Source organism: Xenopus laevis, chromosome 6L (genome assembly GCF_017654675.1).
Source record: "Xenopus laevis strain J_2021 chromosome 6L, Xenopus_laevis_v10.1, whole genome shotgun sequence".
NCBI classification, from domain to species: domain Eukaryota; kingdom Metazoa; phylum Chordata; class Amphibia; order Anura; family Pipidae; genus Xenopus; species Xenopus laevis.
The window spans coordinates 116,319,771-116,454,339 of record NC_054381.1 but is presented as its reverse complement, the minus strand read 5'-3'; the positions used below and the strand labels follow the sequence as shown (position 1 = coordinate 116,454,339).

The following is a 134,569-nucleotide window of genomic DNA, read 5'->3' as shown; positions in this document are numbered from 1 at the left end:
TCCAAACTGGAGAACAAGGGGGTAAATAATTTAAAAACCACAACAAAGAAAAAATGAAAAACAATTACAAATTACAAACAATAAGGGGTAGATTTATTAAAGTTTGAATTGTAAATTCGAAATCAAATTTTCGAGTTGGATTTTTTGTCAAAATAATCCAAACTCTAATTCAAATTCGAGATTTATCAAACCTGGACCCTGAGAACAACTCGAATTCGACTATTCACCACCTAAAACCTGCCAAATTCATGTAGAATTCAATGGCAGAAGTCCAGTGACCCATTTGAAGATTCTAATAGCCTTCCTGACTTTTACGTTTTTTTCAGATTCGAGTTTTCTGTAATATTTGTTCAAGTTTTAGATATTCTAGTTTTTTCTTAATTAAAATACTATTTGAATTTCGCGGTCATTCAAGTTCATTTAAATAAAAAAAACTCTTTGATAAATCTGCCCCTAAGTTGTACATTTTCTTTTTAATACAACACAAGCGTCAATAGATAAAGTATGAATGTGAGGTGAATACAATCATTTATTATTACTAGGGGGCTAATTTTAGAATGCTAGAGCCTTCGAATTCCCTGGCTTAATGCTGAGCGGGCACCTAAAACCTACCAAGATTTTTATGTTTTGGTCAGGGGAAAAAAAACCCTGCTCTGTAGGAAGCCAAGGTATTAAAAGGAAGAACCCATACAAGAGTTTAGAAACTCCAGCGTGGTTTTAATGCCCAAGCCCAAAGGCTTGGTAAGTTATTTTTCTCTCTGAAAAACCACTGCAGGTATTGGGAATAAGGAGTCATCCGGAATCAATCCAGAACTCTGTTCCGGATTGATACTCTCATGCTATTTTAAAGGGATACTGTCATGGGAAAAAAATTTTTTTTCAAAATGAATCAGTTAATACTGTTGCTCCAGCAGAATTCTGCACTGAATCCATTTCTCAAAAGAGCAAACAGATTTTTTTATATTCAATTTTGAAATCTGACACGGGGCTAGACATTTTGTCAATTTCCCAGCTGCCCCTGGTCATGTGGTTTTTTTTCGGATTTTTTGCGTACATCAAAAAATCATTGGGACTTCTCCCACTGACTTATATGCAACCTCGACAGTTCTGAGATGCCGGATTTTCTGATTCTGACTTTTCCATCCTCGAGGTTTAATAAATTCCGAAAAAATTTTATTTTTTTAAAGTCCGATTTTTGCATTCGGAGTTTAGTAAATAACCTCCATATGTCCAGCATTAGATAGTGGTTAGTAATGGACCAAACAATAATAGGAATATTAGTCTGTAGAGTTACGTTTGTAAGGAGAGTTCTGCACTCCTCTAAGGAACAAATACTTTCCGAAAACTTCCTTTATTTGGGGCAGCTCAAATTCAACTAAAAACTTTAACAGTACAGTTCTAAAGGACTGCAAGGATGAATGGGGATACCTGCTCTGTGTCACCTTAGAATTAAAATTTATGGGGATTATTTATCAAAGGTCGAGTTTTAAAGGTTTGTGAGGTTTTTTATATCTCGCATGAACTGAAATGTTTTCTGATTTAAGAAAAAAGTCGAATTGGTGAATTCTGGGTGAAAAAACCGAAAACTCTGATTTTCTTGTAAAACAACACAAATTGTTTGAATTAATCGAGTTTTCGAGTGAAACCCACCAGAAAGAACCTGAATATCATAGAGGCTACAAACATCTTCAAATGGCTGAAGAGACCTCTGCTATTGACCTCGATAAGTTTTAGCGTGGCTATTTCCAGCTTCGGGGTAAAATAAATCTCAAAAAATACCCTCAAAAACTCAAATTTTTCGGGTAATAATAAACTCAACCGTTGATAAATAAACCCCTATATGAATAAGCTGTTGTGTAGGGCAATACAAAAAGAGAATAACAATACAATTGTAGCCTTACAGAGCAATGTTTTTTTTTGGCTGCTGATGTCCTCTACTTGAAAGCAAGATAAAGGCAGAAGAGGAAGGTGAACAATTGAAAAACTTTAAAAATGAGAAACAAAGACCAACTGAAAAGTTTACTCAGTGGACCCTTTTGGCACTTGCACACAGCAATGGGATATTACTCTATGCGGAAGGGGCCTATTTATCAAAAATTTAGTTGATTCGAGACAAGCATGACAAAATCCGCAGCTGCAAAAATTGAAAAAAGAAGAAAAAAGTACAAAAAGTTGTTGGAAAAAAATTTAGAAAGTATATGCTGTCCAGTTTCTATCAAAGTCAATGCAAATATTTTCTAACAACTTTATTTTCCCAGTTTATCAATGCATTTAAGATTTTCAACCTCATTGAAAAACATCAAGAAGAACACGCCAACAAGATTTTTGATAAGTCAGCCGCTTAGATACATTTGCTTCCAGAACTGTATTCGCTAATACAGGGTGCCAGACTAGTGACTAAAAAACTATCACTATATCATAAATAAACCTCTCTTACATACGAGCACTGGGCACACCTAGGGGTAGATTTATCAATGGTCGCATTTCAAAGTAATGGGAGTTTTTTTGAACTCCCAAAACTTCGAAATTTGAATAAAAAAATGTATTTAAAAATCTAAGTTTTTAGCTTCGGGTGAATAGGCTGTATTCAAATCATTCAAATTGAAGTTTTAGCGCATTCGAATGAATTCGAAACTAAGTATTTGCCCCAAAAAAATTAGATTTTTTCAAAGTCCACCAAATGACTTCAAATAGGTTCTAGGAGGTCCCCCATAGGCTAAAACAGCAATTCGGCAGGTTTTAGATGGCAAATGGTCAAGTCAACGTTTAAAAGAGACATTAGATGATTAATTTCAATATTTGAATTTTTTAAATTCAAATTGAATTTTGGCCTAGTCGAAGTACACAAAAATAGCTCGAAATTTGATTTATTTTTTTTTTACTTAGAATTTTCACTTCAACCCTTGATAAATCTGCCCCTCAATATGTCTACTGGATAAAACCCCATGGACCAACTTGCACTGTAAAACCAAGAAACTTTTTTTTAAGAATAGACATTTTATCACATAGACTTGTTAAACTTTGTGATTCTTCAAGCATACACGAATAACAATATTGAGGAATGCCTCTCGAAAAGTTTTGTGGCATAAATGGTAAATAATAGGGTTTATTGCAGAATTAGTCCACAGCAACCAGAATGTTATATCATACCAATAAATATGAATGCAGTAACCATGACAGGTGGCACGTATACTCATAAGGAATGAATAAGGAGCCCAGCATATGGCAAAAATGCATACTAAAATGGAAAGAGATTTTGCTACTTTTTTGTCTCTGGAAAGAACAGTGATTTGATTTGATCTGTTATTATTCTGGGAAGAGGAGGAGATATCAAAGCACTGATTACAGCAAATCTTCATTCTCGTCCTGAATGATATACTTGAGTCTTTTTGAATTTCTAGCCGAGAAGCCTGAGGAGTATTATTTGTGGCTATTGTGTACAGTTTTGCCTCTTTTCGACTCTTGTCTGTGGGAAGAGAAATGGAGTTCTGCATTTTTTTTCTACTGCGTTTTTTAATGTTGCAATAAATGCTCAGGTTGAAAAAGCAAATGCTTATCAATGGGAGAAAGAACCCAAATGCTGATGCTGTAAGAAGGAAATACCATGAGTAATAAAATCCGGCTACACAAGTGTTTTCCGGAATTTCCTCTGTAGTGAGAATTAAATCCCAAAAAATAATTGCTGGCCCATAGAGTAGAAATGACAGTATCCAGACTGCAGTCATCTTTATAATTGTCCAGCAGTGACTGTTCTGTTGAGATCGGTATAACACCTGTTCAAAAACAAACAAAGACACAATTATTTTGGCAATGTTAAAGAAGGATCACACTTAAAGGCTGAGCTTCATCCAAGTATTTTACAGAATAGTCTGGCATGATGATTTCCTCATGTAAGCATTCCCACCAACAGATTTCAGTACAAAAGCTTATTATACTGTCCAGTCATTTCAAAAGTAGGATTTCATTGGCTGTTGGGGGAGTATGTGGTGGGCATGCAAGACCTGTCACCAGCTAGTTTGCTAGTTCATGACCAAGAGAAGATCCTGGTGCCCAAAGGTCACAAGTCTAACATAAAAATGCAAATATGATGAAACTTTACAACATTGTTTAAATTCACTTTCCCTTTAAATAGCAAAGATAGTTACATTACATTGAAAAAATTATTGCAATATACAGCAGCTTAAATTTAACAAAAAAACATTTTTTTTGCAGAACCATGTCACAGATGCATTTGACCTAGCTTTAATAAAAATTGGAAAATGTGGGTGTATTGCTGTTTTATAACGTTTGCATAATATTTATTAATTGAATCAACCTAAATCCTTGTATATGCTTAATATCTGGAGCTGTAGGCATTGTTCTTGAGTGAACCAGCACTGTCCAGCTGTCCCCCCTACCTCATTACCGCAAACTATCACTACCTTGTGGAAGTGATATTTCTAATACTTTTAAGTTAAATCAAGAGGTTCAGCAGCATTATGTGCCAACTGTGCCATCTACTTATCTACCATAGGAAAGAGCTAAAAATCAGCCAAGGGAGGTCTCCTCATGGTTCAAATAGATGGCAAAGTCGGGTACATGTAATATGAGGCTAAAGATTAGAGCAACTGGCACCCACCTCCATTCATGTTGGAAATTAATTTTCAATAAATATATAAATAAACTGCTATGCAAACAGATGGGCTGTCACTCAAGTAGGTGCTGGACAAACAACATAAGTAGGCAAACAGGCGGGCTGTCACTTTCAGTAGGTGCTGGACAAACAACATAACTTTTAAATATAAATAAAAAAAGTCTAATTTTAAAATTTAAAGTCTGCAAGATGGTTCCAAGTGGAGGTTACTTATCTCTGGAATTCTGCCACATCTTACCGTGATACTAATGAAGCAACAGGAGCAGAGACTTGTGCAGCTCTCTGATTCTTACACTGGGAATGCAAAGCTAATGACTCATACAGCCTCCAAAATTTGTGCATGTGCTTTTTGGTTAAAAACCCGAGGTACTATATTTAGATTTTATAATTTTGCCAAATAAGCGCTGGAATTGTAATAAAATCCTAATGAGTATCTAACCTTGATTAAAATATTTAATCTATCTATTCTAATGTATACTGTACATTGCATTTAGCAAATAAGAAAAAATAAAAAAAAGAAGATGATACTTACAGCCTGAGTGACAGAGAGGAATCGATCCCAGCTGATAAGAGCGACATTAAACGCTGAGGCTGTGCACATGGTGTAATCAACAATTAGCCACACTTTGCAGAGGAATTTCCCAAGCAGCCACTTTCCTGTCAGCATATATGGTACATACAAAGGGATAGCAAATGCACCTAGAGAAATTTCATAATAGATAATTAAATAAATAACTATTTGGTTTCTGATTTATTAAGTGACATGGTTTCTTGGTTTTTTTTTTGTATTGCTTTTTGTCTATTGTGCCACAGTAAAGATGGACTGTGGGTATTCACAAAAATTTACTTGTGGCAACACCATAACATTGGGGCAAAATGTCAGCATTTTCAATTCTCTGAAATATTTTATTAATTTTATTAATTGGATTATTGTTTTATTACAAAATGTAGAGTTTTGCAGAAAAAAACATTATTATATGTGGTAAAATGCACAGGTTGACAATACACTGATCTATAAATTCTATGAAACCTCAGAATTCATAACACATGTACCAAGGGGCAAATTTAGCATAGGTCAAGTTTTAGAGGTTTGTGAGGTTTTTTATATTTCGAATGAACTCACATCTCGATTATTTTCTGATTTAAGAAAAAATTCAAATGGAAAAAACTTGAATCAGGGAATTCTGGGTGAACAACCGGGAAATTCAAATGAAAACATCTTCAAATGGTTTAAGGCAGCGGTTCCCAAACTTTTTTGGCCCAGGGAAGCCCTAAAATGGAAATGGAAATGGAAGCCCTAAAATTCAAAAAAAGTTATAAACTGAAATCTACCCTTTAAAAAACTCTCTTTAATAAATCTGTCTCTAGAAAAGAAAGCACCAGTATTATCAGTCCTTTTTTTTAAGAGTTCATATTTGTAAAGTGATAACTGATTATAAATTATACTGAAAAGAGGAACCTATATTTTGAATAGCCAACACGTTTAGAGTAAAGCTTGTTACTCTATTTCAGAGATAACTTACCAGGACACTGGATTTAATGGTAAAGTACAATAACCATACCAGGTGCCCAAGATTGGTACAGTACTAGCAGAAGAGCCTTGGGCATTAAAAGCAAAAGTACTGGTGTCATGGAAAAGACAGGAATTTGATAATCAGGCTGTGGTTAGGGCAGGCAACAGGCAATATTATATACAAGGGAGGGAGTTAAGGCAGGGGGCAAGAGGCAATGGTGATTGCAGAAGGGAAGAAGCAAGAAGTCCGTACAGGCCAAGGGTGGCAACAGCTTATATGGGTGACAAGCTTATCTGGCACAAATAACAGCATATTACCAGAAATCTGCAGTTTTAAAAAAATACCTGTAAATGGGTATTTACAAAAACACCATTTTTTGTAAATACCCCTCAAAAATTTGGATAAAATCATACATAATTTGACACTTGATTCATACGACTTTTTCAAATTGTAGCCCAATAACCTCGACTTTTCCGGATTATCAAATGAAAACCAGCACAGATCACAATGGTGAGAAACAACTTCAAATTGTAAAAGGGTCATCTGCCATTGACTTCTACATGACTTCAACAGGTTTTAGCTACAATATTTTTAGATTTCTGATTTTTAGCAGGTTATAGATATATATAATTAGGGGCCGATTCATTAACTTCGAGTGAAGGATTCGAAAGTAAAAAGCTTCGAATTTCGAATGGGCTACTTCGACCTTCGACTATCGAAGTATTCAAAGTAAAAATCGTTAGACTATTCGACCATTCGATAGTCGAAGTACTGTCTCTTTAAAAAAAAATTCGACCCCCTAGTTTGGCAGCTAAAAGCTACCGAAGTCAATGTTAGCCTATGGGGAAGGTCCCCATAGGCTTTCCTACGTTTTTTTGATCGAAGGATATTCCTTTCGATCATTGGATTTAAATCCTCGTTGGATTCGAAGGATTTAATCGTTCGATCGAAGGAATAATCCTTCGATCGTACGATCGCAGAATTTGCGCTAAATCCTTCGACTTCGATATTCGAAGTCGAAGGATTTCAATTCCTATTCGAATATCGAGGGTTAATTAACCCTCGATATTCGACCCTTGATGAATCGGCCCCTTAATCTCTAAAAATTTGAGGTTGTAAAAAAAAAAAAATTCGAGTGTTTCCCCTTTAAAAACTCAACCCGAAATTGAGGTTTAATAAATAGGCCCCAAAATGTGGCAATATCTGGTGTTTTTAAGCACTAAAGGTTTGCTGAAAAAAATAACACATATTATGAAACCTTACATTCATTTAATTTAGGATTGTATGTGTTCATTATTTTTATACAGTATTTATACAATACCATTTTATCTGAAATAAAATGAATGTAAAATTTATTGTTTTACGTGATACATATGAAGTGTTTAAAACAGACTGGATACATTATATTGCATATTTTGAACAGTACTTATTCATTTAGACATGCAAATTTTATACTGACAATTTTTTATAAAACGATTAATATTTTACTCCTTACCTAGCAAAAAATCAGCAATCGACAAATTTAGGAGAAAGAAATTGCTTTGGTTTCTGAGTTTCTTTTCCACTAAGAAAGCCAATATAACAAACGTATTGCCTCCAACTGTAAGTAAAATAAGTAAAGATATAAGCACAATGATGAAGATGTTAACAGCATCTGAATATTTAGTTATCAAACCTGCAGCATCAACTGTCACATTGATCCTGTCATTACTCATTCTGTAAATCTCCATTTTTTAGAATCTTCTGTTATTATTTTTTCAAAAAGTATTGTTTTTAGGATCCACGTAGAAAAAACACACCAAAAAATAAATGCATAAATAAGTAAACATTAGAGATATTATTGTGTGAACTATTTTTTTTATCTGTACTAACTAGGGAAAACAATAGGACACCTAAACTGATTCTTAGATGGCTCTGGGCAGTCAGTTTTGTGTATTATATATTATTTTATAGTCTAAATTTACAATCTATGTACTAATTTTAGAACATTAGTGGTTCTTTCTTTTTTACAAGCTCTTTGCTTTTCCCCATTGCTTTCTTTTACCCCTGTGTTTCTACAGTCTCACAAGGTCAATTAGTTCTGGTTAATTTAATCATTCATGTTGTGTTGACACAGTGACTCTCCTTCATTTTAATGAATACATTTGCATTTCATGTTATATAAATTATACATTGATGTACAGATTGAAATTATGTTTAAACATTTTATTATTTCTTTAATGTTTTCTCCTACCATATAGACCAGGGGTCCCCAACCTTTTTACCCAAGAGCCACAGTTTAATATAAAAAGCCTTGGTGAGTAACACAAACATGAAAAAGTTCCTGGGGGTAACTACCAGGAGCGCCCGATGTCGATCCAATCTCTGGTGGCATTGCATCCAAAATGGCGGCGCCCATGACCTATGTGGGCCTACACAATGACGTCACGAGCCCAGTGGGAAAATTTAAAATAAAAAGACTTCCAGGTCACGGGTTCAATGCTCAATTATATGAATTGCTGACTTGTGTTCCTGGGTTTCCTAAATTGCTAAATTGTTGTTTCCTGGATTCTTGACCCTCTGCTAGACCCTAATTCTGCTCCTTGCTGCCAACCTTATTGAACTCTTTGGAAAAGTGCTAATTAGGGAGCACCTGCCATCACATGGAGAGAAACAGTAAATTGTGTGCAGGGTTGAGGATATAATGCCAACCTTTTTTTACCCATGAGCCACAGTTTAATGTAAAAAGCCTTGGTGAGCAACACAAAGATGAAAAAGTTCCTGGGGGTAACTGTCAGGAGAGCCCTTTGGCGCTCCCATATCCGATGGCATAGCGTCCAAGATGGCGGCGCCCATGACCCATGTGGGCCGACAAGATGACGTCACAAGCCCAGTGGGAAAATTTAAAATAAAAAGACTTCCAGGTCACGGGTTCAATGCCCAATTATAGGAATTGCTGACTTGTGTTCCTGGGTTTCCTAAATTCCTAAATTGTTGTTTCCTGGATTCTTGACCCTCTGCTAGACCCTGATTCTGCTGCTTGCTGCCAACCTTATTGAACTCTTGCCTGAACTTGACTACGCTTACGCTGACCACTTTAGATTCCGCAAACTTGGACTTAACCCCTAAGCTTTCTCCTTGGTGCGGAAACTCCACTAGGAGCCGATAGGCCCCTGGCAGTAACAAATAAGGGCTGTGATTGTCTATTTGGTACCCCTATGTGGACTGGCAGCCTACAGGAGGCTCTGTCTGGTTTTTATGCAACCAAAACATGCCTCCAAGCCAGGAATTAAAAAATAAGCTCCTGCAAAGAGTCTTGGGCAGGCCAAAAAGTCTAATGAAAAATGAATTCAATTGTCATTTTATCCTCCACTGTGGTGCAATTCCGTGGGGTTTTCAAGCGGTTTTAATTAGAAAACAGAATTGGAAATGTATTTTAATTGTAAACTGGTATCTACTATATCTGTCTGAATATTTACAATACATTTACAACTTGCACACTGCTGTATACTGAATTTTTCAGCCACGTTAAGCCCCACTTTTCATAAAGTGTAGTGTTTAAATAATAAAAGGGGGCAGCAATCAAAATAGCAAGAATTATATTAAATTATGTTTATAAAGAATTCTGTCTCCCGAGCATACTATATTCCTGCCATGTCACCATAAGCCCTAATCGGAACAAATAGCAATACCACCTTAAGGGCCGATTCACTAAGGGTCGAATATCGAGGGTTAATTAACCCTCGATATTCGACTAGGAACTAAAATCCTTCGACTTAGAATATCGAAGTCGAAGGATTTAGCGAAGATAGTACGATCGAACGATCGAAGGATTATTCCTTCGATCGAATGATTAAATCCTTCGAATCGAACGATTCGAAGGATTTAAATCCAACGATCGAAGGAATATCCTTCGATCAAAAAAAGTTAGCCAAGCCTATGGGGACCTTCCCCATAGGCTAAAATTGACTTTGTTAGCTTTTAGATGCCGAACTAGGGGGTCGAAGTTTTTTTTAAAGAGACAGTACTTCGACTATCGAATGGTCGAATAGTCAAATATTTTTACTTTGAATCCTTCGATTCGAAGTCGTAGTCGTAGTCGAAGGTCGAAGTAGCCCATTCGATGGTCGAAGTAGCCCAAAAAAAACTTCGAAATTTTTTTACTTCGAATCCTTCACTCGAAGTTAGTGAATCGGCCCCTTAGTCTTTCCTTTTAGCTATCTGACTACATGGACCTAATTTATATATTATATATATTATACAGATCAGTTTTACAAGTGCAGCACAACACTACATGATATTTTCATTACTTTAAAACACTTTGATTTTTTTTGTGTTACTATCCTTTTAATCCTGAAATCCTATTAAGAGGAATAGTGATAGCCCTCTTTTTATAAAAAAAAATATATATATGTATAGCGTAGTGATAGATTTTAGACAGAAGTTCCAGCTTGGAAACAGAAAATGGCAACAAGCTTAATAAAAAGAATGACGTTATTTCCCCATTAAACAGGTTTATTAGGGCATTGTTTTATTTATCAAAGTCCAAATTTATCTAAATATTTTTTGCTACAAAATCAAATCCGCTCAGGTTTTTAAGATTAGTTATTGTTAGATTTTGCTGAAAATTTGCTTTGTGGGAAAAAGAATCAGATTTTCAAGGTTTTTTTCGAATTTTTCATCCATTTTCAAGATTTTTTCAGATTTTTCACCCGATTTTTGCCTGATAACTCGGGGTATTGCATGAAACCCAGTGCACACATCGAAATATCGTTGGGACTTCTCCTATTGACTAATATGCAACCTCAACAATTCTGAGATGCCGGATTTTTTTGATTCACACTTTTCCATTCTCTGGGTTTAATAAATTCCGAAAAGTTCATGATTTTTGCATTCAGAGTTTAGTAAATAACCCCCTTAAATGGCTGGGAAGAAAGGAGAGGCAACCATGACAAAAGTGAATATTTTTTTGTGGGTTTCTTATGACAATAAGGGGCAGATTTATCAAAGGTCAGGTGAATTTTCAAATGAAAAAAAAAATTGAATTTCAAGCTATTTTTCAGACATTCAGAGAGACAAACAAAACTGATGTTTTAGGGCTCCCTTGTTGTCTGCAGTGTCTACAGCACATTTCCATAACTCCACCATATAATTTTCTAAAGGTTTTCAATCTTGACTTAAAGAAAGCTGAGCATACTCTGCAGAAATAGCATGGTGTGGGTTGTGGTAAAGAATAGAAACTTTGAAAAATACAGTTCTTCTGATCCATAAGTCAAAAGGTACAGAAGTAAGATTACCACTGGAGAATGGAAATGATGATTCGATGTTTCACTTGCATGGTAGCATATGTGCCATCTTTTAAAGTTAAGAGAAGTATAAAACTGTGGGTGAAAGTTTGAATGGCTTTCTGTCTCCATGAAAAAATCTTAGGATCTGAAATGAAAGTGAGACAAGAGGGGCATGGATGATATAACGGAAGCCAGAGGCTGGACTTCCTAGAATTAAAATTCAACTAGTACTAAAGAAGACAGAACTGCAAGAGAGAGTTAATAGCGTTTCACATCTAAAACAAAAATGAGTGTCTGATTAGAACACCCTTGACTTCAGGCAATTGCTGAGTAAGCTGGATCAGTGGTGAAGATTCCTCACCTTGATCCATGGCAAGGCTGTACTGTCACGATTAGTCAGGTCAAGCAAAGAAGAAGCGCTCAGGAAAAGCTAGCACTGACAATAGCCACACTCGGGCATGAAACATGGCTCCAGTACAGAGAAGAAAGGCCAGTTTGATAAAATACCAAAGCATAAAACATCAGGTCAATCAGGTTAAGGTATATGGCAAAAGTTTCTAAGAGGACAGGCAAAAGTCTGGGCAGGCAGAAATCAAGCTGGTCAGAAGCAGGCTGGGTCACAAAAGGAAGTCAGGTTCACTTAGTTCACACAATGCAAGATTGAGGCTGGTTCTTGTGTAGCACCACAAAAAGCAGACACAATTATACACAAAGGACGTAACCTGGAATGTGTTAATCCACATGCCCACAAATGTGTCTGCATAAATCAGCGAGCAGGAGAACAGAAATGGCCTAAAAATATAATGTGAATATTCAAAAACTGATTGACACATCTACCTGCTTTTATACAGTATATGTCCAGACATTGATGTAAGTCATGACTCCAGAAAAGTGTAGAAATAAAGATTTAAAAAGATCAAATTACTGCCAATCCTTCTGGATTCCCCATTTGTTCTTTTGTAAATTTGCCCCTTTCAGCCCAAAGTATTTAATTTTCATATGAAGAGCCAATTGAGTTTTATACTGCAACGTACTTATAATCAGAAGAACACAGACAGTGACCAAATGTCCACCTCTTTGGCATTCAGAATAATAAAAATTCTGGGAAAGAAGTCTACATATGTTCTTCCCTTGCTCCTCCTTCATGTGGTGTTGAGTCAAGCCACTCTCTTGGCTTCGCATGCACATTAAGGAGAAGCATGACACTAAACTGATAAGCTCTTACAAAATTGAAACTGGTCTCTAATAGAGATATGAGCAACATATACCCATACCATGCTTTAAAAGCCCAGTAGTGTCGGTTTTTAGGGTATTCCATGAAAACTGGAAACTTAGAAGCAATGTGTAATTAAGTATTAAAATTATGATGTTTTGGCACTTAAACTTTTCTCTGGTAAAATGTTTTAATCATTAAAAATAGATATTTTTAGGGGGTTATTTATTAAAGTCCGAATTTATCTCAATATTTTCTGCTACAAACTCCAATCAAATCCGGTCAGGTTTTTCAAGCTTATTTATTATTACATTTTCCCTAAAATTTGCTTTGCTGGAAAAAAAATTAGATTTTCATAAATTTTCAGACTTTTTCATCCGATTTTCAAAATTTTTTCATAATTTACCCCCGAAAACTTCAGGGTACTGCCCGAAACCCAGCGCACATCAAAAAATCTTTGGGACTTTTCCCATTGACTTATATGTAACCTCAACAGGTCTGAGATGCCGGATTTCAACATTCCAACTTTTCCATCCTCGGGGTTTAATAAATTCTGAAAAATTTGTGATTTTTTTAAAAGTCAGATTTTATAAAAAAAAAATCACTAATTTTTTGTGATTTTTGCATTCGGAGTTTAGTAAATAACCCCCTTAAAGTTTAAACTGCAAAGGAAGGCCAGAAACATTTACTGAAGACATTATTATCTTGCACTTCTCACATCTATAAAGTGAATATGCTCGCTAAAGATATAGTGGTTCTTGCAATGTATTGAGTTAATAAGAGAACAGCATTTTTTTGTTTGTAAGAGTAAGATGCCAACAAGGGATTCCAAACAATTGTTCACAAGGGAGACTCTCAGCAAAGACGTCAATGATAACCTGTGACATTTGTATTACTTATGTGACAAGCGGTGCTGGGTCTCCGAGGCTTCCAAAGCGTATTAACCAATTTTCTTCTTGTATAAATAGATTGTCTAAATCTAAACTACCTGAGAATTAACGATTTGTAATCCCTGTGAAATTTTTCCTCTCAGTCAAAGGCTCTAGTAGTTAAATGCAATAGGTCCCCTGGAGAAAAATTGTGTATAAGTGTGGTGCACAGGGACAGATTCAGAGTATGTCTTCATTCAATGCCGCTGTGACATTTAATTGCATCATAAACAAATTAACTATAATTACCTTGAGTAAATGAGTGTTGTGAGAATACGTATCTTGGGGTTTACAGGAACAATTTTGGAAAAACAATTGAATCATCTCTAGAAACATACTTTATTCCCAGCACGTAAACCTGTTGTAGACAATTTGCTGTGTGTGTGTCTCTCTCTTTCTTGGCCTGTCACCCAGGCATGAAATAAAGTAAAGGCATGGGATCTGTTATCTGGAAACCTGTTATCCAGAAAGCTCTTTATTACAGAAGGCTGTCTCCCATAGGGGCAAATTCACTAAAGGTTGAAATTTTGCCTTCGAAGGCTTCACCACACTTTGCGCAACTTCTTCAGGTGCACTACGCTAATTCACTACAATGCGAAGTTGCATCAGTTTGAATAGGGCGGGTACATATCGTATTTATGTCTTTATTAGAAATATTGATGCAAATGCTTGAAGTGGCCACTTATTTTCAAAAATGTCCAAGGAAGCAAAATAAAGACAAAAGCGATCCTCTAATGCCCTAGACATGAGCCCTTAAATTGTTAAAAAACATTTTGAAACCAAAAATATTTAACAGTTACAACTTTTAAACACAATCTCACTTAAAAATATAAAAAAAACCCAGTGTTTTGTCTTTTTTTATGACTTTTTTCGGCATACAGGATATGATGTCACTGACATAAGATTGAGGAGTATGTAGCTTTATCTTATCAGTTCGACAGGTATATCCTGGCAAAGGAAATTCGCACTTTAGTGAATTTGTGGAGTAACGATTGGTCGCCTAAATGAAAATTGACCTGGTGATAGGGAGCGAAACCGCTAGTGATGTACTCTTTTGCTAGCGAATTGTCCTCTATGCCTGTTAGTAAATTGGTGATGTCCCTGCGGATGGTATTACTGGCGAATTTTCACTAGCGACGGTCACTTAACCCTTTAGTAAATTTGCCCCATAGACTCCATTTATCCAAATAATCCAAATTTTAAAAAAATGTTTCCTTTTCTCTGTAATAAAACAGAACCTTGTACTTGATTCAAACTAAGATATAATTAATCCTTATTGGAAGCAAAACCAGCCTAGTGGGTAAATCTCATGTTTACATGATTTTCTAGTAGCAGATAAAGTATGATGATCCCAAATTATGGAAAGGTCCATTATCTGGAAAACCATACTTGTAATTGATCACCTCTACAGCTGTGAGGTGATGTATGGTCTGGTGTCCCTGGAATAAAAACTAATGACAGGGCATTTCAATCTGAATATTCATTTTAGTGCCATTAAGTGCCTTATACAGTATGTCAATGAAAAAAATGTAAGATGCTGGCCTATACACTTTTGAATGCCAGATAAAGACCACTGTTTATGAAATTGTTTTTACTTTCACCAAACTTCAAATTAAAATATCATGTTCATTGGTGATGACAAAAATGTTGTAGCTTTGAGGACAATGGAAGCCTGAGCATTTGATCACCAAGAATACCTTTCATTTCTACCAGTCACTTACGATTATGGTTCCTGTGCCTCATCACAGCAAGTATCACACATAATAATCTACTGATAAACATAGCTAAGTGATCAGCAGTGTGTTTCCTAAACAATATAATGAAAAATTGCTTCCAGGGTTTTCTTTATTTATAAGTATAGTTACTTAAAACACATAAGGGTTTGGAGCTCGGGTCTCAGTAACTTTGGTGGACAGATAACTAATATCATTTTTAATCTCTGAATAGGTAGTGGGTCACTGAATCCTTGAAGTTGATTTTCATTTTTCTACCTAGGTGTCTAACCCCTAAATGACCATCATGTATTCCTAAATTGCTTCTTAAAGATATCACTTATTTCATTTTTCTAATATTTTTCCTTTTAGAGGAATAGGCCTTCTCTGTAGGGATCATTTACAAAGAGGGGTGGAAGAAGTGCAAGAAAGCACTTTGCACCAGATAAAACATCCAGTTGTAAAAATAATGGGGGTGCGGGCCTGCCAGAGCCGTGATAAGTCATATCACAGACAGCAGGGCAGAGGGAGATTTTTCGGGGTGTGTCCAGGAGTGTGCTGGCCAGGGCCACCATCAGATTAAGGGGGGACCCTAGCACCAACTTTTATGGGATGCCCTGGTGCCGATCTTTTTTTTTTTAACTTGTAGGGGGGCCCTGACCACCGTTTTTAGCATTGATGTCTGTGTGCTTTTAACTGTAGTCTGGGGTGGGCAGGGCCCAGGGGGCCCCTGAAAATGTTGTTGTACGGGGCCCCATGATTTCTAATGGTGGCCCTGGCGCTGGCACACAACTCCGTGGACAGGCCCGGATTTGTGGAAAGGCCACCTAGGCCCGGGCCTAGGGTGGCAGGATTTTAGGGGGGCAGCATGCTGCCCAACTACACCCACATTGGTTCAAAAACACTGGGGATGCGCTGGAGATACAATTGTTTTTTTAAATTTCCCATGCGCTAATCTCCATTGCTCCTGTCCCCCTGGAGGGGAGAGGGGCGAAAAAAGGCAGTGGGCCTAGGGGTGCCCATTATGTAAATCCGGCCCTGTCCGTGGAGCCATTAGCTAAACCTTATACTGAGACAGTTCTGTAATAAATGCTAGGTTTAAATAGTTTTTTTATTAATGAAGAAGCAGTTGCAGGAGTATAGATTCTCATCTCAACCAGTATGATACATTTTTTTTCATAAAAGGATATTGCTAAACTCCTTGCACATCTGATCTTTCATGATAAAACTTTGAACGCTGGCGAAGTTTTGCAAGTGTTAATTTGTCAGCATGAGCATTTCTCAGTGATCTTTCACTAGAATTCAACTCTGCCCCATGAAACTTCGTTAGTACTCTTATGCTTAGGTCAATTTTAATAGGGCGGGTACATATAGGTCATACAGATGTCTTTATTAGAGATGTTGGTGCAAATGCTTGAAGTGGCCACTTATTATTAAAAATGTTCAAGGAAGCAAAATAAAGACAAAAGAGATCCTCTAATGCCATAGACATGAGACAAACCCTAAAAAAATGTGGCATGCCCCTCAAATTGGTTTAAAAAAATTGTTCACACATAAATCTTTAATAGTTTATACTTTTGAATACCGTCAGCGTTTTTTATAACTTTTATGGCTTTCCGGCATACAGGATATGATGTCACTGACATAAGATTGAGAACGATGTAGTTACATTTTATCAGTTTTGCTAGTCTAAGCAGGCAAGGAAACTCTGCCGAAAGAGGTAACAGTCTGTGAAATTCGCACTATAGTAAATTTGTGGAGTAACGATCTGTGGCCTGAGCAAAAATTCACCTGGCGATATGGTGCGAAAATGCACTAGCGAATTGTCCTCTACGCCTGTTAGTAAATTTGCGATATCCCTGCGGACGGGATTTCTGGCAAATTTTCTGGCCACTTCTCCCTTTAGTGAATTTGCCCCTTTCAGTGAAGTGAGCAGCTCTTGGATCTATGCTTCACATTGAAAAGTAAAGAAACAAATGAAATAGCTCAAAGTGTCAACCAGAAATGTAGCATCTACAGCACTAAAACTATACTAAAAATCAGTTGGCGTTTCATCCATATAAAAATATTGTTACATACCATTTCTCTTTCTAGGTACTGTTTTAGTAATAGAGTTACAAAAAGATAAGGCATATTTAGAAAGATTATGTTTTGGAAAAACAGAATATCATTTTCCTGGGTAAAATATAAGAAGCCCAAGGCAAGGCAATGAGCACAAAATGTTGACAAATTCCTTGGTAATTTGGGCATACATCGCCGTGGAAGAGGTTAAAGAACTCTGTCCAAACAGGTACTGAATTATGTGTTCAAATAAAATATGTTCTGTGCACTGCACTCTTCTGCACTGGTGTAAAATTTACGTGAGTGCACAGCTTAGAAGCAATATTTTGGAGAACTACAGAGTATTAGGATTAGTGCATTAGGGTGAGATCAGACAGGGTGGTTTAGTTATAAAGTTTCTGTCACAGTCGGCACCCAACACCGGAACAAATGCCAAGCACCCTAGTCTTGGCTCGTGCTTCACCTGTAGTGTGACCCCCTTTGGCCTCAGGAGGAGCCCTCAGCTACTTGGATGCCACCAGGACTTAAACGAGAGGTGCAAGGCTAGATGTTCTGGATAGGCAGAGGAGCACGACTGTTAGCGAGAGTCTTTGGGCAGAAGGTCGTAGTACAAGGCGTTAGACAACAGAGTAGTCAAATCAGGCCGGGTCGGGGCAGGCAGAGAATAAACGTAGTCAGGCAGGCAAGGATCAAACCAGGAAGTCAATCAGAAGGGTTAAGCAGAAGAGGTAGTCGGTATTCAGGCAAGGGTCAGGATCCAGAAGTCAGAATAGTCAAAAGCCAGGCAGGGGTCACAACAGGAAACAAAAACAGGTTCAAAAACAGGATAGCAAACTCACAGAAGCACGGGCACTGAATTACACATTGAAGTCCCTTGAAATACTTTTGAATTTCGCGCCACTGCACGCTGACATCCTCACGCCAGCGCGCACGTGCTATAAAGCAGGAAGCGGCGTGCCGCACACCCTAAGAAGAGGATCCAGAAGCGTCGCAGCATGGCGGGCGTCCCCGCCGAGGGGGCTGCAGGAGTCCCTGCAGACCCCCTTACCACTAGACCACTGTTCTTACAGTTTCAGTATATTGCAATATATGTTTTGTTTAAAGGGGAGGGCATTATTTAGTAGCTGAATGCACAAACTGTCTTAAAGGGGTTGTTTGCCTTTGAGTTAACTTTTAGTATGATGTAGAGAGAGATATTCTGAGACAATTTGCAATTAGTTTTAATTTTTTTATTATTTTTAGTTTTTTTAGTCATTTAGCTTTTTATTTAGCAGCTCTTCAGTCTCCATTATAAATAATATGGTAGCTTGGGTCCAAATTTCCCCAGCAACCATGCATTGATTTGAATAAGAAACTGGAATGTGAATAGGAGAGGACCTTACTAGAAATATGAGAAATAAATTTAGCAATAACAAAACATTTGTAGCCTTACAGAACATTTGCTTTATAGATGGGGTCAGCAACGCCCATTTGAAAGCTAGAAAGAGTAGGAGAAAAAGGCAAATAATTATAAAACTATAAAAAAAAATAATGAAAATCAATGGAAAAGTTGCTTAGAATTGGTCATTCTATTACATACTAAAAGTTTACTTAAAGGTGAACCACCCCTTTAATATCCTTAATATATTGATACGGGCAGATGATCTCTTGTTTATGTCTGAATTCATGTTTTGGTAACACCTTTATTGCACCCTAACCAAATAACTTAAAATGTAAAAAGTAGCCAGTCCAACTTTATCTTTTGAATATAGACAAATGTCTATGCTTCTTTAATATCTTGTATTAGGCAAAGTCATATAAAAGGCAAACAATAAATATATTCTGGATTTTATTATGTAAATCTAGGACGGATGATGAAAATTAACATAGTACGGCTAATACACAGTCATTGTTAGTACAATAAGCATGAAGACAGTTTATATAACAAAAAAATGATCATTAAATTTCAGGTTGCTCCTAAAGGGGCAGCACAACTTTGAACATACTTTTTGCCTAATTTGCTTCTTGTGAGGTAGATAATTAGATAACCCATACCGTTATAACAGTTTTGGCCTAGAGAAAAAAATCAATTATGCAGCGGGATTAACTGTGCACTTGTAATCTAATTATCTACCTTATAAGGACGAAAGATGGTGTAGCTTCAGTTTCCATATTTGCCCTGTTTATCTCATGAAATAACAAAAAACAGAACATGAACATTATTCATGATTAAAATAATAGGCAAACAGTATGTTTATTGCAAGCCCTATTCATTTACTCTTTGCAAAAGAAGGCCATTGTGTTTCCATAAGTACATATCCATGAAACAGCAAAGACTATTTGACATATCCTAAATGGACTATATACATATACAGTATGGACGTCTGTTGACCATGAACCCAATTAAAAGAGCTTGGGCTGAACATGCACTTTGCCTATTGTTGTAATTTAAAAATAATGCACTTTCATATTATTCTTTGCTGATCTTCCACAATTGCTCCTTCAGAGAAGATTGTATATTTATGGGTATATTTATACCCATTTAAACTGCCCGTATAATGAATTTCTCCTTATCTGTAAAACAGAGACCCAAGCACTGGGGCAGCAACTTGAAAAAGGGAGAAGTTCACTTATACAGAGTTCATTATCTCTCTGTAAACAAGTTCCCCTCAGGAGGGCAGCAAGGGTAAAAATAAATGCGTTGGTACATGTAAAAAACATTTTTTAATGTAAAATGTTGGCAGAAACAATTTCATTACAAGCCTTACTTCTTTAGTGCATGTGAAATTAAGTGGTGTGAAAACAGGAACCTGTTAAATATGAGGTCTTAATTCCAAGTTGGCCCCTTAATATGTTGGAAGCCAGCATAAAAGTTGCATCTTGAGCTGGCTATAGAGTACTAGATGGCAACTATGTAGTAATCAATTAGCAATCAGGAGCTCAGTTTTATGAAAATTCAACCTGAGGAATCCTGAAGGATTCCTATGAGTTCACATTTTATAACTTTTCATAAAAAGTTTCATGGCAGTCAAGAAAGTGCCTTAACAAACTGCTGCATTTTGTTTTATTTTATGAGACAATTCTTGTGGCAACACTAAATTCTAACTCTAGACCAGTGGTCCCCAACCAGTGGCTCGTGAGCAACATGTTGCTCTCCAACCCCTTGGATGTTGCTCCCCATGGCCTCAAAGCAGTGGGTTTTTTTGTTTTTTTAATCACTGGCTTGTAGGCAAGTTTTGGTTGCATAAAAACCATGGGGTATATTTATAAAAGAGTGAAGTTAGAGATCACCACAGTCTGCTAGAGTGATATTCTGCCACTCGCTATTCATTTCTATGGGATGATTTATCAATGGGTGAAAGTGAAAGTTCATCCTTCAATAAATACGCCTTTCAAAATCCCATAGAAATGAATGGAGAGTGGCAGAGTTTCATTCTAGAGGACTGTGGTGATCTCTAACTTCACTCTTTGATAAATATACCCCCATGTGTGCTGCGAAACAGAGCTCCCTGTTGACAGCCCACATAGGGACTACCAAAAGGCCAACCACAGTTCTTAGTTGACACCCCCAGGAACAAGTTTAATGCTTGCATTGCTCCCCAATTCCTTTTACATCTGAATGTTGCTCATGGGTAAAAAATAAAAGAAAGTTTGGGGAACCCTGCTCTAGATCAATCCAAAATATGCCTGAAAAAGAATTAGCAGGACTTAAATTAAACACAATCAGGCCCGGATTTGTGGCGGATTTTTAGGGGCGGCTTGCCGCCCAGCTGCATTCTCGCTAAGCACTGGGGAGCCGCAGTTCCCCAGCGAGCAGCCGCATGCGCTCACTCACGCTCGCACTGGTATTGGGGCCGCGTAAAAGAGGCAGGCACTAGGACCTGCCGGCCTAGGGGCGCCCTGAACACAATCATGTTTTATAGACAACATTCTATTACAAAGTAGCTTTAACAGGGTCTTTCTAATCTAAATGATTAGAAAAATATGTGCCCCTCTTTGTTTGTTTACAAGTGAAAATTGTGGCCACTGGTCGTAAAAAATACAAGCAATAGTAAATTCTGCCCCTTTAAATAATATATAGAACCATTGCTATGGGTTTCAGGACAGTGCAAAACCTTAATTCAATAAAGAACTTGATATGTTTAAATCTTGGCTTTTACACAGGCATACTACTAAAAGGTCATATCCCACAAATGAATTTCTCCTGTGATTTCTTCATGATGTATTTGCTATTTACAGTATTTCTATTTACAACTTATGTCAGTCCTAAAGGTTCAGCGTCTGTGTATGTTTTCATGGCTTCAAGGAGTTCTTCTTTATGTACTTATACATTACTTTGGCAAATGCTTTCCTAAAGCTTTCATGGCACAACGGATAGAGAAATGGATTTATGGAGGAATTAACCCAGAGCAGCCAAAATGTGACATCATACCAATAGGAAGCAATACAATTATCATGGCAGGCCGCACGGATTGTCATGAGAAGTGAGTAAGGAGCCCAACAAATGCCAAAAACGCAAACAAGAATTGAGAGAGATTTGGCAATTTTCTTGTCTCTGGAGAGTTTAATAACATGGACATTATTAGTGGCTGTCTGCTGATCCCTATGCAATGGCAAACCTTTCCTAAAAAAACACCTCTTTAAACATAAAGGTATAGATCGCTTGTTCTTTTTATACTGGGGTGTTTTTAAGTCCTTTACGCCATCATGAAAGTCCCTGTCTGATATGATGTATGGCCTAGATGGACTCACACCTAAGTTTGAGTCAATGGAAGATGTTACAATGTGTTGCTTTTTTCTGCTTCGTGATCTAATGTTCCAGTAGAGGCTTAAGTTGAAAAAGGAAATGCTTAGTAAAGGCAGAAGAAAATCGAATATTGAAGCTCCCAGAAGAAAGTACCAAGCATAAAAGTATCCAGGAAGACAGAGGTCTTCGGAAATCGATTTATCACCATCAAAGTATTCCCAGGAAATTATAGCTGGGCTGTACAAGAGGGAAGCCAGAATCCACACTAAAGCCATATTCAGTACAGTTTGCCCATGCTTCCTGTCAATTGATCGGTACACAACCTAAAAAAAAGTAAACACAAATAAAACCATGGTTATTTCTGGATTTAAAATATTGTTTCAAAATCTTTGGACTCTATTTTATTACTTAAATTATTTTCTGTATGTATTCTTAAAAATATGTAAAGAATCAACACACAGACATGTTACAAACAGACGTGCTGAATCTTGCAGCTCCTCTAGTCAATAGAGTACTAAGGGGAGTTCATAAAAAAATTGCAATTTGTAGCCTTACGAGGCATTTGGCTTTTAGATGGGGTCAGAGCTATTCAAAAACTATAAAAAACAAAATGAAGGCCAGTTGAAAAGTTGCTTAGAATTAGCCATTTTATAACATACTAAATATATAAATGGAAATTCCATTATGTGTGTATGTGATGAATACATAATTAATCATTAAAATACATAAGAGTTCATGATACAAGTCATGACACATGATATGAGACGCCTCTACTCTATGAAGAGCTTCTGATGTTTGCATAGAATCAGCTGTTTTCCTATTTTGTGCAATACTACAGTATATATCTTTTAATCGTTTCTCATTTTGGTAATATCATTAAATATTTTCTGAGATGATGTAGAGACTATGGCCCTTATTTATCAAAGTCCGAATTTATCGGATTATTTTCATAAAAAAAAGTCCGACCAAACTAGAATCCACCATTGGATCTTATTTTATTATTAAAAAATCAAGATTTAATCGGATCGAGGACAAACTTGAAAAAAATTCCCTGAAATAGTCAGATTTTTGGGTTAATTCCAGCACAGACCACAGAAACTTCCAAATAGGATAGGAACCTCTCCCACTGACTTATATACAACCTCGGTAGGTCTGAGATGCCAGATTTTCGGATTCAGACTTTTTCCATCCTCTGGGGTTTTAATAAATCTCGAAAAATACCTCTGTATTTTAACTCTGTTATTCTTAAATAAGCATGCTTAACAATCTTGAAAGCACAGCACATATATCTAAATACAAAGCATAAAATATGAGAAATACGTTTAAATTATTTAATGAAGGATATTCATTATAGAATGGTCACTTTTCACCATTTAAGCAAAATGGAAAGCAAAATGCAAACTGAATACTCACAGCCATAGTGACAGAGAGAAATCGGTCATAACTGATCAGGACTACATTGAATGCTGAAGCAGTGCACATGAGATTATCGACAATTAACCAGAGTTTGCAAAGAAATTTCCCAAGTAACCACTTCTCAGTGAACATATACGGAACATACAAAGGAATACAAAATGCACCTAAGAATAAAAAGAATAAAAGATATTTTTAGCATTCATCTGATAACTGCAAATTCTTCATAAGAGAGCTCCATGAGTCTAACATGAATTAAGAATAGTTTAGATCTGATTCTGAATTATTAAAACTATCAGTCTGGAGATACAATCACTATTTTTTCTAATATTTTTAGGAAACATACAGCATGGAATACATTCTGCAGACAGAGTTTAAATAATATGTTGCACCATAAGCACAGACTCAGCAAATTCTTATTCAAACATATTTGGATCCAAAGGCGACCAGTTTTCAGTTGTGATTTACAAATATTTTTTCATTGTGCTTCAATATAAAAGGAAGACACTGGGCAAATCTGCACTTAGGCAGTGATCCATGGCAACCTGTTAAAGGTTTTCTTTTATTGTACAGGTGGTTGAAAAAGGCAAGTTACTGATTGGTTGCTAGTGTTTTCCTTTTATCTTGAATTATGATTTATTAAAATCTATCCCACAATTCTCCAAAATAGCAACCTGGCCTAGTATGAACTGAAAATGCATTTATGTATCAACCTTTTTCATGCAGACATGCGTTCACATTTTTGTTGCTGTTCTTATTGGATGAGGACAGTTTATATTTCCATTTTATATGCAATAATTAAACAATACCTTGTACAGGTATGGGATCCGTTATCCGGAAACCCATTATCCAGAAAGCTCTGAATTACAGAAAGCCCTTCTCCCATAGACTCCATTATAATCAAATAATCCAAAATTGTAAAAATGATTTAATTTTTCTCTGTAATAATAAAACCGTACCTTTTACTTAACCAGTTTATAGGGTTTTTTTTGTAATGGTTATATGATATTCTAGTAGACTTAAGGTATGAAGATCCAAATTACAGAAAGATCCGTTATCCAGATAACCACAGGTCTCGAACATTATGGATAACAGGTCCTATACCTGTACTTGATCCCGGTTAAGTTATAATTAATCCTTACTGTAGGCAAAACAATCCTATTCGGTTTATTTAATGTTAAATTATTTTTTAGTCAATTTAATGTATGAAAATGCAAATTATGGAAAGAAACCTTATCTGGAAAAGCCCAGGTCCAGAACATTTTGCATAATAGGTTCCATACCTGTATATGTATGTATCTAAATGTATTTGTTAGTTGCATATAAAATTTACTCAAATAGTAATTTCAGTAAAATAAGGAAATATAAACAGCTAAACGAAATAAATGGGGCTGGCATATCTTACTTTAATTTATAACATTTTGAGATACTTACCAATAAAAAAGTCACAGATTGCCAGATTAAGAAGAAAGAAATTACTCCGGCTTCTAAGTCTTTTGTCCTCAATGAAAGCTAAAATAACAAGTGTGTTCCCCAGAACCGTGACAAAAATAAAAAATGCAACAACTGTCACTAAAACTATCATTGCAATTTGTGGATTCTGCGTGTCTATTGCATCTACAAGAGATGTGTTTGCCTGGCTAGTATTTGTGGCATTTCCTGAAAGGGAAAGTACCAGCTTCATATTAACCTGAACCGTATATGGAAACATTTTTCTGCACATGGAATTTGAAGCCACAATACCGAACAATCGAGAAGCATTTAGAAAAATAGTTTAAGAAGTAGCCCACAGTTCAGAGGCTTGCTGAGTTTCCGTGGCCCTTAAAAAAAGCCAAAGAAGCAGTAAGTAAATTGCCACCTGGGATTGTAACAGATATGCTAGTGTGTTAAATTGCTCAGCTAAATCAATTTATAGGTAAAACAGTACTGGAGGTGGAGTCAATTCTACCACTTTATTATTATGCTTATTATAATGTGTACAACCCTTTTAAAATGGAAAGCCACTTTCAACTTTAAAACATAAAAACTTGGACCACAACCAGTTAAAATGTTTTCTCACCATTAATGTAAAGTTTCTGTTTTTCAATTGTTTTAGTGTATGTATAAAAATATAAAACACTGCCGGCACAGTAAGAAATCCCACTGCAATCTCCCAAAATATATTACATTCTATTTTGGGAACGGATATCAAATTGACAGGTCTTATTTCCCAGTGAACTTTGCTACATTGCTAATATTTTAATTGCCTTGTGAATTTAGAGAAGCAATTACAGAATTTCCTTTGTAAAATTATACATAATTGTTATTAATTGTAGCATTTAACTGTTAGCTGGGTGCACTGTTGATACTTTCTTATTTCTCCTTGCATGGCCATGAGAAACAAAACAGCAGTAAAGGCTGCTTGAAAAAAACCTCATAGCTAGTCCTAATTGTGATAGAGAATATAACTAGCCTATTATGCACGTGGATCTGCTCTACTATGACTTGACCTTATGTTCATTCTTTGACTTACTGTAAGAATTGTCAAAATGTGAGTTTAAAGCTTAATTAATAAAAAGTCACCCACATTCTATTCATTCCTATGGGATATTTTGAACAGTATTTACATTGTAACATAGTTAAGTTAGGTAGAAAAAGACACACGTCTATTAAATTCAACCTTTTAAGTCTCTCTCTCAATGTATATATTGTATAAAGTGCACATACACAGCCTAACTGCACCATGGATGGTAAGTTCTAACTTTCACGCATTGATAAATACAATTCTAAAAATCCTATAGGAATGAATAGAACGTGAATGAGATTTTATGTAAGCAATTGCGACCGATTCACCAAAGTTATTGCAACCGCACGCATATACTGCAGCAAATCAGACGCAATTGTGCTTACTGACATCTGTGCATGATCTTAAGGTGCAAAGAGAACCCTGGAGATACTGGGTGCAATGAGAACCCTGGAGCTGCAGTCTGGTCAGGAGGGGGTGATAGCTTCAAGGTTCCCCTGCATCAATAGATGAAACATGGCTTGAATGGGAACAGAAGGACTGAAGAGCAACTATTCAGAAGTGCAAAAGCAAATTTTGACCTTTAATTAAAAAGTGGTTTTACTTGCGACTGACTGCAGGCAAAATAAATATCTAGTCTTTACAAGGTATAAACAATAAACGTTTTTATTTGTATAAAGCACTCCATCTTTCGGCAGCATCTATTTATCAAAGCCTTATTAGAAGTGGCTTGATTTTGTGATCTTTAAGTCTTTAAGCTGATATGAAGGCCTTCCAATTTTCTCCAACGTAAAATCTTTTCTGTCGTCAATGTTAAATCAATGTCTCCTTATAAAGGAGAGTCTGTTCCTCTCATGCATAAGGATAATAGTCACCTTCTGTAGGAAAAGCCTGGGATAGTGTGTTGACTATAACAAAGGGTGTTGGGGTGGTAAATATAATTAAATAACATTAGGAATAATTAAGTGACATATATACACAAAGATTAATGATCTGTCTTCTTTTTATTTTCTTTGGCTACTTTTTTTGCTCTTTGAAGTTTGCTTAGAAGACTCTTCCTGAAAAGAGGAAAAATAAGACTTGAGAAACTAAATATATAGATATACTGTATAGAGATAGATATAGAGAGATTGACTCATGCAACTTGTGCAGAGCTGATGAGCTAACTTACCACAGTACTACAATAGTTGTGTTCCATTAATACATTTCTTGCACAGTTGTTGATATGTTTAAAGCGATCGGGTCCAAGGAGGATACCTCCATACCAGCGTGAAACCACTACCATGACATCACGTGCATCCAATATCTTGGGTTACAAAAATATAAGAGTGCATTAAGAAATAAATTCCCCTTCTCCCCCTTATATTCTTTACATAAAGGCAAACTACAGTGATAACAAAGATGTAATAGAAACTTACTTTCATAGAAATAGTACATTTACAGCATATAATCATTTCCAAAAACTGTGCTACCTCAAAGCAAGGAACATTAAGGACTGTGCCATATGTCTGTTAAGGCTTTCGTTCATCCAGGTATCTATTATTGATTCAAGTCTAAAGCAACTGTATTTACTAAGTGATCTAGTAAACATTACAGCACTCACGGGTTTAGCCAGTTGTATCACACTTAAAAGTTTAAAGGAATAGTTCAGTGTAAAAATAAAAACTGGGTAAATATAGGCTGTGCAAAATAAAAATGTTTCAAATATTAATAGAATAAAATGTAATCTATAAAGGCTGGAGCGAGCAGAACAGAACCCAACTTCCTGCTTTGCAGCTCTCTAACTCTGAGTTAGTCGGTGACTTTAAGGGGGGCCACATGGGACATAACTGTTCAGGGAGTTTGCAATTCACACGGGGTGTTTTTACGTTGCATTTTTAAAACCGTGCATTTAAGTGTAAATAAGCACAAAATGAAGCCCTGCTGAAAATAATGCAATACTCATTAAAGCAATTCCCACAGGGCGCTTGCAAGCTAACATACACCACACAACGCCAGTATTTGCAGTTTTTCAGCAGAAACACCAATACGCCAAGGAAAAATCATATTATTGAACTCTATGGGATCTGCAGGTTTTGATATACACCTCGCTGAAATACGCCCAGTATTTTCAATATGGCGGCCAAACTCTCGCAAGATGGATTGTGCATATACGTATTTGCGGCGTTGTATGCTGTTGGTGTGATTACATTGTGTACTGACATCAGTCCGGCTACAATTTGCTTTTCACAAAAGTTTACTATAATTCTTCCAAGTGGAATTGTGGGGAATAAGAAAAACTAGAAATGCATGTTGGGAAAAGGAAACTACAGGCTGAAAAACACATTATCATGCACGTAAGGTTTCATTGGTATATTTACGCTCAACCACAAGTTTTTGAAAACGCTATGTAAAATGCCCGTGACCTCGCCCTTGGCATGCAGGCCAGATTCAAAACTAGTTATGACCCATATGGCCAACCTCAAGTCACTGTTTGGTTAGTGCCTGGTAACCAACCAGTGGAAACCAAGAGAGTTGCAAAGCAGCAAGTTGGGTTCTGGTTATTAAATTAAACATCCACTAACTCCAGCTTTTATAGATTACATTTTTGCCTAAGTAACTATATTAGAAACATGTTTTATTTTGCACAGCCTTTATTGCCAGTTTATTATCCAGTTTTTATTTTTACACTGAACAATTCCTTTAACACTGTTGGAGCATTGTTGCATGAGATACTCATGCTACTAAAACAAAAGCCGTATCTATCTGTATGGAGGCCACTGTTCCACAGCATATAGCAGAATACATTATCATTTATCCTCATTAACCTTACACGACATTTCCCACAAACACTATTAAAGATTCTGTAATAATTTAATCACTTTGAACTCACAACTCGAATGTTTTGTGATTTATGAAGAAATCAAGGGAAATGTAATAAAATGCAGTAACAGATAATTGCACAACTTTTCCTTTGCACACATCTAATACAGGATTTGCAAACCTTTAGCCTCTCATTTATCAGTGGGAAAAAAAAATTGTATTATACATTATGGGGAAGATTTATCAATGGTCGAAGTGAATTCGAGGGAATTTTCGAAGTAAAAAAGTTCGAATTTCAAAGTATTTTTTTGGGTACTTCGACCATCGAATAGGCTACCACGACTTCGATTCAAAGTAAAAAACTTCGACTTCGAAAATCGAAGTACTGTCTCTTAAAAAACTTCGACTTCAATACTTCGCCAACTTAAAGTTTTTAGAGGTCGAAAAAAAATCATACGATCAATGGATGAAATCCTGCGAATCATTCGATAAGAACGAATCGTTCGATATTCGAAGTTGAAGTAAAGCCATTCGATGGTCGAATTTCGAAGTATTTATTACTTTGAAATTCGACCCTTGATAAATCTGCCCCTGTATGTAATTAATAGTATTTCCTTATAATTTGTTTTATTTTACTCTGGGTATTTAGGGTATTCTAACCTTCCAAACTCAAATCAATGCAGTAATACTGTAGATTTGCCAGTCTCAGCCAAACCTAATATTTGCTGGAATAAACAGACATGACAACTAAAAAAAGCAATACATATTTAGTATGGTTGCTTGCTTAGTAAAACAAGGGTGCTTAAGCATGCTTTCTCCATTTTTCAAGATAGTTTGGGTTTACTTGATTAGCATCAATGGCTTACACTTTATTTACTCTAGAAAAGGAAACAGCATGGCATCTCACATCCATTTTTATTTATATACAGTATATACATATAAACAAGGTTTTCTGCACAGATTAACCTACACCCACTGAACTTTCCTATAAAAATAACAAATGCATCAACTAAAATGATGGTATAATTTCCTTTTCAATGGGGCCAATGGCATTAGGAGGAGAAAGGGATAGCTAACATAATATCATTAGAGCAAGTGAAAAAGGAAAATGCAGAATTGTGCTACGTGTTCTTTTATTAGAATATTACCTGCATGAGGTGGAGCATTCGTTTTCCTGCTGCGGTTTCACCATCATCCTCGCAATCTTGTATAAAAGAATTTCGCTCTTTGATATATATCCTGTAAAAGTGTACCAGGACAAGTAACCAGATAATTATACTATACAGAAGTAGCCTTACAGGTATGAAGTTCATTATTTACTTAGTCAAGCAAGGAAACATTAGCAAATAATATTCGTTTGCATAAAAGGAAGGTTATGCTGTTTTTCAACAGTAAAAATATGAAAAATGTTCTGACCTTCATTTTTATTTCATTTTGGCTAGTGTGTGGGAAGAGTGTGGTTATTTTATTTGAGACTATGAGCAATAGTTACTATTAGCTCAGCAGATCAAACAGTATTACAACTCCAAAATAACCCAAGTTCATACAGTAGTAATCCCTTATTATGCATATGGTATAGTTTAAATTTAAATGAAATTAAAGGACATTTTACTTTTGTTTATGTGCAACAGTACGGATGAGGTTGAGTGTGATATTAATATTTCCACACCACATAAAATACAGTTACTATAAGTGACTGACCTATATGCATAAATATTGTGCGTAGCTGTAGCTATTTTCTTGTTCTCATAGAGCTTATTCAGTATCAGCTTGACCTGGAAAAAAAAACTCACTGACTAATCCAAAGCACTTTTCTGGACACTGTTCCTGTATTAAATAAAAGAAAAAGAAACCTGGAAATAATGGTCAATATGCTAGTCAGTCATTGTACTATATCATATGTAGGTGTTCCATGTGCACATGGGATTTATACATTAACAATGGATACATTCCTCTTCCTCCAAAGTAATCTGAGGCTGTGGCATACACAGGGTAAAGAGCATTCTAGTGTTTCTTTACACAGAGTATGTTTATTTTGTGTTTTTAGAATAGCACTGTTAAACTATAAATTTAAACATATCCTGACAAAGCTGAGAGTAGCCACTCAGCAACAGCAGAAGAGCTGCCAGATATAGGAAGGGGATAGTACAGGTATAGGATAGGATCCCTTATCCGGAAACCCAATATCCGGAAAGCTCCAAATTACGGAATGGCTGTCTCCCATAGACTTAATTTTATCTAAATAATCCACATTTTTAAAAATAATTTCCTTTTTCTCTGTAATAATAAAACGGTAGCTTGTACTTGATCCCAACTAAGATATAATTAATCCTTATTGGAAGCAAAACCAGCCTATTGGGTTTATTTAATGTTTAAATGATTTTATAGTAGACATAAGGCATGAAGACCCAAATTACGGAAAGATCTGCTATCTGGAAAACCCCAGGTCCCGAGCATTCTAGATAACAGGTCCCATACCTGTACTAACCTCATAACCACTTTCAAAGAGTAATCTCTGTTTTCTGGTCTTCAGTAAAAAAAGTGTCATACCTTTATGAATGGACTAACCTGGTAAGGGCTGACTACAGGAGCCAAATGTGCCTGAAATGTACTTCTTCTGTCACTTATTGTTTCGCCATGTACTATCGGAGGTATTTCTTCAACTAGCAAACACAAACGGTTAATTAAACATTATCAACCACAACCACAATGCCTTCCACCCAAATACTGTATCTTATGAGTATAGGCTTCCCAAAATTCTTGCTTTTCAGTGTATTATTGAAGCTTTTAGAGTTAAGTTTTGCTGCCAGCTGCTTACAAAAGTTAACATAATGCAAACATGATAGTTGCAGAAAACAAGCGTTAGGAGTTAGATCCTATTGCCCCTATGTCACAAAGAGGGGGGTCAGTCAGCAGCAGCTTCTATTGAGTCATGCTATAAACTGCACAATCCCCAGTATTTTCCCTAAATAAAAGAGAAGCCATGCGTCTCCTTTATTCCATCATTTGGAGATATATATGATGGGTAGTGAATATGTTTAGAAACTATAGGGGCATTTCTGCCATGATATAATGTAAACAAAAAATCACTGCAGGAACAGTTACTGGCTTTACATGCACATGGATCATTAACAGTTATTTTCTTACAAGAGGGCAGGAGCACCTGCAGAATGCCTTGAATCATCCCTGCCTTGGCAGGGCCTAGAGCTATAAAGGGGTGGTTCACCTTAAAGTTAATTTCTATTATGTTATAGAATGGCTAGATATAAGCAATTTTTAAATTGGTACTCATTATGTATTTTTTTTTATAGTTTTTGAATTATTTGCCTTCTTCTTTTGACTATTTCCAGCTTTCAATGACCCCATGTAAAACAAATGATCTGTATGGCTACAAATGTATTGTTATTGCTACTTTATTACTTATCTTTCTATGGATGCACTCTCTTATTTATATTCCCGTCTCTCATTCAAATTAGTGCATGGTTGCTAGTATAATTTGGACCCTAGCCAACAGATTGTTGGAGAACTGTTTAAATAATAAAATATGAAAATCAATTGCAAATTGTCTCAGAATATCACTCTCTACATCATACTAAGGGGGTTATTTACCAAATTCCAAATTTATCTCATTATTTTCTGAAATATACACCGACCAAATCTGCATGGGTTATTTGAATCTCACAAATTTCAGCCCAAAAACTCCAAAAAGATTTTTGCCCGAAAACCACAAAAACATTGGATTTTTGCACGAAACCCATCGCAGATCAGGATATCTTCAGTACTTCTCCCATTGACTTATATACAACCTCGGCAAGTCTGAGATGCCGGATTTTAGGATTCTGACTTTTTCCATCCTCCGGGTATAATAAATCACGAAGAATTCGAGTTTTTTTTCACAAAAAAAAAAATCGCATTTTATAGTAAAAAAATCTTTTGAAAAAATGTTTTCGAGTTTTTGGCATTCAGACTTTAATAAGTAACCCCCTAAAAGTTAATTAAAGTGAATGTGCCCAGCCAAATGTTTTAGGGTTAATCCTTTATATCTTCCCTGGGTCCTTTTGCAGCTATAGCATTATGACTGTTACAATAGTATGTTAGTAATCTTGTTATGAGCTTTAGCATGGGACTAACCAAATACTGGACCAGAAAAAGGGAGATAAGCCTAGGAACATGAAAATCTTTTTTTCAAACAAACCATTAAGGGCATCCATTCCAGTTCTTACTAAGAGGAACGTCCTGTTGCTATACAGGTACATATACTATACAAAGACTGTAACTCTCATATACAGAAAACATTACAATTATGTACCTCCTGATGAATAGTTCATTCCGAAAATCATTGAGTTTTTAAATGATTCAGTCAGTTCATCAGTTGAGACTTCACAATCATCACCCACATCGGTTTCCTCTGACGTACTTTTTAAACTAGGCCCTGGTATCAGAAGAGAGTTAAGACAATTTAAGATCAATACCTTTAACAGAATGTGCATGTGTTTATTAATGAATCACAATGAAACACAACAATTTACACACACAGCTTCAGCAACTGTGCTGCATCCTTATTGTTAGATTTCACTTATTTCCTAAACCAGACTATCCCTTCTTTAAAAAAAATGAAAGTATTCACTGAGGCCATGTACTGCTCAGGATCTAAACAAGATAAATACACAATGTCATGTTTTTGACAAAAATATTGTTAGGCAAAACCTGCTTCAGTGAGCAGCACTGTAATAAACAGGTACATAAGCCTCCTTATGTTCTCTCCTCTAAGGCTAATGTCACACACAGCATATCATTTGCAGCTGGAAAGCGGAGGCAAAGAAGATGCCATTTTGTTCAGTAAGCATTATCAGACACAGAGACACTGCCAGCAGATAAAACACCTCACAAGTGTCAGTATATGGATATACCACATGCTGCTAACAAAATGCCAATAATTTCTCCAGTTGTATTCCATGGATGGATGGATTACCATTTAATGATCTGTGGTCTCTGTCCCTCTGTAACCAATTTTTTCCCTTCTATATGGGCTGGCGTAGATGTAAAGATTTTACGGAAATAGCACATACTGGTCCCAGTGTTAACACCAGGATAACTAATGGAACATGAGGAGGATTGTTACAAACAGTCAGTGGCTACAGATCATAAAATGGAAAATTGGCAACCATTTGGTGTGGTGGTGTGCTGCCTGACCATAAGTCATTTGGAGGATCGCTTGGGAAATAATTGATTATAGTGTGCTACCACCATTAATATGGACATGGTCTTAAATGTTCTTGTGGTAAAATGGGTGTGGTTTAAAAACAGGGAGTAGTAAACACTAGCTTCCATTATCAGCCCTCAACTGTGTAGACCAGAGACCAGAAAAAATCCATCCCTCAGTAGCAGAGAAGTTGGACAGCACCGAGTTAGAGGAAACATGACCTGCTCAGTCCATCATGTCTGTTCTTTAAGGACACTGTGCTCCATCTATACTTCATGTAAAGAAAAACATTCTTACTCATAATAGAATTCTTTTAATAGTAGCACTCTGTTTAATAAATTAAATCAAATGCATTTTCAGTAATTATGACACTGTCGAAACCTTTCATATCTGTCTGTGCTGAGTGTGATGAGTGTAGCAAAAAAAAAAAAAGATAACCTGGATCTGAGGTCTGTGATTTCTCCACCAGAAATTCCCTTATTTTTTCCACCCATTGATAAAGGATGTTCTCCCCAAGGTTCTGTCTGCAAGAAACAGCAAAGCATTCTATGAAATGCTTTTTTGAAGAGCTAGCTGTACAAATAATAACACAAAAATACTATAAATAATTTGCATAATTTATTTAAAGGGAACAGACAATTAACATTTTGCATTCCATTTTAATTTCTATTTTCATACGTATATCAATTTCAACAAGTAGAAATTAACCTTGATGGGAAATTGTTGTTTGCTTTCTTTCTTTCTATGACTTATCCATGGGTAAGAGATAGGCGAGTCTAAAATACAGGGACTAAAATCCTACTCTCACGTCACTTCCCCAGAACCCCTATTTCTTTTCTCCACTCCTGGAACCCCCTACAAACAAGGAGAAACCACAAAGACAAAACTAACAACATATAGATAACTTTCAAAAAAGTTACATGATATTCACGGTGACTACATAATTCAAGAAGCAAGATCATGGTCACGATGAGCAACATTTCAAATGTAGTAATTTAGCAGTTCTCAAAAACTAGAAGAACTAATGAGAACCAGGAACAAACATCATTCAGGAGTATTAACCAGAAACTGCTGGCTTTATACAAAGTTCTGTTCATCCAATAAATTAATATTAACACAGACACAAGGCCTTCACGATGCAGTATGAATATTATAGTACTTACAAATACATTTCTTCCAAACAATTAGACAGTGTTAAACGATCTTCCCCCCTGAGCCAGGGAGCACTGAAAGACAAAAGTTAAGGGTATTACTTCAAAAATTAAAGTATCTATAAAGCCATCCCACATTATCGATTAGAGAAATATATTGCTAGCATATTGCTAGTATTTAGGATGGATTTTTCCACATATCTGTATAAAAGGAATATTGTAGATTTGAAGGAAATACTATTGTATTAAACTGAAACATATATAACTACAGAATATTTTGCCAATGACTCTATTCTGCAGATGTCTATCATGGGCCCAACAAACTCTCTACTACATAATAAATACAATAAAAGCATCCTGCTATATCTGTAGTTTTTCCTCAAAAAGTAGAAAATGAGAGAATAAACCGACAGTAAGTTCCGGACAAATGGAAAATTGGGGCAGATTCAATTCAGCAGGAAAAGGGTTTTATCATGTGAAAAGTCATGGACGAGATTAGATTTGATTTGAGATGGGAAAAATATTGCTCTGTTTAGAGGATAGAGTTAGCTAAAATGACTTGCATGCATGTATAAATTAATTCTATTGGCTGTTAAAAAATTGCTATACTAAAAACTGAAAATAAGGTTAATTGCAAAGGTAATTAGAAGAGTACTCTGAGCAATTTTGCAGTAATTTGTTTTGAGGGTTTAAGTTTCCTTTAAGTTTTATGGTCATTTATTATTAGGAAGTCAGTGTAAATGGTCAAAAGGTCTCTCCTCTCCATTTCAGAGCACAGAGACCACTGACCATGAATGCAGCACTGCCTGTGTTGTGTAGGTACGAAGACATTCCTCTAGACATTCTCTCCTCCTACCTCATTAGGCAACAGCAATGGTGAACAAGGAGCAGAGTGCAGCCATTTTCTTGGACAGACGTGCATCAGCACTAAACCTGGCCATAGACGCAAAGATCTAATCGTACGAATCGAGGATTCGTACGATTTTCAGAACGTGTGTGGAGAGTCCCGACATTTTTCGTCCGGCGGAGATCGGTCGTTTGGTCGATCGGACAGGTTAGAAAATTTCTGTCGGCTGCTGATAATATCTCTGCGTGTATTGCCGATCGTACGATTTTCAGTGGGAGACTGTCACTAGCTTTGGTTGGACATAGATATCGTACGATTGCTGTCAGGGGCAGAACATTGCTGATCTGTTCTTTTACTAATCTGACTGGTAAGACTTTGATCTGAATGGTTAGTGGTGGGTCGGGAGATGGGAAAGTCCAATCGTACGATCATTCGTACGATCGGATCTTTGCATCTATGGCCAGCTTAAGGGACACAATTTTGCAACCCCCTAGTGTAATAAATAACTAAGTAGGTTGCATTTCCACTAGACATCCCACCCCTACCAGCACAGCTCTCTCAATGGATGGATTTTTAAAGGGGTTATTCACCTTAAAGTTAACTTTTAGTAAAAAAAAAGGCCAATTTTAACAAACGTTTCAATTGGTCTTTATTATTATTTTTTATATTTTTTTTTTACTTAATTTTTGTCTCTTTCCATATGAAATGAAAACCAACTGCAAATTGTCTCTGTATATCACTCTCAACATCTTACTAAAAGTTAATGCAAAGGTAAACACCCCTTTTAAAGTTGTTCAAACACCTCCAGTATGAAAATATCAGATCCTGTCAGCATGGACCACATGTGCTCAGCCCATGGCAGATTTTGATTATAGTGTTTTTTATTATTGCTTTGGTTCATTTTACAAATTACAAAATGTAATCTTATATCCATAACCAAACAATTTTTAAGCAAAAAAAAAAAAAAAAGAAAGGAAAAAAAAACCCACACACATTGCATATTAACGAAGATACCACTTATACCTAATTATCACTATAGCTTAGGCGATTTTAGGATTACCTTTCTTTAGTTTAGGATTTTGATTATAGTTTTACTTAAAGGGGAACTAATGTCAAAATGAAAATTTTATAGACGCGTCATCATACTGAAAATCACTTTTCACGATCTCTCAGCATCGGTTTCTCTTCATTTTCTCTTGATTTTCATTGACAGATATATATTTTAGTGGGGCTCCTTTCCCAACAAATGACATCCAACTCCTTCATAAAGACTGAATGAAGAGATACAGATGCTGAGAGAGGGCTAGTGAAGATAAAATTGATTATTTCAGAAGTGGTACAGAATTTCTAATTTATTATATTTAAAAAGTTTTTTATTGCTTATAAGTGTCACATTTTCACAAAAGCTTCCCTTTCAGATCAACACATTTTAATCACTGGTCATTTCAAAACTTACTTTAACTGATAAAGAGGAGGTGAGGCAACTGGGTAGTCTGGTGGAAGAATGACCTGGAGCAACAACATAAAAAAAGATGAAATTTATATAAAACAGTACATTTAAGCCTATAATACATGTACTGTAGTTCTATGTAAGAATAAAAAATTGGGACACTGGAGTCCTTCTGCACATAACAAATATACAGAAAAGATCTGGGATGCGGCTGTAGACAAATTGTCTTTATCCAAACAACTCTGTGATGGTGTTGCCTCTCCTAAATTACAATGGGATATAAACACAATATTTTTTTTGTAGCAAGATTCTGCTGTTAAGATAAGTGCCCTATGCCTATATGTGTCTCAAAGAACTTTATAATTGTTAGTTGTGGAGTAATAACAAAGTGCCACTGTCATTGGTGCAGTAGTGCTGGGGCCCCAACAACAAGAGCCCCTTTTGAGTAGCATGGCTCATCTCTGGCACAGAATAACTATGGTAAAAATGTATGTTCTGGTCCTCTATTGTTCTCCTTGTACACTCTCTCTTTAGGAGACCTTATATCTTCATTTGGCCTTAAATATCACCTCCATGCCGATGACATTCAGATATATTTAGACACTCCCTCACTAACCTCTGACGTTCAAACCCAGATAGCAGACTGCCTAGTAGCTATCTCTTCCTAGATGAACCAACGCTACCTCAAGCTCAACTTGGCCAAGATTGAGCTCATGGTCTTTCCACCCAAACTGAGCCCTTTTCTTCCTTTCACCATTACTATTGATGGCATGACTATTAACCTGAGAGATAATGGCAAAACTCGCACACCCAGGCCTTAAAAGCTCCGCCAGGTGCTCAGTTGCTTGGAAGGATCGGCACCCTCCTCAATCAACAAAAGAAGAAAGCAATGAGTGAGTGCCATTGCTTTCTTCTTTTGATGACTATTAACCTGATCAACTCAGCACACTGCTTAGGCGTCATATTTGTCCAGTCCCTCTCCTTCTCTAATCATATTAATAATACTGTAAAAACCTGTCGTTTCTTCCTCCACAATATAGCCAAGATATGCCCATTTCTTTCACAAACAACAGCCAAAACACTAATCCATGCCCTTATCTTATCCCATTTAGACTATTGCAATCTCCTCCTAACTGGTCTTCCTGACTCCCATATTTCTCCCCTCCAATCAATCTTAAACTCTGCTACCAGGATCCTTCTGCTCTCTCCTAAAAGGGAACTTGCTCAACCCCAACCAAAATCCTTAGCATGGCTGCCTGTTAAGCAAAGGATAGCATATAAAACCCTTCTACTAAAATTCAAAGCCCTTCACTCCTCTGCTCCTCACTACATTTCTTCTCTTGTCTCACTATACGTTCCTGGTTGTCTTCTCCGCTATTTTCAGAGCTTCCTTCTCTTTACACCATCCACATCCAATGTCACCTCTCGTCTCAAACCCTTCTATCTTGCTGTTCCTTACCTCTGGAATTCCATCCCTGAATTCCTCCGTAAGGAATCCTCTCTTAAATCTCTTCAAGAAAAAACTAAGAGCATACCTTTTGGACCACTAGAACATGACATGAGCCTAGTCTTGTCCCTAATGACTATGCCTTACCTTGTGCACTTTTTCATCTCCAATGTGTACCTGTATGTTAGCCTCCCATCCACTTAGACTGTAAGTTCTACGGGGCAGGGACCTCCTTCCCAACAATTTCTCTCACCACATAGCACTTAAGCTCTTTGTCCTATGATTCTGTATATATTTATTATGTGATTTGTCTCCCCATGTATACTTTTATATATATTGTACTTTTATGCACTGTACAGCACTGTGGCTCCTTAACAGCACTTTACAAATGAAGTTATACATACATACATGTTCACCCACACATGCAATACTCTGTCACAACTCCCTGCATATAAGCTCTATAAACTTTGTTTTCCATTTCTTGGAGGTGTGCCTGGAGCAGAACCTTAAACAGCTATAAAGGATAAGTAATGCTTGAATGCTGGGTTTACAAGAACTGTCAATACACCGCACCACCTATGAAAACATGAGCAACCTACAAATAAATGTCTGATATTTAACAGTACTATACCTGTAAGCACAGAGTCCATGTGGGTTTATTTGAAGAGTCAGAGATCGTAATACAGAAAATCCTTTCCGCTTCATCAATTACACACCATTCATCTCCATATATTGACGTAAGAGCTTCCACTTCATCGATCTTACAAAAAATAAAACATATACTGTTCATAGTTTTGCCCATGTGAAAATAGACTGCTATCTTCTGTGGCCTCAAGATAGAATGGAGACGATTGCTGTGTTTTTATTTAGAATCAAAAATACAATTTATGTAAAATTGCTGGAAAATAAAGTACATTTATGAACACTTTTCAAGGCTTTTTAAATAGAGTAGCAGTTGAATACTAATTTGGCCACTTAATAGAGCTGTGTTGACAGTCTGAGGGATAACAGAAAATGCCACTCTGCATATCCATCTCTGTGTATCCTGGGGATTTTTAAAGCTGTGTTGACTGCAAGAGGAGAAGCGGCTTCCCTTCAGACCTATATATCAGCCTACCGGCAACCTGATCCTTTCCTCCTTAAAGCTGGCCATAGATGTACAGATTTTCAACAGATCCAATCCACATCGTGAGACCAAGATCTTCTGAGAACCATCGTACGAACGTTCGAACTGTCCATCAACTAAAACGACCAATTTACCAGGAAAACAAAGGGGAGCTGCCTGCTTGGCCCTGCAAACATCCATAGATTGTACTGGGACCGACAAAGATTTTTTAACCTGGCCGATCAATTTCCTGGCAGATGTCGGACGAAAAATCGTAAGATGTACGATCGTTTGAATCCCACTAACCGCACGATAATTTGACGAATCGGTCGGGCTGCGCTGAAATCGGTCGTTTCGCAAAGAAGAATCGTCGCGTCTATGGGGGCCTTTAGTCAGCAGGGCTCTGAAATCCCCAGGGTAGAGTCCTGAAGCGGGTTGGCAGCTTACCTGAAAAAAAAAAGCAGGTACCCTGCGGGTGCAGAAAGGATTTATGGGTGTGTAGAGATGTGGCTCAGAAGGTTGTGGGTCACATTGCAGGTCTCATCTATATTTCTTAACTAATGCTATATTATCTATATTTCACTCCTTTAAACTGTTTTTAAAACTTTTTTCTGCCATGCCACTTCTGGTTTACAGCAACACCACTTCCAGATTAATGGAAGATTGGGTTTAAAATGCAGATTGGGTTGCGGATAAGGCAGTTGCGGGTCAGGTCCGAGCTGTGGAGTTGGAAGCAAATCTGGAGTCAGAGTTGCCAAAAATGTTCCAACTCCTAATAGCACTGAAAAGCTTTTATGAAGGAGGATATGACAGAAGCATTTCTGTTTCTAAGAACAATACTTTTGTTGATTTTGGATTGTATTTAACAGCTATTCTACAGCTATACGCCAGATAGGGTTGCCACCTTTTTCTAATTTTGTTACCGGCTGGTGGGGGGTGGGAACAAAAAGGGGCGGGCGTGATGGCAAAAAAGGGCGGATCTATGATGTAAAAAAGGCGGGCCACGGTGCGGAGCTGTGTGACGCCAAAGGGGCATGGCTATGACGTAAAAAGGGGCGGGCTGCGGCGCAGAGCTGTTAAGACAGGACAAAAGCTAAATTTTACAGAGGAATTGGGGGCGGGCCAAGGGGGTCTCTTTAAGGGTATTACAAATTTAAATTTGTAATATTGGCCACTTCCTTGGCAGGTGTTTTACCAGCTAGGCCGGTAAAATACCGGCCGGGTGGCAACCCTAACGCCAGGTTTAATTCATATATAAATGGTTTTAGGTAGGGATGCACCAATTCCACTATTTTGGATTCGGCTGAACCCCCGAATCCTTTGCAAAAGATTTGGCTGAATACCGAACTGAATTCTAATTTGCATATGCAAATTAGCAGTGGTAAGAGTAAACATTGTTTACTTCCTTGTTTTGTGACAAAAAGTCCTGCAATCTGCGTCCCCTAGTTTGCATATGAAAATTAGGATTCAGATTCGGTTCAGCCGGGCAGAAGGATCCAGGCGAATCTGAATCCTGCTGAAAAAGGCAGAATCCCGAAAACGAATCCTGGATTCGGTGCACCCCTAGTTTTAGGTTTTCCAATAATTTTCGTTTTATGTAGTTAAGCTTTGATTTTTGGTTTAGAATTACCAAAGGATGCAGTTAATACATGAATACAAAAAATGGTCACTCTCTACATCATAATTAAAGGTGAACAACCACTTTAATGTAGCCGCCTTGCCCATTTCTCCTCTTTATCTTAATGTTGTTGTGCTGCTGTAGCTAAAAGTCTTCTGATTGGAGGTGATCATATAACTGGTTGCAGAAAACCCCACACATTCTCCGGGGCGACTGTTCCTTTAAATCACGGTGACTGCATCTTCAGTAAGCGCTGGCCACAAGGAAGCAGGGGACAGAGAACTAATCGCTAAAACTAATCGCGTCAAAGGCGGACAATGATCACTATTCTTTTTTTTACTTTAATGGGGAAGCCACGTGTCCAAGACTCCACATACTGTCCCGTAAGCGTTAATTCTTCCCGGAAGTTGCCGTGCGCCTGAGCACAGCTGAGGAGCGAGCACTGAGCGTTGCTTTATTCCCGGCGCGGCTCCGGCACCTCACACAGGGCACTTACTTGTCTCTGTACGTTTTCCTCTTCCGTGTCAGCCATTCGTGACAGACAGTGTATAGAGCAGCGCGTGACACGGGAGAACTGAAGCCTCGGCCTCGCCACAACTATTTGCTGAACTGACTGATGCCACCAGGTGGCGCAATATGGCGTTAACTGTGACTGAAAGCGACATGACAGTGGCTGCTGTTAGAAGCCGTACATTATTTAATATGCAAATTCATTAAAGCAGGACTTGCATTCCTACAGCTTCTGACTGGATTTTTATTTGTAAAGAACAGCCACAATCTGCTTTTGTGTTTATGTTTAGCACGTGCACCAAAACCCACCATAATAAATGCCATTTTGAATAACGCCTCACTGTACGTACAACTAATCCTCTTTATTTCATATCGCTTCCTTTGTGTGAAACAGTGTCAGGCTGAATTCCTGTCCAGAGCCCGTCACTCACTCCCGCCTGTCTGTCAACTCCCAGTGAGCCGGGAGACAAACAGGAAGTGCTCTCACCATGTGTGGGGGGCGGGGCTAAGTTTCTTACTTTCACTGGAGAGCAGCGCTGCTACCTGTCTGTCTGGGGATAAAGGAGAGAAGCTGCCGCTTGTGCCTGTGCGGTGAGTATCCCAGTATTGGTCAGTCACACCATGGGAGTACTATGGGATTAATACGGTGGGTCCAGCAGGATTTGTCCCGTGATAGCCGACTGTGTGGAGTGTGTAGCTGTGATTAAGTGATGGGACCTTTATTGTGTGACAGTAAAGTTGTACCATGGGCTGCTATGAGCATTTTGTTGCAGTTGAACCCATGTGACCCATGTGGTTACAAAACCAGCTGCAAAACTAGCCAAGAGGCACTTCAAAAGTAGCCCAAAAATAGCCCAATGTGTGCAGTGAAAAAAAGGTCTAAGAAATAAACGACTATATGTGAAAATACACCTTTTTCAAATTTCACATCTTTTTCCAGGATGCAAAATGGGAAAGATTTGCCCATCACCCAGGGCAGCCCAGGAGGTATAGGGCAAGAATGTGAGAATGCTTAATGGGGTGGTTCACCTTTAAGTTAACTTTCAGTTTGTTCTACAATGGCTAATTCTAAGTAGAGATGCACCGAATACACTATTTTGGATTCGGCCGAATACCGAACCAAATCCTAATTTGCATATGCAAATTAGGGATGGGAAGGGAAAAACCTCTTTTAATTTGTTTTGTGAAAAAAAGTCACGGGATTTCCCTCCACGCCCCTAATTTACATATGCAAATTACATAGTTAAATTGGGTTGAAAAAAGACAAAGTCCATCAAGTTCAACCCCTCCAAATGAAAACCCAGCATCCATACACATACCCCTCCCTACTTTTAATTAAATTCTATATACCCATATCTATACTAACTATAGAGCTTAGTATCACAATAGCCTTTGATATTATGTCTGTCCAAAAATCATCCAAGCCATTGTTAAAGGCTGAATCAGCCATCACAACATCACCCGGCAGTGCATTCCACAACCTCACTGTCCTGACTGTGAAGAACCCCCTACGTTGCTTCAAATGAAAGTTCTTTTCTTCTAGTCTAAAGGGGTGGCCTCTGGTACGGTGATCCACTTTATGGGTAAATAGGTCCCCTGCTATTTGTCTATAATGTCCTCTAATGTACTTGTAAAGTGTAATCATGTCCCCTCGCAAGCGCCTTTTTTCCAGAGAAAACAACCCCAACCTTGACAGTCTACCCACATAATTTAAGTCTTCCGTCCCTCTAACCAGTTTAGTTGCACGTCTCTGCACTCTCTCCAGCTCATTTATATCCCTCTTAAGGACTGGAGTCCAAAACTGCACTGCATACTCCAGATGAGGCCTTACCAGGGACCTATAAAGAGGCATAATTATGTTTTCATCCCTTGAGTTAATGCCCTTTTTTATGCAAGACAGAACTTTATTTGCTTTAGTAGCCACAGAATGACACTGCCCAGAATTAGACAACGTGTTATCTACAAAGACCCCTAGATCCTTCTCATTTAAGGAAACTCCCAACACACTGCCATTTAGTGTATAACTTGCATTTATATTATTTTTGCCAAAGTGCATAACCTTGCATTTATCAACACTGAACCTCATTTTCCAGTTTGCTGCCCAGTTTTCCAGTTTAGACAAATAACTCTGCAAAGTGGCAGCATCCTGCATGGAACCTATAGTTCTGCACAATTTAGTATCATCTGCAAAAATAGAAACAGTACTTTCAATGCCCACCTCCAGGTCATTAATAAACAAGTTGAAAAGCAAGGGACCTAGTACAGAGCCCAGCGGTACTCCACTAACAACATTGGTCCAATTAGAAAATGTTCCATTTACCACCACTCTTTGTAGTCTATCTTTTAGCCAGTTCTCTATCCAGGTACAAATACTATGTTCCAGGCCAACAGGATACGGATTCGGTTCGGTCTGGCAGAAAGATTTGCCCGAATCCCGGATTCCGTGCATCCCTAATTCTAAGCAACTTTTTTTTAATTATTTTTTTTATAGTTTTTTAAATGTTTGCCTTCTTCCTCTGACTCTTTCCAATTTCCAAATGGGGATCATTGATCCCATCTAAAAACAAATTCTCTGTAAGGCTACACATTTATTGTTATTGCTACTTTTTATTTCTCTTCTTTCTATCTGGGCCTCTCCTGATCATATTCCAGTTGCTTATTCAAATCAATGCATGGTTGCTAGGGTAATTTGTACCCTTGCAACCAGATTGCTAAAATTGCAAACTAGACAGCTGCTGAATAAAAAGCTAAATAAATGAAAAACTACAAATGATAAAAAATGAAAACCAATTGCAAATTGTCTCAGAATACCACTCTACATCATACTAAAAGTTAACAACCCTTTTAAGAGTGACTGGAGACTGGGGTGCAGAACCCAATATCTGGTAACTCACAACTTCTACACAAGTCAGTCCAATTGCATGCTAGGAATTGTAGTCTTACATTATACTTGGCAGTCAGCAAATTGTTAAACAAAAATTACATTACCCAACATGCATTGGGAGACACAGGCTTGGCACATTAAGCAAGAAAAAAAAACTTTGGCAGGTTTCCAAAGTACAAACCAGCCAAAGGCCCAAAAAGTAGCCCAGATTCGTACCTTGGCTAGTTTGTACTTTCAAAACCTGCCTAGGCTTTAAATTAGTAGCCCAATTTACACCCCTAGTCTAATGATTTCAATCACTTATCCTGGCACTCCTCTTCCCTAAAAATCACAACAGCCTGGGGTAGTTTATGGCAGGGTGACCACCATCTCCCTCCTTGTTCCCAGTAATCCTCTGTGGCAGGTCAGCTTTTCCAAAAAGGTTAGGTCTGTTTATAAGCCAAGCCTGCACTGCCGCCGAGGATTGCTGGGAACATGGAGGAACATGGAGGAACATGTTGATCCCTCCAAATGACATTACCTTTCCTTAGCCTATAAAAGTCTGCAGTGTTTTGTGCCACAGGTTTCATGTAAGGATCCAATTTTTGCCGACTTCTTCACTTAGGGGGGGACAGCATCATTTTTGTTTGGGAAGACTACGAAGAGATTATAATCATAATACACAAGAGCCATGAATATCCTTTAAATTATATAGTGAATAAAGGTCATATACAGGTCATGGAACTCCGAGGTAACTTCTAATATCCTCATATTTTACAACTGGGGGTACTTTATTAATTATAATACACAAATTTTAGTGAGTCATGTGACAGAAATTACATCACTACTCACCGTTTATAACTGATGACATCACTACTCACCGTTTATAAGGATATAATTTACAAGATATTCATGGCTTTTGTGTATTATATAGTGAATAAAGTACCCCCTCTTGTAAAATATAAGGATATTATAAGTTACCGAGGAGTTTCATGACCATATAAAAACACGAGGCCGAAGGCCGAGTGTTTTTATACAGGTCATGGAACTCCGAGGTAACTTCTAATATCCTCATATTTTACAACTGGGGGTACTTTATTTATTATAATACACAAATTTTAGTGAGTCATGTGACAGAAATTACATCACTACTCACCGTTTATAAGGATATAATTTACAGGGATATTCATGGCTTTTGTGTATTATATTCTTATTCTATATTCTATATTATAACGGTGCTTCGTGATGTCATTGGTTATAATCGGAGCTTCGTGATGTCATTTCTGTCACATGACTCACTGAAACATGTGTATTATAATAAAGTACCCCTTGTTGTAAAATATGTGGATATTAGAAGTCACCTCGGAGTTCCATGACCTGTATAAAAACACTCGGCCTTTGGCCTCGTGTCTTAATATGCTCGTGGAACTCCACTGTACCTTAAAATATCCTTATATTTCACAAGATATATTTACTATATATGTATCCATAGTGTATAAACCTATATTATTCTGTGTGTATGTTGCCTAATACGTATTACAGGTTTGTATGGTCAAATATGTCAGATTTAGTTGCTCTTTTGTTTGTTGTTGATGCTTTGTAAATAACTAGAATATATTCCGTTATTTTGTCCTTCTCCATTCTGCTCATAAAATGGCCAAAGAAGAATCATAATCTGTTAAATTAGTTTATTTTTCTGTGTTCCTGGTATAGATTAGAATACAGTTTAGAAATCTATTGAGCTAGATTACAGTTAGAGGCACATTTATCAAAGGTTGAATTTTTAATTCATGTGAGTTTTTAAAAACGAAACTCCCATAAATTCGAAATTCGACCAATCTTGGCTAATTGGGATGAAATAGAGGCACACATCAGAAATACTGGAGGACATCAGGATTAATGTGATAAGTAGCAAATAGAGGGTCCTAGATTTAGTCCATATGCATTTCCAAAGTTAAATGAAAATGATATCCTGTATGAATGAAAAGCTAAACAAGATGTTATGTTGGTTTAAGCATAGTATATAACGACTGTATCTGACAAAAAATGTTGATTGATCCTTTTATATAAGTTGAATATGTCATGACCCTTGAGGGCAATCTGTTTGATGTTTATTTGAAAAATAAAAAATTTAAAGAGAAAAAAAACCAACAAATTTTATAAATTCGGATCCATAGAATAGACCCGAAAACTCGAATCGAATTCTGTTAGAATTTTAAAAAATCAATTCATGTTTTTTCTCCGAAAAAAAACTCGAAAGTCAGGAAGGCTGCAGACAATTCAAAATTGATCCCTGGACCTCTCCCATTGACTTAAACATAAATTTGGCAGGTTTAAGGTGGCGAATAGTCAAATTCAAGTTCTTAAAGGGCCAGAGCATGATAAATCACAAAAATAGATTTTTCTTTTTTTTTTTTTTTTAAAAAAAAAAACTCAAATAGAATTTGAATAACTCCCTAGTCGAAGGGCTGTTCAAGTGGATGCAGACCCCTCATGAATAGAGTTTTGCCAAACACTGGCAGTCCTGTATTCATAGAAATGTACAAGTATTTGTGCTCTATTCTAAAGCGTAAAGACCTGCGACTAAGGGTACAAACCATGGGGCAGGGCACAAAGTTTTAAAACATGCACTTCCCTGCCATAAATGAATGAGCAATTGTGAGCTTTACTTTGCAGCATAATGAAAATGTTCTTGGCTGTGGATAATTTGTTTCAGGATCAACCATGTGATCCATAGCAACTCTGCCTCCATGCACTTATCATGCAGCGTTGCCCTTATGACTAAACATAAAATATCATGGTGTGATTATGGTTTAAACATCTTCTGTTTAAGTAACGAAATGCCACGAGATATCTTTTACTTAATCATAATGTGTGTACGTTAATAATACAAGCTGGATATCAAATTTTTTTTCCAACAAATATTAGCAGATAATGTTGTGTAATTACTGCTATATTTTCTCAGTGGTAAGCAAATCACTTACTTTCAAAATAATCTAACTTGATTTTGTGTTTAACTTGACCTGGACAGTTTTCTCAAAGTGGCTGGCATCTCCCTGTGTGAAACTTACTGATGTTTAGGAGTCCGAGGTTTCTGGTGGTGTATCTGCTCTTTACATCCTTGGCTAATTGGCACTGAAACCAGCTGAAAATCCACACAGGTTAGTGCAACTAAGAATACAAATTCAACAAACTGTAAGAGTTGGTTTTAAAGGTGTTGTTCACCTTTGCGTTAACTTTTAGTATGGTGTAGAGAGCGATATTCTGAGACAATGGCAATTGGTTTTAATTTTTTTATTATTTCTGGTTTTTGAGTTATTTGGCTTTTTATTCAGCAGCTCTCCAGGTTGCAGTTTCAGCAGTCTTGTTGCTAAGCTCCAAATTACCCTAGCAACCATTGATTTGAAGAAGAGAGCAGAATATGAATAGCAGAGGACCTGAATTAAAAGATGAGTCATTATTAAAAGTAACAATAAATATGAAGCCGTACAGAGAATTTTTTTTAGATGGGGTCAATGACCCTGATTTGAAAGCTGGAAAAAGTCAGAGGAAGGCATATCATTTAAAAACTATAAAAAATAAATGATAAAGACCAATTGAAAAATTGCTTAGAATTGGTCATTCAATAACATACACAAAGTTAACTTAAAGGTGACCCACCACTGTTTACCAGTATTGTGTGGCTAAAGTAGACTGTTTCTCTCCGTATGTTCTATTTATATCAGATTGCTGATATTATTGTTGCTTTCTAGGATAAAGCCCTGAATTCCCCAGTACAGGTATGGGATCAGTTATCTGGAAACCCGTTATCCAGAATGCTCAAAATTACAGGAAGGCCATTTCCCATAGACTCCATTTTATTCAAATCTAATTAAAAAAAAATTTATTTTTTCTCTATAATTAAACAGTTCCTTGTACTTGATCCTAACTAAGATATAAATATCCTTACTGTAGGCAAACCAACCTACTGGGTTTATTTAATTTGAAATGGTTTTCTAGTAGACTTATGGTATGAAGATCTATTCTTAATTACAGAAATACCCATTATCCAGAAAACCCTGGGTCCTGATCATTCTGGCTAACAGGTCCCATACCTGCGCATACATTTTCCTGTAGCACTAATGTGCCTTTAGCTCTAATTGTAATTGCATTGATATTTTGTGAAGCCAGCCAATTGGAGGTAAATCTGGGATTTTTTTGGAGGGGGGGGGGGAAGTATAATAAAACTTGTCCTGTATGAAGGTCTTCTACTTTCTACATTTTCCTGTTCACAATCCTGTCCACATCAAAAATGTTCTTGATTTCTGAAAAATACATGCTTGTTTGTGAATTGGATGCCAGCAACACATTTTAAAATAGTTGGGACAGGGGCAGGGTTCCAACAAAGTTGCCAACCTCTCTTTATAACAATGCGTTTGGTAACTGAGATGCCAATTACTGTAGTTTTGCCCATCCTTGCTTGATATAGGACTGCTCAATAAATTGGGGTATCCTATGTCATGTTTTTTCTTTTTAAAAAAAAAAATGTGCTAAATGTTTTTAATTGGTGACAAGTCTGGACTTCAGACAGGCCAGTTTAGCACCCAGATGCTTTACTACTGTGCCATGCTGTTGTAATATATGCAGAATGTGGTTTGTCCTTTTCTTGCTGATATAAGCAAGGCCTTTCCTGAAAAAGATGCCCAGTTGTCTGGTTGGCAGCATATGTTGCTCCAAATCCTGTATACAGGTATATTCAGGTATGGGATCTGTTATACAGAAATCCATTATCTAGAAATTATGGGCATTACAGGAAGTCTGTGTTTCTGGATCATGTTCACGTACAAGTTTTAACTTGCATTTCTGGATGCAGAAACAAGCTCATGTATAAACTTCGCCCAGCGCATATTTATTCGCAAATGGTTGTATTGCCCATGTTTTTTCCTGAACACTAAAATATTGCACTGCTGTGCTGGTCTTTCGTTTTTTGCTAATTTGCATTGAGAATACATTTTCGCAAATGGCTCAGAAATGACAGTTGTTTGCGTGAGTGTGCCCACTGTGTGAGGTTGTTGTATGCGAAAATTACGTTGACAGTAACTTAAATTCGCAATTTGCGAATATTTTCTCTGCCACCAGTTGCGGCGTAATTCAAACACAACAGGGGTCATTTATCAACAGTGGGCAAATTTGCACTTGAACAGTAACCCATGGCAACCAATCAAATTGTTGCATTCATTGTTCTTCTTGCAGCTGGCTTTAAAAAGCTAATCAGTGATTGGTTGCCATGGGCAAATTTGCCCACTACAATTTTCATATTTTTTCCATATTTAAAAAGCTCTTATAGACATTCGCAGTGTGAAAAAAAAAAAATTCAATTCTGTTTGCACACTCTTATTCAGCTTTATAAATGTAACCATGTGCAGGGCAAATATATTCACTGTGCGAACCAATCTGCCGTGGGCTAAGTTTATAAATGAGCCTCAATGTTTTTTGGAAGTACAGTAGACCCCCTATTTTACGTTTTTTCAGGGAACCACAAAAAAATGGTGTAAAATCAGGGAAATGTAGTTTGCATAATATATAGGTGGGACCACAAAACAACAATGTAAAATGAGGGAAAACTTAAAATCAGGGGATGTAAAATTGAGGTTGCACGGTATTCCTGAGCCCATACTGCAATTTCCACTGCAATATTGTCTTTTTAATGCAGGGCCGTCTAAGGACCAATAAATCATGGTCATCTAATTCTGGCTTTTGCCCTTGTCCCTTGTGTACAGAGATGTCTCTGGATTATCTGAATCTTTCAATGATATTAGTTGTTCGGTGTTCCACCAATGTGTTTTGTTTAGCAACTTTTCCAGTCTTTTTTGCTGCTCCTGTCCCAACTTTTTTTGAAACTTGTCACCGGCATCAAATTCAAAATAACCATATATTTTTCAGAAAACAGTAAACATTTCTCACTTTCAACATCTGACATGCTGTCTTTGTACTAAATGCAATTAAATATAGGGTTTAAATGATTTGTTGATCCTCCCATTCTCTTTTTATTTGCATTTTACAGTGTCCCGAATTGAAAACGGGGTTGTAGTTAATTAATATTGTTTAATTCTATGCTTCATAACTGAGCAGTTTGTATTACGTTTAGTTCCGTGGTTTTCTTTCAGCTTTCTGATCTGTTGCAACATACCACAGGAAGCGTGTAGATACAAAACACATGATTGCAGTTATGTGAGAGCATTCATGTGCCCATAAATAGATAAAGAACTATTAAAAAGCACGTAATTGTGTTAAAGTGATTTTAGAAAAAAGAGGTTTGTGGCCATTTTGCAAAGTAATAATGACACATTCCAATTTATTTTAGGACTGTTTCAATGCTCCGTAACCTGGGTATGAAACCTGTGCTAGCTTTTTCTAGCAAATACAAAACATAACATTCCATTAGATTTAAACCCATTCAGTTTTTGTTGTTACTGGTCCTTTAAAATTCTGTATGTCTCACTGCATGCCTGCTTCTGCAAGATTAGATTCATATGACCAAATTAATTGCATTTGCTAGCACATGCTGACCACAGCTCTAGTTTTGATATAACTTGTCATGTGATCGCCACACTTATAAATTTGATAGGCTGAACAACTAAGGGTCAGATTTATCAAGGGTCGAATTGAAAATTCTAAATTCAAATTGACTAGGAAGTTATTCAAATTTGATTTGTTTTTACATTTTTTTTATCATACTCTGGCCTTTATGAACTCTAATTCAACTATTCGCAACTTAAAGCCAGCCGAATTACTGTTAAAGTCAACGGAAGACGTCCAAGGATCATTTTGGAGTTGTTTGCAGCCTTACTGGAGTTTTTTTCAGTTTTCGATCCAAATTCAGTTTTCGGGTTGATTTAATTCATCTAAGTTGATGATAATAAAGTTCGATTGGTAGCATTTTGAATTTAGGGGAGTTTTTAAAAACTCGCATAAATTCTAAATTTGACCTTTGATAAATGTGCCTCTAGGTGTCTGCTGTGACCAATGAGCAACCATAAGTGCATAATTCCAAAATACAAGAGGTGATTTTAAAGTGAGCCTTTTGTCCTGTGAGGCAATAGATGGGACATAGATGGGACATATAAAAAAAAGATGGCTGTTAACGCCGCTCCACTGTTCTGTATTTGCAAAAGAGATAGAAGGAAGTGGATTTTAGTAGCCCGTTCATGTAGCATGGGGAGTACAGAAGGACATGGGCAGGGAAGTTTATGCCTTTTTAAGTAATTAGACAGATTATTATGTTATTGTTTTTAGTTTACAGTGGTTTACATTTATAAATGCAACAGGAGCTGCAGTGCAGAGTGAGGAATCGTTACACAAGAAATTGTGTTCTTGAAACATACTAACGTAAGGTGAGCACAATAGAATTAAGATACAGGATTTTAACATCTCCGTAACCGTGTTACACTATTGTGTTCCTTTTGTATCTTTCATCTTCCATGAGGTTTTTATTAGAATATTTGCTTGCCAAACATCGCAGACAAAGGAAAGTTAAAGAAATTAAAGGAACAGCAACGTCAAAAAATAAAATTGTTTTAAAGTAATAAAAATATAATGCAAACTGCTGCGTTAGCTTCAGAAACACTACTATTGTTTATATAAATAAGCTGTTGTGTAGCAATAGGGGCAGCCATTCAAAGGAGACAAGGCTCAGGTTACACAGCAGATAGCAAATAAGCCCTGTCTATCTAATTGTGTTATCTGTTATCCATTCGTTATCCTGTGCCATATAGCCGTTTTTCAATTTCCGCCATTGCTACACAGCAGCTTGTTTATATGAACTATAGTAGTGTTTCTGAAGCAAACACATCAGTTTTACCAGTGCAGGGCAACACTACATGATATTTTCATTACTTTAAATCACTTTAATTTTTTGGTGTTACTGTTCCTTTAAAACGACGGTGCAAGGTTCATAATGTTTGTGGATACTGCTGTTTTCTTTCCTGAAATCTCAGCAATGAACAGTGAAGCGGATGAGCAACTTTTGCACGATGCCAGGAATGGAAACCTTGAAGAAGTGCGGGAACTTTTGGAAAGCAACAGGAAAGGACAAATTGTTGTAAATATTAATTGCAAAGGCAAGTACTAAGCAACTTTTCAATTATTTTTTATAGTTTTTTTTAATTATTTGCTTTTTCTTCTGACTCTTTCCAGCTTTCAAATGGGAGTCACTGACCCCATCTAAAAAACAAATGCTCTGTAAGGCTATTGTTATTGCTATTTTGATTGTTCATCTTTATATTCAGGCCCTCTCCTATTCATATGTCAGTCTCTTATTCAAATCATTGCATGTTTGCTAGGGTAATTTGGACCCTAGCAACCAGATTGCTGAAATTGAAAACAGGAGAGCTGCTGAATAAAAAGTTAAATAACTAAAAAACCACAAATAATAAAAAATGTAAACCAATTGCACATAGTCTCAGAATATCATTCTCTCTCTACGTCATACTAAAAGTTAACTCAAAGGTGAATAACCCCTTTAAAGAGATAATATTGGGTCCAGTTGATGGTACTGCTGCATTACTAATTGGATAGCACCTTTTTTCTGCAAAGCTGAATCTACAGCTATTTAGTATCTTCAACAACAAGCCAATTGCCTATGGAAAAGATCAGTCGGACACCGTTGTTGTGTGCTCATATAAGGAATAACTACAGGTATGGGATCCATTATCAGGAGACCCGTTATCCAGAAAGCTCTGAATTACGGAAAGCCTTTTTTCCCATAGACTCTATTATCCAAATAATCCAAAGTTTTAAAAATGATTTCCTTTTTCTCTGTAATATTAAAACAGTATCTTGTACTTGATCCCAACTAAGATATAATTAATCCTTATTGTAGGCAAAACCAGGATAATGGGTTTATTTAATGTTTACATGATGTTCAAGTAGAATAGTGGTATGAAGAGCCAAATTATGGAAAGATCTGTTATCCGGAAAACCCGAGGTCTCGAGCATTCTGGATAACGGGTCCTATACCTGTAGCAGCAACCTGACTTCTGGAGTTCTGTGAGCAAATGTTATTTGATGTTCCTACTGACTACTGGTTTTGCTAACCTGACTCACTTCTTAATCACTTCTCTAACACTAAGGCACTACTGCAGCACAAATGTGGCAGATACTTTTATGTAAAATTATAAAGCACATGCAAATACAGAGTTATGATAGATAAAAAAAGGGTTTTATTGCTGGTGTTGGTATCTCTGATATACAGTATCAAAGTAGTTGAGTTGATCTCTGTGCATTTCATAAAATGCATGATGGGGAATGGATAAGCCAAACAGACTTGGCAGAAAGGTAATAATTAAACGTTAAGTGCATAACTGTTTTTGATAATGAAATGTTTCTGCTTTGTGGATTTGATTCAAATGGTTGATGCCAAAAGGTTATTCCTCTACCCTTTTGTTGGGTAATGAAGGAAGGTTTTTCTTATAGCAATATCTTCCACTGGGTCTAAAGAACTATCTCTTCTGCAAACAGAAACTGTGTTCTCTAGCATTTTAATGCCTAAACTTTTAGGACTGCCAGTTGAAAATCTGCATTTCCCTTGATTTACGGAATATTTGTAATTTGTGTTCTAGGTTATGATTGTAGACCAAAAAATGTATGCAAATGATAGTCACTTATTGATTTTTTGTTATTGTTTCTTCTAGGTCAAAGTAAATCTAATTTGGGATGGACACCTCTTCACCTTGCATGCTATTTTGGACATGGGCAAGTGGTTAAAGACTTGCTGATGGTAAATTCAGTTTTTCCTAGTTTAAAAAAAATAAATAAAAAAATAATAATAATAATAATTATATATATATATATATATATATATATATATATATATATATATATATATATATATATATATATATATATATATATATATATTTGATGTGAAGCCTTTGTGAGTAGAAGATGCAATTATTAAACTCTTTTGAAGACCTTTATTTAAGGCAAGCTAATTTGGGTGGATCCAAAATGGACCAAGGGCCAAGCATCTCCTCATACTACTTGCCTAGAGGAATCTGCCTGATGAAGTCATATTATTAACCGGCACTCACCATCAATCAATCAAGTCCCGGGTGCTACTCAAAAAAGAGCATGTATAGATGTAATTAGGAGCACTCAAGGTTATCGTGAAATAGAGATTATTATTGTAGTTTTACAGGCTACCCCACATCATCCAAGCCACTCTTAAAGGCATTAACAGACTCAGCCATCACAACATCACCCAGCAGTGCATTCCACAACCTCACTGTCCTGACTGTGAAGAACCACCTACGTTGCTTCAAATGAAAGTTCTTTTCTTCTAGTCTGGTGGCCTCTGGTATGCTGATCCTCTTTATCGGTAAAAAGGTCCCCTGCTATTTGTCTAATGTACTTGTAAAGTGTAGTCATGTCCCCTCGCAATTGGATATTTGGCTAATTTTTGACAAGATATTGGGCAAACCATCCCTCCTATGTGCTCCATAAACAGGCCCTCCTAACGGCCCATAAGCTTGCCAGTTTAGTCTATAACTGCTTAGTGGCTTTTCTCATTCCATACGTGGCCCCCTTAAGAAATGTCCTTGTTGGTCATAAACTTTCTGAATCGTGCTGTCAGTGCAGAGGAACAGCTGAGCAGATGGGAGCGCATTGGCTTTTCTCTGCCTGAGGGGAGAACACAGGTGAAGAGAAGATAAGCCTAGACCTTGTGTGTGTCCCAGCCTAAACAATTTACTCTTGGATATAAAGCCTCCATAATGCTTCAGATAACTACATTGGCAGGAAAAAGCATGCTTTTATATGTCAATTCACATAAAATGACCTATAAATATCAACTGTTTTGGCATGAAATGATTAAGTGGGATTCCTTTGATCAGTCTTAATTTTTTATGGAAGGAACTAAAGATGTGTAGTTTGGGATCATCCTGATCCATATTAAAGTTTTAACCAATTTTCTCTTGTGCTTTGGCAGGCTGGAGCTGTTGTCAATGTTCAGAATGATATGGGAGATACACCTCTGCATCGTGCTGCCTTTACAGGGCGTAAGGTGAAAAGCATGCTTTCTTGCAATTTTATACCTTTAGAGTTGATAATTGGTAAATCAACTTATCAGCACCCTTGGGGTCATACATAAACTTTGCATAGCGTGTATTTATCTGCATATGGTTATTTTGTACATGTTTTCCTTCGCTTAAATATTGCATGGCTGTGTCTGTTTTTTTTTTTCCTAATTGTGGTGAGATGCTCTCACAAATGAGACTGCTGTTTGCATGAGTGTAGTTGTTGTGCACAAATATAGCATAGACTGTAATTTTGTGAGTACAAATTTTCAACTTGTGAAAAATGTTTAGGATTATTTTTCTGCCAACAAACTTGTGGTGTAACTCAAACGTAGAGTGTGCTGATAAATATTTGCATATTGCAGTTACTCTATATTTTAAATTCAAATTTAAATTCATTCCAATTAGTCTGCCCCTTATACAGTCCTGCACCTATCACTTATTGCTTTAGGTTGTGTATGTGACTGACAAAAAGACCTTGCACATGCCCCCAATAGTGTGACATTAATGCTGCAATGTTTAACCTTTGTTGTTTGTTGTTAAATATTGTATCTCAAAGTAAAATGGACTCCTGTGCTTATATCCTTTCAGTACTTGAAGACAAAGTTACTTTAACACATTTCCCTGATTTTACATTTTCCTGGATTTTACATATTTTTTTCCTGGTCCCCTGAAAAACTTAAAATGTGGGTTCTACTGTAATTGTACACATACAAAGCGCAAATATGTTCACTGTATGAATCATTCTATGCTGCACAAAGTTGAGCCTGAAAGAGTATAAACTGTTTAAGTCTGCAGAAAAGTTAGATCTCCATGTCTCTGTACACTTGTCCATGACCTAAATATTTATATCTATTCCTGCTTATAGCAGTTGATGCATGGTTACTTGGCAAGTATATGCACATTCACTTCATACGTTTTGATCCTCCTTGATTAGGAGCTTGTCATGCTGCTGTTGGAGTACAGTGCAGACACTACTGTAATTAATGGAGTGGGGCAGACTGCTAAAGATGTCACCCATGACAAGGAGACTGAGACCATGTTAGAAGGCAAGAAATTTATGATTTTTATTACTAAACTTTTTAGCAGTTTCAAATGTTAGTCAGGGAAGGGATGAGTGGGCCATGTTTAAATATAGGATAGAATTTATGATACGGGTGGTCAATGTTAAGATGTAGAGCTGTATTTTTTCAAGGGTGTATTACATTTACTATTTACCAGGCAATAGTGCTAGAGCAGGGTATCAGCAGTTCTCTGTCCTTGGATTGGGGCAGGTGGTTTATTAAAGCTAAATGCTAACAAAGGCCAAAACAAACCATAGTATATTACTGTAATAGCCTCTGTTTGAAAGTATGAGTTGTATGTAAGTCGGGTATATGTAACTGGAGGACTCCCTGTATAGTCAAAGATATTATAGATAAAGTAGAAGTGGCTCCTGCTCATTACTGCTTACAATCATACATTGATTATTGCATTCTTTGTGTTTCAAGCAGCCTACTGTATAGTCTTTCAAACAAAAAAAAAGAGGTAATCTATTTCAGGTAGCTAATGTGTTTTGTTGCATCATATCCAGGTTGTCAGGTATGATGGCATATTGGCATCACACGTGACTACAAAACAAATATTTTGTGTTTTTAAGTGCTGTGCTCACTGTTTTCATGATTGATAATGTGTGAATGTAATGGGAACTGTAAGTGCTGCAGAAATGAGTTGATGCTAAATAAATAAAGAATAATATGTAATAAAATACATCATTCGAGTCTGTGTGGTACTGTTCACAATGATGCAACAACTGACCCATTTTGCCTTTGAGGACTACACAAAAAAGGTGAAGCATTAATGTTCACCCGTATTTCATATATTTAAGGAGATCTTAGGAAAAATGCCCAGTACACGATTTTGTCTGATATGCCAAATTTCTTTTTAGCTGCTCAACGGACACAAGAAAGAAAGCTGGAAGAAATGCTTTTGGCAGCTGCACGTGAAGGAAATATTTCAAGACTGTCAGAGTTGGTAAGTTTACCGAATTATTCAGATGCCAGTAATCAATATTTTGCTTTCTTTGTTTTCTGTAAAACATTTGCCTTGTATATTTTTACTTTTGCTTGTAAATAATAGGAATACATTACAAGTTACCTTATGTGCTGTACAGAGTGTCGTGTGCACTCTATACTGATTGGAGGGCCCTTTGCACAATAATTGTTGGCAGGGCTGAATCAGTGACCTGCATGTTAGCCCACAACCCATATTTTCACTTGCTCTGACACCCTAACAATTATGCTACCTGGTGGCTGTCCCCCAAAGAGGCAGGTGACATCATCATAAACATGGGCGGGACAAGGCAGGGCAGAAGTCAGGAGCTACTCTTTTTGGATTTAGATAACATAACATAACACTCACAAGGAAAATAGACTGCACCCTCATTTAACTACCTGCTACCCACTACCCACATTGTATTGCAGATACCTGACCCACTGCAGGTCACAGAAGGGATATAAAAATAAACGCATTTATAGTTCTAAAACTCTGTAAATATTAACAAGAAAAAAAGGTTTCTGGACAAAACTTAAAGGAGAAGGAAAGGTTAAAATTAAGTAAGCTTTATCAGAAAGGTCTATATAAATACACCAGTAAACCCTCAAAGTAATGCTGCTCTGAGCCCTCTGTCAAAAGAAACACAGCATTTCTTTCCTTCTATTGTGTACGCATGGACTTCTGTATCAGACTTTCTGTTTTCAGCATAAGCCTCCAGGGCAGGGCTTGAGCATGCTCAATTTGCTCGTCTCCTCCTCCCCTCTCTGCTGTAATCTGAGCCCAGTGCTATGACTGAGCAGGGAAAGTCAGGCAGGAAGTGATGTCACACCAAGTAAATATGGCAGCTGCTATCCTAAACAAACTGAGCCGTTTACTCGGTAATGGTAAAGCATTCCACAGAATAACTAGTGTTATAGCTTGCACTATTGTGGTTAATCTATTGACAATAAACTGCTTCAGTACCTTTCCTTCTCCTTTAAAGGACCAAAACATTTAAAATTGAGCCAGGTCATTATTGCATCAATACCTCATTATGGTATTCCAGACCAGCCCACTTGACAATAAAATCACTTCTCTTAAAGTGGACCTGTCAATAAAAGTCCTTTTCAAAATAAACATGAAATCCAAATTCTTTTTTTTTTTTATTAAACAATTCAGCTATTTCTATTATAGCTATTGTAAACGCATTTAAAAATCTCAGCTATCAATCAAATATTGCCTGCCCCTCCTCTATGCCTTAAGCTGGCCATAGACGCAAAGATCTGATCGTACGAATCGTACGATTTTTGGACCGTGTGTGGAGATTCCCGACATTTTTCGTCCGTAGGAGATCGGTCGTTTGGTCGATCGGACAGATTAAAAGATTTCTGTCGGCTGCCGATTAATATCTCTGCATGTATTGTCGATTGTACGATTTTCAGAGGGAGACTGTCACTAGCTTTGGTCAGACAACTTTCCTCAGGTTGCTGTCCAGGGCAGAACATCGGCTGATCTGTTCAGTTGTACTTTATTTGATCGGAATGGATAGTGGCAGGCCGGGAGATGGGAAAGTCCGATCGTATGATTGGATCTATGACCAGCTTTAGGCATAAAGGCGGGGCAGGCAATTACTTTCACTTTCCATTCAGCACTTCCTAGCTTTTGCTGCTCTCCCCACATCACCCCTCCAATACTGATCCTAGCATGTCTGACTATCCTGTGAACTCAGCCTGTACCGACGCGGCCTGTCTGACCTTGCTTGAACTTTGTCTGTACTGACCCAGCCTGTCTGACCACACTATTCAGTTTTGTTTCTTCTGAGTTGTAACCTTCCGTCCAAAAACCTTGGTAAACAACCGTGCCCCTTTGCTCGTCGAGAACTCTTGCTAGGCTCCTCTATTAAAGGGGAAGGAAACCTCCTCGGCGCTAACCCCCACCCCCGCTCCCGTGTATTGCCCCCCCTCCCTCCTCCCCCCTGGCCTACCCCTCCCGCTGGGCAAATGCCCCTAACTTGTTACTTACCCTTCTGCGCAGGTCCAGTCCAGGGAGTTCACAGGCGACATCTTCTTCCACGCGATCTTCTTCCTCCTTTGACCGGCGCATGCGCAGTAGGATCATTTCGCCGGTACGATCTACTGCGCATGCGCGTGACTTTTGGCGCATGCGCAGTAGATCCGTACCGGCGAAATGCTCCTACTGCGCATGCGCCAAAACGCCGGTCAAAGGAGGAAGAAGATCGCGTGGAAGAAGATGTCGCCTGTGAACTCCCTGGACTGGACCTGCGCAGAAGGGTAAGTAACAAGTTAGGGGCATTTGCCCAGCGGGAGGGGTAGGCCAGGGGGGAGGAGGGAGGGGGGGCAATACACGGGAGGGGGGGTGGGGGGTTAGTGCCGAGGAGGTTTCCTTCCCCTTTAAGGCCTGGCAGCATCCGATTAGCGGAGGGCTCCGAATTGAAAGGCGGCTGCTACAGGCGGAAGCGGAGCCGAGACCAGGGAGCCTAGCAATTGTTCTGGATTTAGGGTGCCAATCATGACACAAAGTTTATTTTTCTTGAGTAACTTGATAAAAATAGGATTTGGAATATTATTTTTGGCTGAAAGGTCCCCTTTAACTGATTGTAAATGATCCAAGTGCTGGGTAAGCATGAAATGCGTTAGCGTTTTATAACAGCATGAATATTGAGAAAAAAAATTTGGTTCATAATGTGGTATCTCTGTTTGGTCACTAGAGGTCTCCATCATGCTTCATTTTGTATCTTATATTAAATATAGATTCTGTAGCCAACTAATTTTTCCAGATTAAAACAGTTATATCACATTCTTTCCTCTTACTCACTCTAATTGATACTGATTTACTAACCATTATGTGCCCCTCCAAGACTGTATTTCAGCAAGCCATTTGTTTATATTGTACACTGTTGCAGACTATTTGCTTGGGACTTTAGAACCTCTTTAATTGACCTCAGCATTTCTGAATAATGTGCAAGGGAAAACAAGAAGTAGCAAATATTTTGGGGAAGTAGATACTGGGCAGGACTTGCTGAGAATAGTATACTAGCTTTGATGATTGAGTTGCCCCTCTCTTTATAGACCCACCCCACAGTGACGTCACAAAGGGGGCGGGGTGGGCGCAAGACTATAAATTTCAGCGTTGGAACTTCTAGGTAGCAGGTGGGGAGAGCAGGAGAAGAGCTCGACCCACACATCACTATACTGTACATATAATTTGCCAATATCTGAAAAACTGTACAATAAATTAAAAACTTACACTATAAACGTACTTATAATGCCACCAATAACCTATAATAAAAAGTAAAACAATAATATTTGCACTAGCTGTGCTTTAAGAATAAAGTGGGCCATTGCCAGCTTTTAGGGTACAGGTATGGGATCACTCATGTGGAAACTATCTGGAAAGCTCTGAGTTTTGGGAAAACCCTCTCCCAGTAGCAAAACAATCCTTTTGGGTTTCATTAAAAGGGTTGTTCACCTTCCAAACACTTTTTTTTTTTTTTCAGTACAGTTGTTTTCAGATTTTTCACAAGAAATATACTTTTAATTGCTTTCCGTTTTTTAAAGTTTTTCCAAAATGTAAATTTAAAGTTTATTGTTCCTTTCTCTGTAATCCAGGTGCAGATTCTGAATTTGCTACATTTAGTTGATACATTTATTTGCTACATTTAGTTGATACATTTCTCAGCAGTGTCTGTGGGATATTAGCAACTATTGTATCAATTCTGCTCAGAAGGGACAAAGAAATGTATTAATTAATTTAGCAATTTAGAACAGTTTACAGTCGGTGAGCCCCCCCTCCCAGAGCTGCTTCAGAAAAAAATGAAAACTTTTACACTTCAGTATTAGAAAAACTTTCACAAATATAAAATAAATAATACTTGAAAAAACGTATTTTCTTTTTTTCTGTGCTGCATTACAATGAAAAACTGTATAGATGTATCAGTCACAGAATGGTAGATGATCTTTTGGCTGTAAAATTATGGAAAGAAATATCTTGGAGAATGAGTTCAATTACATTATTTTAGGTAAAAAATGAATTAATTGTTTTCTTGAAAAATAAGAGATTTAAACCTGGGAATAATGTGAAGTAATTGGGAATCTTACATAAACTGCTAGTATACATATAGCACATAATCTTAAATAACAATTGCATTTGTATTACAGCTCAACAAACCTAAGCCCCCTGATATCAACTGCACTGACCAAATTGGAAATACCCCACTGCACTGTGCTGCATATCGTGGCCTTAAGCACTGTGCTTTAAAACTTCTAAAATATGGAGCTGATGTAAATGCAAAGAACAAAACAAGTAAGTGGTGTAGGATTTTCGGTCAGTGCAATGAGATTTTTATTTATTAAACTGTGTTCTAGGGGCCCATTCACTAAGTTCAAGTGAAGGAATAGAGGGAAAAAAGTTTGCATTTCGAATGGTCGAATATGGCTACTTCGACCATCGACTGGGTTACTTCGACCTTCTACTACGACCTTCGACTTGGAATCGAACGATTCGAACTAAAAATCATTCGATAATCGAAGTACTGTCTCTTTAAAAATTTCTTCGACCCCCTAGTTCGCCACCTAAAACCTACCGAGGCCAATGTTAGCCTATGGGGAAGGTCCCCATAGGCTTGCTAACACTTTTTTGATTGAAGGATAATCCTTCGATTGATGGATTAAAATCCTTCAAATCGTTCGATCGAACGATTATTCCTTTGATCGTTCGATCGAACGAATTGCACAAAATCCTTCAACTTCGATATTCGAAGTCGAAGGATTTTAATTCGGCAGTCGAATACCGAGGGTTAATTAACCCTTGATATTCGACCCTTGATACATCTTCCCCATAGTGTACGCTGTATACTGTTTAGATGTTTTTTTTTTTTTCTTTCTCAAAACGAACAAGCGTTTTCTATATGAAAGAAATCTTCTGTTAAATAAATATCCTATGTACTACAAGAATGGATTCCATTATCCAGAAAACCATTTTTCAGAAACCTCTGAATTATGGGAAGGCCAAATCCCCTAGACTCCATTTCCACCAAATTTTTAACAAATTCCAAATAATAATAAATAATGAAACGGCACCTTGTAATTGATCCAAGCTAAGATATAATTAATCCTTATTGGCAGCAAAAAAAGCCTATTGGGTTTATTTAATGTTTACATGATTCTCTAGTATGGTACTTAAGGTATGAAGATTCAAATTACAGGAAGATACATTATTTGGAAAACCCCAGGTCCCAAGCATTTCTGAATAACCGGTCCCATACCCATACTAAGGATCCAAGATTTGGTTTGGGTTATTGCTGACTATCTTTAGCTTTATACTTCTTGGCAAACCCAGAGTATAAAAAGTTGTTTTTTAACAGCATACCTAATTTATATGTTTAGTTTCTTGTTTTATGTTTATTATTACAGATCAAAGACCCATAGATCTTGCACACCGACTGGAAATCAAGCAGGTTCTTCAATCCAGAGTTGGCAAGGTGAAAAATAGACACCCAGGAGTGAAAATCCTTTGCTTGGCTCCGTATGCTTTCTAATATATATTTTATTTTCTACAGCATGTTCTAAGAAACCTCCAGCGATTTGAAGGAGCACTATGTAAGGTATTTTTTCTTTCATTGTCAGAAAATTACATGAGTTTGTGATTTTTTTTTTACTAACCCTTTAATTAGTATTAAATAACTGACTTGAGTCTATATATATTCGTTCTCCCAAGTGAATCATTTGTATGTTACAAGCCAAGTTTAAGATACTTTATTTTTTAATTTAAAGAAAAGCAGACATTCATTAGCACTGTTCATCACTCTCCCCGTACTCCCCAGAGTAGGCAGCGCAAGTAATGTGTACTCATATTATGTAAATATATTGACAACAAGCTCTTGACAAAATGTCAAATATTTTTTGTAGGATCTGTATCAGTTTGGAGACACTGTTCCCATGCTAATGCTTGTTTTTCTGTTTTCTAGAGTTCACGATTCTTTGGGTGGAGGGTCTTTTGGGTAGTATTGGAGCAAGGAGTTATTTCTTGGTATCAAAAACAGTGAGTAATAAGTTCTTTACTTGATTTAGATCATTTTGTTTTGGTTTAGGTTACAAAAGAAAAATATATAATTCAATCCTTTGTTAACATTGTTTCGCCTGTCCTACTAGACCAAGTACATTTAATTAGTTGGAAGCCCATTTATAGATCATACAGAGGAAGGCAAGTAAAAACGTATTAAATAATTCACTCCAGTTATTAATTTCTTTAGGACACTAAAATGGAGCAGTGTCTGCAAGCAGAATGCCAAACATTTGCGGTTTACTTTCTGTTTGCTGTTTTAATTTGAGGTGACACATTACTTTTTTTCGGTGAACTTTAACAGATCTGCTTTGATGTTTTACACAAAGGCATAGCTGCATAATAACATTCTTTTGATTCAGATCATTTGATTATGTGGTGGTTAATAGAAATTGGTTTCATCCAAGAGGCTTTTGACTTATTTGTTCTTTTTGAAGAAAAGGTAAATCATTTTGAAAGGAAGTTCTTTCTTCATTAATTTTCTCTTGAAAATGAATGTTTTTGGTTACACTGTTCTTTCATAATTTTGTATTTGGCTGAATCCCAAATCTCCACAAAAGAGTTGCTCAAATACTATGCTAAAGCTGAATTCTGAAAACAAATGCATCACTGTGAACGAGAGATAATTCACTGTCAATCTTATGAAATGATATATACCACTTAATTGTATTATGTTACAGAGCTGATGCCATAAATAATACTTATCGCCAAGGTTGCAAGCATCTGACTCAAGCCATCTGCACAGTAAGTCATTGTAGAATACAAAAATATGCTGCATTTTAGTTATGCTTAAAGTGGATCTGTCACCCAGACATAAATAGCTGTATAATAAAAGTCCTTTTCAAATTAAACATGAAATCCAAATGCTTTTTTTAATTAAAGCATTCATAGCTGTTTTAAACTCATTTAAAAATCTCAGGTGTCAATCAAATATTAAAACCACAGACCGCTGTCAAGGGGCTGATCAAGAATACCAGGAATCCGGCACAATTAACATCAAGATTCGGCTTTATTCACACACAGGAAGGACACCCTCCACTGTTATCCTTCCTATGTGTGAATAAAGCCGAATCTTGATGTTAATTGTGCCGGATTCCTGGTATTCTTGATCAGCGCCTTGACAGCGGTCTGTGGTTTTGATGTAGTAGCCGGCGAGGAGTGATCGGCATATCGCGAGAGCAGCGATCGAGCAGGACGGCACTTTGGTCCAGGTGAGCTCCGACATTGACGCTCCGTGAGTAGAGCTTTGGTCAATCAAATATTGCCTGCCCTCCTCTATGCCTTAAGGTAGACACCCAGATCCTATCGTACGAATTGAGGATTCGTACGATTTTTGGATCGTGTGTGGCATGTGCCGGCATCTTTCGTCCGGCGGAGATCGGTCGTTTGGTCGATCGGTCAGGTTTGATTTTGACCCGACCGATCCCACGGCACATCGTAAGCGGATCTTTGCATCTATGGCCACCTTTAGGCATAGAGGCAGGGCAGACAATTACTTTCACTTTCCATTCAGCACTTACTAGATGTCACTGCTCTCCCCCCCCCCACACATTTGCCCAATTCTATTAACCATTTAATTGTGTAACCAGTGCATGGGGATGGACATCAGGTTCCCCATTCTGGCTCACAAACAAGATTATGAGATGATACAAGGCTTGCCTTAATAAGTGTCCACAAAATGGCCCCCTGCCTGCTTGCTATAATTATGAGTTCCCAGACTGATGGAAACAAGATTCAAATAATTTATACGTGAGTGACGTGATAAAATATGATTTGAAATAATTTTTTTGGGTGACGGGTCCCCTTTAAAGGGCGCCTGACATCAATAATTTTTCACCTGCTGGAAGAGTGGGCTAATAGAGCCGACGCTCCAGTTGTGGGAAGTGCTAAAAGGCACTTCTAAAATAGCTAGACCGCTAAATGAATAAATTGTAGTATGAAATAGTGACCTTATATAATTGCAGTCTTCCCACTGTGCTGCTTGAACATACACTGTCACTTTCCTCACTTGTGTTCACTCTATTTTTTTTATTACTCTATTTTCCATTACACATGGCTTTATCCTTGCTTTGCTAGTTTTATCATATCAGACACCAGTGATACCATAGTTTACTTGTCTTTGTAGTCATGTATGCCCCCCTGAATAAATCCCATTAAATCCACAATGGTATTTGGAGGTACATTATGCTCAAAGAATGCAATTTGTATTTGTGCCCGAATACAATGTGTTAGAAGAAACTATTTACTTAAATGTTGACATTGTTATAATCACTTGTAGCATTGAATATGGAAATGAAATCATATGATTACCAATCCTTCCTTTCTGTGACTCAGCAACTGTTCTTTAATGCTCGTGGCTGATATTCTAGCTGTATTTATTATAGAACATGTATTGTAGAGCTTTGAATTGTTTGATGACATCACTGCATGATTGATCCTAACCATGATTCAAAGCTTAGAGCTTTGGCACACAGGGAAGTTTATGGTCAAAAAGCCCATATGCCATACTCCTTAAATGAGACTAATTTGTGGTGTGGTCAAGAATGGAAAGGTCAGCAAGACAGGAAATATCTGTAAAGCTGTATTAAAATATGCTGCATCATCTTATCAGTAGACCATTACTGAACAACCACTACTTTTCTCATAAATTAAAAGGATAAGTTATGAAAAGTTTTATCAGTGAACTTTGGACGTCCATCTTTATGTCAGATCACCCTTCATCAGACTGTTCGTTACACACATTCAACTTGTATGTGCTACCTACTATATAAACCCTACAGAAAATGCAAAACATTGAGTTATAACGTTTTATAATGTTCAATGTTTCTGAACATTAAATACTGTGCCTTAATGCTCTGAAATTTGGGGACAGCTGCATTATCTTGTTTTACTTGCACGTGTATTTGTTGTGTTATAAGAGAGATATGTACTGACCGCATCAAATGACCTGTCAAGGATTTGTATTCTCATTATTATTCCCTTTTTTATACAGGTAAAATCCACAGACAAATACTCTTTCTCTGTTAAATGTTTTGATGACAGCATTCATAACTTTAAAGTCCTGCCTAAAAATCTGAAGCATACAAGGGAGGTATGTCTCACTGGAGCCCCATTATCTAAATACCTTCACTATTCTTTATTCACAGTTACTGTTACAATTAACATTTGGAGGCACATTTATCAATATTCAAATTTCGAATTCCTGTCAGTTTTTCTTTTTTTTAACTCACATGAATTTGACTTTACTCGAAATTCGAATATTTGATTTTTATCTTAAACTAGGACAAAACTCAAATTGAATTAGAATCGAATTCGATCAAACTCGATTCGAGTTTTTTCCCCCCCAAAAAAACTCAAATGTCAGGAGGGCTGTAAACATCTCCAAATTGCTCACTGAGCCTCTCCCATTGACTTGTACAGCAATTCGGCACGTTTTTGGTGGAGAATAGTCGAATTCTAATTCTTAAATTCTAGTTGAATTTGACAGTTTTGACCAAAAAAAAAAAAATCAAAAATTCAAATTCAAATTATCAATTCGACCCTTAATAAATCTGCCCCTTGGTGTAAAGTGCATATTTGCTGCTGGACCATATCTTCTTTTTTTGTGTAAATGTACATTATGAGGCCCATTTATCAAAGGTTGAATTTAGAATTTTTTTTTTACTCGAATATACTCACAATTCGACTGAGAGGTTATTTAAGAAAAAACGTGAATGTCTAATATTAGATCTAATATTCGATCAAATACTTCCGACCCGAAAAACCAAATCGTAATCGAATTGCATTCAATTCTTACAAATCAAGTTTTTCTCCAAATGTTTTAGAAATCGTAACACCGTACAAAAGGCTGATAAAGAGATGTTATTTGTTCTCAAACCTTGCATTCCTACATACAGTATATCACTTAGACAATAAATGGTATCCTGTTACAACAACAACAACATTTTTTTTCTGAACTATAGCTAACAGGGAAGTGACAAAAATTAGCTTTTTATCACTATAGGACTCTGGGCCACCCCCTTATGTTCTCAAGCTTCACTTTTTCCTCAACATTTGGGTGCAGATTTATAAAGGGTCGAATTTTGAGGGTAAATAAACCCTCGAAGTAAAATCCTTCGAATATCGAATTCGAATGATTTTAGCGCAGATACTTTGATAGAATAAAAATCGTTCGATCGAATGATAAAATCCTTCGAATCGAACGGTTCGAAGGATTTTAATCGATCAAACTATTTTTATTCGATCATAAAAAACTTAGAAAAGTGCTGGGGAAAGTCCCCATGGGCTAACATTGAACCTCGGTAGGTTTAAACTGCCGAAGTATGTAGTCGAAGTATTTTTTAAAAGAGACAGTACTTCGACTATCGAATGGTCGAATAGCCAAACAATTTTTAGTTGAATCGAAGTCGAAGGTCGTAGTAGCCTATTCGATGGTCGAAGTACCCAAAAAAATACTTCGAAATTCAAAGTTTTTTTTATTAATTTGCTAATTTTTACTGTCTCACTGGTAAATAAACTAGGGTGCTTATTTTTGCTTTTTTGGTGAGTTGTTGAGGACCAGTTTTAGAGAACTGTATAGGAAAACATTTAGCTAGACAAAATTTAGTTTTACTAAAACTGTAGGTGATGTGTATTTACTATGTGCTATATTGCCTTCCTGCAGGGCTGTCCAGTTAGTCGGTCAGATAACGCTTTCTAATTAGACAGTACTACTTACTGTCTTACTACATTAGTCTGTGACCCCATTTCCTCCATTTGCTTTTGTTTCTTGTGACGCCTCCAAAGTTTTTTTTTTACAGAATATAACTCTGGAAAGTTTGTTACAGATTTTTACTAACCAAGAAGAACTGGTGGGAGATATTTATTATGTGTTTTCTTACTTCAAGTTAAAGCCCCTGTAAAGTTCAACATGTGACCTTATAACAAATGCAGATAAAAAAATGTCACTTTATTACAGTTCCGCAAGCATAGATAATAAAGAATTGGCATACAGCTACAATTCTAACCTAATTAGTTGCTCTTAAGAACCCCAAAGGGAAGGAAACTGCTGTGTGATAGCTAAGCTGCATTTTGTTACAGTATAGATGACTGACAGTAATGCAGACCATCTCAAGTACTTCAAGTTAAATTTATTTCTTTATAAGAAAACGGTTGTTCTTATCTGGTTACAAACAGATGAAGAATGCCAGGGCATACCGCACCCTTGCTAGATGAGACTTACTGGTTAAGAACGAACTACAGTATGATAAAAAAATATATGGCTAGGACTATATAAACTGGGCAGCCAACCAAAATTTTCAAGCCTTTCTTGTAGATGAAGCTTTATGCAATAGGCATTAGTTTTCTTCCCATCAACTGACCAGTTTAATTATTGCCTTTTTAATAAGGGTTTACTGGGTAATGTGAGCTTGGACACCGAATGCTTTGTTGTTTGAGAAACCTTAAGGACCATTTTTCCATATGAAGTCACTGGGGTTTTTTCTCTTCATTTTAACAGGACTGGTTGACTGCAATTGAAGAACATTCTGCATACAGCACTCACTATTGTTCCCAAGATCAGTTAAGTGATGATGAAGATGAGGAGTTGGTACTTGTGGGCGATTTAAAGGAATCCCTTGAGGTACCTGCTTATTTGCCTTTTTTGTAGTTCTCATACAGCATGTTTTTGTTGGATGCCTTCACAGAACAGGTGGATAATTATTGGGGTTTGGCTCACACATAAATGGGAAAAGGACACTGGTAAAGAACAGACATTGCCTGTCATATCTTTGTGTGCAACATTATGTAAGAATATCTTTCAAGTGATGTGTTATATATATGTGTGATATATATATATATATATACACCCATAGATCATCCAATAGATATATAAAAATATTTATATTAGACCTATAGAATGTACCTAACCCTCGTACCCACAATGTACTTTCTCCCACTGTAATTTTACATAATTTATGTGATTTTGCTGTAATCTAGCCTTAGTACACAAAATAACATGAACATAAATGTGTTATCCTTTTCTATTTCTACTGTTAAATGCACAGGTACTGTTAGTTGTACACATTCAAAAAAATGTATATACAAACACATAGTTAAGCCTGATGCATGGGCTCAGTCTACATGCACACATAATGCATGGTTTCTTAACCTTACTCTGGTGGGGCCAAGGTCGAGTCTTGGAGTCAGCTTTTTGACCCAAGATATGGTTCATTTTAATTATGTATCTTGTGTGATTATCTTTGTAGAAGTACACTTATGTACTTATGCAATAAGTGGAAATAAATGCTTTCTGAAAAGACAATTTTATTGATTCAGCTTTACTCTATGCTTCTTGCACAGGTAACCTGTATCTTAAAGTCTGTATCTTAATTTCTGTATTTAGATTTTTTTAAATTGTCTCATTTAAAGGACACTACTGTGTAATAAAGATTTTAGTATTTGAATATATAATAACTTTGCTTCCGCCTGAGTATCTTATTATTCCCCCCCCCTCTACTGCATACTCTCTTCTTCTTTTTTAATAAAATCTTTGTACGTGTACTTTATAAATAAAACATTTACAGTAAATGTTTACTTGTTTATCTGCAGGTTCCTAACATGTTGTCTAACCTCCACGCATTTAACTCCATGCAATTAAATTAACATTAGGAACATAGCACAGAACAATGCAGACATGACCAGTGGAAATAGCATTTATATGTTAAGGTTTTTTTTCATGCTGAGGAAAACAAGTTTAATTGCATGACTGAGAGTTGGTGTATTTACATGCTGTATTAGTAAACCATTTCAGCATTGCTGAACATTCCTGTGGCACTGTTTCATAGGAGTGTATACCCTTGTCTTTGTGTTTTTATGAAACGAGTTTCTGGATTAGTTATCCCACAAATGTAAAGAGGCAAGTATTTATTAGGCTGTCTTACACATTTGAAAGTAGAGATACAGAAATTGTTCTCATTGGGGTATTCCAAAAAACAAGCAGCAAAAATTACCCCGGACACATCATTCAGGACAATGGTAGTAGCCTTAGTGCTTAACTAAATGGAATTATGCTACCATGCCTATGTTTATGATTTGCTCCTTATGATCACCAGGGGGCATACGAATACTATCACCAAATGTAAAAGCCAGAAATAATTGGAATACAGTGTCCTGAATGATTTGTTGGGGGGTAATTTTTTCTGCTTGTTTTTTGGAATACCATAATGAGAGCAATTTCTGTATCTCTACTTTCAAATGTGTTTGACAGCCCAATAAATACTTGCTTCTTTACATTTGTGGGATAACTAATCCAGAAACTTGTTACTCAGAAAGCTCTGAATTACAGGAAGGCCATCTCCCATAGATTCTATTAAAAGCAGAAATTCTGGGTTTTTTCAAATGAAATTGCCATTTCAATGCGAATGTCTCCAAGATTTTTAAAATATTTTCCTGCATTTATTTAATTATGCATAGCATAATTTTTTTTTTTCTGCAATTTACACCATTTTTACAGAAAAACTGATTTTTTTTATGTACCTTAATTTTCTGGTTTACCCTTGTAAACTTAAATCATCTGACTGTACCTGTCTGATGAGGTGAGACAGAAAGTTAGAAGTAAAGCATAGACAATCTTAAGGCTACATTCACTTCTTACCCATGGGCACTGGGCCTCCTAGGAATTATGGGCACCTTATGATTTTGCCAGAGACTGACCTGTGTCCACTATACCCAATTTTATAAAGAACTTGAGGCCCAAGGATGTGGATGTTTACAGGAAAAAAAAAATTCTTCAAAGAAAACATGGAAATGGATCACTGAAGTTTTAGTGTTAAAATCTTAAATTTGTGCATGGCATACTAAAAGCTAACATTTTGTAGTGCAATATTAAGCCCACTGACAAAAAAAAAACTAAGGGGCAGATTTATCAAAGGTCGAGGTGAAGTTTCGAAGTGAAAAACTTTGAATTTCGAGCTATTTTTTGTGTACTAGGGAATAGTCATACTTTTATTTAAATTTGAAAAAACTTTGAAATTCGAAGGTCGAATTTTTTTGAAGTACTGTCTCTTTACTGCCACCTAAAAGCTACCAAAGTTCTGTTTTAGCCTATGGGGGACCTCTTACAACCCGTATGGAGGCAATTGGGGGAGTTTGGGAGATCGAAGGTCGAAGTTAAAAAAAAACAAACTTCAAATTGAAGTACGATCGTACGATTCGAAGTAGGTCGAATTCGGCCCACTTCGACCCCAAAAAAACTTTGACCTCCAAAAATTGGTCTTTTTGAATTCGAAGTTCGAAGTTTTTTTAACTTCAAGCTTTGATAAATATGCCCCTTAGTGTTTTTTTACAGATCATGGGTCTGCTTGTCGTAGAATGATCCAAGCAAATTTCAAAAAGCACCTAGTGCATTCTCCTATTTTATGAGATATCTGGAAAGTGCAAATGTGCCAGTATTTTTGGCGACAACTGTATACATATCCTAAGTACTTTCAGCCAACCTGAAAAAGGAACAGAGTTCAGAATCCTTGCTTTATAATATCTCTATATAATTAGTCATTATATTTGTCACAGCTGTTCCACTTGTGTTTAGTTTTATACTGGAGTGAAACATATCTGTTGATTTAATGGGGTTGTGAGTTAAATGGAGTCTGCTGGCTTACTGAAAAAATTGTAAAGGGTACCTGTCACCCGAAAATATTATCCCAAATCCTATTTTATTATGTTAGTCAAGCAAAATCAACTTTAATTACACTACATAAATGATTTGAATATTGTTTCCTTCAGTCTGGGAACTCATAATTATAGCAAGCAGGCAGGAGCCATTTTGTGGACATTGTTATTAAGGAAAGCCTTGCATCATCCCAAAATCTTGTTTGTGCACCAGTATGGGGGAGCTGATGTCCATCCCCATGCACAATTAAATGGTTAATATGGAGTGTGGAATGGAAAGTGAAAGTAATTGCCTGCCCCACCCCTATGCCTAAGGCATAGAGGAGGGGCAGACAATATTTGATTGGCAGCTGAGATTTGTAAATGAGTTTACAACAGCTATGAATGCTTTAATAAAAAAAAGTATTTGGATTTCATGTTTAATTTGAAAATAACTTTTATTATACAGCTTTTAATGTCTAGGTGACAGGTTCCCTTTAAGACAAAAGAGAAATTGTGAGCTTTCGCTCTAATCCACTCTGTAAGGGTGACCAGCTGCTATTTTTTCCAGCTCTCAGACTAATCTACAGCTGCTGTACCTTTACCTCTCAAAGAAATCCATGGGCTTTTGGGACATTCTTTGTCTTGTAATTTAGGATCAAAAATGAGAATTGCCCATGTTATAACATTTGCAGTTGTTTGAGGGTTGCTCTGCACATTATTTCAATTGGTGATATCTCTTGTTGGCAGGCATAGTGTCACCAGATTTTGTACTGCAGCAATAAATAGAACAGTCCATTCTCTATTTCCGACAGCTTGACTGACCACAATGTTTGAATTTGACAATGATTTCATTGTGTGTAATGTACTTTGTGCTTACACAACGTTCTTGCATGCAGACAGGCACTCGCTGGCATTGAATCGTCACCAGATGGGCAACTTTCTGTACTACATTATCCACATGCAAGCACCAACAATTCTCTGCTTGATTTTGAAGCCTGGGTGTCGGTGGTGTTCACAAGATTGCACCCTCTGTTAGCTTTATTTACTCTAATTGCTAAAAAATTAATACACTGAAACAAGAGAAAAGTATCACCTTCAAACATCACGTCTAGAAGCATACACACTATATAAACTTCAGCAAATCTGCTTCTTATTTGTTGGTTGTGCAGTGATGGACACCCAAATGCATTGTATAATGTGGTAGCGATTTCTCACAATATACAGACATGTCAACGAAATAATAAATTTTAATATTTTCTTTGAATAGGCCTACTTGTAAAATATGAAAAGATAATGTAAATGCAAGCTTTGTCTTCAGCAGCAGATATGTTATACAAAATGATTGAATTTAAGGTGATACAGTTATGGGATCCGTTATCCGGAAACCCGTTATCCAGAAAGTTCTGAATTACGGAAATGCTGTCTCCCATAGACTCCATTATAATCAAATAATCCAAACTTTATTTCCTTTTTCTCTATAATAATAAAACAGTAGCTTGTAGTTGATCAAAACTAAGATATAATTAATCCTTATTGGAAGCAAAACATGATTTTCTTGTAGATGAAAGGTGTGAAGATCCAAATTATGGAAAGACCTGTTATCTAGAAAGCCCCAGGTCCCGAGCATTCTGTACAATAGGTCCCATACCTGTATTGGCTAGTTTAGCTGTAGCTATGATGTATATGTTTATACATTTGTATTCTGTTAAGGGACTTGAGAAAGGAAAGGGAAATAATCTGAAATGTTGCCCAAAATACTTGTGTTCATATCTTTGTCCATGAATAATAATTATCCTTTTTTCTTGGCATTGATAGACTCAACAGTTATTTATTTATAATAATGTATGTAAAAAATGTATATAAAGGTACCTGTCTGAGCAGTGGTCCTTATCTACAATTTTTGCTAAACAACACTGTAGCCAGGGGTGGTGGTTATTCGGTATGGGAATATAATATGAAGAACATTTCCTCATTTATTTATTTCTGTTAATATACATATACATTTGATTATATAGATTTAAAAAAAAATGTTTCTCTTTTAAAAAAAGCTAAAGCATTTGCAATTATATGTTTTTCCTATTTAATTTGCAAATGTAGAGTGGCAAAGGTTTTCCAAAACTATTTTTTTTTGATGAGCACATACGATTTCATATCTGTTAACAGAATGCTCAAACGTCTCTGCAGAGATTGAACAAAGAAGTCTCCCTGTTCGTTGGTGGGCTCACAAAATTGGAGAGTACGAAAGGTAGGGTACTCCAAACACAATGCCATAAGTTAAAAGCCTTAGAAATACATTTGTGTGTGTTGAGAAAACACATGTTATGGTCTCTTTCATTATCCATTTTGTGTCCTGACCCTGTTTCTCTAGCAGCTTGCGGCAAAGAGAAGCCCCAATATGTATCTATGACACTGGCACACTAGTACTTTTGTGTCAGTTCAAGTAAAGTGCTATTCAGTGGGGGGGGGGGGGGGTGGCCAATTCATTTACTCGCCAGAGAATGAATGTAAGCAGCCCTCTTTGCGGAAAATAAACTGGGCCAGGGGACCCATTCTCTGAGAACCGTGAGCTTCAAGCATTCCCTGGGATCCACTGTACCTGTCCACAATTTTACACATGCATATGAAGTCTTACTTTACTGCACATGTGAATGGTCTTGGACCTTAGGATCCCTGGCAAATCCTTGAAGATGGTGGTGTGGTGCTAAGGGGAAAAGTACAGCAGCTCGGTGCATTTTCTAAAAAAGAGAAGCACTGGTCCAGGGTTGGGACTGCATTGTCCTTTAACATAGGTTATTCCACCTAGTGAGACTAGAATTTATCCATCTGAAATGGTACATCATAATTTAATTCTCTGACAACTACATATTTAATGATGACAAAAAGGAACACCAAGAGCCCCAATAGTGTAATATGTTTTTACAGGGAGTAATGGTAGAGTAAACAAGTTAATACTCACAAACCAGGGTTACCGATAGGCAACCACTGTATAGGCAGGTGGGGAGATTATCCTGACCCCACTCAGGAATAAAACGTCGCTCTCTGTAGAAGAAGAAAAAGGGGATGATACCCCTCCACTCGGGGTGGACTCGATATAGTAGTAAGACAAAACAGAGGCGCCAAAAGGATAAAAATAGCTAAAAGCACTTAAAAACCCGATGGGTAATTCAGAGGAGGTAGTAATGAACTTACCTCCTCCAAGCAGACACCAACGAAAGTGGTAATTTTCAATAATAGTTTATTCACAAAACAGTATTGCAACGCGTTTAGCAGGCATTTCCTGCTTCATCAGGCAATATGGAACGGGAGCAAAAACAACAGTGTCTTTGTATAAACACGCCAGGCGCTTCTGTGAACATATTTAATGATCGTAGACTACAATCTTAAAGGGGACCTGTCACCCTAAGAAATAATTTCAAATTCTTTTCTATCATGTTAGTTGAGCAAAATAAACTTTATTTACACTGTATTTATTATTTAAATTTCGTTTCCTTATGTCTTGGAATTATACAATCACAGCAAGCAGGCAGCAGCCATTTTGTGGACACGGTTATTAAGGGAAATTGTGTATCACCCCAAAATCTTGTGTATGAACCAGAATGGGGAACCTAATGTCCATGTGCAGTGCCCTACACAATTATAGAGCCTGAGGAGGGAAGGGGGAATGTGAGGAGAGCAGTGACATGTAGGAAGTGCTGAATGGAAAGTGAAAGTAATTGACTGCCCCTCCTCTATGCCACGGGCATAGAGGCGGGGCAGGTAATATTTGATTGACAGTTTAGATATTTAAACACTTTTATAACAGGTATGGATGTTTTAATGAAAAAAATTTTGGGGGTTTCATATTTAATTTGCAAAGGACTTTCATTATGCAGCTTTTTATGTGTAGGTGACAGGTCCACTTTAAGAGTGGCCACTATTGACTATATACTGTACACCTTAAATTATGATTACGTGGCATAATGTTTATCTTCTACTTATGTTTTCAATACGAGGGGCGCCTGCTATGTACTTTTATCTAAGAGAGCCAGATGTTGTGAACTGTTATAGCACACACATCTAATGACATATTTGTGGTTTTACACTGCACATTCTGATGCCCAAGGTGTAACTATCATTGGAAACTAAGAATTTATGTATGTTGGCTTAACAATTCAGGAAATCGCTCATAAATTGTTGTACAAATGACTCATTTCAAAACTGCTGTGAAATTTACAGTGCAAATTTAAAGAAAGATTCAAGAAACTAATTGTGAATTTCATACAGGCAAACCAGTCATTCAGAACAGAGGTTTAATCCTATTATTAGCCCCTGTATGGCCTGTGCATATTATAGAATTTGTGGACAGAGACTGTGACGAGTTTGTACAGCTTGGCTGAAAAGTAGCTTTGCCAGGTTGTGAATTGATGACCTCAATCTCTGTGAAGAGAAATTTATCCTAATCCTCTGAGGATAAACCTTTTATTTGATTAACTTACAAAAGTACTTGGCTTCATGAAGCTGTTTTAGCAGTTGACTGGTGAGGCAAAGTGGGCAATGTGGAAAACGAATCTTTATAGTTTTGTTTGCCATAAAGGCATGTACATATTGATGTGCATATTAATTCTAAGCAACTTTTCAATTGGCCTTCATTTTTTAAATGTTAAAGGGGACCCGTCGCCAAAAAAAATTATTCCTATTTTATCACGTTTGTCAAGCAAAATTAACTTTAATTACACTGTATAAATTATTTGAATCTGGTTTCATTCGGTCTGAGAATTCATAATTATAGCAAGCAGGCAGCAGCCATTATGTGGACACTGTTAAGCAAGCTTTGCATCATCTCAAAATCTTGTTTGTGCACCAAAATGGGGGACCTGATGTCAATTTCCATGCCCTGGCTACACAATTAAACGGTGAATAGAACGGGGGAATGTGTGGAGAGCAGTGACATCTAGGAAGTGTTGAATGGAAAGTGAAAGTAATTGTCTGCGCCGCCTCTATGCCTAAAGTATTTAAGATGTTTAAATTAGTTTACAACAGCTATGAATGCTTTAATAAAAATAAAATTTAGGTTTCATGTTTAATTTGAAATGGAATTTTATTATACAGCTAAGTCTGGGTGACAGGTCCCCTTTAATACTTTTTTAATTATTTGCACAAAAATATCAACTGTATCTCATTACTTGCTGGTCACAGAGGCATCCATTTATACTTTTCCAGTAGCCTTCCCTAAAGTTTGTCTGTCTTTATCCTCCCTAATATTAGTATTTTCCTTCAAGCATTCTAATTCACACAAGCAGGTACAGTATATCAGGGTCATCAATTTACTGCTGAGCAGTCAATCAAAAAGACAATATTTAGGAAATTAATACTATGTCCTGATAAGCCAGCCAATGCCAAAGATATAAGATAATGGCAGTTTGACATAGTCTGCTCTTGACAGTGACAGGGGTAAGATAAAAAGTAATATTTTATATGTATGTAACCATTGAGAAATATACCTTAAACTTTATTTTAGATATTGATCCAATTATCCATCAACAACTGACACAAGTTTCCGATGCCTCCCAGGATACCTACACAGCCCTAAACAATTGCCTCATTCTGTTCACAAAGCAAGAAGCAGTGAGTATTCATTCTGTTGCTCTAATATTTTGTTTTTCTGCTATGCTTCCTAGGATGAATATACACTGACATTTGAGCATGCAGTTATATTGCAGTGGATTGTGTTGCTCACCAGTAGACATGTGGCTTTTCACAGCTGGAGGTAGTGAAAGTGGAGGTTGAGGAAGTGCTGAGGTCGCTTTGAACTTGGAGAATTCAACAGACCCGATTGTTTGGCCTCTGGGCTAACAATCAGATCATAATGGCCACCAATGCAGACCTCCGGAGTAGAATGTATGCTGCGAGAATCCAACCAGCCAGCTCATCAGCGTGTCCCATACACAGGCCAATAAGCATTTATTGGCCCATGTAAGGCCACCTTTAGTATAAAACCCTGTATTTATATATTCTTGAACCTAAGAGAAGAGACCTGTTTTACTGAAGAGCATTATGTGATAATATTATTCCTCATCCATTTCCTAATTAGGTACTTTTATATGCTGAGATGGACAGAAGGAATAAAGAGTGGTATGTTTGGAAGCACGGGAACATACACATCTCTAAAGGGTTCATTATTTTGGTTGGAGAAACGTAGCATGCTTTGTTGGAGAGTGTTTAGGCTAGAGCCAGATGAGTCAGAAATACAGGCCAAGAATCGGCTTCTCCGCTGCTGCCCTTCTACCCGCTGTGCCTGCATCAGGAAACATTACCTCCGCTTCGGTGCAGATAGATACGGTGGATTTTGGTGTGACATGCAAAATTTCAGCACCAAAATCCACTGCTATGCCTGCAAATCAGCGGAGGATAACGTTTCTGGGTAAAGGCACAACAGGCAGAAGAGCAGCAATGGAGTGATGCTCTAGAAAGCCCTTGACTGATGTTTAGTTAAATGAAGAGAAAAGTGGGAAGGATTAAAAATCAGTTGTATAATGCTTGGGTAGATTTTGCTCAAACGGCTTACCTGATATATGCATTTGTCCTGGTTGTGTACAGTGTGACTATAGCCGCAATAATTTGAGTTCCCTGTATAGTGATCACTGCATCATTACTTTGCTGCTGCATCATACCAGGCTCCCCACCTCCTGCCCTATGCTGCATTCTTATATTACTGCAGGACTGAAATGGGACTGAAGTGAAGTACTTTTCCCTTGTCTCACACTTATCTTGATTGTACAGAAATGAAAGGTATGGTCACAGTGCAGCAGGAGGACTCCGTGACCAAATACAAAACAGCATTTCCTTCCCATGGTGTAACTTGGTGCTGAAACAGCAAACCTGCTTACTGACATTCATACATTCCCCCATTCCCACCGCAATAACGAGAGAAGGAAATTAACAGCAACCCTTGAAGTGTCAGAAACCCTTCACAATTAACCCCCTGTTATCCAAAGCATTTAACGTTCAGCCAAAGCATTGTGAGAACAGTGTCAGGATTTCTATAGTGCTTTCAAGGTGATGTGTCAACAATTACACAAAATGCCCAAATATTATTCTCTGATGCAAGTGCGCATCTGCTGTATTTTCCAGTGTTATTACATGCATGATTCTAATTTGACAATTCTGCATGTTTCTAGCAGCACCGGCCTTTTTTTCTGTGTATGTATATTTTATTTGTACGGGTATGGGACCTGTTATCCAGAATGCTTGGAACCTGCGGTTTTCCAGATAAGGGATATTTCTCTAATTTGGATCTTCATATCTTAAGTCTACTAGAAAAACATGCAAATATTAAATAAACCCAATAGGCTGGTTTTGCTTCCAATAAGGATTAGTTATATCTTTGTTTGGATCCAGTACAAGGTACTGTTTTATTGTTACAGAAAAAAAGGAAATCCTTTTTAAAAATGTGGATTATTTGGATAAAATAGAGTCTATGGGAGACGACCTTTCTGTAATTTGGGGGTTTCTGGATAACGGGTATCCAGATAACGGATCCCATATCTGTGTAGCGCTCCTTGAGGTCAAAGCACTGTCCAGCAGAACAATAAATTAGTAGAACAAACAGGGAGTCATTGCAATAATAAATACCAAAAAGTACATTATTGAAATACAATTCACATAAATATAAAGTATAGTTACAATATGGATTAAGTGTTCAGTGTCAAGAAAACAAAAGTTTGGAGGTCCCTGCCCCATAGAGCTTACAGTCTAAATGGGAGGGTAACTTACAGACACAAATTAGCGGGATATTAAATGCTGTAGGTTACAGTGGGTGACACTTCCATAAGTGCCATTTCCCAGTTCAGGTGTTATGCAAGTGCTCCAAGAGGTAGTCTTTGAGTTTAGTCCTGAAAACTTTGAAGGAGGATTCTCTCTGGAGAAATTCAGGAATGGAATTCCAAATATAACGAGCAGCAAGACAGAAAGTTTTGATATGGAAAACAGCAGTAGTAGTGGGGGGAGCAACCAAGCGGTTGTTCTGAATGGAGCCAAGGTTTCGGCCAGGAACTTTTAGAGGAAGTGCATTGACCTCAATGGGATCTCTAAAGGGTGTAGTAGTAATATTTCTGGCCAAGCTGTGGAGATTTGGGGAGTGAAATGAATACTAGCACGGGCTTTGCCCTTTGGTGCATACAAGGAAACATATACTGTAGTTTCCTCCGGTGTCACATCACTGGCAGGCGATAACATTACCGCACTGCAGCGGACCTATTCTGTATCACTTGCCTGCTTGAAAGAAATATTGTGCTGACATAAAAATGCCAAACCCGCAGGCCTCCAGCTTTTAACAGCAGAAAGGTCTTTGGGAGTTGTAGTTTCATCTCAACCTTTTTTTCAGCTAACTGTATTTATTTAGTTGAACCCCCCCAACTTCAGGCTACTGCCTTTTTGAAAGTCTCTAAACCCCAAGTGGAATTGCAGGTCATAAGAACACATTTAATATAGTTCTTAGCTGAGGTTTTCATTTTGATACAGATCCTTGGTGCACTCATAATTGCAAGCTGCTTCTGCAAATGTTAGCAGCGCCCAGAGCAGGATGTGAGAGTTTGCGAAAGTATAATGTAATGTATTCTGATGTAAGGATGCCAGCATGGGTAGGCGTAGCAATGAGAACAAGGAAGGTCTTCATAAGGGGTAAATACAATGCCCAATTACTGAGATCTGTGGGAGCCAAGTGAACTTGTGCAGTACAGCCGGTGCTAGGCCGGTTTACATGCTGCCATTGCCTAGCAATGAACAATGTTGTGGTACCTTTAAGTGCCGGTGTTTGTGTTCCGTGGAAGGGATTTTGCTGAGGTGAAGAATTAGAGGAGGAACGGGGAGGGAGGGCTAGCCATGGGAGACATGTACTGACGGAGCCGCTGCATAGATTATTGCCTGTGGAAACATGATGCACAGCTGACCGGAGGAGACATCACCAACAAATTAAAGTAACATCACTTCCCAGGAGAAAGGTACCATCTGCGTGCTTGCCTTCCAGGGTTAGCCTGTGCATGTAAATAGCTGCAAGTGCTAGTGTTCTCTGCAAATAAGGCAAGCTTTTACCTTTCTACTCCTCCTCTTGCAATGTTTGCAGTGGAGAATTAATGCATATTCAGTTAAGAGGCAAAGCTGAACTCCTCTAATGCTGTAAATCAATGGATTTATTATGTTTTGCAAAGGGTTGCTGGGATTTTATTTTTTTTAATTATGATATTTTGTGCTACAGCATTTGCATGCAAAATGTACTTATTTAGCTGGATTCTGTGGGATAAAACACCATCTTGGAACCTCGAATATTTTATTTAGGCCCAGCCCAGGGCTGTTTCCTAGCCCCTTGCCTTGCTAGCATGAAGGATTTTAGCCAAGATCAACATTAATGAAATCTCTTCAGATAAGCTTTGGCTTGCACACCTATAGCCTGTAACCACACATACCTGTAGTGCACACCTCACCTTGCAGTTTTGGGTTATCCCTAACACCGAGCACAAAGGAATACTTGCTGTCTTTTAATGTAAACTTTATTTATTTACTGCTGGAATTCAAATGCCTTTTATTAATCTCACATCCCTGTTGATAGCATAGTGCCATGGACTACATGGTGCCTGCCTCAAGCTGTATTTTGCACTGATATATAATAAATAGGAACTTCTCATTGCTAGCACTTATGTCCACATTATGGTGGGTGCAGAACAATTACATCATCCTTCTTCTGCATTTTTTGTAGAAAAAAATGACTAGTTAAACTGGGGGTGGCAGCCATTGCTCTTCATTTGGTAATGTGTTTTTTATGCCTTAGTATTAAATAAAGCTTCATATGACATAAGGTCTCTCCCAAATATACTTCAACAATTGCTCAATGATCACAGAGTTGCAGAAAAGATCAAACCACACAGCATCAGCGTGGCATAATACAGCGAAGTGCTCCTTTTAGTCCTTAGGCTGGTATCTCATTGGGGCATATTTATCAAAGTATGAGGTTAGAGCCTGTCCCAATTTCATTTCTATGGGATTTTAAGGAATATGTTTATCAAAGATTGGTTCCCCTTATGATAACTATACCTTTTAAAAAAACCCATAGCAAAATTTCACTCTGGAGACTTCACTCTGATAAATATGCCTCATTGCCTCCATCTGATTTCTGAAAAATGAGCCTGTATGTCACACAAATAGCATGTCCAGGAAACCAGTGTTGTTCTACAAAAAACAATTTTATTTTTATTTATTGCTTAGCATCTGATTGTAGGGCTAAGGAAAGTTTTAATACATAAAACTATAAAGTGGCAAGTTTTTTTTGTTTTTTTTTTGCTTTAAATTTTGCTTAAGCTTTATAACTTAAACCATGAATGCAGTATTGTAAGAATGTCTTATAACCGTGATCCCCAACCATTTTCTCATGAGCAACATGTTGCTCACCAGCCCCTTGGATGTTGCTCCCAGTGGCCTTAAAGTGTGTTCTTAATTTTGAATTCCTGGTTTAGAGGAAACTTTTGGTTGCATTAAAAACAAGGTTTCTGGCCAAACATAGCTTCCTTTAGGCTGCCATTCCACAAAGTGCTACCAGATAGCCAATTATATCCTTTATTTGGCACCCCCATTAACTATTTCATGCTTGCGTTGCTCTCCAAATCTTTTTTACATCTAAATGTTGCTAACAGGTAAAATATGTTGGGGACCTTATAAGGTCTTGCCACAGGTGTATGGAAGTTCTTAGTAAATAATCTGAATAAAATTGCTTGGGTTGTTAGGTTTGACTGTGGCATCTATGTCTGCCTATTAGTGCAGTAGAATCATCTGGAAAATTATAATCACATTTGCTTTCCTGGCGTGTGTTAATTTGTCTCATAAAGTAGCAGCTCTTTTGGGAAAGGTTCTAGCTTCACACCACGGTTCGGTGTCTTATTTGAAGCCCATTGTTTATATTAATTCAGCGTTTTGAGCCCTTAAAAGGATTAATTAGCAGTGATTAAGAGAAATGAGCCTGGCAACGCAATTACAGTGAAACCTCAGTTTGACATATCCTGATTTTAAATTTTCCCACCATTTTTTTTTTTTTGGGCCCAACAATATATAATGAATATTGCATTTCCCTGATTTCACTTTTTCCCAGAGTTTACATCAGGAGTGCCCATACTTTACTAATGCGAGGTCTACTTATAGTGATGGTGTCCCATTATGATCTACATCCCTGTTCCATGGAAAATATTACTTTAATATTATATTGATTTATGAGAGAATTTATATTGATATATTTAACAACTATTTCTGTGTAACCTTAACATAAATATCTGAATGAAAAGCATGATATAGGAGAGTGATTTAGACAAGCTGTTTGTTGACAGAGTCTTGAGATCTACTGATCACCAGCTAAAGGTCTACTGGTAGATCCCGATTTACCTTTTGGGCACCTCTACTGTACACCATTATTTTCTGGTCCCCTGAAAATGTAAAATGTACTTTTATATAATGTATTAACATATAATTTAGGTAGGGATGCACCGAATCCACTATTTTGGATTCGGCCGAACCCCCGAATCCTTTGTGAACGATTTGGCCGAATACCGAACCGAATCTGAACCCTAATTTGCATATGCAATCCAAAGCCTAATTTGCATATGTAAATTAGGGGTGGGAAGGGGAAAAATGTATTTCTTTGTTTTGGGACAAAAAGTCACGCGATTTCCCTCCCCACCCCTAATTTGCATATGCAAATTAGGATTCGGTTCGCCGGGCAGAAGTATTCGGCCAAATCCTGCTGAAAAAGACCGAATCCTGGCCGAATCCCGAACCGAATCCTGGATTCGGTGCATCCCTAAATTTAGGAACCAAAAACTTTCCACTACTTAATAGAAGCCCAGTGGCTTCTATTAAGTAGTGGAAAGTTTTTGGTTCCTAAATTTAGGGATTTGTGTCAGAAATAACTGACCTTGCATATTTATATGGTGAGAGTAATAGCAAGAAGCTGCATTTTAATGGTTTCTGTACATCAGATATATATAATGTAACCACAGTATAAATATAAGGATACATCTCTGGTGAGTTCCATGAGCATATACAGACGTGTCTAAAAGGAAGGGACTACTAATATCCTTTTATTTTACAGGGGCACACTATTTTTTTTACAATACAAATTGAGTCCGTATCACTTTAAGGCAATTTCATTGGCTGGATCATTGGTTAAAAAGTTTAATGGACTGGCATTGCAGCTGGATGTTTTTTTATTCTGTTTATTTTATCATGCATAATTGTTAGCGGTAACAATAAGGATTGTGTATGACTTTGGACCTTTATTTGTTTATTCAATTATTTAACCATCATCTGCACAAAAAGTGACTGTTTTTATGTGGCCTTTAACTTAATTCAATTTTAAATGATTAATTGATTGATTAAACAAAAGATGTAGTAGGCTACATATATGAGTATATGGCAGAGGGCACATTGGCTTCTTGAGGAAGTGACCAGTTTGAGTCACGAAACGCGTCCTGCAACATCCATATGTTCAGATTTTGCTTTTATTAATAAGTTTCGAATAAAATTGAAGTTTTAAACGTATTCGCTTCATGGATCCAGTGACTACAGCAGCACGTAGTGTGCCGTTAAGGAGTAAGCTATCTGCATAGAGTCACTCACATGCTTTGTTTTGTTTGGGTTTCTTTATGTCTGGGTCCTTCAGGTTACCCCTCTCACTGCAAAAACAAATTGGTAGTTTTACTGGCATTTGCTTGAAGTGTTCAAGTGCTAATATGCTATTGCTATATAAAAAAAAAAGGGATTGTAATAAACACTGTTGTCACCTAGTTTTAGCAGTTATCCATGATGTGACTGAATTAATTTGCTTTTCATGTATTCTTACTTGGCTTTAACCCTAATTCTCAATGTGGCAATAGACTGCTTGTGATAAAATTCCCTACAATTAGAAGTTCTTTTTGAGTTCGTGGATGTGTATATTTAAAGGGGATGTTCGCCTTCAAACAACCAGTTGTTTTCAGATAGATCACCAGAAATAACTTCTTCCAATTACTTTCTATTCTCCATGTGTCACTGTTTTTCTAATATTAAAGTGTAATTATTAACATTCTAAAGCAGCTCTGCGAGGGGGGGTCGCCGACCCTGTAAACTGTTCTAAATCGATACATTTCATATCTTTGTCCCTGCTGAGTAGAATCTCTGCGTTTCATTACATGCAGCTGTTAAGCTGGCCATAGATGTTGAGATTTTTAAAAGATCAGATCCTGATCGTGAGACCACGATCTTCTCAGAACGATCTTACGAATTTACCATCAACTAAAAAGACCAATTTGCCAGGAAAACAAAGGGGAGCTGCATGCTTGGCCCTGCAAACAGATAGATTGCACTGGGACCGACAACGATTTTTTGACCTGGCCGATCAATTTCCTGACAGATTTCGGCCGAAAAATCGTAAGATGTACGATCGTTTGAATCCCACTAACCGCACGATAATTTAGAGGATTGGTCGGGCTTCCCTAAAATCGGTCGTTCGGCAAGAAGAATCGTCGCGTCTATGGGGAGCTTTAGAATTGATACAATAGTTGCTAATACTCCAGAGATGCTGCTGAGAAATGTATCAATTTAATGTTGCAAAATTGTAACAGTTTAGAATTGCACCTGAATTACTGAGCTGCCAGACTACAGTGTTGCCCTGCACTGGTAAAACTGGTTCAGAAACACTACTATTGTTTATATAAATAACTTGCTGTTTAGCAATGGAGGCAGCCATTCCATGGAGAAAAGGCTTGGGTTACACAGCAGATAAGCTCTGTATAATATAATGGTGTTTTCTAATATTTATCCTGTGCCATACAGCCTTTTTTCAATTTCCGCCATTGCTACACAGCAGCTTGTTTATATGAACTATAGTAGTGTTTCTGAAGCAAAAAGTTTTACCAGTGCAGGGCATGATATTTTTTATTACTTTAAAACACTTTCATTTTTTTGGGGTTACTGTTCCTTTAACTGCACAGTCCTTTTTTGTTCCTTGTGACACACTCTTGGTCCAGTCCTGCTCATTATCATGTGTCTAATTGTGTAACTGGATCTACTGCAGCTTCTTTGGATTATCTTTCATTGCAGCATAGCAAGCAGCTGTATATTGTTACCGTAGAATCAGTATGGCTTGTTGTTGTTCCATAAACAGTAGCCATTAAAAGGGTTATTCTGCTATGGTCTTAATGATAAGAACGCAGCAGTAGCTGTTGTCTAAAAAGCAATAGGTTAGCTGTTTTGGCAGCGATCATAGATTGCATGCCATAAGCCCATAGATAATATAACAATTTCCAAAAGGATTGGTAATTTAGGTTTTAGAAATGACTGTTTTCCTGTGTCATTTCGCAATCGAAACAATGCAAAAAATTTTTTTTTACTTATTTGGTCTCATAAAATATGTAACTATATGCGCTGGTTTCCTGATTTCTACCCAATTATGGAAACTATGGAGTCCAACAGCTTTAACCTGTCAAAACACTACCGAACAAGGGTGAGGTAGTCAATAAAGTGTTCATAAATGAGACAAAATTTGAACTGCTAGAAAAATGCCTGCAAATCCTTTGAAATCCCCAGTTCAAACTTTGATAAATGCTGCCTTCGGTCTTGAAAGATATTCTTCATAGCTGATATTCTTCATAGCATAGGTGCTCTTTTTTTACACTGAACCTAAAACTTGGGTCCATTCTCATATTGAGGTCTAACAAGAGATTTATAAAGAGGCAGAATGGTAGTCACATATCTTACCTTTTATACAGGTATGGGATCCATTATCATAAAGCTCTGAATTACAGAAAAGCCATCTCTGAACATTATATTTCCTTTTTCTCTGTAATAATAAAAGTATCTTGTACTTGATCCAAACTAAGATATTAATCCTTATTTGAAGCAAAATCAGCCTATTGGGTTTATTAGTTTTTATATAGCTTGAATTTCATGTGCCATTTATCAGTCTTTTCTTCAAATCCCTATAGGAAATCAAACTGGAGATCATCATCAAGAATAGTGTCCGATGCTTCTTATGTCAAATGCTATTCCTATCCATGAAATATAATGTTCTTGACATTCCCTGTGTTTTATTAAGCTATACGCTAATATTTCTGTTTTGAGGATGACTCCTTCAAAGAGCTGCTTTACTGTGATACTGAAATTAATAAATTTCCAGCCAATACCTTTGCTGCACATATGTCACTTCTGCTTTATGCCAGTCACTTGATACTGAACTTTAGAATATTCCTTGAAGTATTAAAAAAAAAGTCTAACTAAAACTGAACTTAAAGGAAAAGTTTTTATTTTTCTTATTGCCCTATAGGTAAGGAATTTGAAACTAGAACACGAGCAAGAGAAAAATAAGATCTTATCCGGGGCATTGCAAACACTGGCTACAGAGCACCACGAGTTGGAAAAGTCATTTGTTAAAGGAACACCCCCATTTCACACAATTCTCAGTGAGGATGAGTTCTATGATGCTGTTTCAGGTAAGGGATATGGAACTACCATAAAAACAATGGACTTTTTTTACATTAGGCTAAACACATTTCTGCCATTGTCCTTGACAGCCAATTAGATAATTGATTTGGGCTCACAAAAAGACAAGAGCGTCGTTTACATAACTTACATAAGGCAACATATAAGTTTGAATAAATTGCTCTGCCCTCAAACTAAGGGCATTATGTTATTATAATAACCTTGATTACTAATGTATTATGGGTCGCTAATGGAAAAATTGTTCACAGTGCTCTCTGCTTCTGTGGGCGACTAATCTCCTGTAAAAGCTTTCCCATAGGCAATAATTCGCTGTTAGTAAAACACGTGTTGCTTGAAGTTTCCTCTTGAGGCAACTGATTTTGGGAGACCGAAGCAACACGTGGGTTGACTAGTTGCCCATAGAAGCAGAGATTTATCGCTGGCAATCTCCTGGCATGCCATAGCTCTAAGGGTTTAAATGATGGTGAATTTCCTACCACTCGGTTAAACTGAAGAAGCAGCTCTGAAGAATGGTAAAATGTTTCGACTGCTTTCTACTACATACTGTACCGGTGTCTGTTTTTTTTTTAATTCTTTTTTTAATCAATTCAATCAGCTGCTTTTTGTACATCGATTGTAAGATAGTGTATTTTGGATTGCACCTTAACAGACAAATTCTGCTTTGGACACTGCTACTGAAATGTAAAGTAAAATGGAAGTATTCATGAAACTTTGGTAAATACCCAAAACACAGGACAGATGTGCATAGTTTGCATCACTTGAAACTCACTTTACCTGCAAAGATAAAACAAAAAAAGTGCCTGATAGTAAATCCTCATACTTCATCTTTTAATAGTTTATGGGAACTCTTATGTATCCAAGTTGTAAGTTCCACTGTGCAGGGACTGATAACAACGATGTATAATGTATGGAAAATGTTTCAGATTATGTTGCTTCTCCATGAGTGAAGAATAACAATTAGCACAATGCTCAGTACACATGGTACGTTTATAATATGGTTGAAAGTAAACAAGATAGATTGGTTCTAATATTACCATGCAGTCCTTGCTTGTGTTATGTGCAGTTTTATACATCAGCTTGCATAAAAATTAGAAAGGAAAATTGTTCACGCTTATAAATGCGTTTGTGTAAGTAAATGTATAAGCCTTTGGGTATGTCAAAACATACTAATATACTACTTTTCATATGTTTTAGGGTTGTTTTTATATTTATCACCACAGTAGAAACTCTGAAAACCTACTGTTGTGAATATAATTAGAGTTACAGAGTGAGCAAACGATATTTTGAATGTTGTGAACTTCCTTGAGACATTGTGGATCTCTATAGTAAGGGCATCAAGCCAAACTGGCGCTGCTGTAGCGGTTTTATTGTTCTTTGTACTGGGCAAAAATAACCCCAAGCTAAATTGCTGATATTCATTAAACATAATTAACTACCTCCAGTGAGCTACCTTGGGTGTCATCATTGCAGGGAATGTGTACAGTGATAAGAAAAAGTTTGGGAACCCCTTTTAATTCTTTGGAGTTTTGTTCATCATTGGCTGTGCTGTCAAAGTAGCAACTTCCTTTTAATATATAACATGCCTTATAGAAACAGTAGTATTTCAGCAGTGACATAATAACAAATTTAGGTGCATACGTTTGGGCACCCCAACAGAGATATTACATCAATACTTAGTTGAGCATCCTTTTGCAAATGTAACAGCCTCTAGATGACTCCTATAGCCTTTGATGAGTGTCTGGATTCTGGATGGTGGTATTTTTGACCATTTGTCCATACAAAATCTCTCCAGTTCAGTTAAATTTGATGGCTGCCGAGCATGGACAGCCTGCTTCAAATCATACCATAGATTTTCGATGATATTTAAGTCGGGGGATTGTGACGGCCATTCCAGAATATTGTACTTCTTCCTCTGCATAAATGCCTGTGTAGATTTCGATGTGTGTTTAGGGTCATTGTTTTGTTGGAATATCCAACCCCTGCGTAACATCAACTTTGTGACTGATGCTTGAACATTATCCTGAAGAATTTGTTCATACTGGGTAGAATTCATCCGACCCTCAACTTTAGCAAGGGCCCCAGTCCCTAAACTATCCACACAGCCCCACAGCATGATGGAACCTCCACCAAATTTGACAGTAGGTAGCAGGTGTTTTTCTTGGAATGCAGTGTTCTTCTTCCACCATGCAAAGCGCTTTTTGTTATGACCAAATAACTCAATATTTGTCTCATCAGTCCAAAGCACTTTGTTCCAAAATGACTGTGGCTTGTCTAAATGAGCTTTTGTATACAACAAACAACACAAATGTTTGTGGCGTGAGCTTCTTTCTCATCACCCTGCCATACAGATGTTCTTTGTGCAAATTGCGCTTAATTGTAGAACAATGTACAGATACACCATCTGCAGCAAGATGTTCTTGCAGGTCTTTAGGAGGTGATCGTTGGGTTGTCTGTAACCATTCTCACAATCCTCTGCATATGCTGCGCCTGTATTTTTCTTGGCCTGCCAGACCTGGGTTTTACAGCAACTGTGCCTGGGGCCTTCCATTTCCTGATTACATTCCTTACAGTTGAAACTGACAGTTTAAACCTCTGAGATAGATTTTTGTAGCCTTCCCATAAACCATGATACTGAACAATCTTTGTTTTCAGATCTTTAGAGAGTTGTTTTGAGGATCCCATTCTATCACTCTTCGGAGGAGAGACTTAAACTGAAGCACAACAATTGGCCACCTTAAATAGCTTTTCTCATGATTGGACACACCTGCCTATAAAGTTCAAGGCTTAACGAGCTAATCCAACCAATTTGGTGTTGCTAGTAATCAGTATTGAGCAGTTACATGCATTCAAATTAGCAAAATTACAAAGGTACCCAAATTTTTGCACAGCCAGTTTTTCACATTTTATTCTGCTTCACTAAAAATCTTTGTTCAGAAAACACCCCAGTACTCAGATGTTCATGGGAAATGGAAGACATACCACTGTTATCTTTTTTATGCAGGCTGAGAGGGGTTCCCAAACTTTTTCATATGACTGTATGTTTGATATACAAATGCACTTCGCTGTTTGCAAAATAAACATGGATTATTAAATGGGCAACTGTTGCTATTATTAAAATAAATACACAAACTGCCACTAATAAATCTGTTTAATAGTTTTTATTATATATTTTTTCATATAGCTGCTAATATATTTCTGAATTTCCTTCTGACCTAAAGGGAGTCAGAGCAGAAGTATTCTTATGTCATACTCTAAGCAAAACTACTGATCATTGATCTTCAGTCTTTTATCCCCGTAATGGCTTCTTTTTCTCAACCTACTATTGTTTCTGCTCTTGGACTCATATTCTAAATACCAGCAATGGAATGCATGCTTTAGGCCAAAACACCCGTACTTAGGAGAAAGCAAGGCTGTGTTCTGACAAACTTTTGGTACTAAAGTCTTTGGACTACTAGAAAACACAGGGCAAAATAACCCAATATAATAACCCAAATAATCAAATTGATACTTGTTATACAATATAATGTGTCATTTATTATCACCCCAAATGCAAGAGCACTAAAGGGCACTGTTGATTTGAATTTCTTTCTCTTGTTTGATTAATTTTCATTTTTAGGTTTAAATCATGTCTAACAAATCTGAAACCTAATCTTTCTGAAATTATTAGGATATATGTTCTGCAATATTCCTGTCGTGGGTAATTTCAAGGGCAATTCCATCACTCACATCTTTTTAACTGAGCAGCAGACATAATTGTTTTCCTGCAAGGCATGAAGAAAAGCCAAATCTGCCAGAGGGGAAAGCTAAGATTGAATTTTGTGCTGAAAGCAATCCATCTATACAACCTTATAACTCAAATGAAATGTCTTTTTTTTTTATTTTATTTTTTTTATTAAAAATACATTTTAAAAAATTGAACTGCTTTTGCATTTACATGTACATAGCTGAAAGACGCTCATCTGTTACCGGATAGAGCCTGGCAGCGGAACAAAATAACCAGCTCAGGTTTCAGAGTCGAGTAAATGTGAGAAGATTGTCGTTGTTACAGTGAAGGTTAGAATTTGCCGTCCGTCTCATTAACACTTTTGTGCTTTTTGTAGATTCCGACTCCGATCATTCCTTAAGCGGATTTGAAACTGTTACAAGTTCATCTCCAGACGGCAGTTTAAATTTGAGCTACAATCAGCAAGTCAGCATGTCTGAAGAAAAGAAACCCGGGGGAGGAGGAGGCGGCTCCACATCTAATGGCATTAAAAAGCACAGGTGAGCCATGGTTCTAGTACAGTTCTGAAGGGCTTATATATAATCAAAGCTCATTTCCTTTATTATTTTTATTAACCTTGCAATTTATGGAACAGGGACTGATTGCTGTGTATATTTACATGCATAATGGGGAGTTTTCCCCAGGCATTATTTAATGTCCAGTCTCTATTTCTCCCATTCATGCAGCAGTTAAGATCTTTTAAAAAGAAATCAGAGGGAAACCGTCCTGTCAGGGAAACTGGAATTGCTGCCAGTGGAATTCCTTTTCCCCAGTACTTCTTCCTCCAAGCTTTACTAGCACTTTGTGCCTGGGGAGCTTCACTTATTACAAACGACATAAACTGTCAGCTTTGATTAGTAGTTAAGTGAGATGTGAAATAGGTGCCCTGAGCAGTGTGCCACTCTCCTGTGCTGAGCCTGGAACTCGCTGACTGAACGAATTCTTCTTCCCTTAAATAGCACACAGCATCTTGGATGTATATGTAATAACCAAAATGTATGCATAGAAGTCTAGCGGAATTGTTGTTTTGTCAACTTGCTAAACCTCCAAAGAATTCTGCTCCCACTTAATGGCGTAAAATATGTTCAGTCTGTCATGCAAAGGCTCCAGTGTCTATTCCTAGGTTATTTATAATGTTGTTGGGATATCTATATCAGCACAGTTCTATAGAAAAATGTTGGGCATTCCAGGGATTTATATGTTTGCCTTAAATGGTTGCCTTGGACAGGATGGAATAGATAGTTTAATTTCCTTCTAAAGTATGTGTTGGGGCTTTTTTTCAGTTTTCTCGCTTATAGATTTTTATTTGATGGTATTGTCATGTTGCATTCTGTCTGAATTGCAGATTTGTGTGAATTTAATCGTTACTGCCAGCTCATTCTGAATTTAATCCCTTTAATAGGATTTCTTTTCTGTAGTAAATCCCATTGTACATACACGGAAATAATAACAGTTCATTAAAGAACAAAATGTATCTCTATATATATTTATATTTTATAATATACAGGCATGCAATCCCTTTTCAGGAAACCAGTCATCCAGAAAGCTCTCAATTAGGGCAGGACTCGATGATGCGTTTTGACCCGACACATCGCAATGCGACTAAACGCAGCTGCAATTTCATCTGACAGTCGGATCAATGTAGTTGTAACATGCAATTTCTCCTTCACTTCCATTTTCAGTAAAGCATCCGACGCGTCGCATGCGTTTAGTTGCATTGCGACGTGTCGGTCAAAACGCATCATCGAGTCCTGCCCTTAGGGATCTTTTCCCATAGAGTTTATTGTAAACAAATAACATAACAATTTTTAAAATTATTGCGCTCTTTATAATAAAACAGTACCTGGTACGTTATGATAATCCATATTGGTGGTTAACAATCCTATTGGGTTTACTTAATGTTTAAATGCCTCATTATCCAAAAAAACAGAGGTCCCAAACATTTTGGATAATAGATCCTATACCTGTGTTTCATGAAAACTCATGGACTAGCATGAAAGCTCATATAGTCATTCTCTGTGAAATGTGCCCATAAAGTAGCTAATTTCAATAAATTAAACTCTCAACAAAATGTACTGCTGGATTTGCTTGTTCACAATTTTTTGTCCAAGGCTTTAATTGAACCTTCCTTCCTTTTAATTAAACATTATTTATTTATGTAGCTCCTATTGCTTTTTAGTTTCCAGTCACTTGATCCCTCCGTTGGTTCTGTAGATGGAATAACAATTCTACAGCCAGTTCAGAGAATACCTTTCACATTTGTTTTAAGAGTCAGTCTTTAACATAGTCATCTTGTATTAATTCAAATATTTAGAAGTCTCATTCCCAGCTGGCATATTTTCTTAGCTTGATTAACTCCTAAATAAGACCCTGAGAGCAACTAGAGAAACATGTGACATTTACTCTGATCTACTGACGTAAAATGTACTCCACCATTCTCCAGTTTTTAAGAACTGCTAGGCCTACAAAAATAGCCACATTTGGGATCTATAATATTGAAGAAGCTAAAGAGAATTTGTATAGTTCTGCTGGCAAAACATTGAAACCTGTGCAACATACATTAAAAATACAACTGTGAATAATTCTCACCCAAAAAATAAAAAATATAAGATTTATATAGAATCGGGTTCCAGTTGCTCATTTTATTAGCCTTTATAATCAACAGTCCTGTAATATGAATTTGTTGTTCAGCTGCAATTATACTGGAATTATGAGAAAAACTGCTTCATTCTGGATAAAAACCAAAAAGTTTGGCAAATTGCAGATTACACACTACAAAATTGCACAGTTTGCATTCCTGTATGATTTTAAGGGTTTTATAATTAGTGCAAATTGATTGTAATGGAGTCTATGGCAGATAGCCTTCCCGTAATTTGGAGCTTTCTGGTTAATGGGTTTTCGGATAACGGATCCCATACCTGTTGAGGTATGTCTATTATCCATAATACTTGGAACCTGGAGTTTTCTGCATAAGGGATCTTGCCATTATTTGGAGCACTACAACATAAAGGGATTCTGTCATTCTGTCTGTGATTTTTATGGTAGTCTTTTTATTTCCAAATTACTTTGTTTACACTGCAGACAATTCACTCTACCATATAACATTTTATTCCTACAAGTGTATTTTTTTTTTTTTTGTAATATACTGTAAGCGTATAGGCAACCATCTCAAGTCGTTTTGCCTGGTCATGTGCTTTCAGAAAGAGCCAGCACTTCACAACTACTTTCAGGCTGTTGTTTCTCCAACTCAATGTAATGGAAGGAGTCACAGTGGGACTTGGATATTTACTACTGAGTGCTGTTCTCATATCTACCAGAGAGCTGTTATCCTGTTACCTTCAATTGTTCTGTTGATAGGCTGCTGGGGTAGGGGGGGGAAGGAGGTGGGTGACATCACTCAACACACTGGCAGCAGTAAGGAGTGACTGAAGTTTACCAAAGTACAAGCCACATGATTGAGGGCACCTGGGAAACTAACAACATATGTAGCCCCAAAAGTAAACATAAAAAAAACCTGTTTGCACTGAAATACAGTTTTCATAAAAGCAGAGTTTTGCTGGAGCAGCACTATTAACTGATGCATTTTTTAAAAAACATATTTCCCATGACAATTTAAATATTACATAAACTTAATAGAATTTTTTCCACCAATATGGATTCATGCAGCTTAGTTCCCATCAAATACAAGGTACTGATTTATTATTACAGAGAAATTATCTGAGAAGAGGGTAATTGTTCCATTTACAGAGCGCTGCTAAGGCCCCACCTAAAATATGCCGTGCAGTTTTGGTCTTCAGTGCTCAAATATGATCTTATTGAATTGAAGAGGGTCCAGAGAAGGACAACTAAGCTGGTTAAGCGGAAAGTCTACATTATGAAGAAAGCCTGGTTATCTTGGGGTTGTTCACGCTGGAGAAGAGGCGATTAAGGGGTAATATGATATAAGGGGATCATACGAAAATCTCTCTGCTTTATTTAGGTTCCATAAGATTCTTTAATATTAGAAAAGAGTTTGTTACAGTGAGAGCTGTAAAGTTGTGGGATTCTTTCCCCTGGCAGATACATTAGATAGCTTCAAGAAGGGGGTTGGATGGATTTTTAGTAACTTAAGTATCATGTACTTATTACAGGTTGATCCAGGGAGTGGTCTAATTGTCATCTTTGAGTCAGGATTTTTTTCCCCTTCTGAGCCAAATTAGAGAGACTAAAGATTTATTTTTCCCCTTTTCTGCATCCACAACAGTTAGGCAGGTTTTATATAGATATTAAAGGTTAAACTCAATAGATGTTTTTATTCAATCTAAGTTACTAGTTTTAAAAATTTGAATTATTTGCTTGAAATGAAGGCCTCCAGGATAACGTTTTTCTGGATAAAGGATCCCATACCTGTATTGTACTAATGCATTTTTCAAATTGAATTACCTGGGTGCTGTTGCTATTGCATATCATAACACTGCAGCAAACTTGAATAGTACCACATTTCATGTTTAAATTCTAATGCCAGTATTGTGTTTTGTAGGGCATCACAGCAACGTTTCAGGCCTTACGTGACCTTTAATCCAGCTGTATCATACACAAATGCGCATTTATAGGGTTGTCACTTGTCCGGTTTTCACCCGGAGAGCCCAGTTTTTGGAAGGGTTGTCCGGGTTCCAAATTAAGAAATCTGGACAGGACATTGAAGTTAATGGCATAGGGAAAAGCTGATCGCAACGTCATCTACCCCTCCTCTGGTCTGCGCCTGCCATCACACCCCCCCGCCCCCTTGGAGTTGGGCAAAGCAAAAGGTGGTGCTTCATCTTCTGTAACGAGACTGACACTTTAACATGTACAGTATAGTGAATTTATTTTAGTATATGCAACCCAGATTTTACTGTTAATGTCAGAACTTTCAGTTGTGCATTTATCTTGCTGTTTGTGAACCTTTAATTCTCTCGGTTTTATCCAGGAATGTAAATGTTTTCTGAAGACTAGTTTGTACACCTAATTAAATTTTCTCTGTCTTTTCATTTAATATACTTCTTATTTTCCAATAAGATAGGACTTTACACAGAGTTGTAACTATTGTCCTTGTCTTGTAGTACTGTAATTTTCGCCAGGGTATCGTGTTCTTTGTGTTCCTTGCAACGGGATTGACTACATGAGCCTGCATTACTGATTCAAAGTGGAGTTGAAATGGCTTTACACATTAGACTGTAAGAGGCTTATATCAAGAAACAGTTAACTTGGCAATTAGAGTGGGATTATCTGTTGCCTGGCCCAAATGCAAACAACAAGAAAGCTTGCCATACAAGAAATTAACATTAAGGGACTAAAAATATTCGCTTGAGCGATTGATATCTGGCTGATTACCTGCCAAAAATCTATAGGGCAAGTTTAAAAAAAAAAAAGAAAGTTGGGTGAGTAGTACTGGATGTTGATTCTGTTCTCTCCTAATGGGTAAGCATAGGACGCAATTATAATCCCTATTATAGGCCAGACACCAAACAATCGAAACAGTCTGATTTGGGACACTATAAAACTGGGCAAAGGTCTGTTTATTTGGTGACCTTGCCAAAGAAACTGATCAGACACTTGAAAATGTGCTTAAGTATATTAATGGGGTTGTTCACCTTATTGGTAACTTTTAGTATGATTTAGAGAAACAATTTGCAGTTCTATTATTATTTATGGTTTTTGAGTTATTTAGCTTTTTAGTCAGCAGTTTTCCAGTTTGCAATGGCAATCTGTTTGCTAGGGTCTGAATTACCTTAGCAACCATGCAGTGATGTGAATAAGAGACTGGAATGTGAAAAGGAGAGGAGCTGAATAGAAAGAGGCGTAATAAAAGTAGCAATAACAATGTAGCCTTACATAGCCGCTGTTTTTAGATGGGATCAGTGACCCCCATGTAAAAGCTAGAAAGGATCAAAAGAAGGCAAATAATTAAAAAAAATATAAAAAAACATAATGAAGACCAATTGAGTAGTTGCTTGTATTACTGACACATTCTCACCTGCTAATGTATTCCTGTGGGTAGTGCGTAGCTTTTTGCACTTAATACTCATTCTAAGATATTACACCTATAAAGGCTGCTTTATTTGCATCTATAGTTATTACTATATGTATGGCTGAAATGTTGGTGTTGTTGCCACCCATGAATTTTCTAATGTCTTGCGATTGAACACCCATCTTGTTCTTTTCTGGCTCTTGGGCAGTTTGGGTCCAGACAAAGCAATATTGCCATCCATGGGTGTGACACAATCTACTACTGCAATTGTGGGCCCTAAAATATAGATTGAATGGATTATCTCTGAATCTTTTTTGAGCTAAAATCTGCAAAAATGTTGAAGAACTTCACAAGCAGTCTGGTTGCAGAACATGTACGATAATGCTGAAACATTGGTTTGTGTGCACCCGTCATTTCACCTTTCCTTCTGGCGAGAGATCTTTACCAAATGAGGCTGTCTAATTAAAGAGTGTTAACAAATTACTAATGAGGATAATAAGCCTGTGTTGTTAGTATCATAGAAGGAAAAATGAGCTCCCAAGAGCTGCACAGGACTATTGCTTAGCAACCTTCTGTACTGAAGAGAAAACACCATATCATGACGTTATGTTTAGCCATCTTCTGATCCTGTTAGGCTTCAATGGCTCCAAATATTCTCTGTGTTCTCTGGGCTGCTATTGAAATGATACGTTTATGGTGTCAAAAATGATGAAAACCATAGCAGATATTTGGTTAGGTTTGTCATAGTTATCAATCAATTTTTAAGCAAAATGCACTGGGTTCCAGATGCTACAGTATGTAATTTAAATTTGGATTAATTACTAATCAGCCATGTATAGTGAATTTTTATATTGTGAACTGGTTCCGAAACGTAGGCAACTGACAGCAGTCTAGAGCAGGAGTGCCCATACTTTACTAATGCGAGGTCCTCTTTTAGTGATGTTATCCCATTATGATCTACATCCATAAAAGCATTGTTAGCATTCCGTTCCATGGATAATAATACTTAAATCTTATATTGATTTATGAAAGAATTTTATATTGTTTTATTTAACAACTATTTCTTATGAAACCTTAGCATAAAAATATCTGAATGAAAAGAATAAAACAGAAGGGTAATTTAGTTAAGCTGTTTGTCTTGAGATCTACTGATCACCAACTAAAGCTCTACTGGTAGATCAGGATCTACCTTTTGGCCACCCCTGGCAGGGCAGGGCACCCCTGTTGTACACATTGTTGCCACCTTTTCGACCAGGCAAGGGACGGGGCCGTGACTGGGTGGGGCTATGACACGGTGATCGCCCATTGGCCTGTTGCCACGTCAATTATAGGAAATCCTGTCTGTTTTTCCTAATTTGGAAAACTGGGCAGGCAGTTTTGACTCGGGCAGCCCTTCAAAAAACCAGGCTATCAGGGTCAAAACCGGGCAGGTGGAACCCTAGCCCCCCCCCATCCTGTGCGACCATGACTGGGGCCGGTGCCAATGCTGTGGGGAGACGGATCCAGACTAGGGGTAGGTGGCAGAAGAGGTATGTGTCTCGCACCCCTTCACCATTGTGCCCTAGGCACATGCCCCTTATGCCTACCTCTGGATCTGGCCCTGCCTGTCAGGGAATATTCTAGCCTATGAGCCGCCCTGAAGCAACTCTTGCTGCAAATGCTGCAAGTCCCTCCCATTACACATAACTTTTCCTGTGCCGGAAGAGCCACATTTCTGGGTTTTATATAGTGAATAAAGTACCCCCTCTTGTAAAATATAATGATATTATAAGTTACCAAGGATCTTCATGACCATATAATAGCACAAGGCCGAGTGGTTTTTATACAGGTCATGGAACTCTGAGGTGACTTCTAATATCCTCATATTTTGCAGGGGATACTTTATGTTTTAGTGAGTCATGTGACAGAAATGACTAACTCACTAAGCTCCGATTATAACCTTATAAACGGTGCTTAGTGTTGTTATTGTTTATAATTTACAGGCTATTCATGGCTCTTGTGTATTATAACTGCATATTTGTCTCTGAGCAGTTTGTCACCTCCAGTAACTAGTGGGACGCTGAGGCAAGGTTCTCAGGCAAGAACACTCTTGTGTGCTAAATAAACAGGAAAGAACATGGGGCACAGATTTTCACTGCTAAAGGACCATGGACAAGACCAGAAGAACCTCTTTACATATACATCTTTTAAATGAATTGTTCAGTGTTAAAATAAAAACTGGGTAAATAGATAGGCTGTGCAAAATAAAAAAAAATTTCAATATAGTTAGCCAAAAATGTGATGTATAAAGACTGGAGTGGCTGGATGTCTAACATAATAGCCAGAACACTACTTCCTGCTTTTCAGCTCTCTTGGTTTCCACTGATTGGTTACCAGGCCCACTGATTGGTTACCAGGCAGTAACCAATCAGTGACTTGAGGGGAGGCCATATGGGTCATATTGTTGCTTTTGAATCTTAGCTGAATGCTGAGGATCAATTGCAAACTCACTGAACAGTTGTGTCCCATGTGGCCCTTCTTCAAGTTGCTGACTAACTCAGAGTTAGAGCTGAAAAGCAGGAAGTTCTGTTATGTTAGTCATCCTCTCACTCACACTTTATAGATGACATTTTTTGCTAACTAACTATATTAGAAACATTTTTATTTAGCCTATTCTATTTACCCAGTTTTTATTTTTACACTGAACTGTTTCTTTAATATCAGGGAAGGTAGAAGCATCTTCTGTAACTAATTTACCACATCATTCCTAGACTTGGTCTAGTTCCAGAATGTCTTTTATGGCAGTTGGGGACCAAAACTGAATGTTCTAAACCTTTGCCTTATCAGCACTTGATAAAGTGGCGGGATAATAATCTGCGTATATGATACTGTCCATGTTTAAATATAGTACAGTACTTTGCTGGCTCTAGCAGTTTGCAGCTGGAATATCTTATCTGAAACATCTACTACATTCTAAGAACCGTATTCACGTGGAACAGTCCTCAATGCTTTCACTTCTGGCACAGCTTACTGCTCCAAATAAACACAAAATTCCAATAAAATAATATGTAACCTGGAAGCATTGAATTTACATGGAAACACAGAATGGCATGTACTGTATATCATTATTTATATAGCACTACTTGTAAATGCAGTGTTGTACATTTCTATGCACAGTAAGGCTGCGACAAGGGAGGTACAGGAGGGAGTCCAGACTGGAAGCCCCAAGAGTCCTGAAGGTCCCATTTGTGGGTTGTGAGGGGGGAGCATGGTTTTAGCACGTTGTGCATATGGGAGAAGTCAAAACAATTATTTATAGATTTTTTTTTTTCCTTTGGGGGCCCTATTCTGCTAAATTGACCATAACAATACCTTTGGCATGCTAGCGACTGATATGCTAATAACAAGAGGAGGACCCTGCTAAATAGGCATCATGGGGCCACCTTGCTTCTGGTGGCAGTTCTACATTACTGTAGTAGTTCCAACAGAAAGGACAAGCACTGAAGTATATAAACCTACACAGTTCTAAAGATTCAAATACATGTGTGAAGGGACAGGATGCTGGAGATCCCTGCCGTTTACAGTCTATGGGGCAAATTCCCGAATGGGCGAATTTTCCTCAGCGACTACTTCACCACACTCCATGCCACTTCGTCAGTTGCCAATTCGTTACCACTACCCTAATTCACTAAAATGTGAAGTTGCCTCTCAGCAGCCGAACGATGGCGAATTTTTGCTAGCGTTACTTCGGCAGTGCGAGAATTTCATAGCAAATTTCTCGCTATCGTTCATCTCTGCCTAGTAACACTTCACTGGCACTCTTGCACTTAATTTGCATAGGGCGGATACCTAAAAGTCATATGGACGTCTTTATTAGTAATGTTGGTGCAAATGCTTGAGCCATAATAAAGACACAAGAGATCCTCTAATGCTGTAGATATGAGCCCACCCATAAACAAATGTGGTATGCCCCTCAAATTAGTAAAAAAAACTATTTTCACATATAAGTCTTTAATAATTTGGACTTTTGAAGGCAATCCCACTTTAAAAAAAAAGTCGCCAGTGTTTTTTTTATAACTTTAATGCATTTCCGACATACAGGATATGATTTCACTGACAAAAGATTGAGGAAGATGTAGCTTTGTCTTATCAGTTTGCCTGATAAGGTGGCGAAGTAAACTCTGGCGAAAGAGTTTGCGGATCCAGAGCGAAAAGTTGCCTGGTGAAAGGGTTTGAACGAACACTAGCGATGGTCTCATTCGCTAGCGAATTGTCCTACTCCTGTTAGTGAATTGGCGATGTTCCTGCGGATGGGATATCTGGTGAACTGACACTAGCGAAGGCCTTTTCGCCCTTTAGTGAATCTGCCCCAATGAGTCAGTAACTGACAGGCAGAAATAGAGTGTAACTCTGCAACATCAATGTTAGAGATGCAGGTTCTCATTGTTGACAGATAAATGGTTGAAAGATCGAGCTGTAGCAACATGTTTGTAAGCAGGGTCAGACTGGGTCGACGGTACCCCGGGAAAAAACCTGGTGGTCCCAACTATTAATGATTCTCCCTGAACTCCCTTCCAGCGCATGGTTGCCGCCACAAGCAGGAAAAGAAGGTAGGATCTGGGTTGCAGCACGGGGGGCTGAGGTGTCTTCACAGCAGCCGCCGTGGGCCCTGGGCCCCCAGTTCGACTCTGCTTATTAGTCATTGATTTACAAATCAATGGAAAAGAAATAGTTTTCCATACCTTGTTCAATAGCTGATAAAATTGTTGGCAATAAATAATCCAGCGTTGCATGGAATTTTTTTTTAAGCCAGTCAGATGCTAACGATGTACTGTTTGGCAATGGCAAAGTGAGCATTTCTGACTAATCCCTGCCTGATACTGCCATTTTCTGCCTAAGACTATCCATTTCTCATTCATTTTAAGGGAAAGCAGTTTCACAAGGGCAGTCCCGACAGCTGCTGCTCTCTCCCAAGAGCACTGTGACTGGAGTGCCATATATATATATATCTGTATATATGAGAGGCTCAGGGATGGGAGTTGTTAAATAGGGAATCCATTCTCTGTTTAAAGAAAATAGCAGCCAGACACCCCATTCCCCAGATTCAGGCTGGACATTTAGAGTTTCACTTCCACAGGAAAGCTGTCCTGTGGAAAGGCTATTTATAGTTAATTAGAACATTGGAATGGGTCTCTCAGCAGGGCACAGCAGGTAGGGCACCTGGCTGTGTAAAGAACTACCAGAGTAGCTGGAAGTGCTGTCTGTGTCTGCCTGAAGCAGAAAGTGACCGGGACCTTGAGTTGGTCAAGCTTCTGAGTCTGGCAACATGAGTGAAGGAAGCCAGAAAGCTGAAATCTTACAAGAAAGAGCCCTGTAAGTACAGGGGTGAGCCGAACTAGGTTGTTTGTTGTGCTGGTCGTCCACAAGGTGCCAGTCTAGTCAGGGACTGCTTCAAAGTGTGAAGGTAGTGCCCAGTGGGCAAGGTTTTTATTTTATGATTTCCAAGTGTGTTTACGGTCATTGTCTTGTTGGAATATCCATCCCCTGTGTAACTTCAACTTTGTGACTGAACATTATCCTGAAGAATTTGTTGATATTGGGTTAAATTCATCCGACCCTTGATTTTAAACAAGGGCCCCACAGCATGATGGAACCTCTACCAAATTTGACAGTAGGTAGCAGTTGTTTTTCTTGGAATGCAGTGTTCTTCTTCCGCCATACAAAGTGCTTTTTGTTATGACCAAATAACTACATTTTTGTCTTAACAGTCCAAAGCACTTTGTTCCAAAATGACTGTGGCTTGTCTAAATGAGCTTTTGCATACACCATTCTGTTTGTGGCGTGAGTGCAGAAGGGGCTTCTTTCTCATCACCCTGTCATACAGATGTTCTTTGTGCAAATTGCGCTGAATTGTAGAACAATTTACAGATACACCATCTGCAGCAAGATGTTCTTGCAGGTCTTTGGAGGTGATCTTTGGGTTGTCTGTAACCATTCTCACAATCCTTTACAGCAACTGTGCCTGTGGCCTTCCATTTCCTGATTACATTGCTTACAGTTGAAACTGACAGTTTAAACCTCTGAGATAGCTTTTTGTAGCCACAACTTGCAATTGACCACCTTAAATACCTTTTCTCGTGATTGGACACACCTGCCTATGAAGTTCAAGGCTTAACGAGCTAATCCAACCAATTTGGTGTTGTCAGTAATCAGTATTGAGCAGTTACATGCATTAAAATTTGCAAAATTACAAGGGAACCCAAATTTACATAGCCAGTTTTTAATTTTTATACAACTGAATACTGCTTCACTAAAAGTCTTTGTTCAGAAAACACCCCAGTACTCCGATGTTCCTGGGAAATGAAAGACAAATCACTATCTTTTTTGTTGAAAGTGGAGTAAATTATTATGCAGGCTGGATTTTCCCCTTTAAAATAAAAAATATATCTTCATATTATAACGATAAACATATCGTATGATTAGGATAAAGGTTTCACATATTCACCGTTTGTGCTTTCTATGTATTTTCACAAAACAAAAACAGAAAAAGTAAATGGTGAAGTGGGTGTAGGAGCAATCATGTTGTATTATGGAGTCTTATTAAGCTTGCGTTACTGTCAGACTGCTCATGTTGACTGGTACTAATTTCCATAGACACTGAAAATGATTCTGCTGTATCGTTCTCCTAATGTTTGCACAAATAGTTTGAGGTGGTTAATGGATGTCCTGCACGTGCAATTTGCACCCCAATGTGCAGAGAAATCTCCACTGCTGCAAAAGTAGCGTCATTTCCCACAGATCCACAGTAGCTGGTCATCTTTGATCAGTTTATTGGCTGCCCATTATCATACAAAAATGGCAAGTCAATGGGCTTTTTGTTAATACATAGCGCACATGGAGAGTCAAGTGAAGTGTAAATCATAACAATAATCCATATTCTTAATTTAATACCTCAAGCTTTCCTTACTTCATTTCATATTGTCTAGGCCTCTCCATATCTAATTTGCTTGTATTGATATCTCTTGTCTGAGGTTCATGCCTGACCATGTTTTTCTTTTCTCAGAACAAGCTTGCCCTCCCCAATGTTTTCCAGAAATGATTTCAGTATTTGGAGTATTTTGAGAAAATGCATTGGAATGGTAAGCACTAATCGTTTTATATATTCATTTTGTTTAAAATGACAGATCCTCTTTTTATTTTTAACTTTTTTTTTTTTTAATGCTTGTATCAGTTAGTTTACATTTAATCTAAATTGTTGGAAATCTGCTCCAAGACTGTTAGATCATTTTAATGTGTTTTATATGCGAGTAAAAAAAATTAATTTCTTTTCTCTTTGGTTTAATTGCTGTGACTGTTTCATGCATGTATTGCAGTTGTGAAAAAGCTGTGGACACACAATGGTAGGAGAAGTAATCAAATATTAGCCGCAGTAATTGCCTCTTTTTTAAAAATTTTTTATCAAAAATAGTCTTTTCTGTATATCCAAGCAGAGACCGTTTCTCCTAAAACCGTTAGATTACTAATCTGCTGCTCGGCCTTTGAATCGTCTCAGATACTAACACTTTAACTGGCAGCAACATAGAATCTACATGGCAAAAAAGTTCAAATGAAAGGGAAAAAATATAAAAAATGTTGCTGTGACAGCACGGTGCCCATTCGCCAGCAGTTAAAGGGTTATGGGCATGACGTTTAATACAGTATACTTATAAAAAAAGAATATGCTAAAGGACATAGTCTATATATTCTGTATAATATTTACTGTTTTTTAACAGGCTATTTTCTTAAGGGGAATGTTTTCAGCAAGTCCCTATTGCCAAAATAAGGGGAAAAAGGTGGGCATCTGCTTTAAGGATTATTTTATATATTTTGTGTTATATAGACACCAGTTTGAGCTTTATCCCTTTTTTTTATTCCTTTTTTGTTATTTCTTGAGCTAGGGCAAGCAGGGAAACTGAAGCTACTCCACAGTTGGTCCTTGTCAGGTTGATTACCAGTGTACAACCCTCTCTTTTCTCCCTTTGCTGCGGCTGGTTCAATAGCAGGAGTCCATTATGCAGGGGTTTTATTTGTGCACTAGGAATCTAATTCATTATCTGCCTCACCAGGACAAACATGGAGTAGCTTTAATTTCCCGGCTTAGCTCAAGAAATACCAAAAAAAAGTTTTTTCATAATCATTATATGTGGAGAACTAGAGGAAAACACCCAGTAAGTGATCCCTCTGAGCTGTGAGGCCAGTGCACACAACAAATTGGGGTGCGTACAAAGTGATTTGAGTGAAAACACATTTTGTATTTATTACAACCCACCACTCCTCTGCGCACACACAGCTTTTAACGTTATGGGTCATTTTTGTACAAATGGACAAAAGAAATGAGAAAAACGATTGCATTTTTTTTAAATGAAGAACACAATACCTTGCTACCTGTGGCTGTTTGAAGGAGGATAACTGAATTAATTATTAAATGAATACTTCCTATAATGGAATATTTCACATTATTTAAAAATCCTGTCATGTTTATTAGTTATAGTATCTAAAAACCTTCCTTTCATAATGTTAAACCTACCCGTGATGTTTCTCCCCCCCCCATCTTGCTAATTATTTCTTTTTTTATAACAGGAATTGTCCAAAATCACAATGCCTGTTATTTTTAACGAGCCACTAAGCTTTCTACAACGTCTCTCTGAATACATGGAGCATACGTACCTCATCCACAAGGCAAACCAGTGCTCTGATACAGTGGAGCGGATGCAGGTGATGTATACACGCAGCACACTATAACGTTAATGCTTTCTGTTCGTGTAGAGCAGTGATCCCCAACCAGTAACATGTTGCTCTCCACACTCTTGGATGTTGCTCCCAGTGGCCTCAAAGCAGGTGCTTATTTTTGAATTCCAGGCTTGGAGGAAAGTTTTATTGCATTAAAACCAGGTGTACTGCCAAACAGAGCCTCAATGTAGGTTAACAATCCACATAAGAGCTACTAACTGACCAATCACAGCTCTTATTTGGAACTCCAGGAACATTTTTCATGCTAGTGTTGCTCCCCAACTCCTTTTACTTATGAATGTTGCTCACGGGTTGTAAAGGTTGGGGATCCCTGGTGTAGAGGAAGAGATATTTTTACTGACAAGCTGTGCACTGTTATAGATGGCTAGCCCCTATACGTATACAAAGTAATAACGTTTTTTCAGTTTTCGGTTGTCATATTGGAGTGACAAAGAAGCTATTGCAATCTTCTGAGACACTTCCTTCATTAGTAGTGTATTACATAATATGTGCCAAAAGCTGTTCAAAATGAAATTACTTGTATTTGTAAGTGAAAATGCAAAACAATGCAGAATGTTTTTAAAAATGTGTTGGCATTTCTCGTCCTGTCTTTAATTGCCACACACGCCACATTTTGGGATATGTAAAAAATGGCCAGACCGGTTGATGACTAAATTACATAGACAATTAAGCTGATCTGTAGCCCTGGTGGCGATTCCTGGGATCGCCACCAGAAAATTGGTTTGCCAAAATGTGTGGATATGGATTCATGCTGCTTAACCATCATGGACAATTATTCATACCTGTATACAAATTAAGTTTAAAACATGTATCACACTTTGGGGCTCTAACACACAAGCTTTCACTTATGCCATCCTGCAGTGAACCATGTTAAAGATCCCCTTTTATACCTCATTTTTTTATGTCTTTTATTAATTATTCAAAACAAAATTAAAGAATGACAATATACCATAATGAATTCACATAAATTCAGTGACTTGCCAAAGAAAAGGAAAAAAGACATTGGGTGTTTAGTACACCAGACATCAGCATATTCATTTTGTTTAGTGTTGTGGGTTAAAGGATAAGTAAACCTTTAAAATAAGTGAATGTTAAATTGACGAGAGTGCTATTCTAAGCACTTCTGTAATTTATATTCATTATTTATTTTAATTCACACATATTAAAGGATACCTTGTTCAGTTATTTTGAATGAATTTTGCCATAACAGTGCCACCTGCTGGTTTCCATGAAGTAGTGAAGGAGAAAGAAAGAGGGCTGGTCTGTTGTTCTGGTATAACATAATGTATTAATACTAAAGGAAAACTAAACCCCCAGAATAAATGCTCAACCAACTGATGATATGATACAATGGAACAGTCTTAAGTGCTTGGTAATATTTTATTGAGGATTACCCAATGGCACATACTGTAAAAATTAAAATGGTTTATTTACATGCAGCAGGGTTTTACATTTGAACTGTTTTTATACAATATATTGTTTGGGGGTATAGTTTTCCTTTAACAGCACACATACAGTATGACTTGATATATTTGAATGAAGGTAAAAAATAGTCAATGTATATTGCAAAAGTGCTTAGAAAGGCAGTCTCATCAATTTTACATTCAGTTATAGTAAACGGAAGGGAGCAACTAAACACAAAATTTTAGACAAACTAGTGCAAACTTTGACAGTGTTATAGTATCGCTGCAACATATGAAGTGGGAAATGCTTTTCAAGGGTTAAACACAGAACAAAAATGGGAAGTCTTTAAAATGCTGCTTTATAAATATACATGTCAGTATATTTCCCTTGTAAGCAAGGAACGTCGTTGCAAATCAAAACCTTTTTGGTTCAATAGAAATGTTGGTGTTGAGATGGGTAAGAAAAGACGTGCTTTTAAGGCTTTCAAGTTAGCTGGGACAGCCGAATAGTTTATAAGGTACAAGGAGGCTAATAAATCATGCAAAGAAGCTATAAGGCAAGCTAAAATTGATAGATGGAATAGGATATTGCAGCAAGCAGTAAAAAGAATCAAAAATTATTTTTTAAATATGTTAATAGTCAAAAATTAAGCCGGAGCCGGTGGGAGCCTTAATTTCAGATGGGGGGTTAGCTGGTTGATAAGAACAGAAAAAAAAGCAGAGATTCTCAACTGTTATTTTTCGTCCGTCTACACAAATGAGGAACCAGTTAATGAAGATTTCCTTCTAAAAGTGATACTGACGCTAAAAAACTAAATTTTAAAATATTTATGTACATCAAAAGTTACCTATAGGTCATGTTGATCATTTCTTGCTGAGAGGTCTGTTTTTGTAAATAATTTTTAGTTGATGTTCCTAAACCTGACTCTTTTGCCAACCTGACTGTCCCATCTGTCAGTTAAAGGGGACCTGTCACCCTAAGAAATAATTTCAAATTCTTTTCTATCATGTTAGTTGAGCAAAATAAACTTTACTTACACTGTATTTATTATTTACATTTTGTTTCCTTCTGTCTTGGAATTATACAATCACAGCAAGCAGGCAGCTGCCATTTTGTGGACATGGTTATTAAGGGAAATTGTGTATCACCCCAAAATCTTGTGTATGCCCCAGAATGGGGGACCTAATGTCCATGTGCAGTGCCCTACACAATTATAGAGCCTGAGGAGGGAAGGGGGAATGTGTGGAAAGCAGTGACATGTAGGAAGTGCTGAATGGAAAGTGAAAGTAATTGACTGCCCCTCCTCTATGCCACGGGCATAGAGGCGGGGCAGGTAATATTTGATTGACAGTTTAGATATTTAAACACCTTTATAACAGGTATGGATGTTTTAATGAAAATAATTTTTGGGGTTTCATATTTAATTTGCAAAGGACTTTCATTATGCAGCTTTTTAATTGTAGGTGACAGGTCCACTTTAAAGTTTCTAATTGTAACAGACTTCTGCTGCACAAATATGGCAGCCCCCTCATAGACGAGCAAAAGGAGTCAGATGGGTAATGTAAAAACTTTGAGCAAATACTTTATGGCAAAATTATAAGTAGCAAACAAAGCCAATACTATGATAGATGTACAAATGGTTTAATTTCTGCTGTCAGTATATCTTTAATAGTCCCAATTCTAGTAATACAACTAATGATGCATGATTCACACATTCAAAATAGATAAGATAAACAAGGGGCTGGATGGTATTCATCCCAGGGTACTTAGCGAGCTTAACTCTGTGATTGCTAAACCTCTTTACTAAATTTTTCAGGATGCATTGAGGTCTGGCATGGTGTCGAGAGCCTGACAAATTGCTAATGTGGTGTCGCTGTTCCAAAAGGGATCACATTCTCAGCCTAAAAACTATAGGCCGGTTAGTCTGACAACAGTGGTATAAAAGCTTTTCAAAGGGTTATTAATGGATAAGATACTTCATAGCAAATCATAATACTATGATTCTGGAATAGCAGTGGATGATACTTAGACTTTGCTGAAGCATTTCATACAGTGCCACACAGAAGGTTACTGGTTAAATTATGGAATGTTTGCCTGGAACATAGTATTTGTACCTGGATAGAGAACTGGCTAAAAGATAGACTACAAAGAGTGGTGGTAAATGGAACATTTTCTAATTGGACCAGTATTGTTAGTGGAGTACCGCAGGGCTCTGTACTAGGTCCTTTGTTTTTCAACTTGTTTATTAATGACCTGGAGGTGGGCATTGAAAGTACTGTTTCTATTTTTGCTGATGATACAAAATTGTGCAGAATTATAAGTTCTCTGCAGGATGCTGCCACTTTGCAGAGTGATTTGACTAAAACTTTGAAAACTGGGCAGCAAACTGGAAAATGAGGTTCAATGTTGATAAATGCAAGGTTATTCACTTTGAAAAAAATAATATATAAGTTATACACTAAATGGCAGTGTGTCAGGAATTTCCTTAACTGAGAAGGATCTCGGGGCTTTTGTGGATATCAAAATTTCTGATTATTGTCCTGAATCCTATTATCCGTAAAACAGGAATTCCCTTTCCCCATAGTAATAATTAAACAATCAATTCTTATTTTTATCTCTATAATTATAAGACAGTACCTTGTACTTGATGATAGCTAAAATGCATAAATCCATTTGGGGTAAAACAACCTTTTTAGGTTTTAAGTCTTTTAAACTTGATATATGGTGATCCAAATTGCATAAAACCCTAAAATTTTCCATATTATCATCAACGTCCTGCACCTCAAGCCTCTCCATTTTACTGCCCCTTAAATACATCATTAATATGCAGGTGTCATGCAGTATGCTTAACCCCAACTGTCATTGACTGTAGCGCTGTAGCAGGCGCCCGAAATCAGCAAGGGGATACTGCTGAATTGTCAAATAGAGGTAGAATTCTATTGTTTCTACCTGTGTATCTGACGATTCAGCTCTTAACGTTTGAAGTGAAAACATACGATCATTCCTGAGAGAAGATTATAATTGTAATGTATGGCCACCTTTTAGAGGGAGAAACCAGGAAAGGAATGCTGAGAGATCAACAAAGAGTCTTGAAGTTACAGGGATGAGTTAAAGAGCTGAATCTTTGTGAGGTGCTAATATAAATGCAGCAAATACACCTGCCAGGACTAGACCAGGACCTGGCAGGTAGGTTGGTTGGGTTGGTTGACGTCTCAAGATTATAGAGCATGATACTCAAGACTAAGACCAGAATAGAAAAGAGGGAATGGTTTATTCCATTACATGCAATAAAATCACGTATAATTGCATATATACAGTATGCTGCCTCATTGTCTAAGCTGGAAATAGGCCTTTCAATGAGCCTAAAAAGCTTTACCAGAGTTACAATGATATGCCGGATTTGCTGTTCAATACAGAGCCTTAACTGTTTGTTTTCTGTTTGTCTTGCAGTGTGTAGCTGCTTTTGCAGTGTCAGCGGTTGCTTCACAATGGGAGCGAACAGGGAAGCCATTCAACCCACTTCTTGGTGAAACATATGAATTAGTTCGGTAGGACATTGAAGCCACAAATGCAATGTGACAGACTTGCATTTTGTGTTAATATTACAAGTGCATTTTTTTTTTTTGCTCAAGTCTCCCATTTTTCATTTATGTTTCTCATCATATTACATGTTATATATATGTTCTCATGGTTATACAATTGGTACAGAATAAAGGCTTGATTCACTCTGTCTAGAAAAAAATTGATCCATGTATAATCTTGCATATGGATTTAAAATGCTTGCTATGATTCTTTTCTTTAGTGAGGATCTTGGATTCCGATTAATTTCAGAACAAGTTAGCCATCACCCTCCCATCAGTGCATTCCATGCTGAGGGGATAAACAATGACTTTGTGTTCCATGGGTCCATTTACCCTAAACTAAAGTTCTGGGGTAAGAGCGTGGAAGCTGAACCAAAAGGAATTATTACTCTGGAGCTTCTCAAGTGAGTCACAATGTCTTTCTGTTGTGGTGCAAAACCAGTCATTGCTAAGGATGAGGGCATTGTCATTGGACTGTATACCTTAAGAGTTGTTTGGATATTTTACGTTTGTTAATTATGTAGACTCCATTTCTATGAGCAACTTCAAAGTACCTTGAAACGATCAGAGTTGTTCTGAGTTCTGAAGGGCAGGAAAGCAGCTTGTGGGGTAATTTGTAACCTTGGAGAGAGGCTGTAGTCCAAGTAAGTGGAGAGAAGTGGCTGAAGTGTAGAAGATTGTGGTTTTTTTTTAATAAAAAAATCCTCTTTAAAGGAGAAGGAAAGCTACCAAAGCCATTTATTTCCAATAGATTAGCCACAATAGTGCAAGCTATAACACTATATTTATTCTGCAGAATACTTTACCATTCCTGAGTAAACAGCTCTAGAAGCTCTCTGTTTGTTTAGGATATTAGCTGCCATATTAGCTTGGTGTGACATCACTTCCTGCCTGAGTCTCTCCCTGCTCACTTATAGCTCTGGGCTCAGATTACAGTAGGGAGGGGGGGAGAAGGAGAGAGGAGCAACCTGAGCATGCTCAAACCCTAGCCCTGGAGGTTTAAGATGAAAGAAGGAAGGGTAATACAGAAGTCCATGTGTACACAATAGAAGGAAAGAAACGTGGTGTTTCTTTTGACAGACAACTCAGCAGCATTACTTTGAGGGATTACTGGTGTATTTATATAGATTTAGCTTACTTAATTGTAGCCTTTCCTTCTCCTTTAAGGACTCTGGGTACCACCTGCAGGTGCTGATGCCTGTAGTTGTGGTTGGCTGTTGGAAAATCTCCTTGTTTGGTTTCAGTGACAAGCCAGTTTAACAAAAGGGTAATGGAAAGTACTTTACAATCCAGGGATTGTCACACAGTCTTTTTCTGTTACGGACTTAAGTATAAAATTTAAGGGAGTCTGAAAGTTATTATTTACTGGGGTTCCAGTAAATGTTGGCCAGCCCCAGTGATCACTTGCCTAAAACCCCAGGCCGGTGCTCCCATTAGCAGAAAACTGCACCGATCCAGGGTCCTTCTGTACAAGTGCCACAGAGCCATCTACTTCTTCACACCTGGTGCACTTGCTCAGTAGAGTGAACAGTTGTACTTAAAGCAAAAAGCCAGCCTTTTCACTTTATTCGCGTGGTGCAACAGAGGAAAGAAGAAGTGAAAGAAATTAGTTGCTCCATGGTGATCACGCAAAAGGTATCCCATGTCGGTGCAGGGGTGTCAGGTAAACTTTTAATTTTAGTGGCGGTGTTTCACGAATCAGTTAATAGTGCTGCTCCAGCAGAATTCTGTACTGCAATCCGTTTTTCAAAAGAGCAAACAGATTTTTTTATATTTAATTTTGAAATCTGACATGGGGCTAGACATACTGTCAGTTTCCCAGGTGCCCCTGGTCATGTGGTTTCAGTCACTCTTTACTGCTGCACTTCAAGTTGGAGTGATATCACCCTCCCCCACCCAGCAGCCTATCAGCAGAACAAATGGAAAGGTAATCAGATAACCGCTCCCTGGTAGATATAATAACTGCACTCGTTAGTAAAAATCCAGGTCCCACTTCGACACATTCAGTTACACGGAGTAGGAGAAACCATAGCCTGTCAGAAAGCAGTTCCGTTGTGCAGCATTGGCTCTTTCTGAAAGCACATGACCAGGCAAAATGACCTGAGATGGCTGCCTACATACCAATATTACAACACAAAAATACATTTGTTGTATTAGAAATTTTATATTGTAGAGTGAATTATTTACATTGTAAACAGTGTAATTTAGAAATAAAAACTACACCATAAAAATCGTGACAGAATTTCTTTAACTTTCCTTCTTTAACATGGGACGTTTTGATCATTACTCTAATGAAGCCAAATATATTGTCAGTCACAAATCTTCACAGTTGATCTATGGAAAACGCACTGCGTTAGACACATATTAACAAAATATGGGCTAAAGTGCTTGGCTTCTTGTAAGAATTGGAATAAATGTATGTAAAATATGCAGTAATAGTAACGGTAAATATTATTATACCGCAATTCTTTATATTTTTGTTTTCAGACATAAGGAATCCTACACATGGACAAATCCTACTTGCTGCGTACATAATATAATAGTGGGCAAACTGTGGATAGAGCAATATGGCAACATGGAGATAACCAATCACAAGTAAGTGCCAAGGGGATGGATACTTGTCTCTTTTGTTAGGCTTGAATTTCTTCAGAAGTAAAATTTAAATCTTTTTTTTTTTTCCAGAACTGGGGAAAAGTGCATCTTAAACTTTAAGCCATCGAGGCTTTTTGATAAAGAACTGCACAAAGTAGAAGGCTACATTCAAGATAAAAGGTAACGTTATTTATACATGTATAAATAGTAATTATAGTGGAATCAACCTCTGTGTAGATGTGAAGTGTTGTTGGCACATCGGAAATCAAACTGATGAAACTAGAATATTTTTCTTGATATACTGAAGAGAAACAAACATTACTTGTAATCCCAACACTGCCGAGGCATTACATGCTTTCCTGTTGTTACTGTGCCTTGAATTATAAGGGAATTTAGCGAAGCATTTAGCAGTGACCACTAGGTGTAGTAGTGTTGCCACAGGATAGGCAACACACTTCTTGGGCGGACACTATCACTGAAGAAAAATGGGTGTATTCCATGCATATTCAATAGATGAATCTCTTACAAGTGTGATAATGATTTGAAGCATCTGTTTTCTCAGAGAGGCTCTCTATTCCTTAATTCAGTTATTCTGCTCAGATGAACACATGAGCTGGAATATGCACTTTTATCATCCAACATCATTGGTGCTTTTGATTACTTTTTTTCCAGCAAAAAGAAGCTGTGTGCTTTGTATGGGAAGTGGACAGAATGCCTGTATACTACAGATCCAGCTAGATTTGATGCATTTAAAAAGAGTGACAAGAAGGAAGTAGAAGAAAAAAAGAATTCTAAACAGGTAACTGTTCTTACTGCTCCCAATCTGATTTGAGAGTTATATGAGGTCGGTGTGCATGTTGGGCAAAAATGATTTCCTTTTTCTCTGTAATATTAAAACAGTACATTGTACTTGATCCAAACTAAGATATAATTGATCCTTATTGGAGGCAAAAACAGCCTGTTGGGTTTATTTGATGATTACATGATTTCCTAGTAGAATTAAGGTATGAAGATCCAAATTATGGAAAGTTCTGTTATCTGGAAAACCCCAGGTCCCGAGCATCCTGGATAACAGGTCCCATACCTGTACTATATGCTATTTTCCCACCATAATTCAATTTGGCCCCACAGTACAGCAAGGTGGGATGCACTTTACATGTTTCAGAATTACAGTGCTGTCACCAGAGGACCCCAGTGACTGGTACCTAGGAATTTGGGACCCAACATAACTAAATCCTTTGTAACCTTTCTGTATCTTATAATAAGGAAATGCAAACTATTGCAAGCAAATTGAATAAGCCCCCCGACCCCAGACCTGTAAATATCTATGATAAGTATAAACCATTATATTAAACACCCTGGCAGTAATGTTGGATAAACTTAACAGGAAAAGGTGGTTTGGGGCAGAGCTTATTAATATTAATTTTATTGATCCGTACATTGACTATATTGTCTCCAAGAGGATGCTATGAAATCTATAGCCTCTGTTCATTCCTATAAATTAAGTGAATCGGCTTTGCACAGGCTAAATAATGGCACAATACCTTGAAACTGATGCTATTTGTGACATTGAGAGGCTGTCTTAATCCTTGAAAGGGTATCAAAATAAGTACCTTAGGATATATGAGGATATCCGAGGATGGACCGGAGTATATTTATAATTACCTGTGAGAGGATCATAAGAATCCACAAATATGTTTCAGGCCCTGATATATTACAGTAAAATAATATTGAAGCAGTGTTGAGCTTTTATTATGCCTTTAGGGCTTCTAAAATAAAGATAATTGTATGAATATGTTCATATGGTTATATTATAACTGCCTATAAATCAATCAGGAGGGGTGGCATGTAGGCATCCATCTGCCTGTCCTTTATCTTGTGCCCCATTCAGTTGTGCAAGGTGGGGGAGGTAGGAGGAGTAACCTGCATCACACCCATAAGGACATGCATTGGTTGTGGTTCCTGATGACTGGATTTTTGATCCAAAGTTCACAGCAGAGAGCAACAGAGCCCTGTGAGCAAGTGCTACTTAGATGATCACTCTTACACTTGGGCCCAGAGGGGCAGTAAATGACCCCTAAGCAGGGCCGGACTGGGAGTAAAAAGCAGCCCAGGCAAAAAAATTAAAGCAGCCCACACGTAAATGCATGCTGGTGTTTTACAAATACACACATATATTTTATATATGTATATATAAAATATGGAGATAATTTATTGATTGTGCACCCAAGCAAATGAACACTTTATTCAAGAGTGCCGGCCCTACGTTGGTTACAGTAGGGGGTTCATTATCCCTTATAATACATAAGTGTATTTTTTACCCTTGCCCAAAAGCTTTATATTTCCCCACTTTTACATGTTGCTTCTTCTGCTAAGCTCTTAATCTCCACCCCAACCCTACCAAGCCCACAGAGCAATACAGCAGGTAGAAAGACAAGTAGAAGGCAGCACCAGTGGTTTGCCAGCTTGAAATGATTGTTTCCTAAGTCAGCACCTCACAGTCAATAAGGAAGGTTTTTGCCTTCCTCTGGATCAACTAGCAGTTAGGTAGGTTAGGCTACTGTTCAGCAATACTAATGAAAGAAAACATATAAATACTCACTAGGTCAAATACCATTCTTCGTTTAATCTCTGCATTTGTCATTATTCTTGATTTGCCTCCCACTCGTCTCCCTTTTTTTTCGTCCCTTCTCACCTGTCTGCCCCACATTGATTAAGTTTATGATTTCCCTGCTCTGTCTTTAAACTAAACACTGCATTCTGTTTGGCAGCCTCTCCTATTTTCCTTTTCAATCTCTTTTATTTCTATTATTTTGCTTGCAAATGGTTAAAAGCTATTTTAAAAAAAATATTTTTTAAAATTGATATTTATTAGCACTGGCACCTTAATTGTTTGATGATCTAAAATTAATTCATAGTTAATTGATTGTATATTGAATGCACTTTAATTAATGAACTACAAATTGATTAAATGAATTCATAAATTAATTGATGGTTTTTATCGATAAATTAATTGGTCGCTAAGTTAGTATTGAATCGATTACACTAAACACGAAACACTGATTGGTGCACCTCAAGGGTACTGTATAATTTTAAATTCATTTTAGAATAAAAGATAGTGTGGGGTACTGTTTGCTCTTTGTTAGCCTCTACTTTTCTGTAAATATAATTCCAAAATCATAAACTCCCCCTCATCATAAACATAAAGTTTACAGCCGGCTCTTACAATAATTTATAACTCGGCTTCAGTGCAGCATGGATGTTCAGTCAGTGGGGGGCTTCAAATTCTTCTGTCACCGCTGATCACTTCCTTCTAGGTCACAGGGGTCAGACTTCTGCTGCGTGCCTGCTTGCATCTATCTCTTTCACAGGATAACAGAAGTCAGTGTCAGGAGCATGAATAGATCAGCAATGACAGGGAGTTCCGAAACGTTCACAGGCACTGGTAGGACTGCAAACGGGAGGGGGGGGAAAGAAAGTAAAAGCTCCTACCGTCCGTGGTACGGGCTGAAAGATAAGTTAATTAGCTGTCCCACCGTGCCGTGTACGTTGGTGTGAGTGATTACTAGCTGGCAAGTGCAGCGAGCACCGCATCTAATTAGGCAGCGGGCGGCCCACTAGAATGCAGGGTAGAGCGGCCCCTCGGGCATTTGCCCGAACTGATACATTATCAGTCCGGGCCTGCCCCTAAGGTCATTCCTTGAGTTACTGTAAAAAAAATCCCCTTTTCTAAAGATTGTAGAATTCTCAACCTGAAGAGTTTGCACAGGAAGATGTATTAGTAGCTTTGATGCCTTTTTAGCAAAGAAGAAAATACAAGAGTCAGGATCAGCCTTGAATACTATGAAACTCAGAGTTAGTGAAACTCAAAGAGGAACTATTGTGAAGATGAAAATTTAATATAAGCTCCAGCATACTGAAATAAGAAACTTTCTAAATGCAATTAATTAAAAATCCTGTACCGTTTCTGAAATAAAAAAGTTTAGTAAAAGTTTATGTTCACTATCCCTCTCTCAGCATCTGTTTCTCTTCATTCAGGAGTTGGGTGTCAGATGAATGATCCAATATATCTTATAGGGGGGCTCCTTTTGCCTAGAAGATGTATTAGAGCTCACTCTATTAAAATCACCAGACATCATGTCTCTCTACATGCAGAATTTGTGCAAAAGGCAGTTACTTTATTAGATTTTGTTTTTACTGGAATCAGTTCTTTATTTTTAACAATTGTTTTTTATTAAAGTTTGTGCATTTACAGACAACTTCGTTTCTCAATAAACATGTGGACAATACAGGTGTATCATTCCATTTTTTAACATACAATTTGCATATGAGAAATAGGACCTCTACATTATATAATCATACTGAATAAATTGAAGTCGTCCTTATGCACCCGGGTTGGTCTTATTCATAAACAATTATGTCTTGCCCGCATGTTATTAGTAATGTGCACTTTTATAACAGCCTAATACTATCCTAAACTACCTAAACAATAGTTGTATCTTCTCCCGAAAGCGTCTAATCTGTTAAATACACCGAAAAAGTCCATCGTCCAATGGTTATTTAGTATGCATCTCAGATGGGCCCATCCCCAGTCTGGTCTTCCTGTTGTACAGAAGGAAGGTATTTGTCCACCCAAACACTCCAAATATCAAAACTGGATGGGCAACCCCTTTGAAGATACGTTAGCTTATATAATGGAATGTTATTATTTACCATTGCTATCCAGTGGTCTGTGGTAAGTGTCGCTGCCGATTTCCAATGTATGGCCACTAGTTTTCTTGCATAGAGGAATAAGGCAGACAGCAGGCTTCGAGTTTTCCGTGCCTGGGATATAATTTCGATCTGATTCAGCAAAATAACAATTGGATCTGCCTGAATGGGTAGGGAGGAAATGTCTGTGCACTCCTCTAGAACCCCCTTCCAAAATCTTTGTATATGACAGCATGACCACACCATATGTAAAAAAGTAGCTGGCGTATGAATGCATTTTGGGCACACATCTTGAATTGTAGGGTTTATTTGATGTAGCCTATGCGGGTTAAGGTATGTCCTATGTAAATATCAAAATTGCACCATTCTATCCCTTATACTTATTAGCGAGTCATATACTGATTCCAAGGTTTCTTCCCATATATCCGGTGTTAGAGAGGGGACATCAATGACCCATTTCGCATATAATTTGGGAAGTATTGGTGATGGGGGTAAACTGATCAATTTATAGAATTGGGACATAGGTTTCCGCAATCCAGGGGTACGCGTGTATTCATCCAGTTTGGTAGGACTTGTTTCAATACTCGCAAACGGTAGTTGAGCCGAAATGGCATGTCGGAATTGCAGATATCTAAATAACATGTGATTCGGTAGGTTGAATTTAGTTTTGAGCTCATCAAACATTAGTAGATTACCCTGTTCAAATATGTCCCCTATATATTTTATACTGTGCTTAGCCCATAGATGGGTATATATATTTATTTTATACTGTGCTTAGCCCAAGGATGGCTTTAAGATGCGGAAGTTTTGGGTTAAACCACAGCGGAGAAAATTGAGAACAGTCGTTTTGGTCTCTATGGAAGTATTTTTGAGTTAGTTTCCAGTCAGTCACTGTAGCCTTCATGAGTGGAGTGATGTCAGTATTTACCCCGACTCCTCTATATAGTACATTTTTGAGGGCTTCAGAGGACCCCAATAAGTGTGTTTCTAATATGGTAGCTGTGTTTGAGCCTAACAGGGAAGCCACCACCATGCTGTCACCATTTTGGCAGCCAAATAATACATGTGAATTTTGGGGGCTGCTAAGCCACCTGCATCTATTGGGAGTTTGACGGTAGTCAAAGAGACTCTAGGCGTAGTGTTTGCCCAGTATAGTGTTGAGAGAAGTGAATCTATTTTTTTGAATATGGATGTCGGGATAGCAATCGGGGCTTGACGAAATACATAGGTAAATCGTGGCAATAGGTGCATTTTAAAAATATTTATTTTTCCCAGCACTGTTAGCGGCATCTGTGTCCATGTTTTAAGCTAAGTTTAAGGGCTAAGTTAAGTTCTATGAATTTACTGAGATGCTTATGTATTATTATACCTAAGTATTTAAATGTATCTGTCCATTCCATGTTGATCTGAAGACGTGCACGATCTGGGGGAACCTGATCTATCGTGAAAATCACCGACTTAGCCCAGTTTATTTTTAATCTCGAGTAGATTGTATGGACATTAATTAGGTCTAGGGCTTTTGTGAGAGATGCATACGGGTTTTCAAGAAAAAGCAGAGTTTCGTCTGCGTACATAGCAATTTTTTCCATGTGAGGGCCTACCTTCAGGCCATTTACATAGTCTTTAACCAGTATAGCAAGGGGCTCCATTGCCAGGGCAAATAGCAAAGGGGAGAGGGGGCACGACCCAGAAATGTTTTGGTTAGTTTTGACTTTGGCAGAGGGTTTACTATATAGAGCTTGCACCCACATTAAGAAGTTATCACCCATTCCCATCTGCTGAAGGACTTCCCACAGATATTCCCACTCCACCGAATCAAACGCTTTTTCGTTATCCAATGCTACCACCACCCTGTTATCTGCATTGGAATGATTAGCAGTAATATTGGTATAGAGACGCCTTAAATTAATATCGGTGGAGCGGCCTGTTATAAAACCTGCCTGGTCAGATGAGATTAAGTTGTGTATGACTTGGTTAAGTTGCTTAGATAGAATTTCTGCTAATATTTTGGCGTCCACGTTTATGAGGGAAATGGGCCTATACGATGAGCATTGTAATGGGTCCTTCCCCGGCTTAAGAAGAAGGGTAATCAAAGCTTCGCCCATGGAACTCAGCAAGGCACCCCCTCCAAGTTAGCATTGTACAGTGATTTTAACCTACTGTAGGTCTTACAACTGCACCGTGTACCCCATACCACTCTGACAGTAGACCATCTAATCCAGGTGTTTTCCCCAGAGGTAGAGCTGATATGGCTTCTAGGATTTCTTGATCAGTAATTGGTAAGTTCAAAAATTCCTGGTCCAGGGGTTCTAACCGGGGTAAAGGTATTTTTTCCATATATTCTGTAATGGCCTGTTTGTTGACTGTAAGTTTGGAGGAGTACAATTGCTTATAATTCAATGCAAACACTTTGTTTATTTTATCTGGGGAGGTAACCAAGGTTTCATGGGTGTCCATAATTGCCGGGAAAGTGATACTGGCCCGGTCTGATTTAGTTAAAAGAGCCAACAATTTGCCATTTTTTTCCCCTGTAGCGAACAGGTTTGCCCTATGGTATAGGAATTGTTTATTAACAGTATCTGTTTGTGCTAATGTATATTTTTGCCTCAGGGTTTGGAAATCAAGCAAAGTTTCTGGGGAGGGGTCTTGAGTGAAAGAACCCTCTGCTTGAGTCATTGTATTGCTTGATATGAGAAATGTATTGCCCCCTGGAATAAGCTTTCAGTCAGTCCCATACTATCTGGGGGGGATGTCGTACCTTCATTTATTTCTATATAGACCAGTAGGTCTTTGTTTATAGGTTCTGTTATTTTGAGTTGCTTGGTCCAAAACTGACTGAGCTTCCAGATTCTATTAATGGGGGAGGTAAGGACTGTAAGTTGCAACAGGATTAGGGCATGATCCAATATACCCCCTGGTAAGATTTCTACCCTGTCCAGTTGACTAGACAGTTCAGGATTGCCAAATGCCAAGTCAATTCTAGACATGGTACTATGGGAGGCTGAAAAGCAGGTAAATTTGTGTGGCCTGGATTCTTGGATCACCATAGATCTGTCAGGGCAAATGTAGTCGCCCAAGTAGCTAGTGCTAAAGAGGGGTGAGAACTAGGTTTCAATCTAGATCTTCACGCATAACCGAGTTAAAGTCCCCCATCAGCAAAAGCGGAGCAAGGGGGAGTGTGGCAACCTTTTCCATAATATGGAACAGTAAAGTGTTCGAAAAACGGAGGGGGAACATACACATTAACATAGAGCTTGTAATATAACATTCAAAGTAGAAATAAATATTGCCCTTCCTTATCCATTATGATTTTACTCACACAGCATACACAAGATTTAGCAATTATTATAGAGGCTCACCTAGAATAAGAATGGGTTGAATGGTATGCTGTTGCCAGCCATGGTCATTTGAGCGATTGCAAAATTTGTTGATCAGCATGAGTTTCATGCAACAAGATAATATGTGGCTTGTGTTGCCTTATAGAGTTAAAGTCCAAACGTCTTTTAACCGGGTCTCGCAGGCCCCTGGCGTTCCAGGAGAAAACATTTAGCCATAACTGGTACAGGATAACATGGACTGAGCCTGAGGTGGTTCCTCGTTTAGCTGACATTGGGTGATTAATTCGGTATACCGTAGTTGAATTTGTAAATCCTCTCGGTGTGGTAGTAGTTCAATATATATAACAAAACTTTCCCTTGTCCCCCACCCCACCTGGCCACCCCATTTGTGATCAGGTATATACCCTGAACTTAACAACAATTTGGTTAACCAAGGCATGTGATCAAGAGCTTCTGTAGTCCCTTTGAATCTTCCGCCCGAGCCGAATGATTTGTAATCCAGGTGCGAGAATTCGTAGAGTTAACTGTCATCAGTCGCTCCTCCGGGAATCATATGTAACGAGTCTAGCTGTTTCCAATAGTCTGTTGGCTGAGTCTGCCCTTGAGGTGGGCCATTTCGTTGAAGGTGGGCCCTCGGGTAGTCCCTCCAGCCAAGCATGCACCTCCTCCGGGTTACTAAAGAAGGCTACTTGGTTATTGTTGACCACCCGCAATTTAGCTGGGAATATCATAGCATACGTGATTCGCTTTTTTCGTAGCACATCCTTAGCAGAGGTGAATTTTTGGCGTTGTTTGCGCAAAAGTCCGGGTAAATGGAAATTCTGTGGTTTTCAAGTAGGATATTTCCGGCATTTCTGGCTGCATCTAGTGCAAATATATTTATCAAAAGCCTTGCCACTATAGGACGAGGTGGAGCCCCAGGAGGGGGAGCCTGCCCCGGGACCCTATGTGCCCGCTCTATAACAAATGTCGGCGTAAAGGATTCTTTGCCAAATTCCTTTGCAAGCCATTGCTCCAGAAAAAGTTCCATATTTGTCCCCTCTACTTTCTCCAGCATACCGACAATCCTAATATTGTTACGGCGACGGCGTAGTCTATTTTCTAGGTCGTCCACCCAAAACTCAAGTGCGGTAATTTGGTGGTTCACTTGATCCATTTGTTTAGGTATGGGATGAACTGTGTCTTCTATATCTGAGATACGGCGTTCGATTTCAGCGGTTCCCGTATTTTTTGCATGTCGTGTTTAAGTAGTGTAAAACTGGTGCTTAATTCCTCTAATTTCTGCACTACTGTGGAGTGGTTTTGCTACATTAGTTGTATTACCGCCGTTAATGTGGGTCGAAGCCTGTCCGGCTGCTGGCTCGTGGGTGTCAGTACTGTGCAAAGGTGACATTGTTTCACTGTGTGGGGACTGAGGGGATCGTGCAAAATTCCTCCGTTTTGAAACGGCTTGGCTCTGTTTGGTTATAGTGGATGCCTCCGATGGTGCTGACGCAGGTCTCATGGTGTCGCCATCTTGTGAATCACTCCCGTCTAGGTCCACGGTGACAGGCTTGCTGGAATTGCCCCTGGGTCTCCTCACTGTGGTTTTTAGCACTGCCTGGCCTTTTTGCATCGTGTTGATGATACCGGATTCTGCCGTTAATGCTCGTTTTCAGGTAGTTATCAGGGTATTTGTCCCGGAGCTCCCGCTGGTGCATGCTATCCGGCTCGCATGCAGGCCACGCCCCCGGAATCAGTTATTTGAGTGAGCTCTAATACATCTGCTAGGAAAGAAAGCCCCCCTATAAGGATATATTATCAGTGTCTATCTGACACCCAACTACTGCATGAAGAGAGAATGAAGAGAAACAGATGCTGAGAGGGGAATAGGGAATATAAACTTGATCATTTCAGAAACAATGCAGAATTTTTAATTGAGTGTATTTAGAAAATTTCGTATTTCAGTCTGAGGAAGCTTATATTGAATTTTCATTTTCACGATAGTTCCCCTTTAAGCACTTGCCTGCTGCAGATTCTACAGCACTGGCTGTTGTGTATCTAACTGCTGACACCAAAGAAATTATGTTCCATTTAATCTATGACATGTCATGTTTACTGGCAACAGACAGTGCTACACGATCAATGAAGGCCAGCAGGGAAAGTGTTAAACCACAAAAAGGTGCATTGAAAATGTTCAGAGACATAATCACTCCGCATCCGTTTTCATCAAGCCATGCATATTGTGTATGTGGGTGTTGCACTATGTTGTTATACCATCAAACTTTCATGTAAATCAATTTCACAGGCTGGAAGTACAGAGGAACCAGATGAGATGCCATTACCTGATTCAGAAAGTGTACAGGTTATTCCAGGCAGCACACAGCTGTGGAGAATAGAACCTAGACCTTCCAATTCTGCACAGGTCAGCCATATGCTTAGTGAATATAATGTATGGAATATGTATTACACACTCCGCAGTGTTAAAGGGCATGTAAAGTCTAAAGTAGAATACAGCTAGACATGCTGTATTTTGTATACTAAATATAAACATGAACTTACTGCACCACAAGCCTAATCAAACAAATAATTTATGCTTTCAAAGTTGGCTACAGGGGGTCACCATCTTGTAACTTTGTTAAAAATCTTTGCAAGACCAAGACTAAGTGCACATGCTCAGTGTGGTCTGGGCTGCTCAGTAGTTAGGGACCATCTGACAATTCCTATCCACAGCAGTAAATGAAGGGAGAATTTCACTGCATACAGTCAGGTTTCTTATAAAAATGGTACACATTTTTTAATTAAAGTATATTGGAGATAGGTTCCTTTTTCATTAAAGAAAGTAAAATGGGATTTTATTTTTTTGCCTTTACATGCCCTTTAAATGCGCACCATCAGTGCTATGGGGAAATTGCTGCTGCTTTCCATCTTCTCTAGATAAAATGGCAGCCCTGCTATAATGGCTCCTAATTGTCATTACTTATTTCTTTTAACTCTTTCAGATGTACAACTTTACCAACTTTGCACTAGCCTTAAATGAGTTTGATAAGGATATGGAAGGCGTAATCCCGAAAACAGACTGTAGGCTGCGTCCAGATGTAAGAGCTATGGAAAATGGAGAAATTGGTAATATACAGAGCTGTGTTGTGATTTTAACTAGTACTCTTGTAAGCTCCAAAGAAATATAATTGTAGGGGGAGAAGGGATCCTACAACTAACTTTTACTTTGATTGAGACACTGATATGTTGATACAATTTGCTGTTTTTTGTGTTATTAGCCATTTTTTTCTGCTGTTAATTTTGTTTATATGACCAGTAGGCAACATATGAATGCTTGATGTTTTAAAATAACTTTATCTTCCTAGGCACATCCTCATCTAGTCTGTCATTCAAGCCACTGATGCATTTGGGGTCAGTAGGACTCCTTATGACTTTGAAAGCCATTAGACATCACTATTCTTGCAGTTCCTTTTGCTCTAAGGATTATTGAGTTGTGTAGTTATGCAATACAGAAAGGGTCCATGCCATACAGAAAGTGCCAAATGCAGCCTCAAATACCAGTTTCTTATGTAGATGGGGAAAAAAGTCACTGATAGTATAATAAACAAAGGAAAATCCATTAAGATTCAATGAAAATGTCGACGTATTCTTTATATTTATTCATTGTATTATGTGTCTACTATTTTAGAATCTTGTAATATTCGCTGAGTGTTACTTTAAGGTTTGGTAGTTTGGTTGTATGATTGGTGTAACTCATTAATCTCTTGAACAATCACCTACTGTTTTATAACTGAATGAGCTTCACTGTTCAGCCTTCATCTTTTGTCAACATTTCTGCTTGTTTAACTTGGAAAAACAATAAAAATCATTAAAACGTAAAAGCTATTACATATCCCTTTATTTAATTTTTGACTACGTGTGCTTGTGTTTGATTTTAGACTCAGCCAGCGAGGAAAAGAAAAGATTAGAAGAGAAGCAAAGAGCTGCCCGGAAGAGCCGTTCCAAAACTGACGAGGAATGGAAAACCAGGTGTGTGCACAAAGTCCAGAGCCTTCAAATGAATTCTCACAAAGTATAGAACGAAATATACTGCAAACCCTTTGGGGACTGCTTTACCCTTGAAAATGCAATTTTAAACCAAGTTTCATCCCCCAAAGCAGTGGGTTGTCGCACTTCTGCTTCGATTAGAATTTTTGAGCATGATTGTCAGGAAGGCTTTAATCTGACTCATTTGTAAATGATCCAGTTCCACCAAACATGATAGAGCCTATTGTTAGTGGGCTTGCAGATTTATTTAACAGGACCCCCCCTCCTATCCTAAAAGAAAACACAGTATAACGTCAAATATGTTCATATGTTCTGCTGCTCGGACGTACCATGGATATCGGTTTACTCAGTGAACAGACAGGTTTGGAAATATAATCAGCCAGTTCACCATATTGGCCACTTTATGGAGCTTCAGCAGATGAAGTTAAAAAAAAGCTGCAAAGTCTCTTAATTTTCTGCTCTTTTTGTTTTTGGCTTTAATGAACAGAACTATAGAAATTTGCCCATGTCATGTATAGCCCATTGCATGATATTCACCATTTTGGATTACCGTATCGTATAGGATTGTGTGTATGGCCATTCTTACACAGAATGTACAATCTTGCAAAATGCCAAATTATTTTAATAACTTAAATCCAGACCCCCCCCCCTCTGCCCCCTCTAAAGAGCAACAGCTCAATAACCAACTGCTTTCACTAAAACACGGTGGGGGGTCATTTATTAATACTGGGCAAATCTGCCCATGGGCAGTAACCAATCAAATTGGGGCATTCATTGTTCTACTTGCAACTGGTAATTGGTAACTGCCCTTGGGCTAATTTGCCCAGTGTTGATAAATGAGCCCAAATGTCACAATACCAATTCTGAGCAATTAGAATTTGTAGAGTTGTAGCTTTGTAGTGCCAGTCTACTCCACTTAATAATTGTCCATGTGTCGCAGGAACAGTTTAATGTTGTGGTTGAAACACACCAGCCTGTGAGACTGCACTGAGCTACTTCAGCAAGAGGGGAGGTGCAAGTATTTCAGGAGATGCTTGAATATCAGCCCCTTCCATTCATATCCCCAGAACCCTAAGTCTAATTCTCCACCTTCTATGCGTCGGCTTCTGAATCACAGGCCTAGAATTACTCGTATGTCCTACCTTTTAAATCAAATTGTAGCTCTAATGCCCAACAAAACTTCTTTCCTAATGCCTAAACCTTCCTCCTTTTTATTTCATGTAACTGAGATTGAACTTTCTAACATGACAAGAGCATGGAGTTATAGAATCTCTACTACATATTCTCTACAACATCAGTATATATTAGGGCTGAATCCCTGAATCCTTCATGAAAGATTTGACCGAATCCAAATCCTAATTTGCATATGCAAATTAGGGAAGGGGAAAAGTGTAAAAAAAAATAGTTTTCACTAGTTTTGTGGCAAAAAGTTACATAATTTCCCTTCCTGCCCCTAATTTAATTTGCATTTTGAAATTAGGATTTGGATTCAGTTCAGCCAGGCACAAAGATTCAGCTGTATCTGAATCCCGCCTAAAAAAAAAAAGCCGGATCCTGGCCAATATATATATATATATATATATATATATATATATATATATATATATATATATATATATATATATCCATTCTATAAAGTAACCTCTGCAGCTTGCGGGGTAACAAGCTTGTTTTCATGAAAAGGTGTGCAAAGTTAGCGTCTCTATTTCTGATCATTATTTGTGTTTGTCATTTCATTCAACAGATGGTTCCACCAAGGCCCCAACCCCTACAATGGTTCCCAGGATTGGCTTTACTCTGGAAACTACTGGGACAGGAACTACTCCAACCTGCCAGATATTTATTGAAACTGCCGCACAGGAGCGACAGACGTATTTCCAACTGTATCCAATGTAGATTTGTGTGTTTGACTCTTCCAAAAATGCACCTTTATAGCACTCTAATGCTAGCCTTTAATATAAGCATTCCAACCGGATTAGTGGACGTTTTTGTAAGAAAGAGCCAGCCAAGCAATATTTCTGGGGTTCTAGTGATGGTGGGAGGTTGAGCTTGGAACTTTTGCTGGCAGTGAAATGGTATGATCCAGAGAAGGGGCATCACTCTCTCAGGTGCTCTTGTCGCTGGTTATACTGAAGGCTTGATATATTTTTGAGAAATACTAAGCACAATTAATATGCAGGATGTGAATAAGGGCAGGGATTTCATTGCAATCTTTATGAAGATCATGAGCCCATTGTTTTATCAAGACCAGCCTTGTTTTTATTCCTTTAATCATGGGGTTTACATTACTATTTTGTCTCCGAGTTCTAGTTATCGTATCGACACTTATTTCTAGGGATAAAATCTTCTATACGTGATATGAAAGCTTAGATGTTGTTAATACTATATAGGACAAAGTTGGCAAAAAACCTTACGGGAACCACCGATTTTCTGAAAGATATTTACTCTGCGTTGTCACTTTTCATATAGTAGCTGATAACTTCATATGTGGTGCTTATGTGTAATAAGATGAAGCTGGATTGGAAACCTTTGCTTAAACCTAAATACGTTATTGTTATGCAGCACAGAGACGCTGTATAATGACAACCGTATAAGGGATAATCCCCCTCCCTGTGGGACGTTCCGCTTGCACCAAAACCCAATGACGGTGCCGCAGTAAAGACTGTGAGCATCTGAAACTGAACATCTCTCACTGATATACAACATGGATTCCACGTGTGTTTATATCTGTATCCCTCTCTTACTCCAGGTGCCTGTTCTAGATTTGCACCATGGAAGAGCAGTAGAACTGAGAATTCTAATAATTGTTTAGCATATAATAAAATAACCTTAATTTATCAAGTGCTGCTAAATAAAAGCATTTAAAAAGCTCTGAAAACATGTGGGCTGGATTCATTCCTTATATTTCTGTGTTTCTAACTTTGTTTTGTTAAAATAACGAGGAACAAACAAACAGACATGCAAATGACCTTCAGTTACCCATTAGTGATGTGCAGGCGGGTCAGGTGCATTCAGGCCAATCTCTGCACACTATTTGCAGGTTGTGGGCGGGTTGAACTCTTCTGCTGCTCTCCCCACCCCCCCAACCGGTTCCAGGTGGGTCAGGGTTGGACTCGCACATCACTATTAGCCATATACATAATTCTAAAAACCATGGAGGAGCGCTCTTTAAAGGAACAGTTCAGTATAAAACTAAAAACTGGGTAAATAGGCTGTGCAAAATAAAAAAATGTTTCTAATAAAGTTAGTTAGGCAAAAATGTAATGTAGAAAGGCTGGAGTGACAATGTCTAACATAATAACCAAAACACTACTTCCTGCTTTTCAGCTGTCTTAACTCTTGAGTTAGTCAGCGACTTTAAAAGGGGCCACATGGGACAAAACTGTTCAGTGAGTTTGCAATTGATCCACGGCATTCAGCAGCAACAGTTATGACCCATATGACCCCTCCTCAAGTCACTGATTGGTTACTGCCTGGTAATCAATCAGTGGAAACCAAGAGAGCTGCAAAGCAGGAAGTAGTGTTCTGACTATTATGTTAGACATCCAGTCATTATAGATTACATTTTTGGATAACTAACTATATTAGAAACATTTCTTATTTTGCACAGCCCATCTATTTAACCAATTTTTATTTATACAGTATACTGAACTGTTTCTTTAAACATATATAGCATCTTGCCTGGATGCTGGTAAATGGAATGACATGGTACAACAATTGACTTTTTAGACTTGTTACCTGTAACAGAACCAGCTGGAGCTGCTTTCATCTTTTTCCTTCAGTTCAGCATAAGACAAAAAAGGCAGCAGGACAATGGTGTCTATTCATTGGCTCCATAAGGAGGTTTTAGATCTAAAGCTAGCACTCACAGTACATTCATAAATCATCGCAGAATATCCAAACTAGGGTAGATACTGGTCACCTGTACAGACTACTCATCCAGCTGGGGGCTCATTACTATACTGCAGCTCCATGCTATTTCTGTTTGTGAATAAGGGGGCCCAGCAACTGCATCTGCTTCTTTCTCCAGTAAGAAAAATAAATGCATGTTCTATTAGTTTAACTACAAGTCTCTCCTGTCTCAGAACTACCACTGATGAGCAGCTCTGGCAAGCCAAGGGAAAATGCTTAATCCTGAGTAATGAACTCTAGTGAAATAAACTCCAGGCAAATAAATAAAATATTCGATATATTTCAGTTAGAACTGCCAACATGAATGTATTGCAGGAAGCCTTACAATTCACAAGTCGAGGGCTGTGTGCATAATGTTAACAGACGTCTGATATGGAAATAATCACAGGACACAATAAAACATCTTTCCTTTTATTGTCTGTAAGGAAATAAAAAAAGTGTAAGTTCTTGGGTAACAGTACACTACAATAAATATTCTACTCTAGGCTTTTTGGTAACATCTATGTTCCATGATTTTCTAATCTGCAAATAACAGAACCAAACTAAATACGTGGAATGATGGACAAGTCATAGCCAGGATCCCCTGCATGATACACACACTGTCCCTTTATTGCTCATAGATCAAGCCTCCGAGTGGAAACCTTCAGCGGCTACACTACCGTCCTCATCACCGGCACAATCTAATGTAAACAATACTTGTGTAATACAGTATTTCTGTGTATGAAGGAAATAAGTGGGTCGCTTATGGTTTTTCAGAGCACTGACTACACCGAGTGATGAGATCCAGTTGGAGAGAGAGTCCGTAGAACAGCTTCCGTCTGTCTTGTTTTCATGGGATGGAAATGTTTTAAAGGACTGTAATTCCTATAAGGATAATCGGTGTGTGACTATGGCTCCGTCCAACAGAACCAGATCACAAGTAGCCAAGACCATACCAGATTCTACTGTGATTCTTCCTACATTTTCCCCCTAAAAACAAATGGAAGGATCAACCTGAACCCCAGCTGCGACTGTGTGCCTGATCTATTGAAAGAAATAACATAGAGACTGATTTGCTTTAGAGGCTGAAAGTTCTGCACATTAGTGAGACTGTGAAACTATTGCAATTGTCCTTGTAATGAGAATCCAATGTCACATCTTAGAATGAAGGGGTTGCTGTTATCCCATTGGCTGCTTCGTATGTTGTACATATGAATATTAGTGGCACAATATACTCTCTGCCTAATGGAAGCCATGGGTTGCTGAACTCAGACAGGGAAGAAGCAGGAGCGCAGGTAATACGTGACAAGGAATCTAAACGTTCAACTGCAGTCGCTTTACACTCAGACATTCCAGTCTACGTGCAGATCATTACAGGTTGGTTTATCTGTTTTCAAGATCACCACTTATCCCCATGGTAAAGAAGCTGATCACAAATGATTTTCATTTATTGTCTCTGAAACTCTAAAATCCCAAGTAGCTTGAAGGCTGAGGATCCACCTCCCTTTGACTTCTAGATAAACACTGGAGCTTTCAGTAGTGGGACTTTTTCACTTGGATTTTCAGAATCTTTTCTTTCATTGGATAAGCCTTGCTAATTCAAGTTTGAAAACGAGGAATTCAATATATATTTATTATTTTTAGAGCGGGTAATTGCATGCTATGTTTTCTAGCCAGTCCAGGCTACAGATCTGTATCTAGAGGGGCTTTATATACATTGAGTTTATAGTCACTCCCTGAATACAAAACCAAGGAATACACTAAAACCTTGATTTTATTTTACCTAATTTGTCGTACATCAGAATTGCAGTGCACATAAAATTGTTGCGCGTCAAAATTATCTTGACGCCCGTTGACTTCAATGCGTTTCTCTTATTTTTCGGAGAAGCAAAATGTCACAGATTCGCCTATCACTAATTGTCTGTTTTTTCTGCGCTTCCATAATCCAACCCAAACTCGCACTGTCTCTATACCTGAACCCACCAGGAGGAGTCTCCTCATCTTCCTAAATCTGCCCCGATCCCCATGAAATGCACCTGGAAACCAGAAGTGACACTAGTATTTTGGGGTAGAACAGATTTAGGTCTGGAAGTGACATCACATATTGCCAATACGAAGGAGCTGAGGTTTTTTTTGGTGTTAAAGCTGCCTGCAACTATCTAGCTGGAACCCACACTCACTCTTTTCTATCTAAATCCTGATCATGATTAGCGGGTACTCCCTGCAGGACTCTAGTCAAAACGGTCTAAAAAACGTGAAAAAAATATGCCACTTGCCTGTATGGGACCAAGAAAAACTGGAGTCAATTCCAGGAAACAAAATTCTACACAATATATTCCAGCTTCTCGGTTGTATATAAAGCCTTGGCTCTACCAAACTGTATGTTGGTGCCTCTACATCCATATAAAGTGTGTGTTGCTGACCAGTGAGGTGTAGCCTTGAGGGAAAGTTGTGTAGTTAAAGAAGTGCAGTGTTGTTGTTGAGCAAACATCTATTTTGTGCTTGGCATGCAGTGTGTTACCTGCCCTGTTCCTCCCTATGGATTTGTATTGATAGATTGAAGAAGTCCAATACTGACAGGCCCTGACCTTGCTCAGCTCAAGAAGCAGCTGCTGGAACATGTGAGATCTGTCAATACAATGCCACGGTCACACATTAACCCCCCTCTTTAGATTAAGGTCCTGGTGACTGTCAACTCCCAATATCTAGTTAAAGAAACAGTAACACCAAAAACTAAAAGTGTCGAAAGTAATGAAAACATCATGAAGTGTTGCCCTGCACTGGTAAAACTGGTGTGTTTGCTTCAGAAACACTACTATAGTTCATATAAACAAGCTGCTGAGTAGCAATGGCGGAAATTGAAAAACGGCTATATGGTACAGGTTAATTAATGGATAACTGATAACATTATGTTCTACAGAGCTTATCTGCTCTCTGCTGTGTAACCTGAGCCTTTTCTCCTTTGAATGGCTGCCCCCATTGCTACACAGCAGCACATTTATATAAACAATAGTAGTGATTCTGAAGCAAACACAGCAGTTTTACTAGTGCAGCGCAACACTGCATTATATTTTTATTACTTTAAAAAAAAAATTGTTTTGTTTTTAAAACAAATTTTTTGATGTTACTGGTCCTTTAAGCAGCTGAAGGGGTTTAAAGGAGAAGGAAAGTTTAAAACTAAGTAAGCTTCATCAGAAAGGTCCACCTAAATATACCAGTAAACCCTCAAATTAATGCTACTCTGAGTCCTCTGTCAAAAGAAACACCACATTTCTTTCCTTCTATTGTGTACACATGGGCTTCTGTATCAGACTTCCTTCTTTCATCTTAAATTTCATTGCCCTGGGCGTGAGCATGCTCAGTTTACTCCTCTCCCCTGCTGTAATCTGAGCCCAGAGCTATGAGTGAGCAGGGAGAGACTCGGGCAGGAAGTTGTCACACCAAGCTAATATGGCAGCTGCTATCCTAAACAAACAGAGAGCTTTTTGCTCAGGTATGGTAAAACATTCTACAGAATAAATATAGCATTCTAGCTTGCACTATTGCAGCTAATCTATTGGCAATAAAATGCCTCCGTAGCTTTCCTTCTCCTTTAAGTTCTTCACAATATGTAGAAGGCAGCCAGTTCTTATTGTAACATCTGGACAACCCTTGGTCTGAGTGGCATCTTCCCCTCTGGCAAATTATTATTATTTTTAAAGGCTGGACAGAACCAATGTTCGCGGTTTGTAGTGAACACAGACAAGTTACTGCACTTACACGTAAAGGCTACATCTGTAAGTGAAACGTTAGCTCCGAGAGCACAAAGATTGTTTCATACTATTTCATCCAGTAAAGGGAAAGTCCTACTGACCAACTGCATCCCGGCAGCCGTCCTACTCACTGCTCATTGTAAGGACACACTCACAGTCACGACACACACACACACACTACACATACAGTGATTTGTCTGCTACAAAGAACACTGAAAAAGTCCCTGAAGTTGAACATAAAGAATGTTTTCAAGTACTATAGAGAAGCACAAGTGCTGCAGCTGCTTTACTGTATTGCCTTGAAAAAAACCCACTGGACATTTGGGATTCAGTTTTTACTGGATCAATTAAAAAAATAGTTAAGCTCCCCCTGTTATAACACAGCTCACTAGCTCTATCCTGTCTGTGTATAGATGGATGTTATTCATCATTCTTCCTTATAACCTTTATCCAGACCTGTATGTACATCAGCATTGCTTGTTTAGTGCAGAGATTTCCAATTCCTTTAGTTATATATTT

General features: G+C 37.7%; 4 protein-coding genes across 10 annotated transcripts; 1 reads left to right on the top strand and 3 right to left on the bottom strand.

Moving 5' to 3' along the window:
• Positions 1 to 3,014: 3,014 nt before the first annotated feature.
• On the bottom strand, positions 3,015 to 7,877 carry hrh4.b1.L (histamine receptor H4 gene b1 L homeolog). Its single transcript, XM_041565637.1, has 4 exons — positions 7,643 to 7,877; positions 5,166 to 5,332; positions 3,403 to 3,773; positions 3,015 to 3,366 (listed from the first exon to the last, which is right to left on the bottom strand). Exons 1-4 carry the CDS (start codon positions 7,875 to 7,877, stop codon positions 3,015 to 3,017), a joined length of 1,125 nt encoding a protein of 374 aa, XP_041421571.1.
• Positions 7,878 to 20,766: 12,889 nt separating this feature from the next.
• hrh4.a1.L (histamine receptor H4 gene a1 L homeolog) lies at positions 20,767 to 26,533 on the bottom strand. Its single transcript, XM_018267952.2, has 3 exons — positions 24,903 to 26,533; positions 23,469 to 23,635; positions 20,767 to 22,378 (listed from the first exon to the last, which is right to left on the bottom strand). The coding sequence occupies exons 1-3, from the start codon at positions 25,189 to 25,191 to the stop codon at positions 21,602 to 21,604; spliced, it is 1,233 nt and encodes a 410-aa protein (XP_018123441.2). The 5' UTR covers positions 25,192 to 26,533; the 3' UTR covers positions 20,767 to 21,601.
• Positions 26,534 to 26,614: 81 nt separating this feature from the next.
• Positions 26,615 to 42,173, bottom strand: impact.L (impact RWD domain protein L homeolog). The gene is given in 11 exon segments (NM_001085599.1): positions 26,615 to 27,029; positions 27,143 to 27,277; positions 29,922 to 30,012; positions 30,475 to 30,548; positions 31,342 to 31,436; positions 33,083 to 33,205; positions 34,415 to 34,500; positions 35,140 to 35,202; positions 37,431 to 37,483; positions 39,503 to 39,631; positions 42,091 to 42,173. Coding segments are annotated over 11 exon segments (939 nt in total). The 5' UTR covers positions 42,127 to 42,173; the 3' UTR covers positions 26,615 to 26,975.
• A 371-nt stretch (positions 42,174 to 42,544) lies between these two features.
• Positions 42,545 to 129,285, top strand: osbpl1a.L (oxysterol binding protein like 1A L homeolog). 7 transcript variants are annotated; one of them, XM_018267947.2, is made up of 31 exons: positions 42,545 to 42,695; positions 47,999 to 48,128; positions 52,275 to 52,340; positions 52,944 to 53,066; positions 54,639 to 54,724; positions 55,934 to 56,008; positions 56,959 to 57,070; positions 57,949 to 58,034; positions 62,213 to 62,357; positions 63,467 to 63,534; positions 63,613 to 63,657; positions 64,021 to 64,094; positions 64,796 to 64,859; positions 67,108 to 67,206; positions 69,613 to 69,735; positions 74,907 to 74,988; positions 78,241 to 78,347; positions 88,060 to 88,225; positions 92,336 to 92,498; positions 105,030 to 105,105; positions 105,739 to 105,798; positions 106,586 to 106,720; positions 111,611 to 111,708; positions 111,963 to 112,145; positions 114,229 to 114,336; positions 114,424 to 114,513; positions 115,006 to 115,132; positions 124,669 to 124,785; positions 125,363 to 125,486; positions 126,299 to 126,389; positions 128,152 to 129,285. In XM_018267947.2, the coding sequence occupies exons 4-31, from the start codon at positions 52,946 to 52,948 to the stop codon at positions 128,252 to 128,254; spliced, it is 2,928 nt and encodes a 975-aa protein (XP_018123436.1). In that variant the 5' UTR covers positions 42,545 to 42,695; positions 47,999 to 48,128; positions 52,275 to 52,340; positions 52,944 to 52,945; the 3' UTR covers positions 128,255 to 129,285. The 7 variants fall into 7 exon arrangements, with proteins under 7 accessions (XP_018123436.1, XP_018123437.1, XP_018123435.1 ...); XM_018267948.2 differs by having other exon boundaries at positions 52,243 to 52,340; XM_018267946.2 differs by lacking the exon at positions 52,275 to 52,340.
• Positions 129,286 to 134,569: the final 5,284 nt, after the last annotated feature.

Bases quoted from the DNA above. Each gene is read 5' to 3' on its own strand.
- hrh4.b1.L (XM_041565637.1), bottom strand. From the start codon at position 7,877: ATGGAGATTTACAGAATGAGTAATGACAGGATCAATGTGACAGTTGAT. The intron at 5,333-7,642 runs GTAAGGAGTAAA...AAATTTCTCTAG, and splicing joins GATTGCTGATTTTTTGCTAG to GTGCATTTGCTATCCCTTTG. The intron at 3,774-5,165 runs GTAAGTATCATC...GTTTTTGAACAG, and splicing joins TCCTCTCTGTCACTCAGGCT to GTGTTATACCGATCTCAACA.
- osbpl1a.L (XM_018267946.2), top strand. From the start codon at position 52,946: ATGAACAGTGAAGCGGATGAGCAACTTTTGCACGATGCCAGGAATGGA. The intron at 112,146-114,228 runs GTGAGTCACAAT...TTTTGTTTTCAG, and splicing joins ATTACTCTGGAGCTTCTCAA to ACATAAGGAATCCTACACAT. The intron at 115,133-124,668 runs GTAACTGTTCTT...TCAATTTCACAG, and splicing joins AAAAAAAGAATTCTAAACAG to GCTGGAAGTACAGAGGAACC.
- hrh4.a1.L (XM_018267952.2), bottom strand. From the start codon at position 25,191: ATGTGCAGAAAAATGTTTCCATATACGGTTCAGGTTAATATGAAGCTG. The intron at 23,636-24,902 runs GTAAGTATCTCA...TTTTATTCTTAG, and splicing joins AATCTGTGACTTTTTTATTG to GTGCATTTTGTATTCCTTTG. The intron at 22,379-23,468 runs GTGAGTATTCAG...ACTTTTTTTTAG, and splicing joins TTCTCTCTGTCACTATGGCT to GTTGTGTACCGATCAATTGA.